Below are 144,179 nucleotides of genomic sequence, written 5' to 3'. Positions count from 1 at the left end.
ACATCTGTGAATGTCAGCTGAGGCTGATTTCTCCTGCACAATAGCCTATCATTTTTGTAAAAATAAATAAGTGGCAATCATTCATTTTTTTTCCATGGATATAAACACTTTGGGTCAAACTCAAAGTGACTGAAATGATATTGCATTTTACCTCTGGTTGATAAGTAGTTGTAATTTACAGGGCAATAGAACTGGGTAGATAGAAAAGCAACTACCAAGTAGAATTAAGATAAAGAACCTCCCACTCTCACTTTGTCTTACACCTTTCACTGAGCTGCCTTTGCTCCTGCATCATTTATTTCCTGACTGTACGCTCTTGTAAGTTACACTAAGTTGCTGCCAGGTAACATACAGCATCATTTATATCACCTATAGCACTGCCCAATTACAGAGCAAGATGCTGGAGTCATTGGTTCAGTCCCAAACACACAATCAAAGCAACTTCTGCAGTGAGAGCAGGCACAAGATTAAGTCTTTATATAAAGCTGCAGAAATTGAGAGCACAATTGCTGGGTAAAGTGCCACCCACATACAGCTCGCCCTTAGTGATAAAGGCTGATTGTCATATGACAGGCTCGAAACATCTAATGGTACCTCTTACCCTTATTCTCTGCACAGATATCTTAGGCTTCCCCAAGCTATCTACAGCTGATCTAATACTTCAACTTGGTACAGTGTCGTGCAGTTGTTACAACAAGACCCCAGAAAAATAAAGCCTGTGTCAATGAGATGCTTGACTGGGTACTGATCAAGTTATCCCTGGGCTGGAAAACAATGCATCTCTGCACTGCTCTTTTGCACATCACAGAGGAACCCTGAAAGATCAGTCTATATTAAGTGTGAACTGCAAGGATTTTCTACAATGCATAGTGCATTCCAGTTGCCATTGTTTGGATCTTGTCCCTCCTCTCAGTCTGCATTTAGGAGTGGCACTGTGCAAGTCACTTCCCATTTTTATCCCTCTGCTAGTCCCCATAGCATGGTAGTACTGTAGAACCTCATGAAGGCAAGCACTTTGGGGCCATGTCAGTACCAGGACTTGGAGCCATGCGTGTAATTGCCACATTGCAGTTGATATTCATTATATATTATCCTTCGGCATCAATACTGGGCTTTTATCACTGAAAATTAGCATTCTTCTGGATGTGACGAACAATCGAAAAAGCTCTCAAGCATGCAGAAAAATCTCCAAAAAAAACAGATGGGCGTTGGCAGCAATATGTTAGCATATGTAAGACCTGTTTCAACTCATGAGTTCTGGAAGGTTAAGATTAAACCCTCTTGCATTAATACCTGCTGCAATGGTTTCCCTTTCCCTCCTGCTGGAGACTGGGAAGATTGTAATTCGTGAGAAGCCCATTAAAAATACAGATGTCCCCATTCACACTGGTGTCGAGTATTAATAACTTTTTCACTGAAAGCCTGAAGACCACATATATTCTTACTCACTATATCCTTCACCTTAACAGACCTCAGTCTAGGGATACATCTTTAGGACGTAAAACACACAAATGACAGAAAAACATTAAGAGGTATATCCAGTATGTGTATAATACTTCCCATTTTCCAGATGAGTGGTTTTCAGACTGTGGTCTGCAAACCCCAAGGGCCTTGGTCTATTTCTGTATCTGATGTGCATTGCAAGGATCTGCACATGGGAATTTCCTAAAGGTGACTGGACATCTTTCAAAAGTATAAGGGATCAACAAATGAAGAGGTGGTAAAAATTTGTACATAAAAAGCATTGAGGCCAAATGCATCCATGATGAGAGTGGAGAGGAAAAGATGGGTGTCTGAACACTCTAGCTCTATGTGACACCAGGTACTCCCATACAAAAGGTATTGCTATCAGCAAGGGCTAAGACCCCATCAGCCTCCTCCTTTCCCTCTCCTCCTGTAAATCCACAGCTGATTAAAAACATTAATTAACTGTCAAACCCTCTCCTGTTCTCCCATCAATTAAATCTGGTTTATGTCCATTTTATCTATCCATCCAGATGCTTTAATTAGTCTCCATGATTGCAATTCATCAGCACTTCCACGGAGTAAAACACATCAGCAATCTTCTCCACCTCTCTCTGCAAAATTTACCCAACACCTCACCTAATGGGGCTCTGAGCCCAACTCATGTTTTGGGCTCAACTACAATGCAACTAACAGCAATGATTAGTACAAAGGGAACTGTCTTTCCATTCCCAGCTTAATAACTAACATTGTGTCTTCATAATCCACAATACAATGATTTAGCAGTGCCATTTGTGTTTCCTGATTCCCTTATGTAATGACTTAGTACCACAGGGATATGCACATTTTCTTCTGTTTGTAAATTTTTATCAGGTTTATAAATACAGCATGGCCTTACTGTGCAACCTTACAATCTCTCTGAACCCAGAAAAAGTTTAAAATTAATAATAAACGATAAAACTTGGGAGAAAAAAAAAAATGAATCAGGCTTCATTAAATGATAAAATCCATCAGGAGCCAGGGGCAAGGACAGGGGCAGGGACTCAGTTAATTTGTGAGAGTAACGTAATTTTGAATTGTTGAAAAGATATAACAGTGAAAATACGTAATACAGTTTAATCTTGGAGGTCACCCCAAGGAGAGAAGGCCAAGGAGCTATCTGACCTTCTCCAGAAGAAAGAGAATATATTCTGTTACCTTGGCAAAATTGAAAGACTTATGTGTTCTTAAGCTGTAATGATTAAGAAATCAAAGAGTTCAAACAGCCAAGCTGTGATCATTCCCACCCCAAGAGAAGACCTCCATGCACATCTTTAGCTGTAAAGAAATTTGAGCAGCCAGCCCAGGAAAACCCCTGCCATCCCCTACCTTATTTTGTACTCTGCACAGGAAACAGCCATATTATAACTTCAAGCTTAAGATTAATTCCACAGCAGTAAGACATTTTTACCATAAAAGCTCTCCCAGTAACCTCACCTCTACTCCATGATGATGCTTTAGAGCAGTTATAACCTGGTTATCACCATTTTGCTGTCAGAATTGGACACTGGGCCACTAAGCGTTAGTATGAGCTTCCTACATTACACAGACATTTGAATTTCAGACAGTAATATCGGTGGTGAGGGGACTTCACTTTCCTCTACCACCACATGCAAGCAAATACCATCAAGTTCAATGCATGAGGACACATTAGAAAATATCTCTTGGAAAAATACCTGACCTTAACAGAAGGACCTCAGAGGAAGATGAATTAATCTCCTCGGTAAACTTCTATGGCCAATGCACTGCCACTGTAAAAAGTTGCCTCTCGTTTCCTGTGTAATTTTTTTAAATTTCAATATGCAGCTTTTAGCATTTATTAGGACTCTGTCCCTTAAATTACAGGTTGTGACACTTTGAGACAGCAGAATGACATGAAAAAATAAGAATAGGTGTCAAATTAAAGAGAAAAAATTAAAATATCCTCATTTTGAGCTGGTAAGTATGACGTTGGAATGCTAAGTCCTCTCCTTTTGTAACCATGTTTAGTATTATTCTTCTCAGGGGATCAGGAGCTTTATATTCCTTAGCTGAAATCCTAAAAACAGTATAGTCTTCTATCAGAAAGGGTGATCTGATAGAACTGAGCTGTGCAGTGCCTACATGAACGTACTGACAGTATAAAAAGAGTCAGTGTTATCAAAATACCTTTGAGTGTAAATACATATTTCACGAAGTATTTCAGATATCTTTAAAATATTTATATTGCAATTAAACTAAAAATACGGAATGTGTGTTTCACAAATTAAGCCAGTAACCCAACTGGGGCTTTCATCCCAGTTTGACAACATAAAATTTTGAAATGTCAAAACTGCCTTCAGGACAAAATTTCCATTTCTGTCGCCATCTGTCATGATGTCCCTCAAAAGCTGCAGACCACACTGCTCTGATCTCTCCAGGTCAGGAGCTTTCGATTGCTACTTCCTACCTGCTATTTCCACTTTCACATGGGAATGAAGAACTCATTTGAGACCACTACGTGCCAAACACTTAATTAACAAGCAGAGAAAACGAAAAACAAAAGCAAGGAAACAAACAAACAAAAAAACCAACAAAACTGTGTTCAGTTGGGACTGTGCCCACATATCTTATGTGGGCTGCAGCCAGGGAGTAAAAAGTTACCAACAACTCATCCATTGCCACAATTGTCATCTCTGATGTCCTGACACAGACACGTGAATAACCACCCTCGAGTTTTGTCAAGAAGTGTAGCCATGCCTACAAAGAGGGATATTTTGTAGTGATGAGCAGCTGAGATCACTAACCTTCAACCAAGGCTGACTGCTGCTTTGATCTAACTCTTCTGTTGAATGTAAAGTCTAGGCTGACACTTGCTCTAGAGTATGTAAAGAAATGCAAGTACCTGCAGGTTGTACTCAATATGCATTGAGCTCTTTATACTAACCAAGGCTTTCCAACAGTGGAAAAGTTACATTTGAGAACCCACAAAATTGTAATTACATCAAAATATAGCTAAGTATAATTGCCTTACAAACTATCTATCACATCTGAATACAATCCAGATATCTTCCTGCCACAAAATCTTCTGATTCTGGTCCCTTAGAGATCCATGAGATATATTTACAGCTTCCATAAAAACAAACAAGAGAGATTGTTATGTTAATTCACCACAGAGGGGTCCTCAGGCTCAGGAAATTTTGTAGGGATTTTCAAATTAAAAGAGATTGAAAACCACTGTTGCCTATCAACTCCCCAAGAATCTGTATGGTGCTCATACTAAATACCTTCATATATTATTTGCATACTCTGCAGATGTTTGCATGCTGTGATTATGTAAAATAATAATGCCTTGAACTGTAAAACACTGGTCTTATTTATATACAATGCCATACTTGGTATTTTATGTTTATCTTTTCTCATAAGCCACCTTTATATATTGCATTGGTGGGAAACCATCAAAACAGCTCTGAAAACAACAAACACTCAATCACAGGTCAATTTTTCTGCCAATTCAGTTTCTTGTTTATCTGGGGAGGGAGTCTTGGCTTTGGTGGTGTCAGAGCAAATTTCCTCACTGACCTCAGTGGTCCTAGAATTTCAGTCAGTGTGTTATACTGTTTTTATTGCATCTCAGGCAAAGTAATGTCTAGCCTTTCCTTTTGGAAACTATTTAATAGCTCAATGAGCCTCACCATAAGGGTTTTCTCATTTGCATTTCTGCTAGCTCTGCCCAACACACATTAACTAATTCCTTCTCCACTTGGTGTTTACACACTTCAAATATTCATAGAGGGCTCAGTTACTCCACATTCCCATCACTGCCAGATGCATTAACTTTCATTTTTACCAAGTTGAATCTTCATTTGTTTTCATACCAAGTCTCTAATCTCTCTAGGTATCTTTGTATTATTACTATTTAATTTCTGTTAAGTACTGACGGTATGCCAGGTGCCTTCAGTTTGCCAGATGCTGTAGAGTGGAAAGGTACAGTTCTCTTCCTGTGGACCAGGCAGTCTAAAAGAGAAAGCAAAGATGGGACAAAGTATCCTCACAGCTCAGAGCATATGGTTACGCTCAGAATGCGGGTGCAGCTGTGAAACTAGGTTGAGGGACAAAAATACGCAGGTCCCTTCTACAGTCCTCGTAAAAAAAAAAAAATAAAAAAAAAGAAAAAAAAAAGAGTGGGTTTTCCCAACATCATCAGATGGAAAGATTGTGCTAATTTAGGGAGCAGGACAGGATCCAGAACAAAGACCACTGCAGGAGTCAAAACAGTGCCTGTCTTTGACAAACGTCATGCCAGCAAAGGGAATGGTGGCATCAATGAGAAAAGTACCCTAGATCCCTTCCTCAGAATTGAAGGCACTGAAATAAATGTTTGGAACCACCACCACAAAACCAAGAGACAGCAGAGAGATGATCAAGCAGACAGCCGGCCTGAAAACATAAAAGGAAAAAAGGCAAATATAAGAACAGCCTCAGAGAATCACAGGTGAGACTGGGGGAGAAAATGCAGTCCTCAAAGCTGCCAGCAACTGGGATAGCAGCTTTACTGTTCTGCCCTGCACCCTGGTTGCAGTTTTTCCTATCTTGCTAATATCCACACAAGAGACAAGAACGTGCTATTTAGTTTTTCTTCTAGCTACAGCTCACTTTGGAGGAGTGGATATACTTTTTCTCTGCAGTGCATAGATCTATAGTTTACCCTCCTCATTTCCCTCAAATCTCAGAAAAGCAAGACTCTTCTTCCAAGGCCAAAAACGTTAAGAGTTCTTGGTTCTTTAACAAGGCAAGAAAGCACTCTAAAAGGAACTGGAGGTTTCCCTACTGAGGACAGACTAAAGGCTCTCCTAGCCTGCTTTCCGCACTCTGAGAAGGAACAACTGAAAGGAAATCCAGGGACCAATCACAGTTATCCTCAATGAGGCCAAATTCTGGCAAAGACTCTTAAAAGCATCAAAGATTTTACCAGGAAGTGGCCTGCATTGTTTCCAACACAGAGATACATACAGAAGTAATATGCACTTATTGTTTGTTACAGCAGTTCTCGTGGCTGCTCCTTAGGCAAGTTGTCCCTGCCCCCTGCATCTCTGCCCCAAAACAATGTCAAATGTTTTCGCCATCTTTAGTGATGGGATCTAGCTGGCAGACAGCACCCTGTGTAAGTATCCCTCCCCACATGCACCTTGTCCAAACAAAGCTTCCCAATAATTCTTCAGGCTCTTCAATTCTGTGATTACCAACTAAATCTCACATCTCGCTCCACCATTCCCAGTTGGAAAGAGTACTGAGCACACACCATAATCTTCCAGCCTCCCTACTACATCTTTTCCCACTTCACCCTAGAAGGGATGAGACAAAGACAGTGCCAAGCAAGTTCCATCAGAGGAGGGAGACATGAAATACTGAAGTTTTATTTATTCACACCTTTAAGAAGTTCTTGAGCTCCTAAAAGCCAACTTCAGGCTTCTTCAGACAAACAGATACTTAAATACTAGATCACAAGGAAATGGAATAATACATACAGTACTGCACGGGTGGGTAAAAGACTTAGGACTCGAGTCCAGAGCAGAAGCATCCCTGACTGAATGAAGGCCAGAGAAATAGCCACCGCTATTCTATTTCTCATAGAAACAGCACTTTTTACAAAGAGTAACTCCCTTCTTTCAGATATCCCTATTCCTTCCCTCCCAGAAACCTACAGGCAAGGAGATAAACTGTTTGTAAATAGTGGTTTCACACCAATTAGCTCCATGTTCTGCAAACTGCATTGCAGACTCAGTGTGGAGTTTGCAAGGGCTTGTTATTTCAGAGTACTACATATATATTTCCATATAATTGATCTGTTCTGCTTTAAAGAGGCCATCAGGAAGATATGTGGGCAATTTATTGTAGAGGTAAGAGAAAGAGAGGCAAAGGGAGTTAACCTCAGATTAGCTGTGTTTACACAAGAGTGTTTTATACTGTGGGCTCCTGGAATGAGACCAGAGCCCACATTGTTTTTCCCTGCCTCCTGAGCACCCTGCTTTTCCCTGGAAGGGAAGGCAGCCACAGCAGTAAAAAGTCAGGAGGGTCAACCTCGCAGTCATGACAAGGCCAAGATAAACACAGAAAAATCTCTGCCCCATAGCACGGCTGCCACCGTTTGGGCACAGGTCTCTAGTGCTGGATGACACAGAGCTCAAGCACAGCTGGCTAAAGACAGGAACACCTGGATATGGCCTACATTAGGAACCATTTAGCTACTGGAACTTGTCACACCTGACCAGCAAGCAAGCTGGCAAATGCTGGTGGCAAATATACAGAGCATCTCAAAATGCCAAGGTTTATGGCCTCAGAAATCTCTGTGCTCTGAAGATCCCATACCATGCCAGGAACAGAAGAGGCAGGCCACAGAACTATGACTATCATCATTTCTTATCGAAATACAGACAATAGAAGCAACGGGGTTACTCTGTCCTACTTCAGAGCACAGGTCATGGCCTCCACCAGTAGTTCCTGTACAACAGTTATAATTTCTCCTCGCACCATGCAGCCCATGTCAAAGGCTGATAGGGTTGGACTGAAGACTTGAGTGCTGGTGAATTCCCCTGCTTTTGACAGATCTCTTCCAACTGTTCATTATTCTGCTGTGCCTTATTTGCACTCCTGATTCGTCTAGCTTCCATCTCCAGTTCTCAGATCTCTTCACATATCTGAGTACTAAAGAGCTGTCAGACAAATTCTTTCCCTGTTGGCTTTATTCCACAATCAAGACCCTTCACTTTAATAAGCTAAATAGATAGAAATGTCAATGCCTTCTCTGCAGATGAGAATATTCCCAACTATGAATATTTCTTGACTCTGCCATTTTCAGCTTTTGATTTGTGGACCACAAAACTGAAACAAGACCTGGGATAAGTACACAATATACATCTTCTTAATCTGTTTTGCTGAGGGCTCTGTAGCAAGGTGCAGTATACCACCTTCAGCTCTCCCAAGCCAACCAAGAAACATATGCAAGAGCCACACCTTGAAACAGAGTGAGAGACTGAAAACCAGATAGGATACAGTTTTCTCCAAAGAATGTGGGAACTATATTTGGGATGAGGTGGATGGGTAAGGGATGGGATGGGTGAGGACCATACAATTGGCTTGTAGTCATGGTCCAGACAGGATTTTCAGTTTGAAGGATTCTACAACAGTTCTCATGTAACCCTACTCCCTACAATCAGGAACACCACTTCACAAGGGGACTGCTGTACGGCCAGAGTACCAAGGCCAACTTTTTCAAACATGGCTGTCCATGCACTGAGATGAAACACCTCTCAAAATAAAAGGCACTGGGCAAATCTTTTACTTGTTTCCTACTCTAATGTGCCTGAACGATATCCCAAATTCTCGTATTCAACCCATTAACACCGGACCCCCAAAGCTGTTTACCAAAACAGGCCAGCACAAGAGGCAGTTCTCCCAGCCAATGCCTGCCCCACAGCATTATTTGTGTATTAACCCTGTGGAGTTGGGCATCACATCTTGCTTACACATTGCTCCCCAGAACTGGCCTCACTCTGCTGTTAGTTAACATGCAACCTGTTATGTGAAAGCTTTACAAGCAATGATTTTATCTCTTCCCCCTAGACACATCTATTTTGTTATTGTAACAAGTAAACTTTTCCATTTCTTTTTAGAGGATGGGGAGACAGCCTTCTAGTTTTAGCATAAAATAGCAGTTGATGAACAAACCTTACAGAAAGGTGCTGAAAGAACATGAGGGTGACAGGAAAGAAGACAAACCCGTCAGTGAGAGAAGTTGAAAGATGTGATCACTGAGGACAGATCAAGGGGAGGAGACCGTAAGAGTAAACCAAATTGGAAACATAAGCAGAAACCATGAGATATAGGGCCCTGAGAAACGGAGCTGATTTTGATGCACAGCACAATGAAGAGGCACTGAAGTTACTGAAGGAGGCAGCTGTATAATTAAGAGATCTCTAGGCAACTTCTCAAAGATGTCATGACTTGTAGTCAGAGTGAGATAGCAGAACAGCAAAGCAGTACTGTAGGGGCTACCAGCCTGCTTCCTTGCATTGGTCTCCAGGGCTTCTGTATTGTTCTGGAAAACTTCAAAAGCAAGAAAACATGGGCAAATGTGTGAATTTTTTTTCTATTCTTTTAAAGTTATTTTGCTGTAGCATCCTGGTGAAGTTCTGCAGAAAGCTAAATCAGGGATCCACACAGATAATGTAGAAGAAATACATCCATTGGATAGAGGCTATTTAAATATTTGATGGCTAATATATTAAATGTTAATTGAATACTACAATGATTTTCTCCCCTGGACAGCACACAATTAACATTTAATTTGTTATAAAATATTTAAAGTTATGAAATATCCGAGGGCAACTGAAATGTCTCTTTCACCAAATGGTCTTGGGACAATGTGTTAAGGGGACAAAAGGGCAGGTTAGCATTTCAAATTCCTCCAGTGATCTGTACAAGAGACATGGGAAAAGGTTTCAGAGCTGACACAGTTCAAGGACATCCTTAGAGGACATGAGGGGGGGGACAGAGAGATATCTGATCCTGTCCCATCCAAGTTAAGCAAGCTCGAGATTCCTCATGGCTACAAAGCACCCAGCTTGAAAAGTGCTGTGGTGACTATCCATTCATCAGAGAAAAGCAAATTCTGGGCACTTAGACAAAATATATATTTTATTGTCCTTGTTCCAGAGATATCAGTGAGGGTTGGACTCTCACACTCATTCGCTCCAAGGCATATTGACAAGAACAGAATTCAGACAATACAGAGCTATCGTTTTGGTTGTGCTCAATGCTTCACTGAGTATCAAGGATGGTAATCAGCTTGGGATGCTAAAATTAAGCCAGTTGTTTAGGACCTGAACACAAATCTATCTTGTTTGCTGTAGCAGAGTTGAACATCTTAGCGCTTCAGAAACTTACAATACTCTAGTGCCTTGTTTGGCAAGAGGGGTAGGAAACCTTTGCTAAGACTTCAATGGGGAAAGGGATCTTTTAGTCAGTTCAACAGCTTCCTTCAGCAAGTCTGTGAAAACTCAGCCTCAATAGCCCTGATATTTTTTGAAGTCAAAGAGAAATAAAAAAAAATTAGAGTTCTACTGTGTATCATTCATGAGACAAAAGGAATCTATATATAAGTAAACCAAACATCTTTTACAGGTACCCTTAATTAAAGAAGCAACTTCCATTGCTAAAAAATCCTGATAATGCCCGGTGGCACAAAAGGTTTACCTACTCAACTCCACATTGCTTAGCCTTAATTCACCTCAGCTTTACAGAGAATATACACTTTGTAAACTCATCTGTTGATACAGCTTATTTTAAATTCCTAACTTTCTTGGTCTCAGACCTTTCACTGACTTTTTCTAAAGATCTGCTAAAAAACTCTAAGCTTTAGGCTTGTAATGATGGTTTATTTCTACTTAGAAGACCTTCAGCTTCCAGAAGCTCCTCCCATTTACTACTTAGATGTTTGACTAATGTGGGGAAATAAACATGTTCAGTTCAAGGCTATGTAGAAAATAGTATCAGGGAAAAAAATCCTGGTCTTTATCAGATGGAGGTCAGCGGCCTTCATGTGACACATTGGCTCACTCCCTCCCTCATGTTCCTTTGATAAGAGCCTTTTTGTCAGTCAGCTGCCATGGTGAATCACCATCACTTCACCACTAGTATACGACATCACAGAAAAATTGCATCCAACAAACCGTAAGACTTGTCTGTGGGAACTGACTGACAGCTTGCACTAAGGATTTCCCTGGGCTTAAGATGGTAGCCCTAAGCCCTGGCTCTAAGACAGAGGAGGAGCCTTCTACCTGTTGAAGTCTTTCTGTGTCTGTGTGGCAGAGAAAAGAGGTTTATTAGAATACATGGAGAAGGTAGGGGTGCCTATACACTCCCAGTGGTAATTCTTGCATACTAATCGTGGAGGATATAATACTGTACAGCTGACGTCACAGTCATGGTAGACTGCTGCAAGAGCCGAGTCTGGCAGCTTGCTTAGTGCCACCAACACAGAAGCCCAATACAGAGGCTTGCATAGACAAGCAACTCCAGGAAGCTGAAGAGGTGCTCAAATGAACAGATTACTTCAAGTCAATGCTGAACCACCGATTTAAAGAGACTCTAGATTTCACACACTTGATGGCTCAGAATGTTGCAAATCAGCACTTTGGTCTGACTTCTTGGATAAAGTGGTACTTTTTTCAGTTTGTCCCTCCTAGTACTGTGGGAGGCCTTGGAGGAATTTTGCTTGATTTTTGGCGCTCCTAATATTTCCAACATGTCAAATTATGGTCAAACAGAAGAGGTCAGTGAGAGACAATAAAGGTTTTGGGAGGAAGGTTTCCATAAAAATCAGATTTTGCTTCTGCAGAATGATTCTGTCCCTTACTGTCACAAAACACCAAGTTTATTTAAACTTGCACACTCTGGTCACGGAAAGACAAGAAACAGGAGAATAGAGAAGTACTAAAGGACAGAACTGATATGTTCTTTCAGACCTAGGCAGAGCAACTTCAGAACAGTATTGTGAGAAAGAAGTGGCTTTAGCACATGAATGATGAACATGAGCAAACATGGGTGTGGAGAATATAGAACACAAGCTAGTGAGGCTCTTTTATTCACCCTGTTTGACAACCAGATCTTTGGTCACACCTTGGGCTTCTTCCTTCTACCATATTAGATTGCTCCCTCTTCTTTCACTTTGTACCCAGCCAGAAATGGAATTGCCCAAGCAGGACCTGTTCTGGTATGGTGGCTGCCACTCACCTGTCCAGTGGATTTGGCCTTGTGGCAGGTTCCTATAGTACCATAGTATATCAGTGTCATACCTAATTACCATTCTCTGAGGAGTGAGCCCATTAACAAGCTGCACTGAAACAAGATCTGCATACCAATTAGGGAGCTGCCTTGGAGGATATTAATTAGGGGTGACACTTTCAGGGCAAATTCTACTATTCTTCCTTGTAGCCCATTTGAGACATGGTTGGGAAATGTGAGTACAATACAAAAAGAGACAAGATGGGACATTATAGGGACAGCCTGCTACTGCAGCAGAAGACAAGAGTAGAAGAGTTATCACAATATTCCTTTTAGGACTTGCTACTGTCTCAAGGAAAAATCCAGAAAGCCCCTAACACTGTTTTAACCTAGAAAGGAAAGATGCAAGCAAGCTTGTTTCTTTGTCTCCACAAATCCTTCTGCTCCTTTCATTTACACTCCTCTAGTCTCTAGTACAAAGGTCTCATACAAGTCCAGTAGCCTTGACAAATGGCTGGAGCGCTTGCAAGGAGATCAAGAACTCAGTTTCTTGTCCTGGCTCTGACAAGTGACTGAATACTTGTTCCTTGAGTTCTCACTTCCATTTATCATCTTTAGTCTCATACAGCACCTTCCTCACACAGCTCTTAGCACTGTCTAGATTCATAGGCCCCCCATTCTCTTCTACAGCACCATCCTGCGCCCAGACCAACCCTGAAGAGCCAGCAGAAGAGCAGGTTTACAATTTATGCTGTAATCTGGAGACAGCTACAGACTGCCAAATTTCATTGTTAAGACTGAAGGTGGGAAAGAAGCAGCAGGAGTGAGAACTCCACAGCAAGGAAGATCCTGTTTAGAAGCACACATCACTTGTTATTTGCTGCACAACTTCATATATTGTGTTTGTGTACAATTCACACATCTGTCAACACATCATTGTACAAATAATTTCACCTCCTACTAAACTGCTGCCACCTCCCTTACTATGTTCTCAAAGCATGCCCACCGTTACTTTCTGGTGTTTCACAAAAGGAGGAAACAAGGAAAACAAGTGCTAGACTGGATCATGTAAGGCCATGGAGTGCAGGGGCTCAACTCCCACAGTGATCTGCATGAGAAGCTGCAGAAGTGCATGTGCCCTCCTGCAATTAACAACCCATCAACAGGGAAAATTTTTTCCTTGAAGCCATCAGTTATCAGCAAGCAGATACCCTCAAGCATGAAGGTTTGCATCCGTTCTGCATTTTTAACCTGTCTAATGTAAATATATATGCTCTCACTGGCTATTTTAACACCCCTTCCCCTCCTGAATTCCACTGAGCTTCCAACCCCGAAGTTCTCACATGGCAGTGAGTTCCACAGGATAGTGGCACTGTAAAAATGGACCTACTTCTCATTCTTAAGAATGAATGTAGATTAGGCAATGCAGATTTCCTGCACATTTTAATGTTCACATATATGCTTCATTTCAGCTTCTTCCTTTGAGAGGTCATATGCTGGCTCCTGATTTGTAAGGCAGACTTGTTTAAGCTACTGGCACTAAAAACAGTAGAAAGAAGTGAATAAAGAGGAAAGTCTGACACTTCTTTTCCACATGGGAAAAACTGGAAATCTGTCTCCTTTCATTTTAGTGATCACTTACTCCAAATCCCTTCATTTCCATAACAGAAGTAATAATGCATAGATAACTTTTTTGGGGGGAGAGGGGGAAGTCAGCAGCTGCTGAGGAAGTCAACAAAACACTCTACTTTTTTCACCATTTTCCTTCAGGCTGAGTTCACTCACCTGATATCAGAAGGCAACAAAATCACAACTATTCCACAAGGGAAGATCACTCAAAAGCTGAGGATATCCAGAATGTTGTCTCAAATCAGAGGCACAGCCCCATGGTATCCAAACGGGGCCAGGTCAAGTTCTGCTGCCAGTGCAGTGATGAATAGCAATTAAATGATGCAGGTCTTGGGCTCATGCAGAAAGTCCAGTCAGTGGAGGCAGTCGGAGATAAGACTACCTGCAACATAGCTCAAGCCAGGAGCAGGAGTCTGAGTTGGAGCCTAAAAGCAGTTCCTGACCAATAGTGGAGGGTGCATGAGTGGAGGGTCCAGGTGAGGCTGGTCAAGATTGTTAAGCCACACAGGTATACTCAGGGTTTTGATACACAGTTGATTAGCACAGAGTTCCATCTGCATGTAAGCCTCTGTGGCAGAAGGTAAGCCTTTTCCTCACTGTGCTGAGGATCTATAAGATATCCACAGGCCAAGGAAGCTTTTCCAGTTTTATAAATTGTTGTAAGGCTCAATAGATATAAGCAAGTTGGGGTGACTGTTAGACAATGGGCAGAGTTCATTGCCTTGACTCTTATACTCTTTTTTTTGGTTGCCCTAATTACCATCAGAGTTGACAGCTTTCCAAGGTGTATGTGAAGTACTGAGATTTGCTTCTGATTTATTCTTTTCTTCTCTACACCTCCTGTTTCAACAGGGTTTGGGCCCTGTATATTAAGGTCTAATACACTTCTTATTGTGATGAGGAACACCTGCACTTTGGGAAGAGGTCAGTGAGATGACAGACAAGCCTTAGTAGCTGTAGGAGTTCAGTTCATCTCAGACTAGCTCCTGTAAACTCTTTACTTCTTTCCAGTAGAAACTTAGGCCTTGGAGTTCTGTCCAGCAGTGCGCAATGTGGCACTGTCTGCACTTTCAACTTTAGAGGACAGCCTTGAGATTAGCCTTACCTAGTTTCCATGCTGCAAGCTGAGAGTGTAGCCTCAGGCATCATGCAGCCATGATTCCCATCACATGTAGGAGCACAGGAGCCCCAATGTACTCAACATCGGGGTTGTACCTGACCTTGCTGCCAGGTACAGCTCTCAAAGCAGTCCCTCCACTGGCTGTTAAGGAGCCACAGAGTCCAAAGCCAGGCAAGGTGCAAAGCACTTGTGCTTCCTTGCACAACCTGCTTTCACTGAAGAACAGGCATAGCCTATGTCAGTCCTAGCTGCTGCCTTTATCCCATGGGACATAGAAATTATGTGTTCAAAGCAACATTGCTGGGCTCTATTCCTGGATTCATCTGTATGCTAGGGATGATTTCCCCAGTGGTTTTCTTCTCCCATGCTGGTGAATCATTTCCCCAACAGAGATGATGTATCCCAATAGCTTCTAAATATGCTTTGAAAGAGCGTATTTTCTGTCTTTGGATTATACCAGATGGCATCAACTGATTAGTGGGTTTAATATAAGAAGCTTCCCAGGGGAAGAAACTCCTAGATCTCACTAAAGGTTCTTCACCACCCTTATGGTCCTTCCCTTCCCAAACTTCAAATTTCAGTAGCTGGGCCCCTGCTGCAGAACTGAGTCCTCTGCTATTCTTTGAACATTTTTCAGGAAGAAAGTGGAAAGCATTTCCAGCAAATGCTTTCAATGTCACTTTGTTTGCCAAGAGATGCTGATTCCTGCTTTGGTTATCATTACATGAAAGCATCTTTAGTTAAATAGGAAAACAAGTGATGATTTTTCCCCGAGTTGCTCATCTCTCTAGCTATGGAGTTTCTGCATTCCCTGGCAAAGGGACATGGTTTGTGATGAATAGAAGAAAATATTAGGAGCCCCCTTTTTAAAAAGCACCCCTTTGTAAGCATCACCTCATGACTTCAGATAAAACCTATTGTCAAACACCAGTCTCCCTTCTCTCATCTGAGATTTGATAGATTGTGTGACTGGTATTTTTTGGGCTGTAATCCATGCTAACACACTGTGCTCCTCACCCCTCTCTTGTGCCTAGATTCCATCTATGAACATATTATGGCCTTCTATTTCAAGTCAGTAATTTTGGATACATTTCAAGTGAGAGGTACTGAGAGAAAGCACAACTCCCTACATAAGTTTACAGTAGACAGCCAATAAGCCAAGTACCTTTCCAAAACAGGGATCTGTTGCCTCCTAGGAGCAGTTTGAAAAGGTGACGCACTTCAGTTTTCCTGTAGGCCAGTATCCTTGAGGGAACAGTATCTCCCATACTCTAGCGCATTCTCACCTATGATACAAGGCACTACAGCATGATGGGTTTCTTCAGATTTTCTATTCCTGGTGGTTTTCTGAGCAGCTTTTTACTTCAGAGTAGCCTCTCTGCTCAAGTAGTAGCTGCTCACACCTTTCAGTCTTTGTTACTCTTGTCTTGAGGAAACATTTAAGGAAGGGTAAATATCTTTCTTGTGAAGGAACAGAGTGAGGACCTGCATTAAGCAGCATCACCATTGTCACACCAATTGGCAGCTCCCAGAATGCTGACATTCAACAGCCATGTAGCTGTGGTACCTTTCCCTCACTGGGGATTTTAGAGTCTGTGACAACTGGAAATTGTGCCTTCTTCCGTTAGTCAGAATGATAGCACCATTCCTACCTCTCTCACAATTTGTTTTGAGTGGTCAACTGCAAACTGACTGTGTGGGCAGCCTGTTCCCCCATACAGTGCCCAGAACAGAGATTCTGAACATTGCCCTAATGTTCAGAAGCCAAGTGATCACAAATTCAGATTTATGGTACATCTGCAGACACTTTCTCTTTTACTGCCACACTAGCAGCTTTTTACAGGTTGAGCCAATATAATTTAAGAAGATAGCAGTTCCTGCTGTTTGTTACAGCCCTTCATAGGAGAGGACGATCCTAGCAGTTGAGACCTAAAAACACTCATCTAAGCATGCCTAAAGAGTTGTAGCCTTTTATGCTGTTCCAGCCAGGTCTGCCAAAGACACTCGCCTATACTCTCACTACCACTGCTGTCACGTGCAACTAGTGCCAATCAAGGATTTAATCATTGCAACACCTCACCTTCCCTTGCCAAGTTACAATCCAAAATGATCATGCAAGTGCCTAGATTTGCCCTTGGCAGCATAAATGGAGAATGTGGCTTCTAAAATGGGTTCTAAAATAGCCATCACACTGAGCAAAGAGAAAAAACGAACATTGTACGTAGTAACATTGAAGGACAGAAGACCATCCCTGAAACAAAATGATCCTGAAGACACAGCCCATAATCTATATACTAAAAGGCAGAACAAGGGTATATGGTCTACAGCTTCTTCTTTCACATATCACTGTGTCATTTAAGCACCTCCAGTAGTCCGGACATACCATGTCACTTTAAATCTAAACATCACCTGTCTGCTTAGTCAAGGAGCCATGAGGACACCACAGAGAAGAGTGTGAGCTCATGCAGTGGGAAGGGGGACAGCACATAATGGGGAAAGGGACACATGTGTCATATCCCTTTTTCAGAAGTTCAAGAGGGTAAAGACACAGAGGCGTGAACGTTGAGAGCAGTCCCTGGTGTACATGCCATTGAGGTCACCCCTCCTTGCCCTGTAGAAACACTATACCTGCCTCTTACTCTGCTTGTCCCTTGCCCCTTCTCTGCCTTCCAAACTGTAGTTTCTCTCAGCAGAGTTTGAATCTCTCAAAATCAAGGTGATCATACTTCCCAGACACTGAATCCTGTGTAACCACCACATTTTCTACAGCACACTATCCTTACAGCAACATCCCAGTGAGAATCATGTACTATCAGCTCTTGTGTAAAACATATTTGTTAATAATACTGCACATCAGTTTTAACTTAAAACTGAAGCTTGCCTGTGTTTATGCAGCCTCCCTTTACGTGGTCACCTGTCTCAGTGCAAGCTGTTGTTCCCATTGCCACCTTGTTCCTGATCTCTCTTTTCCCCTGCTGCTTCCCCAAATCAGTTTTGTGCCAAGTGCAGCCATAAACACATAAAACAGGGTGTGTTCTTCATCACCTGAAACTCTCTCAGAGGTTGTCCAGGGCTGGGAAGTAGCTGAAGAAACACTGAGCCTCTTCACTGCTCACTCAAGATGCCTCTTTTTTTATTTCATTTTTTACTGGCTCTGTTTCCTCCTTGCACCAACCTCCTTCATCTCTGTGTAGGGAAAAGTAATCCACTCTGAAATGCTACTTAATCACAATTCCAGCCAAAACGTGCATGAAGTTAAGGCCTGGTCCAAGGGAGGGTGCATGGCTGGGGCTGGGACTAGATCTTAAGGCATTTGCTTTTTTTTCTGTTTGGCTAAAAGTTGTAGCAGTACATGCTGAGTGTCATGGCCAAACTGCTCCCCAGTGACCTTCCTCATTCTCAGCTCTATTCCAAATTTTCCTTCTTCCCTGACTTATTTTCTTGATGTTACCCTTAACTAAATCTTCTCTCACACCTGGCTCGTAATCACCTATGTTTTCTGCTCACCCTCCTGTTCCCTGCTGCTTGCATGTCTCATGCAGGTGCACTGTGCAGCCGCTTCACCTCTCACCAACCTACTTCCAGCCTGCTGTGGAGAATAGCAGACATCAGATACAGGCCATGCTCTGTGAGCACCTATAGAGGGGAAGAAGTGAGGATGCCCCTCCTATTCAGGTGACACTGCTGTTCAGGCAGCAGGTGGTACTCTGCTCATTGCCTGAGCCACCAGACTGTGAGTATTTTCATGCATCCCAGGGTACTTACCGGCATCTGGGTAGCTTCAGAATAAATAAAATTTGAGTAATGTGTGGGTCTTAGCAGCTGCAAGAGCTGGACAGCAGCTGCTAAATACATGGGAAAGTGACTACATCCTAGATGTTTCACCTTAGTCCTATTCTGGGCATCAGACAATGTGGACCATAACACACCTCTGAACAGCTCGCTGAAGAAAGCTCCCTCCCCTGACTCTAAAAGAAACCAAACCCCTTCCTTACAATTCGTCTCCCTTGACACAGAAATATGCTTGTAGGATTCAGCCTTACACATTTTCCAGCCTCACATTCGTTGGCACGTATTTGCCCTGTCTCTGCCTCTGGCTGATGATGCCTCTCCAGCCAAGCAGACATATCAGCCTTGATAGGATGCCTGTAGTAAGTAGGCTTGGAGTCAGTTCCCTACAGCTGGGCAGCCAGCAGTGTTTGCTCAACATATCTGGCAAAGCAGAGTCACCCAGCTCTCAGCCTCTTTGTCTTTTCCTTCAGGTTCCATCCAGGAGATATCCATGCACTGGCACCAGGAATCACCTCATTGGCAGGAATCTGCTACCTTGTGCCCACTTCAGTGTGCCCTTGTATCGCACTTCAGTCCAAGTAACAGTGCCTGGAGAACAAGGCTTTTACCTTAGCGCTTTGCAGCTTGATTAAAGTGAAATCTGATCTGCTGTTCTGAAGCCAAGAAATGCCAGGATGGCAGGTGGCAGGGAAGAAAGTTGAGCAGAGTTCTTTGCTGGCATCCAATATCCTGGGAGAAACCAAACTGGTCCTGTAGGGGTCAACTACCAGGTTGAGTAAGGAGAAAAATCTGCCAAGAAGTGTCTTATTCTGTTAGAAAAGTCAGCAGTGAAATACTATAGAGAGATTAAAACACAATATAATTACTTGATTTATTGAGAGTTAATGTCCTGGTCCCTCATTGACAAGGAAGAACCAGAGGGATGTGAAATTGTTAAGCAACATAATTGCCCCCAGCCTGAGCTTAAGTTATCCTCTTTCATTTGAGACTTACACAGCTCAGAGAGACATGAGCCACACAGCAGAGGCAAATGCCAGTGAACACAAGTGCATCTCTGCTGGTGAATGGGTGTGTGAGGGTGGTTGGGCAGGGCTCTGCCTGAGAACCTGACCTTCTTTCCCAATGCCAGCCACTCCTCTAGGCAGCAATAACAGCTGCACAGTTTAGTGTTTCTATCATGTTTGCATGCATAGATCTCCAGGCACTTCACAGGAGAGGGAACTGTTGTTCCCTCAGTTCACCCAATGAGAAAGGCTGCAACGAGCAATTAATCTCCAAGACCACCCAGCAAAGAATCATAGTCGCAGAATGCCATTAGCTCGGTGTTACCTGCTTCACTAGATTGCCTCTCTTTTGGAAGAAAAAAGGGCAAAGATGAAACCTTACAGTTCATCAAAAACCCAGAGATGAATGGGAACCAATGCAAAATACCAGCACCTGTACAGATTCAGAGAAGAGCAGTAAACATGATTAAAGGGCTGGGGAAATTGATTCCTGGGGAGGGAAAGAGAACTAAATACGTATAGCTGCCTAGCTATACCCAGAGGAGCATACTTAACCTGCTACAAGTATTTGATGTAAGAATAATTGTCCTGGGAGGAATAAAGGTCTTACAGCTATGAAGAATAGGGTGAAATTAAAAGGGTGGAGATTTAGCCTCTGATGGGCACACTCGATAATGGAGATGCTGACCTGTCTCCCTGAGGAAAGCCTGTTGCTTCGCTCATGCAGAGTTGTCTGGGAGACGATCATTCTCTGGCACAGCAGTGGACTCTGGAGGTTTTCCCAGCCCTATTTTCCTGGTTTCTGTGGACCAACAGAGGCTTCCTGTCTCAATAGCCTGTCACTAGGGGTCAGGTGGGGTTTTGTTTTATAAATTCTGAAGACAGCTAAGGGATTCCTGGCAAATCTGTATCACTGGAGAGTCTAACCAAACAGCCACCTCCAAAAACACAAAGCTCCAGTAATAATATACAATGCCTCCAGCCCTCTGCTCTAGAGGAAGAGGCATTGTTATTCCTGTCAGAAAACTGAGGGGCTGAAATGTAACATTTCTTGTTGTTAAGGAAATGTTGCAGATGGGTCTTTGCTGTTAAATGTTGTGATGGCAGAGCTCAGAATAATGCTAACTGAAAGCAGGAAAAAATATGGCTGCTGTGAGAAGAGGGCGTTGGGGTGTATAGAGGAGGCTTCACTACCCAGAGCTGGTGTGCACAGGTGTTAGCCCACTGCAGCGACCCAAACCCAGTGTGCTTTCAGCAAACACTGGCAAGGGCTGTCTCCTTGGAAATGCTCACTGTCTCCTATTGGAGAAGTTACTTTCCCACCCATATCTAACCTTCATTCTCCTCCGTTTAGCACCAAGGCAAAGGGACACAATGGTTTAGGGAAAGAGCTGTCTGTTTTCTACGCCTACTTTCCTCTCCTTTTGGGCTTATTCTCATACTCAGAGGAAATCTACCCTAAGGCCATGTATGTTTTTCATTTGCTTTATGGGGAGTTTCTTATTTGCTTTATGTACAGTTTCCTCACCCAAAGGGCATGTGCTTGTTGAGGCTGACTTCACTCTATGTGTGGGGCTCCACATTCACTCTCAGTAATCTTCAAGCATTTTTAAGGAATAACAGTACAAGATTCTGCTTTGCTCTGCTCTGTACTCCTTGGCCCAATAAATACTGAGTTTCACATCAGATACACAAAAAATATGGAGCTGGAGCAGAGATTGAACTGACAAACTTCCAGTTTTCATCTCCTCTGACATCATTAATGTTTCCAGCACTATTTTCGAAATATTGTCTGAAAAAGGGAGGCCACACAGATGGGTGCTGTCATTAGAAGACAAAAAATAAGGCTATGATGGCATGCAAGTATGAGAAACCATGAAGTAAGAGGATTTGGATTTAGGTTCCCCTTAGGCTTTCAATACCACATCCGTATGAGTGAGAAGCAGGACTTACCATTTATTTACTTTGGCTAGACACTAACTGGGATAATATTTTCTTGGTAGAGCACTGCTCTCAGCTAAAATAATTGAGACTAAAGCAGTAAGATGGACTCTATAGGGTCTGGATGACCAGCCCTGTCTCTTCAGGAGGCCAGTGGAAATTTCCCTTCAGAGCTCACCGTGGAAAGAAGTGCAACATATCTCACCTAGGCTGTTGATAGCTTTGCACAGAAGATGTTTGCAGACTGTGTAGAGGCAGGCTAATGATTCTCTATCCTTATTTTCTGTCCCTCACATGTCAGGCAAAAACATTATTGGACTTATTTACAATAGCATAAAGACTCATAGCTCTTTTTGCCTGTGTTTGGTGACACAGTCACAAATATCAGGGCTGGATGGCATGTCCTCTTCCAGCTGCAGCCAAGAAGACATTACTGCTTGGTCAGATCTGCTGATCAAGATGCTCCTGAAAGCAATCCCTTCTCCATTTCAAGAAGGGCCTGGCTGAGCTTTAATAACAGGTCATTGCAAACTGTGTTCAGATAGCTAAAACAATTTGCTGACAACAAACACGCCTCAGGATGTAGGTATCAAAAGAAACTTACCTCAGGCAGGAGGGCCATGCCAGAGATCTGAAGTCAGTGAGCCCTTCACCTGGTACAGTGGCAGCCAGGAAAGCATGAGTGATTGTGCCTTAGTGTGAGAACATCTGGAAATCAAGGCTCATGATTTCAGGAACAGGGGCTAGTCTACTGTAACAAGCTTCTGCAAACTACTTGCTTTCTTCCTTCCTTCCCTCCTTTACAATTCTTTCTTGAAGTGCAGGAAAGCCAGCCCACCTGGTTTGCAGAGCCTGTCACCAGGCCTTTAGACTGGAGGAACAAGCATTTGCTTGTAGAATGTCAGCAGCACATGTTTCTGGGAGACTGAAGGGCAGGTGGTACTGCCTTATAAATCATCTAAACATGCCTGGTGTGATAAATGCCTGCTGTATTTTGCATAACATCTGGGACAGCACAGGAGAGACCTTGGGGGTTGGGAAGGAGCAGAAAGTGAATGTTTTCTGAATGTTATGAATTGACAAAGACAGAGATGGTGTCACCATATGGTCAAAGAAACAGTCAGAGATGCCCAGTCCTCCTCCTCTGAGGGGAAAGGCAACGATTGGGGCATGAATGCATAGCAACCAAAGAGTATTCATTCTGTTTGGTTTTGTCAGGATTTGACAGCATTAAGAATAGTGGGGTCTCCGTGGGGCAGGCTGAAAGGACAGAGGGAGGATGAAAGAGGAGGAGGACCTGTGTAGCATGTGGATGGACTGGTTGGTTAATTCCCCTGGGGTTAAAAGAAGAAAGATCAGGAACAGCATAAACCAGCATAGGAAAAAGGACTTCCAGGAATTGCTAAAACAGTAACAGAGAACAGGACAAAGAAGGTTTAAGGAACAAATATGAAAAAGAGTTTGAAGCCCAAGCATGATTTTAACACCTTAGTTTGACCAACTATCTTGAACCATCTCCATCTATTCCTGAAAAATAAATGTGATAGGACATCTCTTGTCACAGAGGACACCTCTTCAACTGCCTATGATTCCAGCCCTCCCCCTAACACCTAGTTCCTACTACAACTGGAAGAGAATGCATTTGATTGTATTTTCAATAGGCATTTGAGAATATCACTTAGCACAGCCCCAGGGAGCACAGAGTCAATCTTCTTATCACACTGTGTGAGTGGATCTTTCTTCTTGCATTTGATACCAGTGCTCCAACCCACATATGGAGCTGATTGAACCCCAGGCAAATCTGGAACCACAGAGAAAAAAGGTATGGAGGAACCTCAGGAAACCATCTGGTTTATCCCTTACCATGAGGTAAGATGAGAACTAGAACTAAACCACGTAGGCAAATAGCCACCTAAAGCTCTTTAAAAGTTTTCCCATGATGGAATCTTCACACTCTCACCATGCAACACGTTTCAGTTTTTCACTATCATGGCCAGTTTATTTCTAGCCTGAGTCTTCCTTGCTGCAATTTAAGCCCATTATTTCTTATCCTATCCACCATGAATGAGAAGAACTGTTTATTACCTTTTTCCTTTTAGCAACCTTTGATAGACTGTTACCTCCTTCCCTCTCCGGCCTTCTTTTCTGTCAGCTAATTTACCCAAATTCATTCAACATTTTTTCAGACATCATACTCGTCAGAACACTGATTACATTCACTACTGCCCTCTGGACTCTCTTTCCAGGCTCCTGCTTTATTTAAGGGGTAGTGTTGGAGAGGAAAAAAAAAAAAAGAAAACAAAAATTAAAAAAGACATGCCCACATATTTCCAAGAATGGACCTTTGGATTTTTTTCTACAGATCCTAAGTCAACACCATGTTTTCACTGGATTATTTTCTCTGTATTTCTCTTCTATTACTCTTTTGTCCCTTCCCAAAGAGGTTCATGGTAATTCCTGTCTTTTCACAATGCACTAGCCTCTACTGTGAGGGTCTGACAAGGCCCTGCTCCTTTAAGTAAAGGTGGACTTACTCATGACTTCACAGTGCCTCACATAGGGCAGTGGACAAAACAAGGGTTTGTCAGCCCAAGCTTAAATAAAAGCAAAGCAGCCCAAAAAGACTGCTGTGCTGTCTGAATGTGTATCCTGTTATTGAGAAATTTGCTTTATCACCAGGTAAGATTTAAGGATAAAAGAATACATTCACTTAAAAACATTAATTTTCAAAAATGAAAGCAAGTTGTAAAAAGATAGAACAATGTTATTAAGATCATCCCTAACTGAAGAATCCTGTTATGACTTCAGCATAGTTTACTTCAGACTCTATTCCTCTAGATGAGTCAGAAGTGAAAGTGTTTGCAAGATGGGCACTTCCAGGAAAGTTGCTTTGCTATGCATTGTTTATACCAAAATAGAGTGTTATCATTGCTGTAAATTCTCTTTTTTTGACATCTGAATCATGCCATGAAATTAATAGACTTCAACAGTAATTGTACCAGAGTCAAATGCCTTGTAATGCTTTAAAACCTTCATGCATTTGGAAATGTCTTCACAGTCAAATCAGGGCCATTTATTTCCTGAACCGTCAACATTACTAAAAGCAAAGAAGAACAAAAGGATGAGTCAATGTACATTTACTTGTACTGTGTCCGTTTCTATTTCTACTGCTACCATAAACAAGTCTGCAATGGAACATGCTGGATTAGTTAAGCCAGCATGAACCCAGTATCTGGAGCATGCCAGGGAGGAAACAGGGCAACTGAGCCACAGAAGGTAGATGAAGGGGTGGAAGAGGGAGCAGGGAGCAGTAACAGAACTGGGACACGGAGCAACTAGGGCCAGTGATTGTAAGGGAAGGAAGGTTGAGATCCACCTTTGATGATATTGTGAGAAACAGAGGAGCAGCACAAACTAGCATCCATACCATGCGGTTTATTCCCTGCAGACAGTTGTAATGAAATGCCACACTATATATCTTATTAGTGTCCAATGGAATCGCATTGTTGCCCCTATAACATTCCGTCTGTGTAACATGTATCCCCTTCAAGCTGGACTCAGTTTAGAAGCTTTCGGTGCATTTGGGGAAAAAGAGCAACAGCAGGATGGGCTTAGCAAAAAGCTGTTCACTGCACCACTTGAAAGTGCTTGCAGAATTGCTGTCCAGATTTCCAACACAAAATGGAAACATTTTCATTTTTATCCTTCGTCAACATTTTCTGAGTTACCTTGGACTCATCGTCAGACAATATTCAGAAGTCAGCTCCACCTCCAGCTTTGCCAAAGTGAATCCAGTTCCTGCTGCTGCAAAGAAGTGGTATGGAGCAGTTTCTGTTGCCTGTGTCATGCAGAAGCACTGAGCTGGTCCCAATCCATACTATTTGCCAGGGAAACAAGCACTCAAGGCTGCTAGTAAGCATTTGGATATGTGGATAGGAGCCAGCCAAAAGGGCCCTGCAGTAGGAGGGGCCATGCACAGTAGGATCAAGCTGGCCACAAAATGGGGCAAAACAGCATCTGGAGAACATCAAGGAGAGGACAGTTAGGAATTACCTCCACATGAACTTGAAACCATATTCATTCAAGGTGTAGTTAATGTTTTCCCAGTAGGACTTGTTAGTATTGGCACCATGTAAAATGCAGTGGAATAAAGGCATAAAGTCATGCTGTACCTGGCTGCAAGGAACTTCCAGGAAGATGAACATTTAGTACCTTGAATATATAAATACCTTTCTTATATAACAAGATTTGAGTTATGTTTCTTAAAGCCTTGGTGAAAAAAATCGATCACAGCTCAGTCTCTCAGTGAATATTGTTGCAGAAACAAAATTACTTTCTTATATGACTGCCGTGCATAAGCCCTTCACCCCTTTTGTTCTCAGTACAGCAATCAGCAAGAATGGCTGATTTCAAGCCTTAACTTCCGCTCTGAGGAGATCAGGGATACTGCTGAAATCCAACAGTCTTTTCCCAAGCACAAGCCCTTTACCAGGCTCCCTCTGCAGCAGGTGACACTAACACTTTTCCATATATTTGTTCTGAAAGAAATGTTTTTGTTTCACAGACTATTCACTGACATATAGCTCCCACAGCTAATCTTAAAGTGCTTTCTAATACCATAAACTATACATGTTACAAAGATTAGAGCTGAACAAATATTTCACTATAAATCATTTGTTCAATAAATTTCATATTTCTCTTTTATCTATTTGTGAACTGTCTGCAAACTGCAAGCCAAATTCCCAAATTCATTCATTAGTCAAAATTGCCCATGAATTTCTCCTGCAGATAGTTTTTACCCTGCAGGCCATTCATGGACAGTTTGTTATGAATAGCCTCAATTCAATGCTTGGTTAGTTTAGCTGCAGCAGTCATGTGGATGCGTCTCTGTTCTGAATGAAAATTCATTTTCAAATATGAACCAGTATTCACAGTGAATTTCTCCCCCTGTTCACTTAGCCCTGGGAGGAATCAGCCTAATCCATATAACAGGGAGGGTTAAGCTGTCCACATCAGCGCAATGGACCTGGAAAGGAGCAGAGCGATGTCCAGTTGAAACTGTTCTGCATAAAGGCAGGATGGGAATACTTCACTGTACAGTTGTGAAGTGTCAGAGCTGATGTCCTCACTCTTTCCTGAAGAGTGACCACCAGACATAATTAGGACGATGGCCACATCTACAGTGCAGCATCACTTTATGTAGCACAAGGATGTATGTTCTCCTGTTACTCAAGAAAGCTGGATGCTTTCTCCTTTGCATTCTCATAATGAAGTAACATGGGTGAGTTCTGAGTTACATCCAGACCTAGTTTCCTCTTGCCAATCTGCTTTCCAGTGGGTTAGTCCATAAAGCATGTTTCCAGGGTGTTTGTAAGCATCCTTCACCTCTCTGGAGAAGAAAGTAACGTGTTACAAACAGTAGCTTGAAGTTTGAGCTACCACTGAAGAAGTTTGCAGGCTTCTCCTGTCCTGTTATCTGTCTCCAGCAGATGTTCTTCTCATCAAATCACAGTGTTGCAGAGTGCTGATGGCAGTTCTGACAAATTCAGCTCCTACTCACACAGGAGCTCTAAACAGCCACCCAGCTGCACCTGCTGGTCCTGTTTCTTCATCATCAGCATGCCAAGGCAGCAACACCCTAAAAATCTCAGACAGTTAATGACAGGGATTATGTGTGTCTCTCAGTACCACTTGTTTGCCCTTCGGAAGAGATTTCGCAGGCTGATAAAACATTGTGAGACTTCTTTTCTTATTTCTGAGGTTTGAATTTCTCTATGTGGCTATTTTCATAATAGAGAAGCAAATCCAGAGGCCTTTTCAGCTGAGATTTCAGATAAATAGATCGACAGCTAGAAGAGAATAGCAAATGTCTGCAGCTGGAGAAAATGTTAACTTTAGGTTGAGAAACTCAAAGCCAGAAGAAATAAAACAAGGTAATATGGAGAAGGAGGGAAAAAATAGCCAAACCCAGAAAACAAATGCCAAACCTGAAAGCTTTTCATTTTGTGATAGAAAATGTTTGTGTTCTTTCCCATGAAAGGCACACCTTTGCTGTGAAAATATTGCATGAAAATTTCATATGATCTTTTTACCATCTTTCCTTTTTTTGCCAAACAGTTTCAAAGGTCTACTGCAGGCTGAATAAGTTATAAACATTTTCATCTTCCATTTGAAAGATATTTGCATTCATTGTGCAAGAAAAGCCCTAATGCAGACCCCCCAGAAAGCACACACAAAAAAACCCCATATCTAGACCTGCATTACCTTGAGCTTTGACCACGAAACACATTGAGCCTCAGTCTATCCAAGACGCTACTGCTATTACCCTCTCCAACACCTTTTGTTCAAAAGGCCTCCACACCTATCCTTCACCAGTTCTCTTTCCCCTTTGGAGTCCATTTGAAGCATTTTGCCCTTAACAACCTATCTTCCACCCACTTCCCTGCACCTGTGTCTTTGCTCAGCTTTCTAGTAGCACCTTTGCTGAAGCCTTTTGAGTAGACAGTCTCTCACCTCTTCCAAAGGGGTCCTGTGACCAAAGATGCATCTCTGATCCCTTCTGTGAAGCTGTTCTTGCCATTCTACAAGTCTCTCCCTCGACGAGATTTGACTTTCCAAGGTCTTCCCTCAGACACCTACAAGCATTCCTCTGCTCTTCTAAGTACACAGATGTTACTGAATAGGAAACTACAAAGGCACATGTGAAATGTGCCCTCTCACTCTTCTTACTGTCAGTCTTCTTGCATCCTTCAGAAGAGCAGACTCTAAACTCCTTGGAACAACTGCCATGGCCTTTTTCTATCTTTAAAAGTTCCTACCACTTTTATCATGATAAGAAACAAACAAAAAGTCCAACAAACAAACAAAAAAAATAAGCAGTACTTCACCTAGAATGAAAATTAGATGCCGCTTTGTATTGCAGCAGCAGCTGTTAAACAGTGAACAGCAAAGCTGCATCTCAGCAGGGAAGAACGAGAGGGAAAAGCCTGTAGCTGGTTAAAACTACTTTGGTAGGAATTTATGGAGGTAAATATTTTACCTTTATAACTGTAAAATTTCATCAGATTCATGGGGTTTACTTGCTGGGACACCGTGATACCCGCCCGGGTCATAACTGTGAGTCTTATCAAAAACAAACAAACCAAACTAATCTGCAAACAAAACACATGACATTTTTTAATAACTCGGAAGAAATTGTGCATTCCTTCAAAATCCTGCTGCTTCCCTCTCTGTGCACTGCCTGCTGCCACCCCAGCCTTGGAGCAGCTCAGCACAGCCCTATCTAGGCAAACACAGCCTTATCTAGGCAAGCCCTTCTCTCTATCAAAGCAAGAGAGTGGTGGATCCCAGCTGGAAGTGCACCTGCTACTCAGACTCCTTCACCCCTCCCCACATTTTTCCTCTCTGACATTGGCCTTGGAAGACAGGAAAGTTGCACCCAAGGGTGCCAGTCCTTCCTACGCAGCAAATGAATGATTACAAAGGTATTGTACTAGAAGGTGAAGGTAAAAAAGTGCATTGCTGGCACCTCTCTTATTTGATTTTATTTTTCCCCTCCAACCCTTTCCTTCAGAGCTATGTGAAACGATAAGAGTAGGGGAGAGATTTCGCTTAAATTAGGTTTACAAATAGCCCAGTGAATAGGGAAATGAGATGCATATGCTGCATGTTAAAGTGTCACCGCCACGCAGCCCGATGCGACCGGAGTTTGGAAGGCAGCCGGGGCCCCGGAGATCAGGTGCAGCGCTCTGTCAGTCAGGAGGACGCCAGAAGGTTTCTGGAGCGGGGCTGCGAAGCGCTGGGTGCTGCTGCCCCCCGACGGTCCGTCCCCGCAAGCGGCGCTTTGTCCCGGCTCCGGCGGCTCAGACCGGGCTGAGAGCGGCTCCTCTGCCCTCAGCGCCGGGGGCCGAGAGGCACAGCGGCCAGGCCAGGGAACCGCGGGGCAGCAGAGGTGAACCCGAGAGAAATCGTCGTTTTCAATCGGTTTGAATGCAGTCATGGTCTATTAAAAATGACAACGCGGTGCTCTCCATTTATTCCCTGTCACTGAGATTTATTTTCTGTCTAAAAATTTTATTTTTTTTTTTCTTAACTCCCAAACTTCACCTGGCAGCTGAACATCAAGATCTGGTTTTGATACCTTGCAGTAAGGATATGTGTTGATGGTTGAAGCTGCTACCTTGGCAGCCTCGGAGACCAAAGCTCTCTATCCACAAGGTATTCACACAGCACAGTCTGACTACATAGTATCATGGTTAGCTTCTTTCAAACACTGGCTCTTGCCCACTCAGCTCACACTCTCTGTGTAGCAAAAAAGACACTGTACAAGCTCACAAGGACAACTAGTCTCCTCATCCTGCCTGGCCTACTTGGTAAGCCTGCTGGCAGGGGGGGTCAGGCTGTTTTCATTACTCCTTTTATTTACTATCCTTGATGAACTACAGCTGACATGAAGGCCATTTATATCTCATGTGCATCCCTTTAGAAGGGGGAAAGTTTGGATGTAGTGTTCATCATTTGGGGCTTGCTATCAGCATTTGGTCAAGGGATGTGGTTCTGCCTCTGCTCTTCTGAGATCACACTTGGACTAGTGCATCCAGCTTTGGGACCCCCAACATAAGAAGGATGTGGACCTGTTGGAGCAAGCCCAGGGGAGGGCCACAAAGATGATCAGAGGACTGGAACACCTCTGCTATGAAGGCAGGCTGAAAGAATTAGGGTTGTTCAGCCTGGAGAAGAGAAAGCTCCAGGGAGATCTTACAGCAGCCTTCCAGTACTTAAAGGCATCTACAGGAAAGACGGAGAGGGTCTTTTTACAAGGGCATGATAAATCAAGGGGGAATGGCTTTAAACTAAAAGAGGGTAGAATCAAATTAGGAAGAAATTCTTCGCTATGAGGGTAGTGAGACACTAAAACAGATAGCCCAGAGAAGTTGTGGATAATCCATCCCTGACAGTGTTCAAGGCTAAGGTGGATGGGGCTTTGAGCAACCTAGTCTAGTGGAAGGCATTCTTGCCTGTGGCAGGGGAGTTGGAACTAGATGATCTTCAAGGTCCCTTCCAACCCAAACCATTAAATGATTCTTTGATTCATACAGAAGCTCTGCACCTTGGAGGCAGGTCAAACCCCAAGAGATAAGCCTATTACATAGGCACCACTTTCACTACAAGGTGTGCTACCATTGCCATTGAATTACAGACATATGGACAAGACTAAGCTGTCCTCTTCAGAGATGGTAGAACAAGATAATTGGGTTCTGGTGAAATCAGTGGACTCACCATCCTTATAATCTGACAGCCAGCCCCCTGAGTTCCCTCCAGAGACTCACACTGGACCTCAACATGAAACCGGGAACATGGGGAGAGATGGTAGTAATGGGTAGGAGACAGAAGATGGATGAACAGAGGAAGGATGGATGAGGTAAAGCCCACAGAGTTGAAAGCCAGAGTGAGGAAAAGGAAACTGGACAAGAGGCTTCAGCCACATGGACTAGAAGGGACAGGGCTAAAGATGGTAGGAAAAGGGCTAAAGATGGTGGGGGACAGGTTAAAAAATGGGGGAGGGTTTGGAAGAGGAGGAATAGACTCCACGGAAAGGGAACATAAATATCAGCAGTAGGAGAGGCAGAGCAAAGTAGAGCAGCAAAGGCGGGGGACAAGAGAAAACTTCCTCTCTAAAGCAAACACCAAGAGAGGAAATAGAGAGGATAAATAGATGGAAGGGGGGAAGAGATGGAGAAAAGCAGAGAGGTCTGAGAGCAGGAGGCTAAGGGAGTAGGACATCGTGCCTTTGGGACTTGGCTTGAAAAGACAGCTGTCTTGGGAATGAAGCATATGAGGAGGGACAGCATAGACGAAGATGCAGCTGCCCTTGTCTGTGCTGTGGCTGTCACTGTGCAAAGGCACTGTATTCACTGTGAGGGCTCCCAACAGCTGTTTTCACCAGCTCACCTCTGAACACACTCCACAACTGCAAATAACCAACATGCTGGAAAGCTGCAGCCACCCTGTCAAGAACAGCCCAGACAACAGAGCTGATGCTTCTACCTGGTACACTGAAAGAAAGCTGTACCACCAGTGCAGCATTGACAAAGTCTTCACACCAGTTTACAGAGAAGACTCTTTTTTGTGTCATTCCATAGAGCAGCAATGCTCCTTCAGTCAGTGGGCAAGTCTTAAAACCCACCTGTTGCTTTCCAAACCCATTGATTGGATGATGTGTATTTCGAGGTCATGGCAACCAAAGCTCTCTGTTTTCTATAGGGAGCACCAGAAACATGAAACCCGAAGCTTTTCTTTTTCTCCAATTAGCAAAAAAGGTTTATCTTTCTATTCAGGATTGAGGAGGGCTATGGGGTTAGCTGGGAGCCATACCTGGGAGCGATAAGACTGCTAGCCAGGTGTACACTAACCACATCTCTGCCTGTGGAGGTAATACACTCTCCTGTGCTTAGGGAAGCACTCCTCTGGGACTGAGCTTGCTTGATAAAACCAGCCCCCCTTTCCTGTCCCCTGGATGAAGCCACCAGGTTTGCGCGGGTTACTGAAACTGAATTAAATCTCTTCTTGCTTCCTGTAAGAGCAACTTTGAATGTGGCTGGTAACCTACTTTAAAGAGCTGCAATGCCAACAGAGAGGAGGTGAACAAATTAGTTCAGTTCCTTGAAAATATAGGCTAGGACTAAGGAAAAGCCTAGTCTCTGGATACAAGTTAATGAGAAGTACAGGATTCTGTATATTCCTATGTAAGGTCTCTGCAGCATCTGGCAAAGTTAACACTCAGGGCTGGCAATGTGCGTATGGAGAAATACATAGGTTATCCTTAAAATATAAAACTCTTACAAGGCAGTCAGTCAAAACCAATGCTGGAAGCATTCCCTTTTATACCTGTGCCTAGTGAGACTGTGGACTCTCTTAGCAGAGATCTTTAAGAGTAAGGTAACCATCTTTCAGCAAGGGATTAAATATAGTTGGACTTCTTAGGTCAGACCCGGTGGGGGTTGTGTGTGCACATACGCATGTGTATGGGTGTGTAGATTAGATAGGGTTTTTTAAAGTCATCCTCAAGCCTGTTCTTTATGATTATATCAATTTTCCAGGTGGGGAGCAAAAGTCTCAGTGAAACTAAAGCTAATATTTTCACTCTCAGGCTCCTACGTTCAGATTAACCATTAGGTCTGTCTCTGACATGCACTCCAAGCATCCAGCTGTGGCCCCCCAGGATAGGTGTCTACTTACCTCAGGTAATGCAGCAAGTCAATGACAAGATGAGAGTGAAACCCAGGTCTGACTACGACCCCAGCAGCACGTTTGCTGCATCACGAGCACCTGGTGTATTTGTCTTCATTTAATGTGCTATTTTTTCTATCCTCTTGAGTAATTTCCTTCTCTTAAAGGATATAAATCACATACCTACAAAGTAAAGAATTATTTAAAGAACATTTATATTTAAGCTCAAAAAGGAGTTTGAATTTAACTCCCTAGTGACTGAGATGTGACTGGTTGTTGAATATAACTTGGCTCCATTACATGAAGATGTTTTATGGCTTCAATACCAGCTGGCCTGTAAACCAGTGTTCCATACACTGGGGTGCTACTGTGGATGAATACCCTTGCTGCAAGTTAACTTAATACTGCCTTCATTCATTTCCCCTAAATCAAACTAAGCTGCTCTCAGCCCCAAATGCACACGTCAGGCTTTGCCCCAACTTAATCAGTTTAACAGCTCCATTTCATTGTGTGCCACTCTCAGGTGGAGACAAGGTAACAGAGGTTTCTTTTTACTTCTCTAAGTCACACCACAATTTCATTTTGTCCCTGATCTTATTGCTGACAAAGACTGGGGGAGGAAATGCAGGAGTGGAGCCATTCCCAATGGAATAGCATTGACTTCAATAGTATTGACAGTAGCAAGTGTTAAAGGTAATCTGTTAGTGGGAAAAGGAATACTCTTCCTGCTTATTAAGTACAGCTTAGCAGCAGAAATACCACCATAAGTTTTAAAGGAATAATGAAAAAGACATGAAACAAATTAATACATTGGGAAGAATCATAGTGACCATGTTCTTATTCTCTCACACTACTACCTTGTGCAGCAGTTGCATTTGTGCTTCACTCTAACAAGCAATGGATTTGCTCTGAATAACACAAGTCTAATGCTGAGATTTCTGTTTATGAGAATTGAAATATGATGCAAAGGTGCATGGCCATTACATGTACAAGACAGACAGTCACTGATAACTTCCAAAATCCTTTGGAAAAGAAAAGAAAACATAAATCTACAGTCCAAGAATCCTTTGTGGCCAACAAAAGTAATTTAAAACTTGCAGAGACTGATTTGATCAATTTTAATGCAGACCTCAAACTCCCTGCTCAGAAATATGACACAGCCGTCAGGCACGGCAGCTCCTTTCCAGCCAGAGGACAAGGAACTTCATGTCACTTGAAAGAAAGGTTGGACATACTATGTATCTGGTGTGTGCTGGGGAGAGATGGAGCCACAAAATTTATATCAAAACTCAGCTGAAAGGCTACCAGAAAAGCCCCATGGGCTGTATGTTCTTGATTTGACTGACAGGAATAGAAATGAGGGCATGACATGGAAATCCTGATTATGAGCTGCAACTCAAAAGTAAACAGTATTTGTTGAGTAGCTGAACTTTGAACTGTGATTTGGACCACTTCATACACCATCTTTAGTAAACACAAATCTGGAACCAAGCTCTGATTTGTGATATCCCAGGAGTCCACTTCCTGGGGCTGGAGATGGTTCTTTGAAAAGTGAAAATCTTTGGAATCTTAGTCACATCCAAAATCTATTAGGGTCATGTTTCCTATTTCCCATCAACATGTAGCTGAAAAGAAAATCAAACTTGGGAGGTTTGCATTTAATCACCTTGCTTTTTGAACCAAAGCCTTGCCAGACTTGCATGAGCAAGTACTTTGCTCTCGTATCTGACCCCAAATTCTGCATGACCTTGATGTTGCAACTAATCTGGGCCCATTAATGAGCATGGACATGGTTGCTGGTTTCACAAGGTCAGTGCAGCCTTGAATCCTCAGAGCTGGCTGGCAGGCACATGGTTAGTTTGCAGTGGCTTTTCCACTGGGTGCTCTTCTAAGCTATGAAGCACTGCCCTGACGTGGAGGAGCTAGAAAACTCAGCCAGGCAGCTCCTGTCAGCCTCATAGGGCAGTAGAACAAATTTAAGTCAGTTGTGAGCCCATAAGAAGTCAGTTGAACTGATGGATACAGTTAAATAAGGAGGCAGCAGCTCTTTACACAATTTTTGTCCTATCTGTTCCCTAGCATTGCCCATGTCCCAGCCTATTCCCCATTCCCCCTGCTTTTGAACCACAGACCACCACAACAAGAGGAGGAGCAGGGAAGCTAAAGGCAAGCTGTGGTTAAAACCATTTGCTTCTGGGACACAGACAAAGTACTCAAGCCTCTTCACCACGTCATAGCAGATACAACATTACTGAGGGCAGGTCCTAAGTAACAATCATAGGAGATAAAAAGGAAGAGGTGATTATACTCAAGAGGCAGAGAACTTTGTTCTTGCAGAACCACAAGGGAAAAAAAAACAACCTACGAGCTAGTAAGGAGGTGCAGCCTGGTGCAGATTAACTGAACAACTGAACGGGAGTCAATGTAGTTCTTCATCCCTCCAGAGGATGTCATCATAGAGCCACCAAAAAGGGCGATCTTTGTGACCCAAATCTGGCAGGAGAGTGAGTTAAATGACTAATGTGTAGCCGCTCTTCGGACAATAGCCCCAAACCTCTCTGCTTACTTTACCAGACGTAACCATTTTTCTCTAGCCAGTGTGGAACTGGTGGAAGGATAGGAGGAGCGGCGAAACCCACCGTAATTTGGGAGATATGCAACAGGCTAGCCTGGAAAACAAACGGAATGTGTGCTCTATGTGACTTCACTGAGCAAAGGTATGGGGCTTTCACGTGATTTACTACCCTGCTTTCAACCTGTTTCAGTGTCCCTGAGCATGGATGGGCATGTGATGCATGCATTCACACACAAGGAAGGTGAGGAAACAAAACTATGGGCATGGAGATTATGTTTCTGTCACAAAAAGGTAGTCTTTGATTTTGCACATATTTGTCCCTACAGCAAACCACAGCCAAAAGAAAGAAGGACTGATGACATTCATGGCACATTTCTGCAATAGTTTCTATCCCTAATGAGACAACTTTGAGAGTCTAAAGTCACACTGGCTTTTCTGCTAATTCTATCCACTGCCACCTTTGGTCCTTCATGCGGGTCACAGGTGCATACATGCCTTTGCCACAAGGCTCAGTCCAAGAAGAAAGGAGAGAATCCCAAATAGAAAGGCTGCACCAGTGATGCTGAGCACTAAAGAAGAGTCTCTTGGCTACCATGCAACCTTAGAAACTGCCACAACTTAAAGAAACTGCTACTGCAACCCAAATCACACACCTTTTCCCCATCTCAGGTGTCCACACGGACAACAACCTGGTGATTGCTTGCCAAAGGATCTTGAAATCTTTCAAGAAAAATAGCTACCTGAGAGAAACTCTGCAGATTATTGGTAGTATCCAGGAAGACAGACTGTGCAGATCAGCCCTTGTACCAAACACACTAGGTTTAGATACAAGCAAGGTAAACTACAGAGCCTCTGGGCTTTACTGTATTAGGTCAGTGTTTCTCTTTGTGCAGGCGCCACATCAGTTTTCCCATTAAAGTGTATCAATTAAGTCATCATTAAGTGCATCATTACAATTAAGTATATCACTAAAGTCATCATCCCTTCCCAAGTATGATTTAATAAGGCCAAATCCAGGACCTGACCCAGACTGCATCCGGTCCTAAAGAATCACTTGCCAGCCAGCCATGTAAGCTGCATCTTAATCTCTCTTCTTTGCTGCTATTTCTTTCGAGGGGGTGGGTTGGTTTTTTTTTTGCTTGTTTTTTACATGGATAGATTAAATTTTCTGCCAACCCTCTTTCTCATTCAAACATGTTACAGAGGAAGTGGGAGGAAGGAGGAAATCCGGAACAAACAACAAGCAGAAAATGGCATTAGAAGGCTTAGTGAAGAGTCTGATCCTTAGCCATGCACACGGCCCCATCCCTGCACATCAGCAGTGCTCTCTACCACAGGGAAAGGAAAAGTGCTTTTTTATCTGTCCTTGTCTATGGAAACACATCAAAGAAAATATGCCAGAGCCCCAGAGTTGGGAAGTCCCAGGGCTACCAAGTTTCTCCTCCTAAAAAAACTGCATTCACCAATCCATGCCTGAAGTTCTTGCCACATACTATCTCCCACTCCCCTCCATGGCTGCATAGGTGATCTAAGGAAACCTTTCTCTGCACTGCCCACCAGCTGACAAGAGCTCTGAGCTAGTACTAAACCTCAGGAAATGCCTTGCATGTGCACTCCCTTCCACAGGAGCTCATAGACCTGGTGATTCTCAGTAACTCCCTGCAGGCACTTGCATTGCACAGAGGCAGACACGGAAGAATGCAGTGTGGAAAAAAAGAGCCATGGCCTCTCATTTTCCTTGCTTTCAAGGCTTGCTTTGTCCCTGATGTTCACCTGCTCACCAGCCAAGGAGAGACAGCTCAGTGAGTTCAATGACATTGCATTCTTTATGTCAACACCCATATTCCTGATCCTCTTCAGCACATCTCGCCTTTCTTGTGGCAAGAGCAGAACTGTAACAAGGGCACAGTGAGGGAACCCCGGCTTTGCTGGCATCAGGAGAACAAGCTGCAGGCAACATGGCCAGCAGCACTTGGAAAAAGCACAGGGAGAAGATCGAGATACCTGACAACAGCTCTGCTCCAGGCCTCCCTTTAACAGGGGCCATATATTAGTTATGAGTTAATGTGAGGGCCTGCTGGGTTTGCTCAGAAGTGAACTTGTGAAAGGCATGTGCTTCCTCAGTTTTTCCTGTCGTGGAAATGTTCAAGACCCTCATAAGAAAGTCTGCTAAACCGTTTTGGGTTCACTTGGTGTTGGCAGACACACACACAGGCTCATCCACTTGCTCACAAAGCAGTGGTGCCATGGCTGGGAAGATCTTGGTTGGAGTGAAGACACAGAAAGGCACTTGCATGCCTTAAGTAGATGAGACTGGGATGCAAAATGTTGCTTCTAAGAAAAATCCAGTAACCTGCAAAAACTTACCAATGCACTTGATGAAACCCTGATTTATCCTGAACATTCCTCCAGTATAAAAAACATTTATTTGATTTCCTCTGCCCAGTTCCAAATTGTTCACCCAGTTACCTCGGACCTCGGTGTTGTCTGAGGTACCCTGATTTGAGGTACTCCTCATGAGTGCCTAAACCACAATGTAAGGAGGATTGATCCCCTGAGCATTCCCTGTCCTCATGGGGAAACCAGGCAGTCTTGGACAGGACACCATCTGTTAAACTGGCTTCTGCTGGAAACTCATCTGTGTTCCAGCAAGACTGTGTTGAAGTGCATGCATCTGACTAATTTTATTTTTTTTTAGTTCAGATGAATCAGCAGATTCAAGTCCAAAAGCTGTGTAAGTTAAAAAAAACTTCTAGCAGTTTACAGACTACATTTCCCAAATATTTTAAATTGATCTCTCCTCTACAACAACCTCTAAAAAGACGTCCACTTCTAAAGTGTGAAGCATCCTCTCATAATTATTTCTGTCTCAGCACTCAAATGCACAGTTAACCCTTGTGTTAAAACAAGTTCCCCTCTCATATTCTTTGGTGGAAGTTGGTATAACTGACAGGTACCAGCATTTGAAGTAACATCCATGGCACCCACTGATGTGGACAACTTCTACTACACAGATGGGGTTGAAGTCTGTCAACAAGCTCAAGCATTTCAGTAGTGACTTCCACTTACAGCTGTAATAGCTTGAACCTTTGTTTGATTTTTAATGATAAATTAAAACTCTGGAGCAATACTAAGTTATCTGACTGGTATTATTTTTTTGCTAGATATTTGTATTGCAGCAATGCCTCACTAGGTACAACTTACAGATTAAAACTCCAGCATATAAGGTGCTGCACAAACCTAGTAAACTATCCTGCATCTTAGGAAATTCTGCTATAGATCAACAGAGACATGCAGAAGAATGATATAAAGGGCAAACCAGTGGCAAGGTATAGCAGAATACTGACAGTGCTATCATGGGAATAAAATATAAAGATGCTATTAATGTCACATCAAGATTGCACAATCAAAAGATGAACAATGGTAACACTAAGATTCCTATGACAACTTTCTGAAAATGGCAATGCAGTCTTCTTATTTACAGTAAGGTCCATAGCTGAAAACACATTTACAAGAGTATTTTAAAGTAGATGTTGAAAAATGAGAACATGATGCATGTGCAGCAGGGCTGAATTACCATTGCTGTTGGATCTGTAAGTTTCTTGTTTTAATAATCACTCTCTGATTACCTGGGGGATTTTAGAGAAGAAGTAGGGAAAATGAGAAGAAAGAAAATGCTAAATATTTGGCAAAACATCAGGTTGCCCTAACTAATAATAACCTTCTGGTAGCAGCTGTTGATACAGACTAAGAAGCGTGTGCTTCCCAGTCCCCTTATGCCCTGGAAGTGTGAATGCTCAGACACTGAAATCTCCTGTGCTCTGTCTATGGGGATCAGCACTTCTGTTAAATTCCTGACGGTTCCCCCCATCAAACTTATCCAAAAGCCCAAGAAAGTCAGTGATTGCCTTAGATTTTGAATCTGGTATGGACATGCCATTTTTTAGATTGGAAAATCAATATATGAGCAAAAGTTAGCCATTTAAAAAAAAATTTCTGACATCACTCAAAGCAGCAAAGGGTCTCCTCTGCCAAATGACAGAAAATAAAACTTACCTTTGTCTAGAGAAGTAGAGATCTTCCATGCCTGGGAAATTGTACCTTCAAGGGCAATGTGTCAGACTATTATGAATGAGTAAAACAAGTCTGTAGTACCTGGGCTCACTACCAAACTGGCTGGCCCAATAGCATGCAGCTCTTAGTTGCATGGTCACTGCTTACTGCCAGTCAAATCAAGGATGAGTATTAACAGCCAAATTCGTTGTAGTTACAAAATTAGATAGGGGGAGGAAAAAAGCAGCAGCAGGCAGTCAGAAGTCCTTTTTTTATATGAATAAAGTTTTATTGAATTTTATACAATTAGAAAGAACAAAGAAAGAGGAGCAACCAGTCTTATGGAGGGTAGGAACCAGAAGAGCTTTCCCAGTAGAGGAGGGCGCCTGCTGAGGGCAGTGTTCCTGTAAATGTCACACAGGGGTTGTTACAAAAGCAGAGAGAATGTGTCTGAGCTTTTCTTTGTTGTTTTTTCTCCCCTCCCACATTAGGGTTTCTAAAGCCACTCTTCTTCCCCCGTCAATCTTACCACCCAGCAGCAAAGTGAGCAGATAGGCAGGAAAGAGGACTGCTCCAGTGAAATGTGTGTGCACACACAGAGCAACTACTGCCAGCCTGCACCACTGCAGGGGTTTGCACCCATTCCACCCATTCTGGATGGAGTTGTGTAGAGGGGGAAGGAAGGGAAGTTGGATTTCTCTCTCTTTCTTTTTTTTTTTTTTTTTTTTTTTTTTTTTTTTTTTTTTTTTTTTAAGCAAAGAAGGCACAAAATCTCAGCCAAGTTTCAAACCTAGTGCTGCTTGGGAGCTCCCAGCCTCCCAAAAAGCCAGTGTGTCCATATGGGAACCCAGCCCTCACCTCTTCCTCCTCTTCCTCAGAGTCTGTGCTTTCATTTGAAAGGTACTGCTCAGGTAGAAGGCCCTGCCCAAGGTTTGTGCACTGCTAGGGAAAGTAAAGCCGTGCCAGGACAAGGAAAGTGGGGATGAGGAAGAATCTGTTGGCTTAAACAGATCCTTTTTCCAATATGAGAACTATTGAAAGTCACCTGTGATTCCCCACATTGCTTTTCCAAGAACAGACCTGTGAGGGCTCTGGTGCTTTTGGAGGTGATCATTGCTTTTTCCTGTGCAAAGGTTGGTGTTATGTGGGAGGGCCAAGACATCCATACAAACATGGCCTCTTTGAGCCAGTGCTCTCTAGCAGGCAAAATCCCAGCCCTGAGTCCAGCCCTCCAAATGGCGTCAGATTCCTTCAGAGGTTTCAACTCTTGGCTTTGATTAAGGCTATTTAGTTGCAATAGAAAAAAGTAGAGATGCCAGCTACAACCACCTGCCTGACTGCAAGGAGATGGCAGAGCCACAGGCAGATGCCACCAGTACCAAGTTCCGGGACACTGAGGGAAGAAGGAGAGACAGAGATATAGCATGTGGGCCTCCATTAAGCCTCTGCTTTCTAAAGAAAGGTATTTGCATACAAATCCTGCCAGCCTGTCTGTGCACATGGGAGAGCAGAAATGAATTCTCTGATGCCTCTGAAGGCCTCAAGACTGCCACGTGCCCTCCCTGCTGGCCAGCCCTGGATACCCTGATGAGCAAAACCCACCAGGCAAACATCAAAACTGGGGTTTGAAGTCACTTGTCCTAAACCAGAGCAGCCCAGGGGAGTGGATGCCTCATGAACCTGCTTGGTGGTCTACCACACCACCTGGCTCCTCTCTGCCTCCTGAATAACCCCAGCAACACCCCAAGAAAAGAAAAAAAAAAGAGATGCAAGCCCTATAGCAGCAGCAGCAGTGACACACGGAGTGTCTCAAGGAAAGATGCTCACATGGCTTCATCCTCCACAGCTATAAATAGGGCTCTGGTGGCATCCCAACCTAATGCAGGAAAAACACCCAGCCTGAGAAGGACCTGCATGTATCTGTGTGTGTGTCTGTGTGTGTGTCTGTGTCTGTCTGCGTGTATATTGAGGTGGGAGAAGAACTGCAAAAAATAAAGACAAATTCTCCCCAGTCCACGCCCTCACCCAACCATCCTCTTGGCCAGGCTGGTGGCTGTGCCTTCATCTCGCTCCTCCAGCCTGTCTCCCATGCCCCCTCAAATCGGGCCCCAGTGCACTATTCTCCCTAATCTGACAGGCAGAGCCAGGGCCATGGAGTGGGAGCTGGGGCTGCTCAGCCTTCCCTGCCCTAACGCAGGCTGTCGTCCTCTTGGAAAAAAAATAGCAATAACAACAGAAAAAAATTAATATATATATATATATCTCCCCAAACCTCCCTAAAAGACCCAAATGGATGGAATCAGTCCCCAACAAAACCAAGAGGAAATAAAAGCAAAAGTTCCCTCCAAGGTCAGGTCCAGGTACATATCCCAGCTGGGGCCCAGCAGCCAGGGAACATGTCCTGACCTCTCTGCTCCTCTGGCCTTGGCACATCTGTGGTGTCCATCAGCAGGAGGAGCTCCAACAGCTGTGGGGAAAGCGGCTTGGACAGGGCTGTCCCACCAGCTGGCAGTGGCCTCAAGCAGGGAGGACAGGGTGGAGAGGTTAAGTGTGTGCCTCCCTTCTGCCTCACTGCCTTTCAGGAAGGAGTAGGGTCTCTTCACCCCACCAGGTATGAGAGGCTCCTTGCTCAGCTCTCAGCAGCTGACACGGTCCTACACAAGGGAGCCAGCCCGGCTCTGGGCGGGCACCATGACGGGAACAGCCCCGATCCGCTCCAGCGTGGCCTGACTGACTGCATAGGAACGGGTGTGTGGCAGCCGTGGCTTCCTGCTGACTGAACCATTGCTCCGGATCACCTCCTGAGGGGACGGCGCCGTGCTGGCCGTCACCACCAGTGTCTTAGGAGGAGCCGGGGATGGGTGGCCGCCATTGGCATAGACAGGGCGGGCACTCGTGCTCCCTGAGCGGGAGAAGGGGGGCTGGTGAGCATCGTTGCTGTTGCTGAAGCGCGTGAAGGAGTCTGTGGCGTGATTGGCTTTGGGGTCATTCCAGTAGCGGCTGTTGTAGGTGTTGGAGGAGGTGAGGGTGTCGTTCTCTGATGAGGACGCGTCAGCATGGAACGTCTTCGCGGCAGAGGAGCATTTGGGTGGCAGGTCATCCTCCCTGGGAAGGAGAAGGTGTGAGAGCACATAGGGGATGCTGCCTCACTTGCTCAACACTGCCCCCACCACCATAATGCTGGGGTGAAGGAAAGCACCAATGCGAATCAGTGTTGCTCCTTGACCTGTTTGCTCCCCCCTCTGTGCAGGACCCATCTGTGTGCACATTAATTGCTCCATGTGACTATCACTGAGGGAAATGACCCACAGTCACGTGTCTAGAGGGACAAAACCAGTGGTTGTCACAGGCACTGGTACTTCACAGGCAGTCAGTATGACTGTACAATCAATGAAGCTGATCCTCAAGGGAGCTGCAGGATGCTGCCAGAGGGAAACCCTGTGACTGTAACATGAGAGAATATCACAACTGTATCTCCAGAGATTTTCAGCTGTCACTGTCTGGTGTTGTGGGTGAGGATTCCAACCATGCCACTCTCCTATGGAGCTAACAACATCGAGTCCTCTCCCTGTTGCTGACAGAGGGGTTGAATTAGATGATTTTTAAGGTTCCTTCCAACCCATGTGATTCTATGAAGCCAAAGCTCTCATTAAAAGCAATACTGAAAAAAAGATGTGTTGTTACATTCTTCGTTTTCTCTCTCCACTTTCTGGACATATATGGGCATCTTCCCCTGACCCAGGGGAACATGCCCAGGATTAGCAAGAATGAGATTTCCAATTCCCTTCCTGCCAGCAACAGCTTTTGCTGTGTGATTAGAGGTCCCCTGCCACCAGCTTTCCCTCACCCTTACCTTATCTCATTTGGAATTTCCTCCTCTTCTTCTTCTTTGTGTTTATTTTTCCAGTAGAACAGTGCCACGGCCACCAACACGATGCAAACAACAAGCACGACGGCGCCCGTGGCCACCGCTCCTGCAATCAGGCCAATACTCCGTGGGTGGGCTGTGGAAATGATTGAACAGAGCATGGAGAAGAAATCAGGGATTGGCTGTGGCCATCCATGAGTATTTGAAGCTACTGTGGCTTGGGAGGGGGGAAAGGCAATGTTCCCATTCCAGGGCAAAATTATCTTCTGACAGAGAGGCACATGGTGTCTCACAGCAAACATGGTTACACACTTTACTGTCACAGGACAGAAGCTGGTGGCCAAGCCTCCCCTGGCAAAATACTTACGTGCAATGACTTGCAGATCCAGAAGGCAAGTGCTGGTTCCAATGGCATTTGAAGCCACACATTGGTAAAGACCTGAGGACACAGTGCTGATATTTCGGAGAGTGACAGTGCCCTGGACTTGGTCTAGTCAGAGAGAAAAGAAGGATTTAAATCCCTCCCCCCCTTGAGGAAAACCATGAAAAGGCAAAGCCAGCAAATACAGAATTTTGGTGTGAGACTCTTAAGAGAGAAATAAATTAGGAAATAACTTTGAGATGGAAGCATTGTGCGTGCACAGATACACACAGAGACAAGATTAGGTCTTAAGGAGCTTACGCTAGATGTTTCTTTTTCTTGTGATAGATGAATTTCTGCAAATGAAAGCTTGGCATTCTCAGTATTGTGTGATAACAGGGAAGAAAGAGATGTGAAAAAAAATATATATACATATATATATATGCATATATACATATATACTTGCTAAATTCAATCTTGCTCTGCAGAACCCCTGCTCTCCCATCCCTGGGCTTCCCATCCCCTGCTCTGCTAATTTTCCTCATTCCTGAATTACATAAAACTGAAAGCTTGCATATTCTTAAAATACAGCAAGATAAAGGGCAAAAGTACAGTTGTTACTTGATCAGGACACCTAGGCAGAAATTTTATGGGTGAGACCTGAGACTGGGAAATACCGGTTTGATCAGAGCCTTGCTTTTACACACATCTGAAAAGCAGCTCTGGCAGTAATTTATTGGAGAACGGTGGCCTCAGTGTAAGAAGCTGTCAGTATTTTCCTGGGATAATTCTGCCTCTCTTCTTCCAGTTTCCATTCTATGAGCCTTTCATTTGGTTTAAAATGCAGGTGAGTTGGTAGCTGAGATTTCCAGCCATATGCCAACACCTAGCAACCACTTTCTCTCTCTCCCATCCAACTCAATCCTTGTTTTTCAGTGGGAACATGTTTCTGTACAGAAAAACACCATGATCATTTAAGTGACCTCTGGAGGGTACCTAGTCCACCATGGGCTTTAGGAATCTTCGTTCCAATAAAATGACCATGCAAATGCTGGCAGATGCTCAATGAGCCATACCACCTCTGGCAGCAAAGACAAAGGAAAACCCAGCCTGTCACCTGGGAAATAAGAGGATAATCAACAGAATGAGCACCTTGTGTGGCAGTTGGGGGCAACTTGGGAACATTGTCCAGTTTCTCCCAGAGGTATGTTGGTCGGGGAATGCCTTCTTCTGAGCTGCAGGTCAGTGTGATATCGCTGCCCACGTCCAGGGACCCCTGGATTCTGCAAAGCGGGGCAGAAGGAGGAACTGCGAGAGAAGAGGGGAAGGTGATAGCATATCAGGAAATATAACCAAACAGCGGAGTGCAGGCTCACTCGGGACATGTGCTGCTGGGGAAAGCAAGGACACCGGCACAAACTGACAAGGGGACAAGACTGAGGCAGCAAACAAGAACCCATTAAGGTTTGGGGAGGGTGACAATTCACACAAAGATTCCTGACCCACCAGCCCGTCAAGGTTACAGACTTTCACAGGACCCAGCTCCCTTAGATCTTTCCCTTGAGAAAAAGGTGAACATTTCTGTCTTTGAGATAACAAGGATGGTGAGAGCTAACAGAGCTGCAGACAAAATTTACTTTGAGTGGGTTTTGCATTCATATCCCTAAAATGGCACTCACTCTAGAGTATTTAAAATCAAAGGGAGCATCTAGAACTAACTGCTTTCATGAAAAAGAAGCAAAGATCTAAAGTAATCATCTTTTCTTGTTGCTATGCACAAAACTCTTACAGTTCCTTCAGCTGTCCAGGATGCCCTTGTACTTTTTTCATGCTTCTTTGCAACTCCGTATCACAATCCCACCACAAAAACTCTCTCCATCTTATTTTAAACTTCATTATATGCTACCTACATATGGAGTCTATGTGCCCTACAAACTCACACAGTAGCCACAAGGCAGCCTATCCCTCACCACAGGTTGTAGGCTCCAATGCATACACTACCACATTGCTCTGTTATGATGCACTGCCATGCAAAGAGGATCCCCTTGTCCCTGTTCCTCCCCTCTCCCCCATAATACCAATAAACACACCCAAGACAGTAAGTCCAATGACTCCAATATTCCTGACGCCTCGGTCGGGAAGATTGTTGACCAAACACTGGTATGTGCCAGTATCCGATAGCTGAGTGTTGTTGATGAAGATGGAGGCACTGGTGGTTGGCATTGTCACAGCAAACCCCACTCTCCCATAGAACTGAGGTGCACCACCAAAGATCTGACCCCCTTGGTAGAGAATAACCTAGAAAAGAAAGGAAGGCTCAAACAACACTCTGCAGGAGCTGAGCAAGAAGGAAGCACAGCAAGCAAAACACGGGTTTCCAAAGCCAAAAGGACAAGATACTAAAGGATCTCTGAATAAACAGACTTCAATATATATCCTAGCAGAGGTGTTTTCTCCAAAAGAGGAACAGACTCTGTAGCACATTTTATGTCAATAAAAATGTTCACAAAGGTAACAGACAAGAAAGATACTCAAATCTTCTGACATAGCTGCATAGGTAATACCAGCCTACGTCATGTAATAGTCACTACCCATCTGGTCAGGATTGATGTACAGAAACAGAAACTCTCTGCAAGTCAGTGAGTACTTTGCTGAAAAGTATCTGCACAGTGGACAGTACCATTTTGAGTCTCAGTCACTAAGATCCTGCCATGATTTGACACTGCTCACTGAAGATCTTTGGGATGAGCTGAATGACAGGCATTGCAACCTTTGAACCCGCACAGCCTCTACCAGTCAGACTGTACTCAGACCAAATCCCTGAGGAGCAAGTACTCTCCAGTGTGGGTTCTCATACTGAATACAAAATGCGATGAGGGCAGTGTGAGCCAAGACAGATGTATTTCAGAGAAATGGCATTCTTCTGTTATCAGAGTATGTGGGCAAAAAACAGGCCAGCAGATCTCAGGTTGTGATTCTTGTGCCCACCATGACACACTCTCATTTGCTAATGTTCATAAGAATGGACTTTCATAAGCAACAGACAGTGAGAAAATAAGAAGGAAAGTTAAAGGGGTGATAAGTCTATGAGAAGTTATGTGTTACAGGACATTTTACACAGATTTCACAGGTTTAAGGCTGCAGCTACTCCCAGGTCCTCCAGAAACCTGGATTACATCCCCTGTGCTCTTTTGAACACACAAACCACTAGAGGTCCGGGGCAGCAATACAGTATCATACAGACCTGCCCCAGTTGCACATCCAGCCAAGGCAGCCAAGAACACAATGTGCATCTGCTAACTAAGCATTGAAAAAATCAGATTAATGTAAGATCCAGAGGGCATGTTCAGCAATGAAGGGATAATGAAATTCTGGGACAACCATTGTAAAGGGTATACATCCCAAAAAAGGTGAGGAACAGGAAAGCCTCAAAGAAATATGTACTCCAATAAGAAAGGACCTACCTGTTGAGGTTGGTTGGCGTTAGAAAGAGGAATGACCATCCAGATGACATTAAGGTTAGTGAGAGCAGCGTTAGTGGTGAAGGTGCAGGGCAATACTGCTGTCTGGCCTCGGGCAACCTGGATACTCCCTGAACTGACAGAAACCTCCAGAGGACACACCAGACCTGGAAAGAGAAGGACACACTGTTCAAAGCACTGCAGGTGGCTCCATACACTTACAGGTCATGACATCAGCATCCTATTCTTACACAACTGTACCTTACTGGCTACTTAAGGTTAAAAATAATTATATTCCTTCCTCACAGATCAGGCTGCTCTCATGCAGACCATTTTCACAGACAAATGCAGATAGGCGGTCCTTTAAAGTGAGAGCACTCTGGTTTTAGAGTCTATGAAAACAACTTGGTTGGCTTTGGTGGCAGGGAAAGAGGTAGAAGAGCAGCCAAGCTGTGTCTGAGAGACAATGAAATATGTTTTCAAACCCACCGATGTCCAACATCAGTGAAACAGAAAAGGAAACTGCAGTCTTCACCAAGGGGTAAGAAGAGAGAAACACAGTTCTCCCCTGACTTCTATGCCTCATAAAGTCCAGCATGACCTGAAGTATTTTAGCGACATTTTTAATTTAAAGGGTTAAAAGCCAAAATATTTCCCAGTCCAGGCATTTCTATTTAGCTGGTGAAAAATGACTACTGATAATGGAGGATCTCGTAAAGTTTCACTAATTTTCCAGCATTTCCACCATTCACTTCTTTGCTTTCCTCACAATCTAGACAGAGCTCAAAGCCTGATAGCCCCAGCTACCCAGTACAGCAGCTCAAGGCTGCAGTTTTAAGATTGCAAGTCACACAGGGAAATCTCTCCGTTCTTAACACCAAAATCTTATCGAATGAACCAAGGAGTTTCCACCACTATTTTGAGTAGCACTAAAATTCTTTAAAACATTTTTCTGCACAAAATCAAAATAGTGACTACAAAAACTATGTCTCTATATGAGAGCTCACCATCTTCTTGTTCAAACCATGTGAGAGGCTACTGGAGGAGAAGGCAAGGAGTTTTCAAGCTCCAAGATAATATCAGAATACTGTTAACACTCAGGTGCAGTCTGTGGGCTACCCTATTCTCTTGCTGACTCAAGGAAGGGCTGCCAGCAAAGTTTCTATTTTCTGCCAAGACACACTGGTTTGCTGAAGGTGCAGTGTTTCATGAGAATAGTTTTCTATCTGAATTACAAAGAAATTGAACAGGCTAATGTCTGAGACAAAGCTGAGTGGTCTCCCACATGTTTGTCTGCTGCGATCCTTCCCGCACTACCTTAAAGAGATGGTGTGCTCAGAGGCTGGAAGTGCTGACCTTCAGATGCTACAAATACAAATTTTCTAGCACTTGAACAGCCTATGATGTGTTCCAGGGTTTGCACTGACTGTTCTGGAGCTGCAATACCCCAGGACATTGTGAATACTCAAAGCCCCAGGTTGTTCAGGGAGGCTCAAAAATGCTTCAGAATATAGCTAGACAAAATTCCACTTCAATCTCTCCAAGTGAAATTCAAGTGAAAGTTTCTTACTCTGGGGAAAAACAAAAACAAGAAACAAAAAAACCCACAAACAAACAAACAAACAAAAGTCCAAATTTCCTCACAGTTTTGGGACATATTTAAAAATACGGAAAATTTTGGAAATTCGTAGGGAAACATTTCATCGCCACTGATAACATCGCAGAGAATTAGGTGGCTGGATGAGGAACAGCTGGTGAAACCTTAATCCATCAATCTCCTATGCAAGGCTCTCAGCAACAAGCAGAAGTAAATAATTTGAAGAGCCAGCAATAACCATCACCTTTATTACAAGGCACCTGCCTTCCAGTTGTGTCTGTGGGCAACATTCTGGGAACAGATTTGGACTCCTCACTTTCTTATAGCTGGCCAGGCAGTGGCAGTAGCCCAAAGCCCAGAATTGATCCATGTCAACTTTGGAGATGACTCTTACTGAATATGACCCTGACAAGGAATTGTTTTCTGCAGGCCTAAATTTGAAGGAGGTATTGCCATGACTACTCATCCAGCCTGGCATCACCCATGTGCTAAACAGTGTGCAGGGATTCACAATGTTTTGAATGTTTATTGGATTAACCTCTCTCATCAACATGGTGCAGAAAGCTCTTCTGCCATGTTTGGCATAGATTTAATGAGAAGCTCTCCACAAGAGGAAAACAAATTTCTCATCTTATTTGGAACAGCAATGTGTGTTCTTCAGTCCCATCCCTTATCCCTTCCTTTTTTACCCTCTAAGAAAACCTCACACATTCAAATTATTGTCACTCAGAGAAAGTAATACTTAAATGTGAGTATTCACTAGGAATAAATTTACTGGAAAAGTTACACTTCATAGTTGCCTTTGCAGGGTTAGTTACATCAATCACTCAATCATCAAGACGATGAGATCTTCATGCCTAATCATCCTCTTGCTACTCCTAATATTTATTATTAGTTGATTGTAAACATCCCACAGAATAACAAAAACACTAAAATAGAACATACATAATTTAATCACTGTAAAATAATTTTGAATACATTTGAGGATTTCTCAATCTACTTATGAAAAATTAAAAAAAAAAAAAGAAAAGAAGACACATATTCCTTTTGCTCCCAGTACCCCACTCATCATCCTGCAACACCCCGTAATCTCCTCCCCCTTTTAAGGCACCACAGCATCCCTTTTAATTTTAATGGCATGGAGCAAAGGAGCACTAAGGAAGAGCTGAGGTCTCCATTAATTTCTTTTGCCAAGGGGAGCTGCTTTGAACCTGGCTTGCAAGATGGACACCCACACACACACACCATACTGTCCTGTCTCTGTCTTGTTAAAGCACCAGGCAAGCCAGCTCCTCAGACTTACCTCTGCCTCATATATCCCAGAGTTGCTCTTTGGCCTGAGATGTATACAAGGCAGGCAGCACTCAAAGACAAGAACTCTTTTTGTTAAGCTAAATGGCATCTGCAGGGCTACGGTTGGGGAAAACACACACAACCTCTTCTGACAAGTAAGCTTAGACAAGGCAACAGGAGAGTCAGGAGACCAAATGTAGGCAAAGTCCTCTTCCACCAGCATAAACAGGAAGGTGGCTGGTGTGTTAACACAGCGCTGGGGGGGGCAGTACTGCAACACAACTCCTCTCCTAGGGAGACAGCTGAAAGAGCAAAGATCAAATCCTCTTCCAAAGCTACACCATCTCAAGACTACTAGGAAATGTAACACATTTACACACGCACTTGTCCATCTATGCAAGTATCTGTGTGATTGCATCCTTCTACACCAATACTCATGGCCCAAAACACAGATGGATGCACACGAAGTCACATACACTTATAAACCTGTATGCCTGGGGAGATACGTAGTAGAAAAACTCAGCCAAATTATACACATTTAAACATTTCAAAATTAGGAGTTGCAAAAATGTGGCTTTGCATTAATGCAACAGGAGGGAGGCAGGGGAGAGAGGGAGGAAGGCATTTCAAATTTAGCATATCTATTGGGATAAGGATTTTTCAATTCAGCCTAAGGAATGAGAAGTTGAATTCCCTTGAGTAGATATAAATGCAAATATAGATATATGCACACACATACAGCCCAGTCTACTGAGTCAAATTACACATAAGAGGTCAGAAAAGTCAAGCAAAGGATGGTGTAAAGGCTCTCCTTTTGCATAGTTACACAATCCAGATATTTTCTAAGCATTCAGAAGTTTAATGACTTTTGAGAGACAAGAAATCAATCACCACCAAACCGTCTCTCAGAATTGGATTACAATGGCCATTACACTCTCTCGTATATGCAGTCTCTTTCTTACTTAGTAATTAAGCATCCCTGTAAGCAGCATGCCTGGAGGAAGAGCAGGGTACACCACTGTCAGCAGAAAGAGGAATGGGCCTTTCCTGTACGTAGGACACTTTGATCTTAGCTTGATTCAGCAAACGATATTCTCCTTTGATCCCGAGGCAGCAAGCTCCCATCACTAATTACAACAGATGCTCCATTTTTCTGTCCCCTCTCAGGGAACCAGTCAGCAGAACAATGTTTTGGCTATAGAGGCACTTTCAGAATGTCTTTATATTTCCAAGATCAAGTATTATTCTGGCAACAGATCGCTGTGATTTCATTTTTGATGGCTCACTTCTGTTTTTTCAAGGGGCACACTCAGCTCCCTCCCCTGCATTCATGAAGGAGTCCATGTAGATACTTCATACAACATGACACAAGCATGTAGGACACAGTTCCAGAACGACCATTTGCCTCCCTGCTGGGTATAAGGAGTCAGATGCTGCTATATGTTTACTAGCTGCCTTACAAGGGTTGCAAGCCTCAGAACCTTAAGAATATACCAAATACAGTGAAGCTGAAAGACATGGGCATATCTTAGCACTTGACTCCTTCTAATTTGGATGAAAATGTTCCCAGCTCCCACGCACTGCCACATCTCTCTGCCAGAGATCACCAGCAAGACCAGCAGATTACCTTGGCTGACAGCCCTATGAGTGAAATAAGGACTTCCACCGTGATCACGTCACTAGGCCAGATTGTAACATGAACAGCCAGTGCACAATCACCAGTCCATATCACTATGACGGCAGATGGTCACAGACCACAAGGCCCACAAGGCTGAGACTGTGCCTTCAGGAATCACTGTGGGTATTTCACTCTGTTGAAGCTGTGCTAAGGGTAAGTCCTCCTCTACTGTTGGATCACACCCAGCACCTGGTTTTCAGAGGCAAACGTGCTCACTGCTGGCTGGGTTGCAGTATAGTGCAATAGAGAGGGTCTTCCCCCACTATATTTATCTTCAGAATGTTCATCTCCCAGGGCCTCAGAAAAATAGAGGGTTTTTGGAGGATCATTCATATCATGAAAGTCAAGTTCCTGCCTTGCCTCACCTTCTGACGAACACTCTCTACTTTGCAAGTACCCCCTAGAATTGTTGGTAAGTCAACAGCTTTTGGCACCTGATAGCAGCAAACTCCTGATACTCAAAGGCAGAGGCAGGGGTACAGGTTCACTCTGCAGTGCTGGCAAGCCAGGGAAGCAAATGGGCAAGGGAGGAAGGAGGGAAGAAGGTGTGAAAGGTATGGAAAAAACCTTCAGCTGTGTCCATTCTGCATCTCCAGACCTCAAAGGAAAACATGCAGAAATGTGTGTGGCTGGGGGGAAAATGAGAATAAAACTTCAAGCTGTATCAGTTTGCATCTGAACCCCAGGGAATGGCTGGAATGGCTCCCCCCCTCCCCATCCCATAGCAATTAGCAATCCTGTTGCCACATGCTGGGGAAGATACCTTTGGCAGTATGACATTTTAGGTCCCTCATTAGAGAGGCAAAGATGAGGTCACACAAAAGTTCCAAGAAAAGGGTAGAAACACAATGTTCCATCTGGCAACTGCGGGCTATTGAGGGAGAAACTGCAGAGCAGTCTCATTCCTGAGACGAAAAGAAAACAAGGAGCTGTGCCTTTGGCCTGCCTCACAACTTTGAGTCTGGGAGCAAAGATACCTCCTGTGCCAAAGAAGAGGAATATCTCCCGCCCCAAATGAGCTGAGGTACATTGCAGACTCAACACACTGAGCAGCAGCAAAATCTACAGTCCAGAAAGGAGAGACTCACAGCTGGAGAAGACAGTGACAGATGCCAGCAATACTTCTGTCACAGGACCTGCTTGTGCAGCAACTGGAAGGAGCCTGGCTTGCAGTTGCAAGCATGGATGACACTGAAGTTATCCAGACCGATATGACAGCATTCAAACTGGTTGCTCATCAAGCTGTTTGAATATTGGTCTTGCCCATTCTCACTGGGGACTGAGCATCCTGCTTCATTCCAGATGTGCTATAGTTGCTAGTTCAGAATCTATCTAACCAAATGCAGTGTTTATCCAGTCTAGCATCTGGAGGCAGCTTGCAGCAGACTCCACCCTGCTTGTAGAACCGGCATCACCAAACACTCCAATGGAGCACAGATCTTGAACTTGAGCCCTGCAGCGTTTCTTGTCAAGAACTAGACTGAGTGATCAGGGACACTGGCTACCCATAAAACTGTTAACACCGACCCTTCTTCCTTGGCATTTATAACCTCATTTGAAATAGACAGAAAACTAGCAGGGAAACATCCTGTTGACCACCCCACTGTGACCTCAGCTGTTGACCTGGTGAGCAGCGGTCACTACCACCCCCACCATCTTCCCTTTCAGAAATAGGTCCTTCTCTGCAGGTTGGTTGGGAGGATGATTTCAAACAACTGGCTGATTGAGGTGACATAAAGCATATCTCCCTGTGCTGACCTCCCCAACCTGCGGCCACAGGCAGAGTGAAAACTGGACTTTAAGACCAAAAAAAGGCAGGAAAGCTTTTAGCTGTACATACTTCAAGAATGGTGTCAGTTCTCTTCCACGTCCTTGTCAGAGGAGCTGGACTAGCTCTTGCAGGGGTAGAAAAGGGGCTCTCATGACACACTGAGGAATTTGATTCCTTTCCTATTTCTGGCACAGACTCCCTGGGTCCTGCTGACCAAGCCAGTCAACCTCAGGTATCCTCAGCGGGTCCCCATTAGTGTGAGATCCTCATGTGCTCAGGTTTAGACCTCAAGAGTTTGATTTGCTGTATTTGAATTGCTGAGCCCTCAAATCTGCTAGGGGAAATCAAGAGGGGTTGTGCTCTCCAGGTAGCAGAGATCACATGATGTTAAGCTCTCTGAACATCTGAACAGTGCTTTTCCAACAGAACTTAATGCTTTTGTTTAATTAGTCACAGTCTTGAACTGCAAAAGAGTTTTCTGAAGTGTGAGAACATAATGTTTGAGCAGCTTGCTAATATGTGCTGAGTGGGAACAAGAACCCAAATCTGGTTTACAGATGCAGTGTCAGGGGGCCAATGACCCAAATGGTCCTTTCCAATTCTAGGCTCCTGCTGTGCTCCCAGTACAGGCTTCTCTTATGTGTTTCTATCAAGCCTTGCTGAAGCTGCCAGGGGAGCTGCCTTCTTCACAGCTCCTGCTAGCTGGGATGGATGCCTTGCATCTTTGCTGCCCTGAATGCAGTGTGCACGCAAGTTAGAGGTAGAAAAACAACTGCATTGTATTATAGCAGGATTATAAAAATACAAAGGGACAATGATAGAAACAAAAATAGCATCTACAATGTCATTAGCTAGGATAAAACTAATCAATCGCTGTGCTCTGGGCATGCATTAATCCCCTTTCCATGGTTTAGTGTTGCACAATTAAGTACATTATGGAAAGTTTAACACTTCCTTCTGATGCATGCAGCACCAGCTGGAAACAGAAACTGCTGCGATCTGAGCTGGCAGTCCTTGAATTTACAGCATTCACAGAGGACTCAAGGAGCAGCTGCACTACTGAGGTCGGGGAATTTTTTGCTTTAGTAGATGAGTAAGGCCAGAGAGGACCCAAGGGGGAACAGAAACGCAAGTGCTCGCTCATAGTTTCCCTGAATTGAGAGTGGAGGGGTATGTAAGCCTGATTCAGCCCATTCTGTGGGACCATTTGGTGTCAATTTTGTCCATTCCTGGCTGTGCCCAGAATTGGAGTCGTCAGTGACTCACACCTCCAGGACTAAGGTGGGTAAATCAGGAGCATGCAATCTGTCTACAGAAGGTGGCTTAAGGCCACAAAGAGACAGCATACACAAGGTGCAAACAGAGTGGTGTGTCCTTGCAACAGGGTGCCAGTCATTTCCTTCCCTGGTCAGGTCCTCCAGAGATGCCTGAAGCATCATTTTCCAAATCGCAGGCACAGACAAGGGGGAAAGCAAAAGGTTAGCTGGGCACAGAAAAGTATCTTCCTATTCTTTGTCTTCTACAAAGTTGAGACTGGCAAACACAGTTCTTTCTCCTTCACTCCTAGTCCTGTCACAGATCAGCTCTGAGGAATCCTTTTGCAGGAACTTAAGATGCTGTCATCCTCTGCTATTTGCCTTGTTGCCCAGTACAAGGTTATTTTGCCCCAAAGCCAGCAAAGGCAGAAAGGAAGCTGTGCCTCCCTCTCACAGCCAGGCATGAAGCAGCATAACCTGCTGAGGAAGGTGTGGGGACAGCTTAACTTGCTTTGCTGTGAGAGGGGAAAGCTGCATTGCAGACACACAGTCCTGTTCTGCTCACTGCTGTAGTAGAGGCATTATCCAACAGCAATGAATGTCGAGGGATGGAAACATTTTGAAGGACCACAGCCAGTTACTTTAGCTGAACTGACTTGGAGATGAAAGCTTATCAAATGTTCATATAAGCACATTTAAGGTGAGAAGCTCAGCTTGAGTTTGCAAAAAGCTTGCAGCAACAGCTCAGAGCTGCAGACTTTCCCATTCATCTAGCTCAAATGCCAACTTAAACCTACCACATCCCTCCTCTTAATTATCTTACTGCTTGTCACAGCACACCAGAAAGGAAAATGTACCTTTTATACAAAGATTTTTACCTACATTTCCTAAAAGAGGAAAATGGCACAGAATTGACTGAGAGCAGCAAAGGCATACATTGGCTTCATTTTCCTGAAGCAGGTTGCAAAACCTCACAAGAGCCAGTTCTGAACATTTGGAAAGCATCACCAAGGCTGGTCATTGTCTCTGAAAGCATCCTCAAACATTCCCATGGGTATCTGTAACCACACCTGAGGCCAGATGAGCCCAAACATGAAAAGTGCAGGATGAGGATGCACGGGATAAATTGAGAGCTGCATGTAATTTGCTTACCCCAGAGCGTGAGTCTAATTAGAGCTCTTCCCAGGATCTAAAAGCAAAAATAGGCTCAAGTTCCCCCCTCCCTGATCCCATTTCTTTGCTAGCATTCTCCCAGCACAGCCCAGTCAGCAGAGATGTGTCACGCTGCGGATCAGTGCCAAGTGCTGGCAACAACACGTGACATTGCTGACACAGCAAAGTTGTCTCCTTCAGGAGAAGGTATCCACTGATGCCTCTGCAAGAGAAATGTATCTGCTCCCAAGACTGGAGAACAGGGAGCCAGGGTTAGGAAGCTGAAATTAAAACAGGTCGGCAAAGCTCTACTAAGACACTCACTTCTATTTTCTATTTGCCGAGACATAAAAAATACATTAACAGCCCAGCAGCTTTGTAAATGATTTATGGTCAAAAGAATAAATTTCTTCCTTCTCTGCTGGCTAAAAAAAAAAAAAAAAAAAAAAAAAAAGTTGCAACAGTGATAAACTGCTTAATAAGGGAAAACAACTCAAGGTTTAAATATGTTCAGTGGTATATTGAATGGGAAGGACAGAGCCCATAAGGAATAAGATTAAAGTCCAATAAGGGGAGCTGGCACAGGGGAAGGCAGGATGAATGGGTGCGCAGGCTGGAATATACAACTTTTGTGTGGTGGGGAAAAGCAGGAGCATGGAGTGCAGTTGCCTGAGACAACCATCGTTAGGTCAAATTCCAGTGCAAATAGTCTCAACCTATGGTTCAACCAACTACTTTTACCCAAAGCACCAAGAGCTATGTTCATCCTCCTCCAAAAGGAGGAAGAGCAGAGGGTGATTGACAAAAAAGAGACAGAGCTTTCTCTATTAGCCACAGGCTGGGTTAAGATCCAGGGACGTGCTGTGTTGTGTTTCCCTCACTAACATCATCTGGGAGTCCTTCAGGAACCTTAGGTGGCCACATGAAACCCAGGGTTTACTGGTGCTGCTGCATCTTCCAGAAATAGCAAAGGCAGCAAGACAATGGGACGACAATGCATCCACCCACCCAGATGCTGATGGGCTCCACAACAAACAGGAGTGCACCCACACAGGCAGAGGTGCTGTATGACACAAAGCCACTGAGGCCACAGCAGGACTTGGATGAGGATTCCAAGAAGGGGGGGCTTCCTTTATAGGCAAGCTGCCCTGCAAGTGGGAGAGTGAAGGCTGGCCCAGACCTAGATCAGGTTGGAGAGGAGCTGGGGGCACCTCCTGGAAGGAAAAGCTCAGGGTGAGGACTGTGAAGCTACAGTAGCAGTATGAGAGCTGGGATTGTGGTTAAGGAAGTTTAGGGGATCATGGACAGTGGGGTTTGGGAATATGAAATAATTCCCAAGAAATGGCCTCACTTCTCCAAGACAAATGCAGGGGAGCTCCCCCAAATAATTCCTATGGTACCCACCTTACCTGTCTTGCCCTGTTACCAGGATGTTCCAGAATCATCATCACCACATGATTGCTTATGATGATGGCCTAAGGGGTATTATAATGGGCTGGTTCCTTAACAAAGGGCTGCCTAAGACATGACAAAATAAAATTAAATACCTGAAAATAAAAGCAATCCCCAAGGAGACAGAAAGCAGCCCTTTCTGAGAAGAAAAGTTTTCATTTATAGGCTGATGCTATTCTCCTTGAAGTCAGGAAAGACTGTCACCAGAATGAGTGTCAGATTCTTAAAGAATCTGGTCAAGCAATCCCCAAGTTTTGGCTGAGGCAATGCCAACATGTTGGCTATCTGTTTTGTGTCTTGTGCATGAAATACTCTCATCCTATGCAGTTGACAAGCTTTGCAAGTGCAAAGGTACTCGGCCAATGGTCTTTGTTTTTTACCATGCCTTTGAGCTCCCTAAAAATTTTCCTGCTCTGTGAGTTCACTGTGCATCCTGCTTCACCAAGGCTGCCACCTGCACGGCCAGCAGACTGCCCGCATGGAGCTGGGGCTGCTCGGCCAGACACTAATGCCCAAGAGGATTTGATATGTCCTAGAAATTCCACTAAAGGCAGTTAAGTTAGTGGAAATATATTTAATGTTTAAAAACTAAGCACATGTGTAAGTATCTTGCCAAATTGAGGCTTAAAGGTCTAATCACATTTGCATCCATTTTAATAAAAAAACTCCTGTGGCCCGCTGGTAGGAGAGAGAGCCTTTAAGTGACAGCATGCAAAATCACAGTGGAACTTCCCTGTCTTACCTGTGATGCTCCAAACAAGACTGACAAAAGCAGTCTAAGTGTCCAAAAGCAGTCAGATTGACACTAGTTTTCATGGGCATATTCAAAGACATTAGACTTCCATATCTTAAACTCCGTTAATCCCAAACTACTTTGAATTTAAAATTATTAAAATTATTAAAAACAAGCAAACAGAAAGGAAAAAAAAGGCAGGCTCTTTTTCATTTAAATTGGAAAGAAACGAAAACCCAAATTTGTCTTTTGCTCTGGCAAATGTCAGGTCAGTAATTGAATGTTTCAGATTATGAGTTAAGCTGTCTGAAAGAGGTTGTAAAAGGACAATTTTCCACTGGGAAAAGAAGAGTTTTCATTAAAATCAAAATAGGTTGTAAGAATATCAACTTTGATGACATTTTCAGTGAGTGAAGACAAAATGAATTACTTTGACTTCCCCATTTAATTATGGTAATATTGGCACACTTGAGTTCAATAAGGTAAAAACACTTTATTTCAGTCCATTTAAACTTTTGCCATATATTTAGATACTACATAAATTCTGACTTTGCATAATTTTATACAGTAACAGTACAGTGCATACATACGTGCATACTTAATGTGCTAGGGCCTTTCAACATTATATGAATAGCATCTTTTCCCAGTGGAAATCTCCCCTGATTTTTGGTCCTTCTATTGAAAGATCTGGACTCTCACTGTGATGGGAAATGAAACAGAGAGGGTACATTAGGAGTTGCCTGGAATAGACGTCCAGTTTGTTACCAGCTTTAGGTACAAACAACTCCCTCACAGTCTTCTCACAGAAACACACAGAGTTCCAGAGGTATAGATGTTTCCGTGTGAAGTTTGGTCCTCATGTTGCTCAAATGGCCAGTGTCAAGCACAGAGATTTCCACACATAAGGCACAGGAACACATCTATTTAAGCACTTTGCAGTGCCTCTGGAAGTGCCATCTTCCCCACCTCCCTACACCAAAACCCAAAGCTTTGGTGCAAAGTGCTGCTGACTGTCCAGCCACTTGGGTTATTCATTCTCACATTGTATGGTGGAAGCAGGACAGATAGATGAAATGTATACAGTCAGATTAATACAAATCTGCTGTCCACCTGCAGTGTGCCCTTTTGGCATGTGGGTAAGTACCAGCACAGGACGCAAAGGGAAACAAGTCCCAAAGCTGGGAGGCCCTCCCTGCTCATGGGGTACCCAGGCTTGAAGCATCTGCAGCTCTAAGCATCCAAGCTAAGATCACTGAGCCTGACTGTTACAAATGCTGTGCATTTTCACCTCCAGCCAGTGCCAGCCCTCAGGCACCCTAGTTGGGGCCCAGCATCATGCTGAAAAAACTCAAGTGCAGAAAGTTGCACTGGTAGCTCTAAAACATGACAGGAGATAAGGCTCCTGGGCAATGCAGTCTCCATTTTGCAGTGAGGAAAACCAAGATGGAGAGAAGGTATAACTCACCTAAACATTAAGCAGCAGGTCAATGGCGAGACAGGAACAGGACTTCAGCACCTGATTCATGGCCCATGCTCTGCCTATTAATCACTCTCTCCACCACTGTACCAAGTATTAGTATTGATTTCAAATTAACACACACACATCTTATAGAGGAGAAAAAAAATAACCAGGAAGTTTCGCTATGTTCAGCTCTACTGGAGGCCAACATGATTCCAAGAGCAAACATTTTCTGCTAGCGGCCCTGCCCCAAAGCTCTCCAGGCTGGGAGGCACAAAGCAGGCTCCCTCAAGGACATGTCAAATGCTCCAAACCTCTTAAGTAGCTGTTCAAACAACATAGAGTACCATCATAACCTGCTTGAAATGCAGAAAAGAGGCTTTGCAAATGCAGCTACTGCTGTTGCTGTACATGACAATGTGCCTCTCTCCTTAGCACCTTATTTTCTCATGCCAAAATCTGAGAGTTAACGACAGGTGACCAAGCCTCACAGTGCTTGCCCTCTCTTCTTCCCCTCCCATGATGTCCTAAATTCCCTTTTCCAACAGCTGCTAACTTTTGCAAACATGAAACTCCTACAAGCTTCCCTTGTCTTTTAGAGTTAAAGTCTCAGGAAAACACTTTGCAAATTTTCACTCTGTAACAGATGCAAGAAGTTGCTTATGCCCAAGTAGCAAAGTACACAACTGCTCTGAACTAACTTTTTTTTTTTTGACACAGCTGGCTCAGTTTCTCACACAGATGTTGTTTCTCCTGCCAAGTCTAAGAGCACACAGAGCAGCATTAATATGAAAGAGCCCACTTGGACACTGGTTTAACAACAAGTTGAAAATTCCCAAAGCACAGCCTGTATGCTGAGTTTTCCCTTTACATTGTTTGGGTTTTTTGGGGGGTGTATGTATGGGGTTTTTTTGTTGTTGTTGTTTTGTTTGTTTGTTTTATGCACCCAGGGGGAGATTAAGAGAAAAAAAAAGAAAATGTAAAACAGAACAAAACGTAAGAAGCTACTGAAGGAAGTTTTAACCTTTCGGGAGTAAATTCCCTTTCTGAAATTTGAAACACACATGTTAATCTTTAATGTTAAACCATGGATTAAAAATTAATTTGAAAATCTCACAGTTTGGAACAGTTACAAGTCCACTGCATTATTAAAAGCTCAGATCAGTGCTACTCTGCATAAAGAAGTCTCCCCAAACTCTTTCTTTTCTCTCGAAGCCAAGAGCAGGTACTCACTGCTCTCCCCATGTATTCTTAAAGCTCAGAGAAACCTTGTTGTGGTTCCCAACAGCTGGGAAAGGCTCATAATGAGAGTCTCTGGGTCCCATTTCAGAGTAGTGCCACTCTCTCTGTGGTCTTGGGAAGCAAACCCAGAGCAAGCGGGAACAAGTGGGAGACTTGCAAACAGCACTTCCCTGTTTAGCAGGGCTTAGCTAGTGGGGCAAGGTCACAGCTTGGCTCAACTTGCCCAGTTGTACCTTTTTGAAACCAAATCTTATTCACAGGCATCAGAAATATCACTGGCTTCAAACTTCAACCAAATGCCTTGGAAATGCTGGCAGGGACTCTCACCAAATCTGCAGGTGAGCCCCAGTGTCGAGCTTGTTTGTGCCTGCAAACACTCACAGTTTTAACAGTGATGTTAAAAGAACAGTCTGTGCGTGACATGGTCTGGGCTGCCACAGCTCACTGTGGCAGAGCAACTGTTTCAGAGGATTCACCAAAATGTTTTGCATCATGGAAGGAAGAACTGTTCCCAAACTGCCCTGTGCCACCCTGATACAAAGGTTCTCATTTCGGAACACAGAGCATGAGGCTGAGCCCTCAATTTTACTTAGTTTTCAGTGTTCCCTTTTTGTTTGCCTGGAGGGGGAACCGAGGGACCAGGTAGCATATGCAGAGGTGTTTTTACAAGTATTTTTAGAGCCATTTGCTCTCTTACCAGCTGCTGTCTTACAGCTCTGCAGTAGGCTGAGCAGGAGGTTTCCATCTCTGGAGTCTGTGGCACCACGTTGTTTACCTTAAGGGTTAAAACCTTCTTTTTGAGCATCATTGTTTTTAACAGCTGCCTCAGCACAGTTACGCTAGCAGTTACCATCACAAAGCAGCCTTTCTCCTACCCCCTTTTTTGCACTCTCAGGCTCATTTCCTTCCAAATCCTCCACCTGAGACCATCCTCAGGAGGTTGCCTTCACCTGCAGCCAGCTGGGTCCACGCCAGATGAACCACCGTGCCAGCCAAGGTGAGCACTGCTCATGTACCTACTGGATGAGGAAGATGCTTGGGCAGCCAATACAGCTCTTGGAGGGGGGTGTCCCCCTCAGGGAAGTGCTGATGCCTCTCTGACCCTCTAGATGCCGTCAGAGGAGAGGACATCTCATCTGCAGTCGAGACTGCTACCTGCTGTGTGGTAGGTGCTGTGTGGTAGATACTGTGTGAGAATGAATATGCTGTGTTGCCTCACACAGTGGGCAACCCTGGTATCACCAGACTCTGGGTGAAAAAAGAAGCAATCTGTCTCTAGTTTTAAATCAGTACTTGTATTCAGAAAGAAAAAGAAATAAAAGGAAAAAATGCACAGAAGAGTTTAAACACATACAAATCGCACTTATCTTTCCCTTGTTTATCATAACTTTTCCTGCTATATCTGCTAATGGAAATAATAATAGTCATTGTAGTAGAATCACACTTTGACTTCTTTCCCAGATTCTCTTCTTGTTCACCAGGCAGTGAAGTCATCGTATCATCAAAACTTCAGAGACCTGGTTTTGCAGGAGAAGCACCACCGAGAAAGGTTTTAACAGCTTCCCATGGAAGCTGGGAAAACAGAAGAGGAATGGAGGAGAGGCCTTCACTTGCAGAAGGGGAGGGACAGGCAGGAGGATAAAAAGGTGGCAAATGTCCACTATATTTTCAAGAATGGAAAGCAAAGAAATCAATTATGAATGAACATGAAATTCAGCACACAAAGAGTCCTGCTCAGGAGGCAGATGTGTTCTGCCAGCAGGATCTGAGCACCCCTGGGATCCAGGGGAGGTAAGGAGCAATAAACCCTAGTGACTTGCCGATGCTTGTGCAGAGCCAGACATGAACCCAGAGCCGAGCTTGATAGTTCATCTCCCAAATCATCTCTTCTTCCATAAATTCAGTCTTCTACTTTTAAACTCATGTGCCCATCAAGTCAGATTACAATTAAGACTCTGCAAGTATGGCAAAATATATTCATGAACATCTGTTTGAATAATAAGCCTGAATTTGCTTTAACAGTATTCATCCAACCTGGTTTCCTTGCCTTCTGCAAGTGCTCACACCAGCTCTCCCCAGTTCAAAAATGACAACATGAGGGAGAAGCTGCTGCACACGCTCAGATAAACATGAAGGTAATTTTACCTGGTGGAGGAGGGGTTTCCATCCCCTGATGCAATCTTTCAAGGGTTGCAGGCTGCTTCTTGGACTCCATAAAAACCGGCTAACATAAACCAACCTAAAGTCAGAAAGCTAAAACTTACTTCATCAAAGTCTGGCCTGCCGCCAAAAAATCCATGGGTTTGAATATTGGGCTCTGCAGTTTGAATCTGATGGGAGAAAAGGGGTAGTAGCTTATCCTGGGGTCATACATGCTTCTGCATCTGGCTACTCCCAAGGTAAAGGTGAGCATCCCTCCCACTCCTCATACCACTGTATCCCCCTCAGACCTGCCAACATAACTGCTAGTGTAATAGCTCTCCCACACAGCTCTGGCAAAAAGATCCTCGTTAGTGGGTAAGAGCGAATTTTTTTCTACCATAGGTCACAGTGAGAGAATCAGGTTCAAGAGCAAGAAGGCAGGCTGACGATGTGAACTGGTGGTAACCTCTGGCAGGGAAAGGGGAGCAGGGACAACCTCTGACCTCTCCATCCACCTCAGCAGCAGTCCAGGCAGTACATCTGACTGCCACCTCACTCCCTGCCTCCATTTGCCTGGCTGGAAACTGGGGCACAAGTTCACCCCACAAGTTTTTTGTGCTGCTTGGGCATGTGGTATCAAAGAAAAGCAGATGAACAAGCAGAGAGATCAATGGAAGGAATAGAAACCATACCCTGAGGCTTAGATGCCATTTGAAAGCAATAAATACTCAAAGCAATAGATGGCAAACTAGAATATGACCCCGGGGAAAACATTTCTTGAAAAGAGAGAGTAATAAATGCAACAGTGTACACTTGATGGCTACTCAGAGAGAGATTGTGGAGTTAAATCAGCATGGTTTAAAACACACACCCCACAGAGACAGGTGGAAAGGCTGCCCACTGTATGCCTCTGCAAAAGCCCCATATCTCCACAGCTAATTTGGTTATCTCTAAACACGATGAGGAATGGCTAAAGAACAATACATCAGGACAAGAGTAGTCTGTGAGCAGGAGGAACGAAGAGCTGGAGAAAGACTAGCACTACACTGGGTAATTCCTAGAACCACAGAAGCTCAGGAGTTGTCTTTTAATGCTGCCGCAGGGATGCTAGGTGTGTTCTCGGTAAACATAGTCCATAGGGAAGCAATTCAGCTCAAATGACAAGGTGGTATTGTGGGAGGCTGTGCTGTACTGAGACTGGCACAAGGCTGCTGCCCATCCAGGGATGACTTTCATCAAAGGAACAGCTTTTTAGAACGGCTTGCTGAGCTCTCATTATAGTAGGAGCTACGGATATGTATTTCTGTGCTCATGTCACAAAATGTTAAAGTCTCTTCCAGGCTCTAGGAAGCAATACAACAATGGACTAAAGCACTTCTGCTAGGCTGAAAGACAGCATTGCTTCAGATAGCACATGCAGCAAGAATACACAACCATAGAGGACAGATGAAGAAAACACATCTACCTTCGGGAAGTAGAAATTTATCAGATGAAACCAAGCTTGTGTTAGTCTTTTGGCAAGAACATCCCTGGTTCTACATAATTAAATGGGTTTGGTTCATAGTTTTTCTTTTAATCAATTAAGAGGAATGGTGGTGCTCTTTCCACATCCCCATTACATCTAAAATTAGACACCAAACATGGAGGTGTGGGATGACGGGTGGCAGCATGCAAGCTCCCGGCCATGAGAGTACCTTCCTACCCAGTGCAATGGAGTCAGGGTGCTCGCTGGAGCTGACAAGGCCATGCAGCACCAATTTTGGTGGTTTGCATCCTCTGAGAAGTGAAAAACAGGAGGTGACAGAGTGGTTTTTCACCTGCTTTCTGGATCCTTGGGTTTCTGACAGATTTCTCCGTGAAGGGCTACCCAAAAGCTCCGTGGAGCTGGAGTGTCAAACGTGAACACTCAGCACTTAATTTGTGGTGCAAATCCTGTCAAACCCGATCGCGTCTCTTTGCCCCTCTAAGGCATCTCAGGCTCTCTCCAGTTCTGCAGGGGGATGAGGCTTTAAGGAATGACCAACTGCTAAAGCGAGCCTGCAAACTGGCAGGATGCACAGCGTATGCTCCGGAGCCAGGCATGCCCTCTCCTCCCCTCTGCCAGCTCCACATACGTACACATAGTGGGCAGCAGGGAATACACCCCAGGAGGCCTAATTAATGAACATATTTGAAAGCTCCAGGCATCACCATGCTAGAAGAAATGAGTGATAACTCATGAGCATCTGAGCACAAACTTTTTGGGTTAAGAGAGTGAAGGAGATGGGGCCGCAGGCGCTGCCTGGGAGGCATCTCGAAAGCACAAGACCCTCTGCAGGGTTCTGCCATACTCATCTGTACCACATGCAAAAGTAGCAGAGGGAAAGGAGCCTTCTAACATGGGAGATCAGGCAGGATTAAGTAGGAACCCAGAAAGCACAGCAGAGCTTCTTTCTGCTCCCTGTGAAAGGAGAAAGTGATCATTGTGGAAGAAGGGATGCAGGAAATGAGATAGAGATAGGGAGATACATCAAAGGGACAGAAAAGAAACAGAAGAAAAATAGACAGAAAAAAGCTAAAAGATAAATGTAGTATACTTTTAATTTGCATGAGAAAAATAGTTCTCTTTTCCCCACCAATCATCTTTATTAGCAACAAAATTTGCAGCGAGGTCTCAGACTAGCTATCTAGCTGTGATAACAGAAAAGCTCTGAAACAAACTGTTCCATGGAGACTGTGAAAACTCCACCTCAAGCAGCTTTTAAATGCAGGGCATAGAGTTGACTGAGACTTAACCAGATACTTACCAGGTACCTGAGACTTAACTCAGGTACTCTGCTTGAGCAGCACACAGACCAGGTTGGCGGTGCCTGAACTTTTTGACCCACAATCTACTTTGATTTTTGGAGAGTAGCTGCATGAAATCACTGAGTTTCTCGAAGTTCCTATTTAATAATACAGTTTGCTTACACAGTGCTCACCTCAGTCTCCCAGTGACAGTCCACATGTCACTGGCCTAAAAGATGTCCCAAGATCTTAAGCTTCTGCAGCAATACATGCTTCAGCTGTGGGGACAGACTCCAGGAGATGTGAAGGAGGTCACAGAAATAAAAAAGATGTGTAGGAAGCCCATTTGCCCATAGGGACCTATAGCTTGCTCAGCTTTAGTGCATGTGTTGTATGTAGCCACACTGGAATGGACAATCTCCCCAGTGTTTCCAAACTCCCTTCTCAGTCCACCAACAAACTGTCCACCATCCACACCAACATACAACATTGAACCTGAGAGAGAGCACATCAGGCTGTGAACTGATGTTGTTTCAGGTCTTGGCTATGAGCAAGGAAGCCAATGGCAACACCCTGGGCAGGGGAAGAGGCTGATAGGGAGCAACTCTTCTTTCATACCTCCTTCATGACATTCCAGGGATAAAGTACATAGGAAAAGATGCCTCCTTGAAGGTCTTCTGTATCTGAATATCTGCTGCAATCCAGATGACAACCACTAGCCCAGTTATGGGGCCTGAGGCAAGAGCCAGCAAAGCCACTGCTATTAAGAGGATGGAAAAAGCAGTGGCTGATCTCAGACAGAGGAAAATCATGGCTAATAAAGCACCTGCCAAGTAAAAACATGGACCAACTCCACACAACATTTTGGAGATATAGGCTAGCCCCAAACCCACAAGTCTCTGTCCTCAGCAAAATCCAGACACAGCATGTGTCTATACTAGGTTTAATCCAGCTAGGAAGGTAAAAACAGCAGTAATACCATACTGGAAAGAACATTGTATACTTCCCTGATAGCAGGTCACAGCAAGATCTGTGCTACCACATCGTACCTCTGACTCTTACTCATGCTGAACAGAATGGATCCAGTAATGCTATCACACCCTCCTTTGCTCAGACAGACAAAATCCCTAAATGCACTGATTCAGTGCTATAATCTCATCCAGCAGGTATCAAAGCCTCAGCTTCCAACCAGGAGCAATAGAGCAGTTCATGTGTATGAGGCTGCTGTCAAAGACATGTCTCTGAGAGGTTTATTGGCTCCCTATCTCCCACTTGCTGGGAGAAAGCCAAGACATGGGAATTTGTGAGTGTGCTAACTCAGCATTTCTGCCTTACTGGCACAAGGTCTGGACACAACCTTCGGGAAAGTCTCATGACCACTTGTTGGTTGTAAGTCCTACACTCAAACCCACATCTTTTGAAGCTGTTGCTCCAGAGGATAAAAGGTTTGTTCACACTATAGTACCGGTCATGAGATCAACACTACAAATAATTCCTTAGGAAAAAGAGGCCTGTGAAGCACCCACAGGGCACAGCCAGCAGACACCACCACTCACCCTGACAGCCACACTTAGCAGGCAGCTGGATCACAGTGCACCTCAGTGGCTGGGGGAATACAGGAGGCAGGCCAAGAAGAGATGGGGTGCACCAACTTTGAGGGGGTCCACATGTCCTCAGATAGCTGCGTGCATCTGCTCATATGTATGCGCAGGGGAATGGCACTATTTCCTCTGGATCTTCCTCTAAAGCAGATTGAGGAGAACCAGAGGTTCTCCTTTTTTTTCAGTGCAGTGTTCTAGCATGAGGAAACCTGGCACAAGCAGGGAAACTGGCACAAGGACATATCTTCCTGTAGAAGGGATGATGGACAAAGCACTCTGCTGTTCCCTTTTTGGGAAAGTACTGCTGCCCCCTCAGGCAGCAGCCTTGTGTTCTCCTCATGCCTCCTGCTCTCTCAAAAAACCCCCTAATTCTCCTGTAAAAACATTTACCACCTCAATTTCCTTCTTAGACAGCCCTTACTTCACTCATGAAAGCACAAAAGCTGAGCTCTGATATACCACTGCATGTTTCCCTTTATTCTCATCCTTTCCCTCAGCACAATTTGAAGAGCAATGACCTGAACCAACCCCAGCTTAAGACAATAGGTGTCTGTGTACTGACTTCAATGGAATTTGGATTAACATGAGATTGCAAAATCTCCAAAATTAATGCAACTGTAATGCTGTTAAAACAATGGCTCAAAGGTCAGGAGATCCCTGAAATTAGGTAAGCCGCACTACACATCCTGCATTGCCTATGATTATACCTTCCAACAGAGAATGAAACAGTGCTCCACATCTGAGAACAAAACCCAGGAATATGAAAGACCGTGTGTGCAAAGCAAATATTAAGAGTAGATAGCAGTAACTATCTACGTCTTTCTTTATCCCCCAGTTGGTACTGATAGCTTGTTCACTGCAATGCTTTTTGTTCTTGTGCTTTTCTTGAAAAATTCATAAAACAAAAATGTTAGAAGGCAGTGCATGTAGAACAAAAGCTCCTCTGACAACAGTTATTCTACAACAAACTCAGACTAGAGAAGCAAACTCAAACTCAACCTTGGCTCCATGTAGCCATGGGATACCACTTTGAGCCTCCTTTCCAACTCACCAGAGGCCAGGCAGGAAAGCAACAAGATGTTGATGAATGTACCATTAACAGTGACACCTTCTTTCAGTTTCTCTCCCCACACAGGTAATATCCTTGTGTGTGTTATTATCCCAACTGCCTTAAAGAGAAACTGAACTGTCTGGCTCCATTTCTAATCACAGCACCCACTAAATTGTGACTGCTGACAATGATGGATGCCCATCTTTAGACAAGAGATGACAGCCAGAAGCTGAGTACTTGCTGTTCCTGCTGAAGGCAATGAGGGTTGGCAGTTTGAAGTAGTCCTTTCTCCAGTCACTGTCATAATGCCATGATAATGTCATGCCTCAGTGTGGCCCCACAGCTTCTCCTGCAGGCTCCAGTGGAAGTGGGGGTAGATGGATGGAGTCAGAGGGGAAAGCAGACACTATTTCCACTAGTTGTTCATCTTTTGGGACCTGACTATTCTCCCCAGAACTTTCCAGGGAAATCCTGGCTACATTTATTTTGGCTGGGCTACAAGGCTATTTTTAGAGAAACAAATAAACAGATGAAGATCCATTTTTAATTTTCATTTAGATCTAGGATTTATATTTTATTTGTTAATTTTGTTTTAATCTCCTTGTCCTTCATTACTCCCTGGCTTTCACAGCAGGGGAGAGAAGACACAGCGGGAGGAGGGTGCGGAGTAGTGGGAGCAGTGATGAGGAAGGTACTAAAAGGGGGAAGAGAGTGAGGGGAAAGAGTATTGTTGACAGCATCTGATCCTCCGATTAATGTATTTCTAAGCAGATTAACCAAATCCCAACTGCTCTGTGCCAGGTTTCTTCTGTAAGCTTCTCTCTCCCCCATGTAAACAAAAAGACATTTCCTCTGAACAAACAACCAACATAGTGACCAGAACCCCAGAAGACTCTCTGCCCTCATTTAGCCCAACACTATGGGGCACAGACAAAGGCAGAAGGTGTAGGTCTATGAAGGTAATCTCTATTTTTAAGCCTATTTTGTGCATTTTTTTTTTCACCTCCTGAGGACTCTGCTTGACTCCCGACTTGTTCATCTTCAGGAAGTGCGTGAAAGATGCCAAGAGTGATATGGGAAGATGAAAGGACAATGGCTTATGGTCCCAGAGTCACATGAGAACTCATGATCTCATTACATTTTGCTTATCCATAGCTGTGCTCCCTGGCACCCACATAGGGAGACAGGGAGGGAGAAAGGTGGGTAAGAGCACCCCCAAAAGAGGTGGTGAGAACCACTAAATACAACCCACTTCTTCCTGCCCCACCCCACCAAAACCTTCACTCTGACTCTCTACAAGAAAGAAACATTTACATTTTAACTCAGTTTCTTGGAGCATTTCACAGTCAGGAGTGGGCCAACCCCCTGCGATCCTGTGTCACTGTCCCGGTTTTATAGATGGGGAAACTGAGCACAGGAGAGGCTTCCCCAAGGTTAGAAGGCAAGTCAGTGGCACAGCCCCATTCACATGAGCTGAGTCACAGGCATTTTTCCAGGTCACATGATCAACCTTGGCTGAACGGGTTTTCTCCAATGAGTCTCTAAATTTAGCCTCCAGATTTATTTTTTTTTCCAGACCTTGTGAAGCAACTCCTCCACCAGATATTCTCCAGTCTTGCTCCTCAAGAATGGGATTACCATCTCTAGTAGCAACAGCCACAGTGGTCATGGGACATTTCTCCCTGCCTAACATGCTGATGGAGCTCAGAGACCATACCTGTCTTAAAGCATGGCACTGTTGCCAACCTGTGTTAAAGCAGACCTTGGAAGGATGGAAAGACCTCCTGCCTCTTCTCCCCTTTTACTCAGTGTTTCAGTCTAGGTTTCCTCTTGGCTGTCTGCCTTCTCCTGAGCAACAACGAGCTGAAACACTCACAGGTCCCCACCGCCCCGGTTGGGTTAGGAAAACTCCCCTTAAAAAAGGGAGCTTTTTTTATATCTCCTACTGGGAAAGGAGAGCAACCCTTAAATGAACAGTCAACACAGCACAGTGGATGAAACCACTCAAAAAGCAAAGGAATTCCCATTTCCTCAGCTTCCTGTCTTGCCCTGCTCAAGCCATGGTGAGAGCTTTAAAGAATTAAGCAAAAGATATTCTAAAACTAAACAACTGGTTTTACCATGCAGTGACTGTTCCTAACATAAACTGACTACGAGAAAGCTCCACAACACACAATTTTTAAATACAAGATTTCAGTTTATAGTATAGTGTGTAGTAATGTACAGCATGGTGTTTTCCTACTTATGCTTCTTCATTAAGAAAATCCACAAGAAAAGTCTTATGCTGCAAATGAAAGTAGAGGTTGTGACTAAACAAGAGTATAGAGTCAGTTAAGGATGTAGGGAAAAAATAAGGGCAAGGGAAAAAAAGCAAATGAATTTATGTTGCCTAAGGCACTGAAGAGAATAAGAAGGGATTTACAAATTCATCAGGGGGAGAAGCAGCACCAGAAAGAAGGTGGGTTCATTAATAAATGAGGATGAGGATGAAATGAATAGTTCAGAAATGGCTGAGCAGCTTTTTTAAATTTGTCTCTAGCCAGACCAATAACGAGAGGAAGTTTGGACTAGAAAGGACGAGGAAAAAAGCAAGTTTAAAAAAAGGAAAAGCAAAAAGAACTTGAAGAATTATATGTCCACAAATGAAATAAAGCAAGCAGCATCCTACAAGTTAATCCAGAAAAGACAGAGGCATTTTTTAAAAGTATTTTTCACTTCAACAGAACTAATACAGGGCTGAATGTTAAGCAATCTATACATATAAGCACCTGCATAAATGTATGCAGGATCAGGAGCCTAATTTGTTACAGCGAGGCATTGACAAACGTGTTATCCCAGTGACAAATAATCTGAAAATTTACATTGAGCTAGGGAGGCTCCACACAACCAACCAAAAAACAAACATAATAAAGATTTTCAATAAGGAATAGAGCTGGCAATATTTAATTCTAAGTCAATATCTATGCCTAGTGAAATAATGAAACAAATATGAAGGGTCACTAAGAATCTAAAGAATAAAATCACATGAAATACACAAGTGAAAGTCTTTTGCTTTTTAATACACATGCACAATTAACACACAGAGGAAAGGTAGTAAAGAGAATATGGAGCTTTAGGAATTGAAGGATTTGACACTGCCCCACTGCATCAGTTTCACTACAACCAACAGCCCGTGGATCAGAAACTGTCCAGAGGTACCAAAAGAAAATATGCTTTGCTGGACTGGGAAATGACAAATGACGTGCCAAAGGGTTTGCATCCATGTTGGCCTTAATGAACTGGTGTCACAGGAAAACAAACTAACTGTCCATGAAATTTGCAGCTGTCACCCTGCAGAGAAATTGCAACAATAATGGAAGACAGAGGCCCTTGACAAATACAGAGTTCCTTAAGAGTAAGCATGTGAGGGCAATGGTCTGAAAGTTAAAGCAGACAGTAGAAGGAGTAGCAGAGAGGATGATTAAATCTAGACTCATCAAAGACACAAGCTGAACTCAACAACATGAGAAAAAAACAGGTAATGTCCCTTGAGAGCAATAAGCCAAAAGATGGATACTCAGCAAGAGGGAGATAGCATGGAAACTGTTTTGTTCTTTGAGACTTGAGGTTGCAGAAAAGAAGCAAATAAAAAATCTTGATGTGCTATATTAGCAAAACAGGCTTTTGCAATTTTGGGTGGTAAACAGAGGGGCATCTCATCACGACAAAAGGAAGGAGAGAGGGAAGAGTTTCTGCACCATTTCAATGCAATCAGTCCAATGATTCAATTTAATTAGTTCCATCAGTATTTCCTCATACGCAATGGACGAGCAGCAAACTAGAAAAAAATCAGAGGTGGCTGATAAACAGACATAGAAGAATATATAAAGAAGACCAAGAAGGGTTAAATGTGTACAGTTTATTAAGGAACAAACCTAAGGAAGTAAACTGTAAAATATACTTGATGCATGTGAACACTGCAGACTGAAAGGAGGTAATAACTAGGAGTTATGAGATTAAACTAAAAGGAAAAGAAAAAAAATAGTCCTTATACCAGCAAATGAGGCAAAGTGGAGGGGAAAGTACCAGTCTCTTTACCCTAGTGACTAGTGACAGAACTGGAGGAAGTGGTATGAAGCTGAGTTCGGGGAGGTTTAGGTTGGATATCAGGAAAAAGTTCTTCACCCAGAGAGTGGTTGGGCACTGGAACAGGCTCCTCAAGGAAATGGTCTCAGCACCAAGCCTGTCTGAGTTCAAGAAGCATTTGGACAATGCTCTCAAGCACATGGTGTGAATCTTGGGGTGTCCTGCGCAGGGCCAGGAGTTGGACTCGACAATCCAGTTGAGTCCCTTCTAACTCAGCATATATGATTTTATGAAATAGGTTGGCCTGATTCTGCTTCTGCATCAGTGAAAATCAGAAGCAACTCAACAAACAGGAAAGGGGGGGCAGAGAAAACAGGTACTACAAGCACGTTCAAAAATTAACATTTTTATCTCTCATAGAAATTTAAGCCAGCTCAAACTGCAGGTACACCCACAGCACGCTAAATCCAGGGAGAAACAAACTTGGGTCATACATATTTTCAAAAAGACAAATCCAACCCCCATGTCACCAGATGTCCATGTCTGTTACTTAAGAGCCAATGAGGGTGAAAAATAGAGTAATAGTACTCAGCAGCTCCGAGAACCTTCATCTAAGCTGCTGTGAAAGGTCTGCGCTACTGCAGGCACAGGGAAGGACAGAGCACACTGGAGAGAAACATTCTGCTCAGTGGCATCTTGTGACAAATTTGGCTACCCATTACGCCCACTACTGCAGGATGGAGTGCTGTGATAGGGACTTTGGGAATCCGTCCACTTACTAGAATAAAAAGGCACTGCCTGCCTGAGAGCCATTTTCTGGAGGTTAATACACTCAACATCCTTATTAAATTTATTCCTCATTTTCTGATGGTTGAATCCTGGCTTGCCCTGCCTTCATATGCTGTAGTGTCAAGCAGACGAGATGCACATGTGCATTCGCCCTGTGTATTTTGGGTAGGGCCAGCATAACACCAAGTGTTTCCAGATCACCCAGTGGCAACAATATTCAGTTGTATCCCATGCTCCCAGAGAAACAAACTCAGCTGTTGGGGGGCTAACACTAGAGACCTGCTTTTCTCTTAAATGCCTGGCAGAAGCACTTGAACTGCAATGCTTTTATCCAGCAAGCAGAAAAACTTCAATACAGCTCACTTGCCCCACCCAGAGGCATTTTACTCAGCATCCTGCAAATACCAATGTTCTGCAGCCTCCAAGTTCCAGAGCAGAGGGGGCAGGTAACAGCCGTATCACTGAATTAAACCCAAGCAGCAGCAATGACGGTAGTGAGGGACTCCTACAGATCTTGACAATTATCAAGTTCAGGCCCTCTGGAGCATTCCTTCAGTCTCTCAGAGTTGTGGAATTGATCTGGAAACCACTTTATTAATGTTCTTTCTTTTCCTCCCCTTCTCCCCAAGCAGCATCATCATTTATTAATTTATGATTAAATGAATTATTGATTCTCACTGCACCTGCAGTATTCGGCATTGTCCTTCTTCCCCAGAGACATCTTTGACTGATGTGAGAACGGCAAGATGTCAGAGAGACAAAAAGAAGAAGAGAAGAAACTCAGTTTGTGGGGGACCTCAGAGAAGCGTGTTCCCCGCTGAAGTGTCGAGCTGCAGGATGGACACAATGCACCAGGGCCCAGCGATGCTGCCACCTTCTCTGACAGGAATGAAAAAATCCAGAAACTGCGAAGCCAAATCACTTCTGATAAGGAGGGAATGAGTAGCAGAGCTATTCATAGGCATTCAGCATGTGGGGAGGTATTAAAAAAAAGGAAAAAAAAAGGTCTGACCCAAAGCAGAAGCTTTTGTTTTTATTCAGAAAAGTCAAGCTGTAGTTCTTTGAATACATCATTGAAAAAACCTTCCAGGCTTTTGGCTTTTGCCTTGCAATTACGATCAACAGATGGTGATTATTTCACAGGCTGGGGCATCTGGTCAGCTCCCAGCCAAACATAAATAAAAGACCTTTGCATGATTGTATCGGGCATTCTAGTCCAGAAACAAAACCAAGGTTGGGAACAAAAGAAAAAAAGGTGAAAGAGAAGAGGTATTTAAAGTTCCCTGATTTTGGAGATAAAAGAGAAAAGATAGTGGGGAGAGGGTGGGAGAAAAACAAATACAGATTCTTTACAGAAATGTGCCCCTTGCATACATTATCAGAGTACATCACTCCTGAAACTGATGGAAATTTCTGAGCCAGAATCTCTCTGTCATGAATTAAACCTAAATTTTGACCATTTATCTGGGCTTTGCAGGCCACATAAAACTTCACCCTGTTTTGTAGCATCTTTTACCCAAACATTGCAATGTGCCTCCCCCTGAAAAGCCAGGCGAATTTTACTCCATCTGAGAACAGGAAGAATGCATCAATGTGCTGCTTCTGCTTTTCACTGGGAAAAAAGGACAACCAAGCTACCACAGGAAAACATCCTCTCCCCATGCATCTTTCCTGGATAAAAGAGCTGCAATATTCTCCTGAACTAACCACGCAGAAAACATGCCTCCCGATTTTTGTCCTTCCTGCAGCGCTCACCTCTGTGCAAATCGCTGCTGGCCCCAACACCAGGTGGTGCACACTGGCTCTGTGCACTTACCCGCTGCCCACTGAGGGATTGAACCCACAGCAGCACAGGAAGACCTAATTGCAGCAAATTACCCCCTTAGGTGCAAGGTGCAGGGCTGTGTTTTGGTGAAACAAATTCCAGGATGACAGAGGCTTTGGGCATGAATGTGTGCAAACACTCCCAGAAGAAATGCAATGACCACAACTGCTTTTCCCGCACCCCAATTTTGTTGCTCTCTGTCAGCTCATGACTTTGTTTCATCGCAAGCAGACATGAAAGATTGGCAGGTTTTATCCCTGAGCAGCAGGCACTACAAACTTCAGGGAGGTAAGAGAAGGTTATTACTGATTACCTGCATCTCACCCTGCACCATGACAGATTCTCTCACTGTTTTGCTGCATATGAAAGCAGCTTTTTACCACCTCCGTGCTATCCCCTTTGCTCTTGGTGGCACTGCAGGCCTGCCTTACCTGACCTGCAGAGAAACTTCAAAGCCCTCACTGCTATTTTGTACTGCAAATGATGGCTGAAAAACTGAAAGGCACAAGGCCAGAGCGCAATTTTGTTAGGAAAACAAGGCAAACACTTTCTGTTCCTGCCTTACACATGCCTCTGGGTTACTCAGCCGTTATCTGCTAAATTAAGGCCAGTATGGCTGGCATTAAGAGCCTGTCCTGTACCAAAGTCATGGCCAACCATGACTTCCTAGCCGTCACTGTGGGGCGCTCGTGGCTGTCTTGAACTCTCGGCCAGCCTGTGCAGAATCCTCGCCCATCACTCGTGAACACGCAAGCCCTGCTCTCACAGGCAGTGCAAGCAAAGAGATGAGGATCTCCTCCAGGTTCCTGGCCATCACAGCTTGCGTCAGGACATACCACTGAACTGTTTCTGACTCCCTCCCAGGGAGGATCCACGGAATATGGCCATTTCATTACATGCTTGGCAGGACTACAGGCAAGAGTAGAATTAGATATCTACTCTCCAGCTGAGTAGGAATGAGAGGGACATAGTCCAACCCAATTTATACAGCAGCATTAAAAGGCAATGGCAAAACAGGCCCAAGGTGGGGTAAGGAGCATGGATAGGTAATAAAGGAGTAAAATCTCTGCAGAGAACATACATACATCATAGAATGAAGGCAGAAAATTACATTATAGTTTATATGTGCAGGGAACAAGCTTGGCTCTGAAAGAAAAGAGCAACATGCTACCCCACCACTTCCTATTAAATTGATGGACTACATGGCTATGCCTAGGGCTTCTCAAGATAAAAATGCTCATTTCCTGAGAGAACAAGGTTTTGATCTTCACGACCTTACTGGGCCTGTGTGCGTTTACCCATTTTAATTTCAGATTAGCATCTCTCATTTTCAGTACCTAGGGGATTACTGTTTTCGCCTGTGCAGCGACTGCAGTTCATAAAAGTATCGGTTACCCTCCCCCTTGTTCAGAAAATCTAGGCAGATCTGACCAGATGGCACATGCTCCCGCGCTCTGTGTCAGGCTGCATTAATTCAGGGGAAATGAACTCTACTCCAAAACTATATTTATTTCAGACACTGCCATGCCCAGTTGCTGGGCTGTCCTCAGGAAAACCTAGAGCCAGCTATTTTCTACAAGCTTAGCAGGGGGAAAACACAGCAAAGGCCCTGCTAGAAGTCTCAGATGCCAGCAAGGAGGAATACCCATAGCTTTCCAGGTAGGTGGAAGTATTTCAGCGGCCCTTCCCCAGGGCTTTGAGCCAGTAGTTGCTTCCCTAATGCTCAAAGCATCATAAAGTAGAAAGTGCTCCCACATCACATTGGACCAGCCCAGTAACTTCTTAAGGGAGCACTACTGGAACAGCTCAGTCTTTTTGAGAAGGTTGCATTACACTTGCTTGGATCAGGAAGGAGATTCATCCAAGCAACAAAGACAGGTGAAAGCTGTTCTGGTGGAAGGTGTGCAACTTGGGTTACTATCTAGATCCACCTCTTTGAAAGGCCCACTCCTGCGGGGTGTAAACAAGGCATTTCACCTATTTATAGCTCTGCCCGTGCTGCCCATTGATGACCCATTTTCTTCACCTTCTGCCGGAATAATTGTGCCCATTGCTGAAGATAATATAGCGCGAGTGCTGGAAAGAGAGTCTGATGGGGTGAGAAACACCCTTTGGTCCTCTCTGTAAAATGCTATTTACCTTCTTATATAGCACATATAACAACACCTAAGTGCTATACTATAATTAGCAAAATCATGCAGCGAAACTGTTCATGTGGATAATGATACTTTTCGTCCTCCCATGTGGGTAGTTTTAGGTTGAATTAATTCATGTTTGCCCAGCTTAGCGAGATCTATGGAAGAAAGGCTATTGTTATGCAAATAATTATTAATAATGACTGCTCCTGTGTTGCTCCCCATTAAATGTGCTCAATTTATAAGTCAAAGGGTGTTTTTCTTCTTGGTGCAAGACTAACTGGGTTCCATAAATGGAAATACTGGTGTCAGTCTACCTAGCAATGGAGGATAACCCTGAAACAATGGTGTTTTTTGAGATTAAAGGTTGATCTTCTGGTTCCTACTTTCTGTGCTACAAGTAATATATTGTGACCCTGGGAGTCACTTGGAAGAGCAGTCACACCACCTACTCAAGGCCGCAAACTCAGGCACAGTTCAGAAGATCTCAAGACAGAGGCAAGCCCATGCAGAGTGAAATTCAGACAACCAAATACCATATAATTTGCCCTGAGGTGAATAATTATCTTCATTTCACAGACTGAAGCACAAACAGTTTGGACAATAAAGCAACTCTTAGGGGTGCAGTGAGTATAAATGCACCATAGATATAATGCTCAAATACTACACTAAATAAGAACAAAGGCAATTTTTAAGAACATTAGGGTCTCAGTACAATGCAGGCATGGGGAGTTTGATATCACAACTACAGTTGTTTGGAACAGATATGCAAAACAGTTCCACAGTAGCTGCTAAAGTCCGTAAGAGGTCTCCTACTGTGGAGTCAAAGGCAGGACCACACAAAGTCAGTAGATAAGGAATTGCATATTGGACAAGGCTTCTCTGAATTTGCAGAATATCTCATGAGCCACACATGGGTCACACCAACACAATACCCACAGGACTGCTGCATGACCAGGTGCCTCTCAAAAAAATTCTTTTTTTTTTTTTTAATCTAGATAAACTGGGAGAGCAAAAAGAGACAAATTTGGCTATTACCATAGTCTTTTTTAGAGCTTCATCAGCCCTGTGCAGGCACAGTCAGATGACTTACAAAAAAGAACAATATTGTCCAAAACCCATGCAAGGCTGCTTGCAGCTAGGACACATCAGTTTTACTGTGCTATTTCTATGTAGGAAACAACCATCAGTGCAGCCCATCTGATACACCCCACACCCTCATGCACTCCTCATGCACTTATACTTTGGTGAGGGATTTCTCAAACAGAAACAAGGAGAAGCAAGAATTAAGTTACACCTTTGGCTCCCAAGGCAGTAGCTTGTGTGTACAGGGCTCCTGGGCAGGATAGGCTCTGGCAGAGGTTAATGGGACTCCCTCAGCTGATCACACTTCACCACTGACAGACATTTTTGCAGGGCTCCCCCTGCACCAAAGTTAGCAGATGCCTTAGGCAAAACACGAGGTTTGAGATGAATGTCTTCCTGCATCTTCAGCAGCTGCGGACACTAGAGAATCAAGGAGCATTTGGGGACCACAAGAGACAAAAATGATGCCTGCTCATCTCCCTGTAATTTTGCAGATGCAGTCCAGCTAAGCATCAAGGAAAATTGATTTGTGCCACATGAATGAGCAAGTATGAGGTGAAAGCATTCCTGGAACTGATGTGGTAGAAAGAAGGGCCTTCTCCATTTTATTTATCTGCTACCCTGCTTTCACAGTAGCTGTGATAAATAGATATCAATTGTTTCCACAGATGGTCCAGCATTCAGATGTGTGCCCTTCCCTGAGGGTCCTGGAAGATTGCATGTTGTGTTGCAGTGTATGGATGCTGGTGTAGCTGTCATGAAGAAAAGTCTGTGCCCTAAGCCCCACAGAACAGTCTGTCAAGGACCTAATACTTCACGGATTCCCTGGTGATTTCTGCAAGCTCATAAGAACAATCTAGAACTTTTTTTTAACTGTACCGAATTTAACTTAAGAAATCTCTTCCTCACTGTCTTGTTTTCAGTTGAGGCCAAGTCAGATCTCAGGGTAAGGTTTCCAGCCACCACGAGTGACAGCTTCATGTCATGACACATGTGAATCCCTTCAATGTTGACACCACAAGCAGCCGTAAGCATTCAAGAAACAGAGCAGCAGGCTCTTTCTTGGACACAGTTAGCTCTCTGATTGCTGTCTTGTAAAACTGGCCCTGGGGGACAGTTGTGACATATGACTACAGTACAAACATTGCAGGTGTTCCCTAACCTGGGAGTTACTCAGGATCTAGTACAACTTTCATGTTACTGGTAATACATAAGCAGCATCAGGAGAAGAAACACTAATTAGATGACTTATGATCCCTGAAAAGACCAGGAAAAAGCAAAACAAAGGAATCCTTTCCAGCCATGAAGACTAGTCACTGACAAGTGAACTGGCATCTGCCTTGGCGGTTGTGTCTATCAGCTTTGCACAACACAGCTTAAGATTCACAATGAACCGCTTCATGTAACAGACACTTCCAGCACACATGAAGGCCAAAAATTGCCCATTACCAAGTCTGCCAGGCCATGAGAAATGCCAACACTTTGTGCTGTAACAGAGGCACAGCCAAGAGGAGAAATCAGTTTCCAAATTTTACAGTTCAGTGATCCCTTAGACCTGCTGAGGCAGAACATTTCTGCTCTCCGCAAGTTTTGTTGGAAAAGAGGAAAGACCTAAAACATCCCCTGCTAGTCCATCTGTGGAGGAGATCCCACCACAGCCTGGTTACAGCATACATCAGAAATGCAGGGCTTAAATGTATGGCAAGGTGCTTTTCCGAGGAAGGAATGTGCAGTTTGATTTATTTACAGCAATGCTCCACACACTTTTCCTATTCTCCCAGCAGCTCAAAAGATGCACAGCCAGCATGAGACAGCTGTTCTGGGATTGGCCTTTGTCACAGAAAAGATGCTGTGAATAAATCATAGTCTCATGTACATTACTCTGGCCAACAGTATACCCCAGTATAATTAACCCCCCCATTTTATAGACTGTTAAACTGAGGCACAATGCATTGGCTTGACCTGCCATGATCCCACATGCCATGAACAACCAAAACAGGGGCAGCAGCCCTCCCTAGCCTCCCAAGAAGGCACATGGACAAGCAGGAATGAAGAAGGTACATCTGCTTTCTTCTCTGCATCATCTTTTTGAAATCCCTCCTTCTGACTGCAGTCTTGCAATGCACTCTTGGCACTTGGGTCAGCCCTCCACATACAACACTGATCATGGACCAGGCTTCACAGGATGCTTCTTGCTCGTTTGTTTGCCAATGAATATAATTTTTAAAAACTAAGATGTTGGGGAAGGAAACATGAGGGAACCCAGAGTGAAAGCTGTCGCTGTGCTCAGTCTCTATGGAAATAATCCACAATGCTAATACGTCCTAAAATGGTAATAAAGCCTGTGTTCTCTTATGTAATCCCATAGTAAGAAAGAGCTCTGTCGGCTTGCCTGACAAATGATATCTCTGTAACCTTGGAGGGGATTATTACTAAAAAACACAGGATGGAAAAACAAAGCAACACACACAGGCGCACGCAAATCCATTGGATGCAGAAAAAGGACAAACAGCTCCATCCAGGTTTCTGTGCACTGGCCCTGCAATATTATTTGTCTGCCATCAAACGGGGAAAGGACCTCCTGGCAAAGCAGCAGCCCTGCCCTGGCTCCTCCTCTGCTACAGCCTCCACTCCCTCTCCAGTCACCTCAGCACCAGGAGCAGGCAGAGGGCAGGTTTTCCCTTCCTCTGTCCTCCTTCCCTCCCTCCCTCCCCCAAAATGAACATTCAAAGCCCCGGCAGCTGGCCAAATCCAGTTTGCCTGCGTCACCAATGCACGTGGATTCACATCTGTCCTGCCCAGCGGTGATGGAGCCAGGGCTACGTGCGTCCCCGAGAAGGATTCATGCCCCCAAATCCATTAAGTTCTGTGTCAGCAAGGGTGGGGACCGCACTTTTTTCTGGGCACAGCTGAATGGCACTGTAAGGCTTAGAGTTTGCTTTCAACCCATGTGGAGAGGGGAGGTTTGGAGGCAGGGGTATACTCATTTTGGCACTGTCTCTAAATTTGGCTGGTGAACCATAAACCAAAGCCAGGAAGCTCTTTGCTCTTGTGCCTCAGGTGCAGAACAGAAATAAGGCAGTGCCAGATTAAAGCCATGCTTCACAAGGTGAACTACAGTGTACAGGTAGCTCTCTCATTGCCTCCCTCTACTCCTCCCTTCCCCTGGAAGCTGTGCCCTCCTACGAATGCACAAAGGGGTCCAACAGGCCACTCTGAAAACTATCGGAGGTGCAGGTCTAACGCAGTAATTGCTTGAGCAAACATTCCAGTTCTCATGTGAACCAGCCAGCTCCGAGCTCTGTCCTCCAGGACATGGCAACCAGTCAGTCAGGAGGCTGACCCCAGAAGACAACTTACATGCAATAATATGAGCAGCAGAGCTCTCAGTGCCAGCAAAGAATGGTGACTACCCTAGTGTCTCTTTCCCACAGATCAAAGCATGGGAACACTTAGTGGAATGCCAGAAAACTTTCTTGGGAACAAGAGATGACATTAGGCGGGTTTCCATGCCTGGTTGAACATTTACCCTTTCATGATGGGCTGTGTTTAAGAGAACTTTTATGTTTTCTCAGATAGCAGGAGATGCATGAATAGAGTCTCAACCCACAAAAGATTCCTGAAGGCTGGAGAAAGACAATCCTGAAGAAAAAAGCATCAGTGCTAACACTTAAAATTATGTCATTATGACATTTAAAAGACATGTTTAATGGAGCACAGCCTTTATCAGTCAGTGCATGTAGAGAGCTCCAATTCATACTAGATATATGCAATGTGACTGTCTGGAAAATAAAGGGTTACAATCATTATTCACAGCAGTCACATTTTTTTAATTAATAACCTTGTAATTGGTATCGACTTAAACCAACTGATGACAGTCTTATGATGAGCCATTCCCAGCCAAGCTTCGTACCCAATTGCCCTTAGGTCAGGAAAACAGTGAACTCCATTATTGGCAGATGCTTTCCACCCCACACCAGTCTCCTTACTGGGCCACAAAGAGGTCACCCCACGCATGAGGCGCAGCAGCCACCCACCTCTGCAGCCTTTCTCCAGCCCTTCCTTACAAGTACCATGGCTTCACTGAGCCTCTTCTGTGCTGCAGCCTGGTTTCCACAGGCCAGCATCTAAAACACCAGCACTTTCTGCTGCATTGACTTCCTTATGGGGAACTGTGATTAAGAAAGGTGAACCCACTGTCAGGGCCACCAGAGCCCCGTCCCAGTGGCAACCTGGCAAAGAAAGTAAAGGCTAACACACCTCCAAGCATTCACTTCCAGGAAGCAGAAGGAGCAAATCTTGCTCCTCTATTAAGACACCAGCTCAAGAGATGGAAACTCCCCCTACAAGATCTGCAAGATATGGTAATTTTGGACATCTCTGATACAACTGCAATGTGCAGCTTGGACATGCCTCTCTGAAGCACAGGGAAAGGAAAAAGGGCAGCGCTGACAAAGGGCAGAGTTGTCTCGGCAGCAGCTCAAGCCACAGCCTCAACTAAGACAGGTCACTGCTAAAAATAAAGCCCTGGGGCCACATTTCTGACCTGAAGCTCATTTACAGCGAATTTTTGGAGAAGTTTACTCTCAAAAAGAAAAGCCCAAGCCAAGTGAGTACAGAAGGCACCACAGCAGCTCCTCTGTAAGGCTGGAGCACCTGTAAGGCTGCAGCACCAGGCACGCCAAGGGATGGAGAAGCAAAACTACGGGTTTTGCTACTTTTGCTACTACTTCTGTGCTGGGCTCGTGGCTTCCCCCCAAACCATGCCCTGCTTCTCACCCTCCTCAGGGGGACCGAAAAAAACCCTTTTCTCCCCTGAGCCTTGACAGGGCACCCACGGGGCTTCCTTCAGCTGGCACCCTCCGGAGGGATTTCCTCCTCCACTACCTGGGAGCAACATTAGAGGGCAGTGCGCTGCCTTGGAAGCGGGATGCTTGTGTGTCCCCCACTCCCGGGCCAGGACCACGGGCACCCCCTCGGGCAGGGCGTCTCCCCGGCTGTCCGTCAGCATCTTCGCCGAAGGAGGAGGCCATCCCTAATCCCCGGGACAGGTTCCCCCGAGCGTTGCCCGCCGCATCTCCCCCCGCAGGCGGCAAGCAGGAAATTCTGCAGTGGCTGGGTTTTAATTAGAAAATGCCTGGGTTTAATTAAATAAATGTGAAGCTGAATAATACAATCAAGAGAATTGCCTGTGCTCTTTTATTTTGCAATTCAATTTACTTTGTGCTGTCCCCACACTTTTAGTTTTCTTTTGCCAAAGTCTTTTGCATTGATCACTCGGAGCTGCATTGCAGAGTTTGCCAGGGACAAAGCTGGAAGCGCTGGCTGTTGAATAAAGGGCAGTTGGAACTTTTCACAGCTGGGGATGCATTGGAGGCAGCCTGTGCCTGCAGAAGAGGAATGGATTTTTTCAGATTTTTGAACAAAGTTCCTACTTACCGTTGAGTTCAACAATGCCCCCAAAAATCAGGTGCAAAAGAAGAGAACAAGCAAAAACACTGCCCCATCTATAACCAAGGAGAGCAAGCAAGTAAGCATGCACACACACAGGCGTGCAAGCAAGCACAGAAACCAACAGGGTGTCTTCATTCTGCAACCCTGCAAACACTTCATTGATTTCCTGAGCATGCAATTGTTAATGTTAAGGTTCCAGAAAGTAAAATTACAAAACAAAACAAAAGGTTTTTGCTTTCAAAAAGCCAGTTCTGGTTGCTAAGTGACTACAGTATACTTCTCTATCACATTATTTGAAAAACCCACGCACTAAGAGCAAGAAAATTGCTAGGTTAGGACATCAGAAATGTGCCCTAGCAAGATGATGAATTTTACATGTGCATTGGTACCACAGTAGCACTTAAGGACCCCATGGAACCATTGTCTTTGGCAGCATAAAGAGTAAAATATGATTCCAAGAAGGTTTTAAGCTAAAACAGGGCAAAACAAGTTAATGTAAGACACTGGAGCACAGACCTGGAAGAAAAAGGAGGGCAAGGAAGTAGCTCTATCAAGACTGAAAAGAAAACCTACTGCGAACAGAAGAAACCGTAAAGGGACATATCTGCAGGCAGAACTGGTGCCTGAGGGTGTAATAAAATATGTTTGGATGGAGAGCTGGTGAGGTACTTGGGGGAAAGAAGACAAAAATGTAAAAGCATGAATGAGGGGCTGAAGTAGGAAAGCTTTAAAACCAAGAACAGAAGTTTGAGAGAACAGAGGACAACAGAGTAGCATACTGCAGGAGGAAAAAAAGGGCTCATAGTGAGGGCACACATATAAAGTTACAGGTGAAAATCTGGAGGAAATCATATGAAACTTTGATAGACTGCAGGCAAAGATGCAGTAAGAGCTGAACCTATCAGTTGAAACAGCACAATAAGTAATAGCTGCAAGACAGCAGGCACTGTTTCTCGTTACTGTGGCAATATATAAAAAAAATGCTCAGACTGAAAGAATATGATTCCTCTGTGCTTTATCAAGCATCACATAATGAAAAGTATGAAGCAACTTTACTTCCCTTCCCTTCACTAATATCTCTGCAATTCTTAAAAAGGACTATTGATTTTATTTCCTAAATACTATTTTTCAAAATGCTTGTCCATAAAAATCATTGTTAGTGAATAAATTAATCAGCCGATTATGCCTGTGAATAGTCTTTCTGCTCGCTGATTCTTAGGAATGCTGGCATCACTGTCTGATATAAAGTCTGCATGTAGCCATAACAAACCCTGTTGTTTTGTAAATACCCTTTTATTCATGAAACAGTGCTATGCTTTCCCATAAGGGTCTACTACACCCCTCTCAAATAGGAATTTCACGTGCAGTGCCAAGCAGGGAACAACAACAAACAAGCACAGACATTTTACCATGAGCTTTTGAGCATCCACACACAGGGTATGTGCCTGGAAAATGGGTAGGGGGCTGGCCCATTAGGACTCTAGCTGTGAAAAGATACGATGTCTGGAGTCTTCAAGCCAGAGGATCACAGCAGCACTGAGACATGGACTCTGGTCCAGGCATAACTGTCCACTAAATACCTGCCACAGAAAAGCTCAGAAAAGACTGAGGGAGTTTGCACAGATAATTCAGAAGAAAAAATGACAAAAATTTGATTGGTAATGAAATTAGAGATGTGGACTTGGTTTTAGGCCAAAAAGCTATGATTACTGTCTATATATACAACACTTATGTCACTCCTTGAGATCACACTGTGAGTTTGTGTGGGTGTACTTCGGCATTTTGTCACCCACACAGTTTTCAAACCTGCTGGTCAGAAAATTTAACAAAGCAGTAGACATCTCCAAGATATAAGTTCCTGTAAGTTTTGTGACATTGAGGAGATGGGTAAATTTGTGTTGTGACAAACTCTTGTAACAACTCAACAGACAGATGCCTGGTTTCTCCTGACAGGCAGTCAATCACCACACATAGATCACAAAGCCAAGTACTTGCCAGACCAATACCTGGTCAAGTAAATAGGAAGGACAGGAGAAAGTAAAGGATATTCACAATGTCAAAAGAGATGTAGGAAGATGTCCAGTGTTACCGGTTTGGGCAGGGGCAGGGGGTGGCGGTGTGGAAAGCTTTGGCAGAGCATGAGGTGCCTGAAGATGTGTGGACTCTCTGCAAATGCTGTGGTGCTTGATCCTGGGGAAGTCAGCAGAAGATAGCATTGCAGCAGTGTGGGGATGTAGGACAGAACCTGCAGGCAGTCAAATTTCCCAAATGAGCTTTTCTTTCTGTGTCAGCAGTTGAAAATACTATTTCCTTTAAAGGTCTATAAAACAGGGGCAAGTACCAGGTACCAGGCAGGTACAGATGCAAATCAGTGTAAGCCAGCTCCTTCTAGGCATGCCTACACACTGCACAGTGACAGTAGCTACACATTTTTGTGCAGAACTGTCCTCATTCACCCATATGTTGCCAGCAAGCACAGAGAAATCAAAGCAAGTCAGGCTGAGTACACTTACTCATCACATCCTTGCCTCGTGCCCTGCTCCTAAGGTCATGAAGTCTTTTGTCTCTATTTCCAAACTGAGCTTTTGTACCTCAGGGGCTTAAATAATAGGTAGAACAGCACTTTACATGTGAATGATGCCTGATCACTATCTGTAGATATTCAGAAAAACTGTGTATCTACAAGTAATCTCTGCAACATGCATTACCATCTAGCAGATAAGCTACAGATCTACCAGGCCATCTGTGACCCAGGCTTTGGTCATCCCTGCACCACTACCTGTCCCCCACCTCAGACAAGTCATTTCACCATGGCTATTCATTCAAAAACCAGACCTGTATCTTCTCCCCCACTGCCGAGGAGGCACAGTAGTGGGGAGTTCAAGAGGAGGAATAATTTAGGGTTACTAGATTAACTTCTCTATGCTCTTTCAGTGCCACTATTTCCTGGTCTCCGACGCATTTTATCTCTCTAATTATCTGGGTTAAAAAAAAATTAGTCATGAAGTCTTGCAGGTCCTTGGCCATCCTCTCCTACTCCCATCTTGCAGCTACTGCCCCCCTGCCCCAGTACCACACGGCTCCTTGCTAGCAATATCCAAGTGTCTCTGGCATGCCAAGAGTTTGTAGTGGTAACCAAACACGGCTCCTCAGAATAGACACACTGACCCCATTGCTCCCACCCTCCTGCATCTTCAGTAACCCTACCCCAACAGGGCAGGGAACTGGGGGGGGGGAGGGGCAGCAAAATAGGAGATGCTCAAGACTCCAGAGATTAAATCCATCCACCAGACACAACTGCTGCCCAAGTCCTTATCCCCACCCTATCCCCAAATCTTTGTAACAGGTGGAGAAGGAGGGGGTGGCCACCACCCTCACAAGAATCCCCAGACGGATGCCTAAGGGCTGGATGTAACCAGGTACAGCCAGAGGCATCCTGGCAGAGGGACAGAGATGGCAAGCCAAATTAAGACACAGAATTCAGCACTGAAGTGGAGATAAAAATACATGGACTTCACCCCTGCTCTGAGCAGAAGAAAGGGCCAAGAAAGCTTGTTGCCAAACCCAACAGATTTCATTCTGCCCTTCCCAAAAGATTTCAAAAAACACAGCAAATACAGACTCAACTACTACATGCAAGGCAGGCCAAGCGTGCCAGGAGCCCTTTAGCAGCATTGGCAGGCACTGCTCACATGTGTTGCCTGTTGTGTGCTCCTGGGGTGGGCAGCCTGAGTCTGCCATAGGGGCTCCAGGCCAGCAAAGTCAGCATTACTGCTGGAATACAGCTCACAAAGATTAAGACTAGTGCCACATCACAGGTAAAGTGAAACTGAGTGTACAAGCTCTGCCATGTCTGCGCAGACTCAGTGGCTGGGTATGTGCATGGCACCCAAGGAGCCACTGCTGGGAGAGAAGAGCTGCTCAGAGCTCACAGAGGGTGAGGAGGCGAGGGCTGTCCAGGGCTGGCAGATGAACATGACAAAGCCTGGGAGATAGCCAGGCTTCTTGGACAGAAATGGCTGAAAAAGTAGCCACTGTCCTCAAGCATCCTGCCCCAGGCACTGGGTGAAGACACATGACCAAAAGAACAGGAGGAGCACGGAGGGAAGTGGTGGGAGGATGCAGGAACAAGTGTAAGAGTCTCTGTTTGTGCACAACTTGGAGTGGGAGGAATTAGGAGACAAGGGTGGACACAGAGAAAGAATGAGTCTCAGAGAAAACTAAAAACAAGCAACAGCCACTAGGCAGAAAACAGAGAGTCCATTTTTCTGCACCACTGGACTGAGTCACTTAGTATTTTATGAGACCGATGATGTACTAGGAAAAAAAAAAAAAAGAAACCCTCCCTCTGCCTGAGCAGATGAGGCATTTCTAGAGCAGAGCACAAGAGAACAGGTCAGAGGTCTACCCTACCTTAGCAGCTCTTGCAGCACGGCACAGCACCATGGTGAGCAAGGCACACAGCACAGGCAGGATGGTAGAACAGTATGCAAGGCAGTGGGACTACAGAGACCTATCAGACTCACCACACTGGGAAGGGCTGGTGAAAGGCCCAGTTTGGTGGTCTGGAGTCCTCAGTCAAGGACCTTAGGGCATTCAGCCTGGGGTCTGGGCTTTGATGCTTCACCTTTCATGGGGAATTCTGATTACGGCATGACACCCCATCACAGTTCAGACCAGAATCCTGTACTACATCTGCTGTGAGAGAGACAGAGCTCACCTGTGGTTGCAGCCCTTTTGATGCAGCTGCTCTGCATTACCTTGGGACAGACCACTGATGCATAAAAACCCAATGAGACCATCAACAGGAAAAAGCAAACAAACAAAACAGCTGTAAGACTCTAAGGAGGTGACTCTAGATATAATTTGTGCGTGATGTACCAGACTCAGCAGAGAAATGGATCTGCTCCGCTACCCAGTGGCTGGTGTAGGTCTAACATAACGGCATGCACTTTTACTTATATAACAGAGCAATCCAGAAATATGGGGGAGCAGGAGAAGGAGAAACCTGCCAATAACCTGGAAGAACACAATCAAGGTGTCACTTGTGCAATGCATCTCAGACACAGAAAATGAGACAGGCAACATTTGGTAGAAGGTGATATAGACTTAGGTAGAGCTATTCAGGATTAAAACAACCAACCTTTGCTAATGTGGCAATAAGAGCAATCAATACAGATTGCTAGAGCAATCAAGTTGTCCAGCAAAACTAGACCTGCGGACATCATGATCGATAATGCAGGATTTTTAGATACCTCAAGAACAAGAAATTTTAGTGCCTAGACTGAGCACCTTGGTTTGCTGGCACTCCCTTACCTTAGAGTAACACAGTCCTTTTCATATATAGGTTTACAGGAAGCAGGATTATGTCTAAATTTCACCAGACGCTCTACACAGGCAGCTTCCCTCTCCAGGCAGCTTCAAAGCTTCACCAGTCTCATGGCTTAGAGGTGCCAAACTGGATGGGGCAGACGCAGTGTACTCTGCAGCAACTGAGAGCCATGAGAGCATGCTGACATGGGCAGCAGCCGTGCCACCTAAATGCAAGTTTTAAGCAAATAGAATGCAGTGTGAATCGCACACTCAGGGATGCGGTATCTATGTTAACTTCTTTTATATAAAATGAGCTTTACTTTGGCTCCTTCCTGTATTCCTCCCTCACACACCATAACTATCAATGACTTTATGAGAAGGCTCTGAAGCAGAGGAGCTGTCAGGATGCTGTAGCAGCAGAGCATGAGACAAGAGGGCTCTTCACACTTCTGGAATACGTTAGAGGCTGTTAAGACTTGGGGTATTCACATATTTGCTGGATATTATTAAGGAGTGATTAAGGAGTTAACTCCACCAGCAGTTACATTTGGGGGTTTAGGTCACCCCTGTCTGGACTAACAAGTCGTCTTTCCCTTCTGGCATCGAGCATTGCAAACATCTTTTGCAACTCTTGCAGAAAATCTGCTGCAAACTTGGAGCCTCCCACCACATCCTCAAACATCCAGCTCTGTCTCTGAGGTGTGCTATTCCCTCCTCTGCCTATGCTGTGACATGCAGGTAAGTGAGTTGGAAGTGGGGCCTTCCTACAAAGTATGAGGCACTGGCCATTTTGCTCAAAGCAGGATGCCCAATGCCCTCACATAAAGGAGCACAAGCTCCTGTTTCTACCTAGTTCTGACTCTGAACTATCCCCGGACAGGAGACAATCATACCCCTTTCTTAGGAGTGAATACCAATAACCTTTGTGCAAAGCAAACAGCCTGAGGATACAAATTCAGGAGGCTGAAGTGCAAGAAAGAAACCCTATAAAAAGACAGCAGCACAGGGCAAAAGGCTCTTACAATCACCAACATGCAGGGCTGCATGTTGGACTGCTTCAGCTTTCGATTTCAGTGCCTCAGACTCAACAATCCAGCTGCTTAGGAGAGACCAGAGCTCCTTCCTCACTCCCTAGAAAAGTATCTTCACTGCAAGGTGAAGCTTTTCTGTGGCTGCTGCTCCAACTCACACACACATATTTTGGACCTAGTATGTGAGCCTGGTCCTTGCTAGAGGGACAGGTTAAAGCCCACGTGCTGGTTCCACTCCTGCAGATAACCCTACATATTCAGCAGTATGGGCGAGGGATCCTTCTGATTCTGCCCATAACTACTGACATGACAACTTCCTACCTTACCTATACACTCCCAACATATCCATTATCCCCTACAAGTCTGCCTTCCCCAGACCTGCCCTTAAAGACCACATTTTGCAATGCTGTTCCCTACATTAACACTTTACTTCCAGAGCAGCAGGCAAAGGAAGCTGATGGGAAATCATTCTCTTCCTCTTCCACCACCTTACCATGTGAAGGGGCCAGGGACCTGCTGGACACTCAGCCTATGGCCTGGAGGATCTTGAATTCAGAGATTTGCACTCAGATCTGCCACTGTATGATGGCCTTACACAAGGTTTCCATCAGGACTCCAGGACAGGAAAAATTCAAAGCTCTCAAACTATGTATCAAAAAGATGAAAGACCATATCCTTCAGCCTCAGCATTTACAAAAACTCATAGCACGCTCAGCAGCAACTTCCAGCTGAGAGACTGACTGACGACCTGCAATGACGACAAAGGCACCTGAGAAATCACCCAGAGCACAAGCCACAGCATGTAGCTATCTCTCCGCGGCTGCTGATCCAAGAAAACCATCATTTGGGGAATGTAAGCTTTACTTAAGTAAACTTCCCTGTACTATGGGAAATCTCCACAGCAGGGGCCCAGCAGGTAGTGATTTACGCAAGTTTTCACTGACATTTTTTGCAGTGAAATCCTGGTCTGCCATTCAGATCAACTGTCTACGAGGCTCTGCAGAGGTGTGTACGTTGCAGTGTGTGTACAGTGTGCACACGGTGTGCACTGTGTGTACACAGGATCTATAAATGTAATCTCTTTTGCTGTTCATACCTCTCCCAGAACAACGCACAGCTCCCTTGCTGCCCATGCTGCTGACAGACACTGGCAAAACCAGCTGGCCAGTGGTCCTCCAAGTCCCAAGTGCCTGACAGCTGCTCTACACCCTGCAGCACAGAGGCAGTGGTGCTATAGGAAGTGCCACACTGAAGGACAGGTTCTGAGGCCACAAAACATAGCTGGGAAAAGGCACACATCCCCTTGCAAAGAAGGGGCAGCAAGCTGCAAGGTATGTGCAGGGCAAGAATGGTGCTTCCGAGGCTTAGCCTCCACTGGAGCACCAGTCCTCACAGCACACAGCCACCGGGTTTGAGTTGTACAGGTGTTTTCCGCTGGCGATGGCTTTGAAGACTGTCCATTCATCTGATTTGTGAGTTATGTAATCACCAGCGGAAAATAGGGTTTGTTTGTTTGCTTTTTGCTTTAATAGAAGTCATGTAATCACTTTAGGTTTAAGCTCCTGTCCAAATCGGACTATTTTTACATTTCAGGCTTGATCTCTCTGGAAAGAGGATGAGTCCTTTTGCCTGGCTTACAAAGAATGAGTTGTGATAACACAGTGGCTGCTGGAGGACTACACGGAGAGCAATGCATCCCTTCTCATCCTGAGCCCTGGGGTGCCCTCACTGATTGCTCACCGCATAGCTCCCACGTAGAGATCCCTGGGAGATGGTATTAGAACCTGAATTGCATGGCCTGGACAAACTTTGAATAAATTAACAATTCTTGCTCTAACTTTCTTGCACCTATACATCCCACTGGCCCTGCTCCCCAGAAGTAATTAATTCTCTACTTCATACCAGGTTTTGAGCTCACCACATTGTTCAGCATTTCTATCTGAAATACAGCAGCCCTTGCTTTTATGATACTTCCCTTGACGTTAGCTGTCACTGTGCATGCTACCTACCAACTAAACCTTGAGATGAAGTTTCAACCAAAGGAACTGATGAAAGATTTGCACACTCTAACAAATCACACCTTCCATGTGGAGCTACTCTCCACATAGATCAAGTCTTAGTCACTAGGAATAAAGCAGAATTCCCCAGTATGCTATGCCTGTTCCTCACTACCACCCCGTTTCTCCCCATTTGCAGCAGACACTGCCTTCCGTTGAAGACAGTTCACACCTCAGAGGTATTTAGACCTCGGCCCAAGACATCATAGAAACAAGATCTGTGTATAGCCCTTCCTCAAACTGCAGAATGTTTACAAACTGATTTATTGCCCCAGGCCCCATCAGTAGTTGTTTTTACTCCTTGTCAAACGATTTGGATTTCACTCAGCACTTCTTCTCAGGCGGAAACGCCCATCATGTTGGCAGCAGGATTAAAATGGCATGTGAGCCAGCCGGGGTGAAAATGTCCCCATTAATTTTTCATCTTTCCTCAGGCAACTCTGCCTATAGATCTACACAGGTATTAAGACAGCCTTGTCAACGAAAACTGTTAGCTCATCTTCCTCCTGTGACCCCGGTGCACAGCCAGCAGAGCTGCTGCCATACCAGGAGAAGGTAGTGACCCTTTTGGAGTAGCTGTGCCCCTGCCATACCACGGGGTCTGGGGCACCTGCTGAGGCTGAGGGCAGGTCCCCATGGACCGAATGCATGGCTTCAACCCACCTCCATTCGCAACACCCCTGGGAACAGCTGAGCCAACAGTGGCCAGAGAGCACTTTTCATAGGGTGTCTGAGGCCAGGTAGTTTGTGTTAGCTTCCACTGGGCAACCATCATTTTGAATAAAAAGTGCTTACTAGAACATCCATCCCTCCACTGTACACCCTCAGCCTTCTTCAGCAGGGTCCACAGAGGTCAGACCATACTAGGGAATGGTTTGTCTGTGAGTGGGCATCTCGCTGAGATACACAGACATGCTGTGACTGAAACCAACCACTGCTCTGCCTCAAAGCTCTTAACACAGCAACAAGGGTTACACCATCTTCGAGTTCACAGAGCTGCTTTGCTCCAGCCCATGCTCAATCCCTCTTCTCTGATGTCATGTCTCCCTTCAGTCTTCCACAGAGATGCACCGAAAGAGATGTCCAAAATGAAATAAGAAACCTATAACCACCCTTCCTTAGTAGCCTTGTCAGAACCAGGCTCCCACTGGCTCTGCTCTCTTACTCATTGAGCCTGAACAGTCAAAAGCCTATAGCAAAGCAAGGACACCTTCATGGGGAAAAAAAAAATGCTGCCCAAGGTGAGTTGTCAGCAGGTTGTTCTCTGTGCCAAGCCCAGGCTGGGAGAGCAAACTCTTCTACAGAAAAGTCATGCTTTTGGAGACCTGGGCTTTCAGGCCAGGGATAAAGCTCAGGACCAGATCACTTCTAGCCATCAGAGATCTTGTGCTCCTATTTTCTTAATAATATTAAAAGTGATAAGCCGGTGTCAAGGCTAAATTCTAATCTCAGGTGATTACATGCTCCCTAGTTTAATCCTCCCTTTACCCCTCTGACTGGATGAAGTACCCCAGGTCTGACTGGAAGAAGTAGCAGTAAGCCAATACTTGATCAATAACTTACATTCATTTTACAGAGGAGGCACAGCAAAAGCATCAAGCCAAGCTCAGGGAAGACTATGCTCAGATGTATTGGAAGACAAAGAGACTTTGACAAATGCAGATAAGCAAAAAAAGTATTTAAGCTGTCTACCAGGCCGGATGCTCTCTTAAAAAGCTGATGAGAAATTTAGAGTTTTGTGTTCATTTGATTGCATGTTTGATCATATGTCCTATTGCTATAGATCCAGCCTTAAAATATTGCTAAGAATGCAGCCTTACAATACATACTTGATATGAGGACCATTAACAATGAGAACTACGTAAGTACTAGCCTTGACCAGATGGCAGAAAGATTTTTTTGCATTTTCTCATCATACAGTTACCAATGGCTCTGCACCATCATCATAATAGCTTTGTCCTCCAGCTGTATAGTCACAATTGCATTTTATTTTTGTATTTCTTTGCAATTTAATGCTAAGCATAGCTCTCAAAATGGCTGCTTTTGTTCCACATAGGACTCTTCCCTCTCTCTGCTGGCTGGCTTTAACTTCTGTTGTGACAATATGTTTATCTTCTCTAATATTTGTTTACCTTCTATTATTCCATCTATTTTCTTTGGCATACATTTTTAATTAGATGCACTCTTCTGCTTTCAGTGCCTGCTAACACATTCATTTAGAAAGTGCAGTGCTCACTACTGCTGCAAATCTCAATTGTATGCCTAAAAGGTCAAGTCTATTTCTTGAAATAACCTTTGCTTGGGCAAGTTATCAGTCATACATCACAGATTAGATGGCCCCTAAGGAGACAACTTGTGTTCAAAATGTATTGAAATCTTTTTCCTTTGGAAACAAGAATTTGTAAATATGAGGGGTAATTCACACCAGTCAGTCAGTCAATTCACACCAATATAGTAATAAATGATTTTGCTTTTAGAGATAAAATACCTTTCAAAAGTCATACTCTTCCTTCTACTCATGAAACTTGAAATCTCTGGAGATTTTGTTCAACGTGTTACCTATCTCACCCACTGCTGAGCCTCAGAGCCTCCAAGCCTCCTATGGTAGCAAGTTTGCTCACCCTCTGTACATTTCACCGAAATTTCTCAGAAAACTGGGAAGCACTGGAGCCACCTCATTCAATGCTCCACCACAGACACTAACCTATTAGTTTTCCCCAAGGTGGTGCCTGGGGAGAAGGGTAGGAGAGAAAGCAGCAGTGCTGAGAGATGAGTGCTTGAGTGCTCCTCCTCTTCCTCCAGCCCTGCAAGTGGGACAGGGGACCACATCATAGCTGGGGCACTCCAGAGACAGCTTCAGCTTTCCAAAACAAGGCAGGGACCAGATTTGTGCAGACAACTGGAAAGCATCTGGGGATACTGACTGCAGCGAGCAATACTGACCAGAGCTGCAGTTTGTCCCCCCTGCCACAGCATGGAGAGGTGACCTGTCTTCACTCAGGTCAGCGGCAGAGCTAGAACCAGGATTTGAGCTGGGAACAGGAATCAAAGCAGACTGAAATCACGCTTTGCTGATGTGCCAACTTTGCCCACACCTTGCCACTGCCTTCATATCAGCCTCAGCAACTGTGCAGCTATCTGAAGAGTCAGTTCTGGGGTGCAATTTAAAGTTCCAGTCCAGGGAGCTGGTGGGAAGTCACGGATGGGCAGGCAGAGGGTTGCAGCATGGTCTCAAAACAGCTTACACAAAACAGATCCACACCTTGTGCAGCCCCGACTCTCAGCTTCATGTATTTGTTACCTCCTCAGGTGTACAACAGTTGGACATCTATCTCAAGCCAAGTAACTGAACCACTTCCAACACAAGCCAGGCTCTGCTCAGTACTGCTTCAGTGCTGTAATTAATTCACAAGCCTTTCCCTTTCCCCTCCCTGTGCCAGGTCAGCAAATTCACTGTTATGCCAGTTACTAAAACTGTATCTGGCTCTCTCTGGCAATTTATCAGTTTTATTGGCGTAAATATGTCTTCCCCAGACAGCTTACTGAAGTAAATGTATGATAGAACAAACAACTGAAACATGTGCAGGACAGACAGAGAGAAAAGCTTGCATGATACATGAGGTAGGAGGCTGGGACTGTGATAGGGAGCCTATGTGTGAGGTGGAGAAGGAAGCACACCTGAGCAGGAGAGAGAAACCGGCCGAATCCAAAGCAGCGAAACTGCTCCTCTGGAATTAGGGGTGGGCAAGACTGGTGTTGCTTGTGCTGATAGCCACACAGTGGTGAGCCGTGCAACCCAGGGCTGGTTTCAGCTCTGCAATGCTTGTCACAGCACTTACTTTTGCAGCAAGATATTTCTGGTTTCTGGGATGCTGCAGGAAGCCTACTGCGAAACATGGTGAAATAAAATGCATCCGCGCTGCCTGTGAGATATCACGTACAAGTAGCACTCGTCTATGATGGAAAACAAGTTGCTAAAATAAAGATATCAGCTCTCCAGCTGTGTAACTAGGGGTCCTCACTGTGAAGGTACATGTATAGCAGCCTTCTCTGCTGTCAAAACGCTCTTCAGATTTCATCATCATCTCAAAGCTGATTATATTTATCCTCCAGGTATTGTCTCTTTTGTATTTTAATAATCTACCCACCTGCTATTATTTTCTGTCTCAAATCTGGAGCTCTTTAACAGTGTTGTAATTTAAATCCAGCTGAAGGTTTCTTGGGTCTGGATGACAATGTTTTCTCCATTAGTATCTGCCAGACACAAAGCTGAAGCTCATCAAATGATAAATGATCATAACCACCTTCTGCTCTATGAGATTAATTTAGATCATGATGCAGAGGGAAAAAAAAAACAAAACTGTTTGGCTGTCATAGCACCACTGTGGGCAAATGTCAGTCCCCAGTCATGATATGACCCACCAGCCAGAGATAGCCACTGGCCTCAAAGGTTTCCTAACAACAGTTGCGGCCCTATACATGTCCAGTGTGTTTTTTTCTCCCATCTCTTCCCTCTCAGGGGAAAGTGAAAATCAATACCAGATGCTGTTTTTCTGTCAGTATGGTAAAAAGGAAGAGAAAGATGGTCTACCAAATCTCCGTGGCATTCAGGCTGTATTAAAGGAGGGCAACATCCTACCTTGTTATAGGAAAGTCAGTCTGATCCTGGTGAAAGTACAACACACAAACTCCTCCAATATCAAATGTAAATTTACATGGGAGGAGAGGGTAGGGAAAACTTCTTCCTGGACTTTGTGGTTGAGCAGGCAAAGCCCCAGAGTACCTGGGCCCCTTTTGCAAAAATAAGAAAACTCTAAACCAAGCTGATTCCAAAAAGCCAAGGCTCTGCTATCCTGAAAACTGACATTGAAGCTAGCTCTTCTGTACAGGCCTTGTATTTTACTTGGCCAGTATCTCCTTCAACTGTGCAACATGACATCTTACATACTCAGCAATAGCATCTTCTCATTGAGAGAAAAGCAGAGGAAAAAAAAATAATGTATCATTGCATTAAAGTAATTCTGATCTGGCCTGGGGGTATATTGTGACGAGGCTTCACTCCCTGGTATGCTTCCAGACGTTTCCATTTCCCCGCTGTCACTTCCTTTTGCATAAGTGTGCCTGCATTTTTTGCCCAGCTGTCAAGCACTCTGGAGATGTCAGGAGACTGACAGCCACTTGTACAAGTGCACTATCCTGCAATACAACTCTCCCTCCTGGCCCCACATCCCTGCCAGCACTGCCACCTCCCTCCAGCGTGACACCAGCCACCAACCTACTCCCTGAGTCTGAAGTTGCCTGCAAGAAGGACCCAGTCAAGGAGTTGCCTCATCTCCTGGCAGCAGGTGAAAAGCAGAGTAGGACTGTCTCTGTCTGTTCCCTGGTGCAGAGTCAGTCCAGGGTTGCTCTCTGCTGGCACACTTGTCCTTTCCGCTGTGTTGCCACCCTGACCAGCCTCACCAAAGAAGGCAACAAATGGCTTCCTGAGCTGACAAGGGATTGGACAGAGAGGAAAGACTACTCTTGTTCTGTACCATCTGTCAGCCAACAAGCTGTTGTCTCACATTGTCCCACAAGATCTTGTGGGTTTGGGATGCCTCCAAGAAAGAGTCTCAACTTTTGCCTGGGCGAGAAGTTCAGACTCTTGCAGTGTTCCAGGATTCTTTGCTCTTTAAGCAGTCATCTGCCTTCTCTCATAGACACGAGATGACCATGACATGGTGACAAGCAAGCAGCTTTTCACTAGACCTTGTCTGACTAGGAGGGCAAGACCCAGTAACAAAACCCAGCCAAACTTTATCCAGGCTAGTTGATTGAGAGATTCATTGAGCATTGCTGAAGCCAGGACCAGCAGCTCAATCACGTCTTGAAGTAAGCTAAGACCAGACTGCACCAGAAGTGGGCCATAACATGGAGAGAAGGAGCCTCCCAGCCCAACAGGCTGCTGCAAGTCAACAAACATTATAGCATGTACCCAGTATGTATTGGCTATGAAATAGCTGATACAACTCTGCTTGAAAGAAAGATGCCTCTAGTTTATCAAGACACCAGATCTCAAAATTTGGATGTCTGTGCTAACATAACCAGGGTCTGTAGACCCTGATTTCCTGCATATTGTCACAGTCTGTAGCTATTCAGAATTGCCTGCCTGTATGGAGGAGGCAACGGATCAATCCTGCAGTTGCCATCAGTTGCATTATTTGTTTTTATGGTCAGTGTCTGCCAGTGGTAGGATTTTCCTCTCTAGAAGTGTCTTGAAATCTTCCGGGAGGAAAACTTCTCTTAGCTGGTGCTGTCACCTCCCTGGAAAGACAAGGGTGCACCTCTTTGTTGGCGGTTTCTGAGGTGACAGCTGCTGGCAGACCCTAACAGAGAAGGTGGACTTAACAGTCGAAAGAAACTTGCTGTTATTCTGTAAGGTAAAATGTCTGTGTGAATGCTGAAACAGCTTGACTGCTCTCCTATCAGTCTTGTTAGGAGCTCATTTTATTATGCTTTGTTATTGATGGGCTGAGTTCATTTTGGAGCCTCTTAATTACAACCCACTCTGCTTTGGAAATAAAGCTTGCAACGGTGTCTGCAAGCATAGAGTAGAGAATTATACCCTCATAGAGTAGAGAATTATACTGAGTAAGCTAAAAAAAAATTTTAGAGGCAAACCTTCAGCTGTAAAAGTCTCTAATTTATGGCCAGGCAGGTTACTGCAGGGGCATTCGAGCCGAGTCACTCTGTGTTAAGATGATAAAGATGGGGAACAGCCGCCCCAGGTAAGAACCGCGGCAGAGCATGGGCACTATGCCACAGTGTTTGCCATGCTAGTACCTGGTGTCACAGCCCTTGGGCAGCTGGTGTGCAAAACAGAAATGCATTTAGGGGGGTGTCTTGCAGGTTTGGAGAGATAGGCAGAAAGAAGCAGGAGAACAGATGAGGTACAAGGTGAAGAATTTTTGCGCATTACAGATAGGCCTCCACGGGCAGATGTAAAGCTTGGTAAACACATTGTTTTGGAGATTATTGAGGTGAGCTGCTTGCAATTGGAACCCATTCTAAGCAGTGTTTCCTGCCAGCAAAAACTCTGCAACTTCTATGGAAAACATGCAAACAGCTGCATAGGTGGGGTGGATGTGTAAGCATATGGATCAACTATATATGGGAAGCAATCCTAGCCAGTGCACAGGTAGGTTTAATACTGAGAGGGGTGGTGGGGTATAATTAACTAATAAGAAGTCTGCAGGACAGCCATCACTAGAATCACTCAAGTAGATGTTTCACCCATCTGTCACAAGACGGAACCTGCCTTTTCTGCATGGACACAATCACGGGACAACAAAGGACTAATACATTAGATGATTGTCACTGTGCCTTACTTACAGGTCCTCTGAATACCTCCAAGAGTACAGACTGGGTATGCAAACCCCTTCTAAGGAAACTCAGATCTTTCCTGCCCAAGAAAAGGGAGGACTCCCTACACTGTGACTGGGGCTCTGACGCACAAAAGGACAGGTCTGCAATTTTTGAGCCTTACAGAAACCACAGAGTGCAAGCCCAACAGCATGATGGGCACACTGATTTGGCAGTGCACACCAACACAGGCATAGTCTGAGGCTTTTCTATCTCCAAGCAACTCAGCACCACGGGGGCTCCCCCCATTTCACTGAGGACAGCTGCTCTCAGAAGAGTCTGGGGGTGTTCTGCTGCTGCTAATGACCACTAAATCCTTCCCAGACCTTATCAAAGAGACATGAGTACTGACACCCCAGTACAGTTTGACAGCAGACAGATTTAACAGTGACAATGTGGGGTAAAGTGTTACTGGAAAATGTAACATTTGCAACATGTCTCCACTGAAAATCACAAGTAGTGCTAGTGCTGTTTGTTTCCTCACATATCTATATGTAAAGAAAAAAAAAAGATGCAGAAAAGGGGACAAAACATATGTTGTCTCAGGCAGTCGAGCCCCAGTTGTACATAATAATTTACTCGTATGGGGGTCTCATCCAGCATTTTTCTGTCTGTATATATGCATCCCAAAAATTATGTTCTTACCATTATCATTCATAAGCCAGACCAAAAAAATGTCTATTCAGAGTTTTCTTGATATTCTACCTACATCTCTTTCCCTGAGATATATCACATCACTCCTACTTATATACCTCCTGCTACCCTTCAGAGCAGCTTCTCTACCTCAAGTTCACACCCTTCGAATTACAGGAAGACTGTTAGGTTTCCCCTCTTAATTACCAATTACCCATGATAAACACACTTAGTTGCTTTAATCTTTCCTCATACCTCGGCTCCTCTCCAGCACCCTAATCATTGTTGTTATTCTTTGAACTCCTTCTAACTTGCCTGGTCTGTGACAATGAGATGTCTGGAGCCGAGCACCGAGGTGTGGGTGGGATCTGACCAAAGCTGCATGCTAATTTCATCATTAGGAAGATTAGGTGTCTCTGGCAGGATGCGGGTGTTTATTCTTTCGCACATCTCATTGCTCCTGGCGCGGCTGTCCTCCAGCCGGCTGCAGTTTCCTACTCTCGTTATCATTTGTTGGTTTTATTTAACCAAGGGATTAAAAGCTTTCGGGATGGTAATTACAATGATCGTTTGAATGGCACGTCCTCTGGCACGGGAAGCGCCCGCAGGGATGGGTCAGACAGTGCTCCCACGCTCACAAACTCTGCAAGGGATGTCCACCCACGGCAAGCTGAGTACAAGTGCAAAGCCACGTGGCCTGAATGCTGTGACCACCGACAGAAGGGTCTCGGGGGGTATGGAGGAACTTCGTGCCCTCTGAAACTTAGGGGACTGCCTTGCCATCACTGGCCCTGCCAAGGAAGACTACCTGTGCACAAGTACAATCTAAGCACTATCCACAAACCTAGCCTGAATCTAGGGCAGGAAAGGCAGCTAGGGATGCTCTGAAGTGGCAACTACAGCCTTTTACTGTGAAAGAAAAGGCAGCATAAAAGCCACCTACACGTGGCTGCAGAGCCACATTAGCTCTAGCATACTAAGTCAGAACGAAAAGAGAATCTGATGCTACAGGACCACAGTAATGAGCAATAGCCTATCACTGAAGCACTGGTACCCAAAGCACAGGCTGGGAAATGTCTACAGGTAGACTACCATAGTCATCTGGACAGAAACACAGGGATGTCATCTTTTCAATTTGTTGACTTTCTACATGCATTCCAGTAACAAGTTTCCATAAAACAGAGCTAATGAGTCTTGCCTGGTTTGAGACGCAGACCTGAAAAGCCCTCCACATAAGGAACAAGTAGTATTAATAATATATCAGACTTCTCTGCAATACTCTTCTCACAGCTGAGAACGTACGTGGCCCTGCACAAGTTTCATCATCTCTCATCTCTGTGCCTTAGGGGCTTCAAGGTAGTTTCAAACTTTGAAAGTCTTCCCCTCCGCTTGCTCCAGTTTCTGTTGTTCCTCGAGAGCCGTCTGAATTTCGCAACATCACCTGAGCAGTAGATAAGTAAAAATTGCCTCAGCCGTAGAGGAGAAATCTAGGTTAATTACGTTGATAACTTAACCCCCAGGCTAATCTCTAGTCCATTAAGGTAAGCAGATGGTCAGCTCACTGCAGGGAAGAGGAAGGGAGGATGGAGTAGCATCTCTCATTCACAACATGCAGGACCAGACATGTCCCCGAGAGGACTGGCATTCCCAACCTGCTCCCTTCCCCCACAGACAAGTTTTGTTTGCACCATGGCTGGCAAGGCAACACAGAAAGGGGAGCACGAAGCCACCAGGAGATAAAAAAAAGCCCACACAAGGTGAGAGTTTTTGTGATTCAAGTAAGCAACGTACTGGCATAGATTGAAAGCAAGGAGGGATAGGGAATGGCAAGCAGATGAGTCTTATAGGCTGGCATACCTGCAATAGGGTGGTTAAACAAGATGGCCATAAATAATACAGGTCAGACACAACGTCATTGCAAGAATGGAGGAGACGCATTTGCAAAATAGTCTCCTGACCAAAGCAGATGCTCCTCCCAGGAGCGCTGCTGTGTGGGCTATGTCCCTCCCAAGGTGACAGGGAGGGAGGACCTTGTGGTCAGTGCTCTGAATAGGTGCCCAAATTTCTGTCCACAACTCCTTCCGTAATTCAAGAATGGATCAAGAAGGAGCAAGGCATTTAGTCTCAGTTTCTCCATCTCTAAAGAATTCCTCCTACATCTTGCAGCGGGATTTCGTAAAGCTTAAATGCCTGTAAAGTGCTTTTCATCCATTGGATGAAAAGGGCCAGTGACACCTCAAATTTCTGTTAGCAGTCACCCCATTTCTTCACTAGAGAGACAGGGAGGCCAGTAGCTGCTCTGCCTAGAAGCTCCCTGGTTTCCATTGAAATTGCAGAAGAGTCTTTATCTCTTCTCCTCCATAGAAACAGCAAATCCCAGGAGCAGAACATATGATAGGTTTGTATGCAAACAACCACAGAAGGGACTCTCCAAACCAGCAATTTTGAGAATCATTCCTCAGGGCAAAACCACTGCATCCCAACTTAATCCTCCAACCACTGAAGCAAGTGACTTCCCAAAGACTGGCACTCTAAAGGCCATCTGCCAGGACACCAAAGGTGTCCACAGCATGGGAATATTCAACCTTATAGAGAAACAGAAACTGGGAGCTTTAAACTAACTGTTATTTTTAAAGGTATAATTCAAGACTAATGGTGATGTTGCAGCGTTGCATTGTGATATTTGGAATCCTTGTGTGAACCACAACATGAATGTAGAGTTGCTGTACATTAAACAATTACATCTGAAGGAGATGGGACCAGCTGGTGCACATTAGAGCCATTTTACTTATTTAGGGGACAGACTGAGCAGCCTTCTCTTAAACATGCAGTTGGAGGCGGGCTGCACTTTGGGAGATGCAGGGTTTTTTAGAAGAAAATAGCATCTGCAAAGCCACGGATACATTTACCTGGTGTTTTGCAGGCAGAAGCAAGCCTTGATAAAGCTGCATAGCTGTAGTTAGCGTGCTGAGATGCAAGGTGCATTAGCTCATACCAAGTGCTGCACTGAAGCAATCTCACGGCTTTCAAACCAGCGCTGGCTTGCATCCACCAGCTCAGATAGAAGGTCAAGTGAGCTTACTTCTGACTGCAATATATCGTGTAGGCATTGCCCACATCACCCCCCTGCAAGGCTATAATCCCCTGCTCCTCATCTTTCCTTTTCCCCCTCTCTGTTCTTTTTCTGTAGTGCAGGTTCTTCTGGGAAGCAGGGACAGATGACACTGCGTGGCAACTCATCACCACTAACATGCACACACACAGAGGGCTGGTTCACAAAGGAAACTGCTGCTTCCCTGAGGGAACTGCACACAGCTTCACCTCCCAGGAGCACCCTCCAGGCAGTCATCCTTTCTTCACTGCACCTCATGGAACAGCAACAAAAGTGCAGCTTCTGTCAGAAAAATAGCTGTTACTGAAGGACCCCTTTCTCACTGCTGAGACCTGCTGCCTCTGTGTGCACCCACGCGCCCAGCTTTGCTCACCCAGATACATTTTAATGGCTCCTTATTCCTTCTGGTACTGCATAACCAACCGAGCTGTTCCTCTTCTGGTTCAAATTTCAACATTAATAAAACACGTCCTAAAACAACCTGCCTACAAACAGCAGCACCAGCCAGCCTTTATACAGTACTGCTGGATCATTCCCTGGCATGAGGAACCAGGCATCTCCAAAGGTCCTCCAAGCAAGATAGCTCACTGCCTCATTCCCCACCATCCCAGCCAGCACACTGACTGCTTCAGACTGAGGGACTCCGGGTACATACTGCGCCCCTTGGCATGGCAGCACTTCTGTGGGTAGGCAAGTGTCATAACCTCAGTGTCACTGACAGATGCTTAAGCCACAGGTCCCTAAATCCTCTTCAGATACAACTGGAAAGCATCAAAGAAAAGCTCACAGCACTCATTCTGCTAAAACTAACATTACCAACACTGAGGCAAGAGCAGGAAAGATGCCTTCTTGTGTCTCAGAGCCCTGCCTGCGTTGATGGCACAAAGGCACTGATTCTGCTCCAGTGGCTGGGTGACACTGGGAACGTCATGCACCAATCACTACATGCTGAGCCTTACCACCTCATTTTGTGTCCCCTGTGGAAATTATGCCATCAGTGCCAGAAGAAGGGGTGAAATGTTTTAAGTAGCAAGGAAACATCTGACAACTGTAGGCACGCAACAGTGATAACATGGATGTGAGAAACAGTGCATGGAAAGGAAGTGTTTTGTCTCCCTCCTCATAACATTTGGTCTTGCAAAAATGCACAGGCAAGATCAACTTCTCCTTTGTCTCCAGGGAGTCAGACTGATAAAGAGCAAGTCAGGACCCAGAATTTCTCCCACATACACACTGGCATTGAACATGTTGTTTAGCGAAGACAAGACTACAGGAGAAACAAGCAGTTGTGCTCCTCTCCCAACACTGGTCCTGCTAAATTGCGATTGCCATCCCCTAGACACCTCAACATGGCATGGGAAGAAGATGAAAAGATGCAAAGCAGAAATCCAGCCACTCCAGGATGCCCCAAGCTGGGCAGGTGGCAACCCTGTAGGGCGCTGAGAAGGAGGGGAAAGACATCACCTTTCAGTGAGGATTTCCTCTCCTGAGTCACTCAAAGGAAGAAACCTGCTTCAGAATCAGCCCAGCACTGCATAGTGATAATTTCTAATCCAGCAGCTGAAGGATTACAGAAAGTTCGAGGAGACAGATGGCGTTGCAAAGACAGAGAAATCTTATTGCTTGGCTGCAGCCTGTACTTTTCAAGGTTACGTCCAGGATTTCAGGAAGCTCCACCCTCCACATAAGCTGCCACTCGCTCAGGGCCGGTCAGCCACACCATGCCATTGAGATGCTGGCTCAGTGTGGGAGCAGCAGAGGCTGCTGGTAGGAAGATTTGCGGATGAGCTGCAAGGAAGAGGGATCCTTCCTCTGCACAGCCTCACAGGGCTTTTGATTTGGGACCAGATCAGGAATAAAGACATTCTACAACCCTCCAGCATTTCACAGAGGCACGAGCACAACCCTCATTAATTTGAAAACTACCTCCCCTCACTACAAGCAACTGTATCCCTTCCCAGTTTTCCTGTTGGAAAAGGAGACACTCAAATTTTGCAGCAAGTCAGTCAGAACCTGGGACAAAAAGCACCCCTCTTGCTCTGCCCCTGCCCTGAGCCTAGCTGGGGCACAGCAGTGGCGCAGAGAAAGCTCATGTGCCAGCCAACAACAGCCTCGTTCCCAGCGAGGCTGCAAGAGATGGATGCTTCGGTGTTCAAATTTTTGTTTTCATGGGTTTGCAGTAGACTAAGACTTAGGTGAAAATTTATGTATGGATGGGTTTTTTACATCTGCTCTTTCAGTTCTTTTTAAAACACATTAGAGATATTAGCTTCCTATTTTTTGCCAAAGACGTCTCCAGTGAGCAAATGAAATAGTCACATCTCAAGAAGCAGAACAGAAGCTTAAGTCAGGAAACTGAAAGAACCATCGAAAATTCACCCTCTGCTTTATGTTAACACTTAATTAAACCAGTTGCCTGACAAATGGTGTGAGAAAAAACTGTTTTCCTGAAAGCCAATGCAATTTTCAGAGAAGGATGAAGAAACTCCATGATACACCTTTCCAACCCTTCATAAACCCTTCAGGAAAACCTGAGAGACAGCTTCCTGATATTTCGTATGTGAATATCAAGCTGAGGAAAAAAAACATGCTCCAGGAGATTTCAGACACCCATGGATAATGGCACAGGTCTCAGCAGCACTGCAGTAACCTCTACAAACCAGCAATGGATCAGTGAAACATGCAGAAGTCTGACAAAAGAAACTTCTCTGCTTCTAATGGCAGCATATTTTTCTTTTTATGGGACACCTTTTAAACAAGGTAAAGTGGATAAATCATAGCCATGGCACCTAGTTCTGCTCTTGGCTTTCTCCAGGCTGCACAAACCCTGATAAAATCTCTCTCTTTCCTACCGTCTAGTCTTGCCTGTTGCCAGCCAAGGATCTTGGGGACATTTTTGAGGCCTAGAGATGAAAATTTATTTTGATAGGTCCAGGAGGAACAAGTGGCACCCCCTAATTTTGTACAGGACACAAGCCTCACTTTCCTTCCCACTCCGTGATGTTGCCAGTCACGTCCAGGACAAGGCTGACACAGGCTTCTTACACAGCTCCAACAGTTGCAAACTGAATATGCCTCAACACCCTTGATTTAATAAATGAAACACTAGAAAGCCCACACAGTGCTTCCTGCCCCCCATGCAAAAAAAACCCCAAACAAACAAACAAATAAAAACCCCAAAATTTAAAGCTCAGTGGACCAAAGTCCAAGTGGTGAATCTGAGCGTGCTCTGAGGGCAGACAGCACTTTATACCTCCGTCTTCTGCTTTAGTGGAATGTGCTGAGGGCGTTATTTACAGCACAGCCATTGTTGCACACCAGTTACCCTTTCTTTGGGAGCTGTGGAGGCTGCAAGAATAATGAGATAATTATCCCATTATTCCCAGCAATGGTGGGAATGAGATCGCCTTTGTCCCCTGCTCCAGACTGCACCAGCTCAGACGGTTTTGTTCCATCAGCAGAGCCACCTTCGAGGAGGCTCACAGGATGTTTTGGCTGAGGCAGCACCCTGTTGCTCATGCAGGGGTACAGAGACCACAACAGACTCTGGATACCCCCACACAGCAGAAATCGTCTGCCTGGGAAATTTCAGCCTACAGAGAGCCCAGCATGTCCCTGCTCCCCTCAAAACGCACGCTGTGTCCTACTTGGGTGACGATCGTCGAGAAATGCAGACAGCAGATGGGAGGGAATTAAATTCAGATTGAGGAGAGACTCAGGCCCCCCAGAATTGAGACTTATTCCTGGCAACACACAGCTGAAAAGCACTTAGATATCAGCAGTCCTTGTTAATTCACCAGAAGGTATTATCCAAGCTTGTTACAAGATTGATGTTCACTGCGGTACAATCATTAATAGTTACCCTCAGCACTTGGCCTGGATAGGGATGCAAAATCTAGTAGCCAGAAGTTGTTTCTCTTCCTCGCTTGATCATTTTGCTGATCCTTTGGCCTGAGCATAATGATCAGGTTAGAAGGCTTTCTTTTTCTTATTTTTTTTCTTTTGGCTTCTTAGTCTTCTTAAACTAGATTTACACTCGTGTGGGCCACTTGTCATCACTGGCAGGAGCATTAATCAGAGCCAATGAGAACCTGCATGAGCTGCTGTGACACAAAAATGCCATCATGGAGGAGCAGCTCGAATCAGGAGCTCGATAGAGCAACCATTATCCCCTGATGGCCCAACATATACAATGGCTCCACACACATTGAGGCAATCTAGAGATCACTGGAAAGCAAGAGGAAAGTAGTGCAGTCACCAACCCTGACAGCAAAAATGCAGCTGAAAGTCTTTAATGTAAAGTTACATGTTGCACTGCTCTGCCTGCAGGTGGACTAGATGGGCCCTTCCACCTTAATTCTTTTCACCATCCTGAATTTCAGGGAGGACACAGGACTGCAGGCATCACGGACTGCAAAGCTACCATTGTTAGGTAACACCTTGATGCAATATTCTTTTTATTTCAGGTAGCATTGCAAGCACTATGGCTCATTGCTCTCATATGGCTGAAAAGCTCAGCAGCAGCAGCAGCTACACCTCGCGCTCAGCAAACCTCTCAGCTGCTCGGTTATTTGCAAAGGGAGACGGATCACCCTTGTGGTGATTCTTTCCCACCACCACATCTTGTGGCTTTCACCAACCCCCAGCTCCAAGGAGCCCCTGTGGGCCTGACGTCTGCCTGGGGACCAGCACAACAGTGTCAGTTGTCCTGGGGCCACACACAACAGCGGCATTTACAGGGATGGTGCCCGTGACTTGTTGAAGCTATTTCAGCTGGAAAACAGAAAGCCTTTTTTTGTGTCCTCTCGTTTTTAAATGAGCGCCAGGCACGCAAGAATGATGCTGCCTTTGCACACAGCTGTAGCACCCGCGCCCTGTACCACTGGCAGCAGGAAAACCACTTGCTGAGGGACCCACTGTGGCAGGCACTCAGCTACTTAGGCACATGCCCCATTTACGTGCTCAGCTGCCCAGAAAAGGGCAACTGTGCTTGAGGGCTCCTGCCTGCTCGCTGGGAAAAGCTACCAGGCACACCAGGGTGCTGCACCTCCCATTTCTGGGGCAGGGAGATGAGGAGGGATTCTGCAAGGCAATGAAAGGCAAGCAGAAGCCAAGTATTTTTGGCAAATAGGGAACACAAGCAGAAAAAAATGGACAAAGCACAGAGATGATTTAAAAAGAAAAGGCAGGTCTACTAGCACTGATTTATTTCCTCCAGTACATCCAGGTTTCTCTGTTCCTCTCTTCCAAAATAACTGAGGAAGAAAATAAAATCAGTTCCTTATGATATTCATGTGGTAATTAGTTCATGAAGGAAAGAGGCATAGAGGTTATGGATGCCAGGGACAAAAGAGGACTTGAAACTCAGAGCATTGTTTCCATTTCACTTTTCACACCCTCTCTGTCAGCATCCAATGCCTAGGTAAAGTAACACACCTTCTCCTTGCTGTAAAGCAACAGCCCACACATCCCTTTCCGGGCCTGCCTTTTGTCTCTTTAAAACTAGGTGAGAGTCATCAGCCTTCCAGCTTGATGTTAGCAGGAAAATCCAGCCCCCGTACCAGGAGAGGATTGGCTGGGACACCTCTTCCCCACAAAACCCTCAGCTGCCCCAGCCCACGGCTCTGCTAGCCATGTGAAGCTGTGCTGCTGACCTTTTCCTGGCACAAGCCTCTCCATATATTTCATGAGGGGATTGCTGTTTTCTTGTGGGTTACACATTTAAGACCATTATATTTGGAGCACGGATAGAAAGGATCTATTTAACCAGATCTTTTATTCCCTCTCTCACCCACACGTACACACTTGCCGCTCCCCCACGGCCAGCTGTCTGTGCACATACACACCACACATGCCTTTTGGCTGCCTCCCATCACACTGGGTTTAATTAAACACCCCGGAGCCCTGTTTCTAAACGCAGATTATTGATAGATTTCTTTTTTTTGTAATACCTCGACTACTGCAATTCTGAGCTAAATGAACAACAAAATTCAAAGGGGAGAGAGGGAGGGAGGAGGAGCACAGCAGCCCTCAGATGAGGACACAGGCTGCACTTGGATTAGGATGCAGAAAAACTTTGTGGCAGTCGCTTAGGAAGCCTGATCCCCACCACAGACTGCAAGGGTCCCACCAATCCTTACATGAATCACACTCCAGAGTGATTCCAGAAAGGAAGGACTGGAAACATCGTGCAATTGCTGGCAGTCTGGCAATGGGCATTTTCACACGGAAAGTTCCCACAAAAAGTAACTTTACCCTCCTCCCAGTGCCCTGTGCCCCTGACAGTAGGAGACTCAGAGCTGCAACTGCAGTGCCCAGGGACAGGAAGGCAGATGAAGCATGACACTAACACCCTGCAAGGCTCTGCTGTGTGCCTTCACCATCGGGAAGAATTTATTGGGCAAAAGTGCCCACTAATTTGAAAAAGTGAAGTGTGCCCCAAAGTACAGAGAAGAGGAAAAAATCCAGCCAGATTACAGCAGATCTGCCATGCTGATCAGAGAGAGAAATGCCCTCCTGACCCTACAGATGCCTAACAGACAGTCTGAAACATGAGATTAAAGCATGTGCAAGAAAGGCTAAGCTTATGAGTATTGTCCAGGTAAACTGAGAAAGCCTAGAAGGAAATCCCTCCAGGGATGCCAGCAGGCTGGAAAGATCTTTTCAACTCCAGTTGGTGCAGGCTTTCCTGTCCAACTGAGGATCCTGTTTCCAAGACACCTAGTGCAAATGACATAGTGAGATGAATTGGGTGTATTATTTACTCAAAAATCCTGCCCAGGTTTTATGCTGGCTGCTCATCTTCATGCTGGATCCAAATCCAATGGCCCTGCAGTTGCCAACACTGAAACAAGAAAAAGGTTTTACTTTGAGAGAAGACAGGAAAAAGAAACCACAGTAAATCACGTGCCACTGCTGAATATCTCTGGGAGAGCTCATATCATCCCTGCAAAGACAGAGGAACTAGGATATTGAGATAGGGGGGAAAGGGAGAAAATGCAGACTAATTTTGCAGTGTTGGATTTGTGTAGCAGGAAAAACACTTTACTCCCATGCAGCAGCTGCTGCTGCTGCACAGACCAGAAGAGCAGGTGAAGGAGAAGCTGCAGGTTGGAGTGATCAAGCCAACATGCAATGAATGCTGATAGTTCAACTGCTGCAAAGAAAGGAGGACTGCCAGGAATCTGCCCCACTCTGCTCATCCTGTGACTCCACAAGTGTGACTCCATGTATTCCCCCAACTTGTAGCATACTAGACCCACCTCCCGTGTTTCTTACCAGGCTTAACTCAGCATCTGCAATGGTCCATGATGAAAAGCACTGTTTAAAGCAGTGCAAAGCACTGCATCATATGCTGCTTTCTAACACTTGCCAACTGTTTCACTGCATCACAGGGCAGACAAAGGCTCACCACACACAGCATTGGAAGCCAGGCTCAGCCCAGGCCAGCACCTATGGCCACTAAAGTCCCATGCCTGAGTTTCTACTGGGTTTAATGACACACCACAAACTCCAGTTTATGCTTTGGCTAGGAAAATGCACAATTCTCTCATAGCAGACTGCACCTCATCCTCAGACAGCCTGCTTATTCCTTCCACTCCTCCAGAGAACATACCTCTGCCATTCCAAGTTTCATCCCTTGAAATAAGTGGGATGGCTTCGTTGAACACAGGACACAAGCCAGAAGCAGCACTGACCCATGGTACGGTCCTGTGCCGGGGCCAGAGGGAGCATCTCATCTTACCCCTCAAGGGAGGGCAGAGGACCTCTCATTGCCATTGAGGCTGTCCAGGGGATTAGCCCACAGTTGTTCATTTTTGATGAGAGAGAAGGCAGGCATATGAGCCCAGCTCAGCGTGCACGATACCCTCTGTCAATCAAAGCACTGAAAGTTGAAGCAATCAAGGCCAGAAAGTGCCTCAGCTGAGCTGAGCTATAACTGGTAACTACAGAACTCAGCAACATTCCTGCTCTGCAGTTTTGTACAAGCTCAGAGACATTAACTGTACACACCCACCCCCATCCCAAATAGTTAAGGAATCCCTGAGTAGCAGGACTGAAGCCTAGATTCAGTGCCCTGCTGGCTTGAGTTTTCTTATGCCTAATAATCTACCTAAATTCACACTGTAGACCTCCTTTTCCTCAGTAGGGCTTCCTTTCTTAATCTGGCTGTATGTTTTGATGACTTCTGGCAAATGCAGCATTTTGGAGACTCTTGTGAAACAGGGCTAAAAGTGGGCAACAAGGTACAAAGCTATAAGGGTGAAGTAGACAGTACAACTTCACAATTCTTTCCTCATAGTAAAACTGAGCTAAAAAATGGATCCTACAAGTTCAGTATTTAGTTACTGCACCAATAAAAACCCTAGAGCCTCAAATCACATTTGGAAAGAAAAGTTTGGGCTAAACAGCCTTTTCCATTCTTGGCTTCATTTGAGCAATAGATTTTTCATGACTTTGAAATACTTTACACATTTGAAGTGAGCTGTATAAGAGAATATTGATTTTTTTTCTTCACCTGAATTGATTTCTGAACCCTTCCTGCCCATCCCAGGATACACCTGACTGTTAGGAGGTGGGAGTGCAGGCAAGAAAGAAAGTGCTGCAGTGGCAACCCAAAGCACTACTCCCCACCAAAACCCTAGGTACAAGCCAAGGTTTAGGCTGGTGCCTGGGCTGTAATCAGAAGATCAGAGCTAGACACATCTGTGCCTGACTCCAGAGGGGTAGAGAGCAACCTCACATCATGTCGTGAGGATACTGCTCTATGGGGCATCAGTGGGGAGAAAGGGGCAACCTCCTGGCAGGGTGCAGGAGCTTCAGCCCAACCCCTCACACTGCCCTTCTCCCCTCTGGAGGTCAGGCATTACAGCACAGGCACCACAAACCAGTTGCTGTGTAGACACAGGAGCTGAAGGTGAAGGCAAAGAGTAGAAACTATTTCAGGTTACGTGAACCCATCTCCACCAAATAGGATTACCAGACACAATCCAATTGGCCGAGGTGGGTCACAGTGCTGAAAATAGTTTTGTACTCCTGCCCTCTTAGCTGGTTAATAGCTTTCAGCCCCTAAAAGTGCTGAGTTGTGCTATGCATTGGTGGAAACAGCTTGCACAAAAGTGAGACGGCTTGAGGACGAAGAAGGGGAAACCTGGGCACTGGGTGAAATGCTGCTGCGGCGTATTCAGGTCAAAAGGACACCCTGAAAGGAGCCATAAAAACAAACAAACAAACAAACAAAACCAAACAAAAACCCCCACAAACCAACAGATGAGTCTGAAGTTGCAAAGCATTCTGTTTCATCTATGATTTTTATTTAGGTAAATCTCATGCACAAAGCCTGAATGGTTAATGTGGGACTAGAAACATAGGAAGCAGCGTAGGAATAGAATCCATTGGTACACAGAGCCTGGTCCTCTTAATACAATCCCCTTCACAGACAGATCGAGACTCATCTTAAAGCCTGTCTGGGAGTTTTGAACCCACTGCTCTGCTTGGAAGCTGCTTCCCAAACTCCCTTGCCTTAACAGTTTGAAAAAGTGTTTTAATTCCTAGGCTAGATTCCCTGTACTGATGCAAACATCTTCCCTTAACCTCAAAAAAGTCTTCCCCCTTCACACTGTTTACCTGCTGACATATTTACAGAGCATTCTCATACTCCCCCTACCATTTTCCTCAGGCTAAACCGTCCAAGCTCTTCTAATCTCCCCTTGTAGGACAAGCTTTCCGTTGCCTCATCATCCTGACAAGCACTTGCTTCAGTGCAAATGCAGCTTCTGCTTAGCAAGATGAGCTGAGCAACCTCCTCTGCCCAAACGAGAAGTCAAGGTTTTTGAGAGGTTGCTTCTTTGTTTTTGTTGATTGGGGTTTTTTTGGTCAGTTTGGTTGTTTTTTGTGTGTTGTAAACAAACTTCAACCCTTCATTTTGGTCACTAGATTTTTCTATGTCAATATTTTGGCCTTCGGTGATCCCAAAGAAGTTCCTCAAGCCCTTTAAAAGCTCCCCACACTCAGCTATTAGGACAGCTCCACGTACAGTCCAGCAGTTGACTGTCCCCACACCATGAGCATTGTAATGATCAGAAGCAGGAGCTGAGGCTGGAGCAACCTAATTTCTGCTTTCTGGCATGGGCAGTTCAAACAGGGATGCCACTGCTAGCTGTCAGCACAAGGCAGAAGAAAAACATGCTCACAGCAAAACTGAACAGGAGCCTCCATCCCACTAAAATCCCAAGGATGGAGAAGTGAGTGGGGCTCAGCAGGTCTGTCTTCTTCCTCCTGTACCTGCTCTGCCTAGAACTTACAGGATGCTCAGTCCCTCCTGCTCCATTTCCATTATCATGGGATGATGCAACCAGACTTTTACTGCAATTTGCTGAAGAACACTGCTGTCCAAACTGATGAAACAGCAATTCAGCAGAGAACGCAGGAGGTACTTTAGAGAAGTGGCAGGGACACCAGACAGGCTTTCACCACATTCATCAAAGTGCCTGCAGTTCCATTTCAAGGCGGCAGCGACACTTATAAATAATGAGAAAAGCTACTCTGCATCCAGAGCATTTTAATAAATAAAAATGTAAGAAAGAAGCCTAAACAGCACAGTTAGTTCTGCTTCTGCAACCTTTTAGGTCTTCCAGCAGTATATATCAATGATTTTCTCCTTTGCAGTCCCTGACAGCATGACCATCCCTGGGTGATGCACCTTTAGCACGGACATGATCTTTCACATGCAGAGGCCATGGTACTCAACTGCTACTGACATATGTAGAGCTCTATGTTTGTGTGTGTTTGTGTGCACACACCTATATGATTTCACTCACCAGCTGCTCAGGCTTCAGGCACAGACTAAACCAGCCCAGGTCCTTTCCTGTACACTCCTAAGTTTTGCATACTCCCCCTTCCAATCACTACTGATTTTGAGGATGACATTCTGGGGAGGATCTATTTCCTATTTTGTCATCCAATTTCAACTCTTTGTGAAGAATGACAAAGTAAAGAGCAGGAAAAGAGACACAGCTCAGCCAATGTCTCCCTTTCCCATCCAGCCATATCCCCGGTACCCTGCTCATGAGGCAATTTAAAGGACAAATGACACAATATTCAGCAATCTTCCAACACAGGCTCAGAGGGCAACGTGGAGCCCACTCACAGAATCAAAGCAACATTTCCAACACCACATTTCCTCACACACCTTTAAAATCCATCCCGGCCACAACACAAGTACACATAGCAACACGGACACGGGCACACTGCCCAAACCCCCTCCCAGTCTGCAAGGATTCTCTGCCAGAGCACTCACGTCTCTGGACGTCCTGCACAGTTCTGGTAGTGCTTCCTGCAACCAGGTTCAATTGAAATGCACTACTATCAATGTTGTGCTTTATTCAGGCTTTGCAAATCTCAGGGAGCAGAGTCAGGATGGCTCGGTCTCTGCTGCACACCCTGCAGTGCCTGCCCTTTCATGCCCAGCTTGAGTGATGTCCACCGTATGGCACCGTAAGTGTGCCCTCTCTGCTAATGTGATTCACAGCCTAATTAAACCCCTGTGGAAAGAATACATTTTCTGTGACTTGCTGTGTGTTATCTGCACAGACTTGTTGAGGTGCAGCAGTGACTGCTGCCACAGCATCCTCTCTGCAAAACAGACAGAAAGGTGCTGCTCCTTCCTATGGGGAAGGAAATAGCTTCTACTGGAATAATTGACTTCACTGGTGAATACTTGGAAGTGCCAGTCCACCAGAGCTTCCCAGTCCCCACTCCAGCATGGCAGGCAGAGTGAGCTGGGAAAAAGAAAGCCCTTCTTACTAGTCACAGGTGCATGAAATCTGAGAGTGCAATGAGATTCCCCGTGCTGATATGGGCAGCCAGGAGACTGATTGCAGGAGGAGGAATCATCCTGTGGTTATACCACCAAGCTGGGAAGGTGTCGGTACCTCTCCCAGGTACTGCCACCAATTTGCTCGAAGTCTCCACTTATTATGTCCAGGTGCCAAGAATATTTCTGTACCTAATTCCCAACAAAGTCAGTGGAGGCTAGGACAGCAGCTAAGAGCCTCCACACCTCTGCAGATCTGTGTCTTACTCTCCCTTCTGCACCTTTACCCGTGGGCACAGGCAGGAAGCCACAACAGCCTGTCCTTCACTCAGGGCACCTACAGCTGGGGAATAGGGAACGCTGGATTTCTGTTGACAGTAAAGAAGCAGTCCCTGATGTGCTCCGAGCCTCCACCACCAACCTGAATGAGCCCCACACTGCTTGCAGGATTCAGCGCCACCCTCACACCACCAGTCCTACCTTGCTGCCAGAGCTGAGATACAAGTGGAGGGGGTGAAGGCAAGACCCCCGGGGCCCTGTACATGCTCCGTTATCTGAGTGCTGCCGAGGGGTGTAGCTTGTTTGAACTGATGTATTCATCAAAAGACAGAAATCAGGACTGCAAGAGGTCAGCATCCAAGTGGCAAAAGAACAACACTCAGTGGAAAAACCAAGAAAAGTAAAAAGAGGCGCAGGTAAACTAAAATTTTAAGAAGTTACCAAAAGAAATTGTTACCTTTTCTTATGAGCAATTTACCCATACTGAGAGAAGAGAAAGGTTTCTCCTTGTCTGCTGTGAACTAGCGATTTAACACATTGTAACCGGTTTTAGTGGGCTCTGTTTGCTGCCAGCCCTGGCAGAGGTCTGCCTGGCCTCATCACTGTCCCCACGCTCCAGCTGGCTCTTCCTACAGCAGCAGAGAGGGAAGCCTGCTCTGCTGCTGCCCCTTCTGTGCCTGCTCCACTGAATTTAAATGTCATCAGTGTGACACTACTTGGGGAAAAACACAAACAAACCCGGAGTCCCATACCTCTGCCCACAGACAAAAAAAATTAAAAAAGGAAACTGGTTCAGAAAAGCAGCACCCACAGTCAGCCTGGCACATCACAACATTGGGAGCTCCTTTGTGGCTTGCCAGTTGGGGTTTCTCATGCCACCTAGAGCCCCTGCAAGCTGAAAGCAGTAGAAGTAGTTATTTCACACCTCACTGGAAAGAGGAGCTTCCCCATGGTGGAGACCAATCTGTCACAACACCTGCACCAGCATCATCTGGAGGGAAAACTCAGAAACAATTATCATGGAGGGCTGTCAGCCCTCATCCATGTCTGACTGTATTAATGAGACTCCAGTGCTTCAAACCCAACCAGTTCACTGCAGGGTCAGCCCTGGCAACATGCTCTGAGTAGTAGGATGGGGCAGGAGAGTTTGATTTGCTTGGGCTCAACAGTCCCAGGGCAGGAGGTTAGATGTTGCTCCTCTGTCCTGCGTTTACCCTGAAACGTTGGAGGTGGGAAGATGCACTTGCATGTCCGGAAACAAGTGCCAATACAGAAAGCTACCTGCATGGCAGGATATGCTTTTTAGAAGGATATTTCAGGCACAAGGTACAGGTCAGCTTTGATCTGAGGTGTCAGTATGAGCTAGTGAGACAGAAGCCCTGGCCACAACGCATGGTCACCCCCATGAAGGCACCCGCTCATCATTCAACCTTTGTCAGATCTCTTCACCATCCCTCGCTACCACTCCAGTTTGACTTATCCCTCCCTTTTTTATTACCCCAGTGCCGCACGAAAACCAGCTGTGACTCAAACAAGACTCTGACAGACATAAAGCCCAAAGTGGGAACAGGCTGGGGCTGCTTAAAATGAGTGGCATGTTGCCCGGGGCCGGGATCCTGTCCCCCACCAGCCCGGCGCCCCGGGCTCCAGTGGAGGGGCTGAAAAGCCGCATTGAGGACGGCGGGGACGTCAGGGCTGGCTGAACATCCCATCCGTGAACAGTGGGCTCCTTGTTCACTCGCCTGGGCAGTGGGGAAGCCTCAGCAGAAAGCCTGCTATTCAAATGGAAATCAGGGCCTTGCACCCAGCCAGGGTGGAGGAGGAGGATTGCTGTCTCCTCACAAACAACAAGAAGATTGCTAGGAGACTTTGGATAGGGAAAAAGATACAGTGGGAAGGGGATGGAGGAGGGGGAGACGCTCTCCAGCACACACAGGGCACAAGTGGATGCTGGAAGGGGGAGAACAAAACCCTTTGGTGGGGGAATAAAGGGAATCCAGCCTTCCCAGTGAAGGCGAGGGAGGTGACCGGTGTAACTTGCCCGGTGAAAAGCAAATTAGGTAAGGTTGGGCATCTAACATGCCCATGATCCCAAAAGCACATCTCAAATGCAAATGAGCCATGTAGGGAGAAATAACAGCCCCAAGGAATAAGGACTTATGCCCATGAACTTGTAGAAAGCCTGGTGCAGAGACATGCTGATAACTCCATGCAAAAATGGTTATCAAGTCCTAAGAAATTTCTTACTCTTCTTTAAACAGCAGAACCTGTGAATCCATCCCTTCCTTTACAATTTCTTTTCCTCCAATGGAGGGAGGGGTGGACAAGGCAAGAGGATGGGGGTAGTATCATCGAGAACTTGTGCTAGATCATTACATGATAATATGCCTTTCCAGTCTGCAAGAAAATGCAGCAGCTCTTCACAAAAGCTGTCTGAGAGAGCAATTCAGCAATGAAATAAAGCAAGGCAAACCCTAAATAAATTAAACCTGAATTAAATTAATTAAGAGGAGACATTATGACTTCAGTCACAGGAAATTCTACAAACCGACCTACGGTTTTATTTTCACAGCTGTGTTTGTGCTACCCTGTGGTGCTCAGTTGAAATTAATTCTAGGTAGAATCATAGAATGGTTTGGGTTGAAAGGGACCTAAAGGTCATCTATTTCCAGTCTCCCTGTCATGGGCAGGGATACCTCCCACCAGATGAGGTTGCTCAAAGCCCCACCCACCCTGGCCTTGAATACTTCAGGGATGGAACATCTACAACTTCTCTGGGCAACCTATTGCAGTTCCTCACCACCCTCACAGTAAAGAATTGCTTCCTAACATCTAATCTAAATCTACCCTCTTTCAGTTTGAAGCCATTGCCTCTTGTCCTGTCACTAAGTGCCCTTGGAAAACGGTCCTCCCCAGTTCTTTTGTAGCCCCCTTCAGGTATCAGAAGGTGCTATAAGGTCTCCCTGGAACCTTTTCTTCTCCAGGCTGAACAACTCCAATAAGAGCCTGGGAGACAGTAACTGCCCTACAGAGCCCAGCAACTGAGGTCCAGATCTCTCTCCTCATCCCAGTCTTCAACTTGGATCAGGTTTGATCAGGAAGGGAAACATCTCTTCCCTCAGTCTTAACAGCATCCTTTTCCCATGCATGATTTATCTAGGCAGGGCACTGGAAAAAGACAGAACCTAAAAACAACCTTTAGTTGGCATATTCCTTTCTCGAGTGGGAGCAAAAACAAAAAGTTGGGGATTGTTTTGGGGGTTTGCTGTTGTTAATGGGATAACAAAGATGCAGTTTCAGAGTAATTGATTGGGACTTACTCCAAAGTTCAATTATTACAAGACAAGATCACAGGTGACAAGAAAAAAGAAATTATACACTGGACTCTGGTTTTTAACTGGGCTTGCCAGGAACTCCCTGAGTTATCCACAGGAAAGATATCCAAAAAGGAAGTGTGAAATGCAATGAACAAAGGAAAAAATTAAACGTGTGTGTCCTGCCCACTTTCACCCTTCACTTTAGAAAGTAATTGCTCACAGTATTTCTCATTTGCTCTGTTTCTTAACTATCTAATAGACAACAGGAACATACTTGGAAACAAAACTATGGAGAAACACAGAGAAGGCTTCATTTGCCCAGAAACCTGACAGTATCCAAAATGCCTCAGTAGGTAAGAAAGCCTGTATCTAAACCATTAAGATAAAGCACAAAGTGCTGTGGACAGACAGAACAAAATACATCTTTTCAAGGCTCACCGAGGTGGGAGGGAGATTGCTTTAATTAAAAAGCTATGCTTCCACACTGGGAAAGACTAACATATTTTGCAGAGAAATGAACCCTCTCTCCAGTTGTGTATCACCCCTAGGAACTAAGAGCCATTACCTCTGGGTTTCGCACAACACCACCCATATATTCAATAGACACTTATGCACAGGTAAAACACCTGGAGATCAGAGGGCAGGGAAGGGGAGGAGGCTCTCTTGTTGCCGTTGATTTTTGTAGGAGAAAGCAGTTCAGTTACTCTCCAGGCAATGCCTCATGTCCATTTTAGCCCTCTTACTATCTGTGATTGCTTCACAACACGTGATTAAAAAAAATTATTTACTCTCAATTCATGATCCATTTGAAAATGGTTTACTCTCTATTAGCAATCACTTGGTGAATGATTTAAGGAAAGAAACACTTTCCATTTGAGAGAAAGAGAGTCTGCCTGCACCAGCTCTTCATGTGGCCAGTGACCTCGACCACAGAGTGTTGTGTATTGTCACAGTCTGAGAGCAAGAAACCAGAAAATCTACATAGAAAATTTTTCTACTTGCTCCCAGGAATGCCCATGCAGCAAACAGCCATCTCCCAAACACTTACACAACTGAACCTGCCTGTACAAAGATTTAGGAGCAAGCAGATGAAGACAGCCAAACCCTGCAGCTTCCCTGCAAATAAAGAGTATTTACAAACCCCTCTCTGCAGCACGACCCAGCTCACTGGAGCTGATAAGACATGGTGATCTTGGCACATGTTTCACGGGCGTTATTGCCTTTCATTACAATGGAGAAGTGTGAGAGGGAAGGGAGGGAGAATGCTACACCATCAACTGTTATTAGCACCATGTTTCATTAGCTTTCCCGTCTTTCCAGTCAACCTGCTGCAACGCCAGCTATCACAAGAGGCAGGAGGGAGGTGCTCTGGAAACTTCGGTCTCCATCCTGTTTGCTCCCTCATGCTCTACAGATATCTCTCTGCCCAAGCCCTGAAACTCACCACCATTTCTCTTGTTTCTGAATGATGGCTTCTGAGCAAAAACCTGCTAAATTAGTCTATGTCAGGGGCCCAAGTTCAGTTACTGCGAGCCACTTCCATGCAAAAGGCTGAGTTAGACAGCCTGTACAAAATATACATCCCATTCACACAAGAGACCATTTTGTCCTCAAATTCCGCTCTTTTGAATAACAATAAAACCAGGGAAGAGCGCTATTGCCCCCAAAGCATCTTTTGACTTCTGTGTTCCCATTTCACTCAGTGGCTCCTCTTCCCCTGATGGTTCCATGCTGGGGGAGAGACTAGATGTGCAGGTAACATGGCATATGTGAGTTCACCCATCACTCCTGGCAATCCTTGCTGCCATTTTAAATCATAAACTGAAGCCATTTACTTTACAGTAGAATCATCTCTCTCCTTTTCCTTCCCAATTTTATTCCCAGAGGAAGAAACAGATTATGCCCGTACTGCCAGCAATGATGATGAAATACTTATACTGCAGAAGTCCCACACCATGTTTTCCTGGATGTTTCCTGCACTAAAACTCTTCTCCTCATCAGTGGAACAGCAGGAAACATAAAACAGGCAGTGAATGACCATCACACCAATGAGTTCTCAACACAAAAGCGACAGTAGAAACTTCAGAAATATAACATACCTGCAAGGAAGGGAGAAAGGGGTAATCTACTTGGCAGAAAATTAAACGATCCAGATTTTAAAAATTAATTGCTGCTTATTGTTACTAATGTAGCAATTATTAATAGTTATAACCTTCTTATTATGTTAATTCATCTCCTTTTAAACCCCTGTTGTGCAAGTACCAGCCTTCATCAAGGTAGTTTATAAGCAAACTGTCTAATCACTCAAGTATGAACCCAGTTCAGGTATTCAGCCCAGATGCTGCCAGAAAAGCAACAGCAACAGATGTCATATCCACTGACACTGCTGATCATGTACTAAAACAAACAAACAAACAAATAAATAAATAAATCACTTTGTTCCTGTTTCTGTCAACCTCCAGGATAGACAGAAACTGAGCATATATTTAATTCTCTGGCTTACTGACTTTACACTAAATATGTGACTGCAGGTTATATTTGTGGCATACCTTCAAGTCCCAGCCAGAAGATAGAATTGCTGAATCCCTGGGGAAGATTTTAGAGTGCTCAGTTCTTCTAGTTTTTCAGTTTCCCTGGGATGGGACACTGGTCTTCTTGCCCAGCCAGTCTCATCATATCCCTATCCCCTGAGCATCATCAGGCCAAAGAGTCCCTCACAAAGAGCCCCACTCCCAGTCTTAATCCCTCTGTGTGACTGTTGTCTCCCATAGGAGAGGCTGAGAGAGATGGTGTAGCCTGAAGAAGAGAAGGCTTGGGGGCAGCCCATTAATATAACTCACTCCCAGTGAGTCCGTCTCCATCCAGTCCCATATGGCTCCGCTTCCTCTCTTCTCCCCACCCCCAATTCTTTGATGTGTTCCCACTCTCATCATGTTTCTTTGTCCCCAGGCACCCCTGCCTTGGTCATCTCCCTGACCAGCTCCATCTTTCCTTGAACATGAAAAAGGTGGCTTGCTTCTCCATCACCTCCCAGTATGACAAAGGAAAGCCCCTCAGCAAGTAAGGGAGACACAGACTCGTATCCTGCTCCTGCTGACAAAGATCAGCCCTAGCTCAGCTCATGGCATCTGCAGGGGAGTTCTGGCTTTGTCCTAGTACCTTTTCAGCATGGTCTGCGTGCCAGGGGGTAGCATGATGCACATCCCTAGCACACAACAAAGCTGCAACAGGTGAAAAGTCAAGGGCTTTTTCCTTGCTGAATTCTCTGTTGCCTCTGCTGAGCACATGGACAACCACAATTGATTTTTCAGAGGCTCTTTATCTAGCCTAATTCAGGTAGATTTTCTCAAAGGTGACAGAAGGCACACCTATGTCACACAGACCACTCTTCTGTTGCATTTTAAGGTCTGGCTTCACAACATGGCAGAAAGACAGCATTCGAAAAAAAATATTTTCATTTTCAAACATGCAGGAACCCATTTTTCCCCTCAATCTTATTCTCAAAAATAGGAGAGAGGAGGGTAAAAATTTCCATCCAAAGTCAGTCTGAGCTAGAATCCAGGGATAGGAAAATTCTAGGCCATGTCTTTCAAACCTGGTAAGATTATTAAGTGTCTCAAAGCAAAGACAGGGTAGCAATAATGACCACCACAGTTACTCAGGGGGGCAACAATTGCAGTCAGGGCAATTGTTAACCCTCATTTACCAAGAGGCAAGAAAAGGTGGAAAGTATTACTGAAAATACCAGGCATCCTTAAACACGAGCAGCACAACCAGTCTCTCCTTGAGGCATCATTATTCTTTTAAATCCTAAAAATACTGTTAGTGTCCCCAGAGAGGATCTGAGCAGGTTGTCGATTAGCCATGATGTTGGTGCAGAAATACAGTAGTGGCTCCCATCGGGGTTGTCCAGGTCTGGCTGGCCGACGAGCCCTGGCTCTGTGCAGCATGAATGAGGCGAAGCTGCTGCGAGAGACAGATCAGGCACGCAGTGGCTCAAAGCCTGAGTGAGGCAGCTCTGCCAAGCAGGTAGCGTGCAGAGGAGCCAGCACGGGTGTGCCTGCACCCCTGAGCTGCTGCTGGTCAGGAGTACTCAAGTGCACAGCACAGAGATGCTTGAGTGACCCTGCACTGTGCGAGCCAGGTTTGATACAGCCACTCGTGAATCAGAGTGAATAAACCATGCCAAAGCTCCTCTGCTGCAAAGCCAATTAGGTGCCTCTCCACTGTGATCCCTTATATGCAGTATCTGCAAGAGCTTATCCTGACTCCTAAGCAAAAGCATGGAAGGTAGCACAGGTCTGGCCCTGCACCCGGGCTGCAAAGCCCTCTCCTGACCCAGGCTCTGGGGAGCACAGCACAAATATTAGCGCGGCCCCAGGAGGGCTTATTATCGGTGGAATGACCCCTGCCATGTCAAACACAGACTATTTCCAGGGGAAGCTTCCAGATGTATTTGCTTTCGCCTCACTGCCCAGTATCTGTAGCATCTGTGTGCTTCACAGTCCAGACAACGTTACTCTGCGTGACCTCAGTGTAACAAGAGAAGCACTCGACGCTGGAAATACCAGGGGTAACAGTTCCCTGTGCAGCAGCCCTCAGGAAATCACCAGCTTCATCCCCCTGCCCCAAGGTAGGATTTCCTACAGTTCTGTCACCCTGCCAGCTCCTGGATGAACTTATTCCTAGAAGCCTTCTTCCATGGTGCAAACTCCACACCTTCCCCAGCCAGCCTCTTCCAAAAGTTAGTGACCTCTCCTGCATGTGAAAGGCCTCCAAGGAAGATGCAGATCCTATAGAAGCCAACAGTACATATGGCACTCTGGTACCTGTGTTTAAGGTTAAAACTGTTTGGGTTTCTGCAGGAGAGCATGAGCACACAAGCAAAATGAGCCCTGAGAGCTTTTAATAAACTACACACATCCTTACATGGAGAGCAGCCCATAAGATAAAGAACCTCTTCACAGAGTCTCTGAAGTCTTATACATGGTCTATTTGTATATCTGCACTGATGGTAGCGTAGATACATTCACAGAGCACAACACACCCTTGTACACAATGACAAGGGAAAAACATTGCAGTTCTGCCTGGCTGGGCCCCAAGTCAGTGCAGTTTTGCTCCTAACCTTTGTCCTCATTCTATGTCTTAGTTCACGGTTACAGAGGTAACAGTAATATAGCACCCACATGTTTTTCCCAGACAAACCCCTGTCATTCATTCCCTTCCTAGAGGTGGGGAAAGCAAGACCCAGGTGTCCACTGTGCAAGTATAAAAGAGGGCAGGGGGAAGACACACAGCCTTATAGTCCTCTGCCACGTTATGCAGGCAGCACGTCCTCCTGTCGCCTGCTTCCCAAGGCTGGTCAGGGAACAAAAGCCTAAAAACAGGTAGGAAATTCAGCCCTCAGGCAAGAAAGAGCGGAAGTTATCTGGAAGATGAATGGAAAATACAGCACTGGTGAAGTGCTGTATCTTCCCATTGGAGAGAAAACAAACCATTAGAGTTTTCCTATCCAAGTGCTCAGTACAGCAAAAGAAGTCCAAACAGATCACACAGAGAATTACCCTGCCGTTGTTTTGCTGGTGTCAACCACTGCAGAACAAAAAGGATGAGGTCGTTCAGGCACAACCAGCCTGCTACCAGAAGACATCCCTTCAATCTCTCTGCATGCTCCATAAAACCATGAATTGGGACGTGATAAAAAGCAGACCCTGCACCTTTCTACTCTATATCTATCAGTGTGCTTGTGGAATGATAACCGAAATAGCTGTGAACTCCTCCAGTGACTTGAGTACAGCTGCCCCATCTACTTACCAAACCATCTGCAGGAGGAGGTGAGGAGGATATGTAGTTCTTAACCATTTTCTTTGGTGCTCATTTACTCTGTGTATCTGCATAATCACAGACAGGATTGGAAATGAAAGCTGGTTCATGCACACATACAAATTTTCCTACCCCACAGAGATAATGGCTTCAGCCCCTACTCATCCCCACATTACCAGTGGGAAAAATGCGTGTGGGCAGGGTGAGGGGATAGTCATGAGCAGAAGCCGTGATCTGACTCTGTCAGCAGATGACTTCTATTTGCACTCGTTAGCACTGCCCTAGCGTGAGCTAACACCACCCCCTCGGGTAATTTAAATTTATAAAAAAAATGGAAGAGAAGAAGCAAAAAAAAAAGCCTGTATTTCTATATTTAGGAGGTTAGGATAATCGGGGTGGAAGAGCCCATCTGTTTGGCGTTCACTCCAGCTGCTGTGGATGCGGAAATTTGTCTATTTTCTTTCCTTTTGCCTGTTTCAACTTGTCCTGGCTGACTGTGAGAGACAGAGTGAGCCTGATGTATGGCCACAGCCATTTAGGTATGAAACTGTGCACCATCCCATTGGAATCACAGTAGAACCAGTTGGCATAACCAGGATCTTCCCCAAGGTAGTGTAACATAGCTAATAATAATGATTATGATTATTATTATATTATATTTTTATTGATATAATCAATAAGTCTACGTTTATAACACTGGACACAGGACAAGAAAGAAAGGCACAAGACAAGTTAAAACACATCTCAGACCTCTATAAAAGTCAGTTTTAGGAAGGCAGCCTCCCCTCTGCCACATCCTTCTTTTGGGACATTTCCCCAAATAAAGCTGGATTTCTGTGGGATGCTGACTCGTCATCAGTGGCACTAGCCACTGGATGGAGACATAGCCACACTTCTTTGCAAACTAACCTCCTCTGCCATTTTCATCTCAAGGCTCTATGAAAGTGAGCCCAAGCTAAATTCAGAAACGGTCTTTGATCTCCCACCTTCCTGAGCTGACCAGGCTGTGGTCTCAAAATAATGAGGATGTAATTACCTCAAGCAGTCTCTTGATGCTTTTCCTGTCATAGATACAAGTGCCCACAGCTCTTGCAGGATACAGCATCATTGCACCTTTAAACCTAATGCAGTGCTGCTTATTTTGCTGCTAAAGGCATCCCTGTAGTGTGACAGGACACATGGTAGACTGTTGGGACCATTTGTTGTTTATCTTGTTTGGTATAGGTGATTGCTTTCTAATTTCACAGTGTTCGGCACTGAGATCATAAAAGGTGCCAAAGATGAGCAATAAGTGTGGATAAATTTTCTGTGCTTAATGCTCAGGAAGCCTTAGAAAGAGGAAAGAAGACTATTGGTATAAAATTTGGAATTCCACTGCCAGCTTTTCCTCACAGGATCCTCTCCAGCCCTGGGGCTGGAATCACAGGACAGAACATGGAGGAAGACACTGGGTGAGGAGCATGGATCAATAAATAGCAATACAGATTGGGGAACACACAGTCCAGGGACTCCACAGTCCTCCCTGCAGCACATACTGCTAGTCCAGCTCCAGCACTCCTTTCTTCTGCCTGACAAAGGTTTCCTCACCTTCCCAACTACACAAAGCTGAAACTCCTATTGATTTCTGTGTGTGCAAGATTGGGATCTAGATCATCTCCTAAAGGGTAAGACATGTGCACAGAGGTACAAAAACCCTCCCTCTGGAAAAATCCCTCTTCTCATGTATATTATGCAAGTTGCTTGCATACAAGCATTGGCAGACATTGATGACCACATTTTGCAGGATTATCCCTGTGATATGTCTGGTCTGGGGCTTTGGTGCAGAGCATGGCTCAAGTGCATTTCTGATCACTGGCATAAGAAATAACACCTTATTCCTCTGACTCTCTGCTCCAAAGAGGTCATTTTAGCCCTTGCAAGTCAGCAGGAACAGTTGTTATTCTTCACCCAAAATTGACTGCCTATTTCTGCAGTTGCATCCCACACATCATTCATCACCTAGAGATGGCTTTTTCTCTTCCCAGATTCCAGACCACACTGGCCTGAGCCATTTGTGATCTTCTACTAGCTACTTCGACTCAATACGTCCATGGGCATTGTGGCCCAGAAACAACTGTTTCCTTGGAACACAAGGCACCTGCACCCTCCCTGCTCTGACAGTAAAGGCCTTAGATATTACTTCTCCATAGGGTTCATGAAATTAGATGGGCAGGTACAGGTGAGGTGCTCGCTGCCACACTCAACCCTCTGCTAGACATAAGAGAGCCCACAAAGTTCAGCCTGAAGGCACAAATGGGAAGAACATGAGGCCTCACTGGTTCACAAACCCACAAAATCGACTCTTCAGCTGTGCCTTCCAGGCAGGCCAGTGAAACACCATCTGCGTTACAAAGCTGAAGGATGCATCACAAAACTTTAGAAGCTGCTTTCCACAACCTGTAGCTTTCAAAAGTTGCACAGAAGAATGTAAACCTTTAACAGTTTACATTGTTATGACAGCTCTTTAAGATGCTAGAGTAACTCATACCTATTCCTTGCAGACCCAGAGAAACTTCCTTTCTCTGATGGTCACTTTTGTCAAACAGTATTTAATATTTCCAAATGAACTTTTTTTAGAGTCATGATAAGTGGATGGAAAATATTCTGAAATCTGAGAAATCTTTAAAAATGAAGATATAAGTAAAATAGCAACTGAAACTAATGGCTGAGGATTCTTGGTGAGGGTTTTTTATTTGGTGGGTTTGTTGGGGTTTTTTTCAACTATTCATGTTAATTCCTCCAATATTTAAGGGGGGAAAATACAGAGAATGACATGTGTGGGAAATTTCAGATTAACTGCCTTGTGTTTGATGAAACCAAAAATACTGCAAGCTAATGCAATATTTAAATCATTGCTTTCCCCTCTCCCCCTCCCTATTTGAAAGATGCATTGCCCCATAACTGCAGATGAGGAAACAAAATTCTCTTGCATGTTCATTTTCATGAAAGATAAATTTCCTTTTTTCTCTATTTTGGTCCCTAATTCAGAAAACCACTTAAACACATGCTGAAGTTCATAATTTGCCACTCTACCACTTACGCATCTACTCAAGAATATGCCTGAAGTCAGGCATATGCACAGCACACTGTGGACTCTACAGCATTCTGTTCATTTCTGCAACTATTCTAATTCAGTGACGTGAATGTACAAGGAAGTAACACATTTTGAGCAATTTTAGCACTCGCTGACAAAAGTGAATTTTGAACTTGCCTATCCACGCAAACAGTCTGAATAATCATTAAAAAGTAATAGCTAATTCTCGATACCTTTCAGAAACTGCTGAATTTTAACAATTACTTTTAGTTGTCAGAATAGTGAAATACTGTGGCAAGAACTTTTGCTCTGTATCACTGGTGAGCAACAAAACCTGGAGCTGAAATGCTCCAATAAAAAAAGAAACACCAAACCTGCTCATAAGCTTGTGGTATGTCAAATATTATTTGTAGAAGCTATTCAGTAAGTAATTTCAAATAAGTAAAATGCAAAGAAACCACAGGATGTTCACAAACAATTTGCAAATAGAAATGGAAGAGGAATTCATTAAATAAATTATTTGCTATAAATTATTCACCTACCTCTAATCTTACTACCACTTAGAATATAAAATTCATGCCATAAAAGATACAGGATTCATGCCATAAATGATAGAGGATACATAACAAGGCATCATTAACTTTTGCATTTCCCAGTGCTGCTTTATTTTGGCTGTCCAGTTATGTATGCATTATTATGTATTATATATATACACACACGCATTAAGGCAGCCTTTTGACTTTAATGGACTTGGAGTGTAATACGTTTCTCTTTTAAAACCTGAGCTAAGGAGACCTGGTCTGATTTTAGACTGTGATTTGATTTTGAGCTCCAAGGCTGAATAACTCTTCAAATCTGAGAGAACAATCCAAGCTGTTCTCTAAGCAAAGCCAAAACAAATGGAAGTCTTACACAGTTGGCTAATTTAATGAGATTTACACAACTTGGGCCCATTTCATATAAATTCACAGTGAAGGCCGGACATTTCTTTGTGTCCATCAAGCCACATATTGAACTCTTTCATAAAGGTGAGAGATGCAGGAGACACGCATCAGAGAGCCAAGGGAAGAGGAAGATCTAGAAGAAGATCACTGGCAGCGGAAAACAGTGGCTTCCTGGGACCTGCCGGCTCTGCGCTGGCTCACAGGGTTGGCAGCATCCTCACTCGAATCGCTTTTCCCCTTCTGAAGCTGCAAGAGAAGCTGCCAGCTGTGCCCTGGCTATATGGCCAGTGCAACAAATTCCAGGAAAAAAACCTAAAATACGCTATGAAATTCATTTTAGCCGTGAAAACAAAATCTATAAAGAGTTCTTACTCACAAGCAAGGATGAAGGCAGCTTTTTCATCTTGTTCGTGTCCTGCCTTATTCTAAGTGACAGCTATATTCCACTACTTGTTTGGTCTCCAGCAGTTGTTTATTTTTTTAATATCATAACTGTTTACTTTTAATTAAAAGTGTGATGATTGTCACTGAATTTCTCCATTTGTGGAAAACTGATGCAAGCTGTCATTCCTTGGTTATGGAGGAAGAGAATAAAAAAAGATTCTTGCAGCTGTAGAAAGAATCTCTCAATTTTCTGCAAAGCAAATTCTATTGCTGCTACTGGCTGTGAGTTGCAACTAAAGGCTACACCTCACCATCCATACACGTTTTTACTCCTTGGAAATGAAAAAAGGGTTGGTTTTGCAGAGTTTCACCATTCTGGACTGACTCTTAGCAGACTCAGTCCTTGGCCCAGTGGATGTCAGGTGCATTTGTCAAGCCTGAGCACAGCACAGGGGCCCTACACACAGTGTTATTACACACTAGTATTTCCACAGTACTTATGAGTGTTTTAAAAGACCCTCAGCTCAGGGTCAGAGCAAGCAAGGGTCCACTCACATCAGACACCTCTTGCAAACTCCAGTCCTAGGTCCTGACCTAGAGACCTTAAAAGCTAAATAAGCTTTACCGTGGCAGTTGCTACACCAAACACAGGAAGAACAGCTGTGGTTCTGCTGACAAGACTGCTTCCACTCCTTGCTTATTTTCAACATAAATTCACATCAGCTAGGCTGTTCAAAAGGAACCTGGGGGAATTGAGTGCTTAATTCCCACAGGTACCTCATAAAATCCCAATTGTAACAGACAGTGTTTTATTTTTTTTCCCATTTCCAGAGTGAAGCCACACCATGGGTAGAGAGTGGATAAGGAGGGAGGGCTGCATTAAACTAGATGGAAACTATGGTTTCCTTGAGAAATGAAGACAATAATTCAAAATGCATGAGGACCAGATCCACTCCTCTATAGCAGTGCTCTGGCTAGCACATCTCCACCATCCATTGCAAAGCTCACACTGAAACACAAATTGAAGGCAGGCGAGTAATGTAGCAAGGATACTAAGCCTCCCAAACCTTCTAAGCTATCCCTGGTTGATTTCACAGAAAAAGCAAGCAGGGAAAGATTTCCTCCAAAGGGTCCTCAAGGCACAGATGGTTTAAGATTGCCACCAGTGTCACAGACTGCAACCAGCATGTGAACAGGCAGCAAGCCAGAGTCAAGGAAGAGAGACATCATCCCCAGTGACCCCAGGGCCACCCTTCTGGGGGTGCCATGCATGATATTCATCATGAAGGTGGTTGAGACAAGGATGAGGGAAGAGAAGCTTTCAATTTAGTCACCACAGATTTTCTTTAAAGGCTCAAAGTTGATAACCATCCAGGAGCCACTGCCATAAAAACTCAGGGTGAAAAGTATCCAGCAGGCCACTAACTAAATCAGTGGACAGGCATCATGGTCCTGTGGGGAAGGCATGGGCTGGCACTCAGGAGATGCAGGCTTCAAGCCCAGGCTGCCCATGGGAATCCTGCATGACTGTGGGAAAGGCACTTCCCATCTCTGGGCCTCAGTTTTCCCCATCAGCTGCATGATGATCTAGATAACATGGCTGTTACCTGAGTCAGTGAAGAGAAAGATTATACAAAGATTAACATTAAAAACGTGGGTGGGTGGATGAAGCATAGATATGAAAGGTTCTGAAAAATACATGGGCCTCTGTCTTCACGCTTCTCTCTTTCTACAGAGTGGTTGCTAAAAGCAAAAATAATATGCTCTCCCTACAAAGGAGCACAGAGCAGACACATATATTTAGATCACTGTGCAAACATATACCAACTTTTGTCCAAGGTAGGAAAATGGTAGCCTGTGCTACCTGTCCCAGATCTCTGGGACAGATTCAGCTGTAGTATAAACACTGATGCTAGCCATACTCAAGAAGGTCAGGAATAAATGGCAGGGCTCTCACAAGCCTGACCTGGAGGTCCATCAGGTGCTAGATGTATATAGGACAAGCACTCATCTTCCTGCATGTCTAAAAAGTGATTTCAAACCCCTAAACAAATGGTAGGACACTGCAGCAGAAGTAACCCTCAGGAAGGACAGGACAAACCACCTTTTCAATCATTTTATTTTGCAGGTTTTTTGGCTTGCATAGCTATCCCCCTTGCTTGGCTGAGGGTGTCACATGCTGCTTTTCCTCTCTCAGGAGAGATCAATCTTTCACTAGGGCCACTCACTCGACTCTAACCCCAATATGTGTTTTCTACCCCTTCTACTTGTTTGAAGCATAGAAATGGCAGCACAGAGACCCAGTGGCAGCAGGTGGGAATGGAGCCCACATTTCCTAATCCCCAGCACTCACAGCCAAAAAAAAATCAAAAAGGAAAAAGCAAAAAATAAAGAGCTCCCCCGCTCCCCTGGTTTCTCCCTTGCATGCACAGCATCATCGCTGCTGAGTTGCAGCCTCAGAGAAAAGAAAGAAAGAGGCCCAAAAGGCAGCTAGGAAACCCACCGTCCATTGGCTTCCCTCCACGCGAGGCGAGCGGACTCCTTCTGCTGCAGTGACTTGGCAAGCACACCTCGCTCTGACTCAGCACCTCGCCGGCACCTCCTGTCAATTATTCCCACAAACTGCTGACTCCGGAAGGGCTATTTGCAATTAGGATGCAACACAAGCCGGTGGTGGTGGGATGCCTCATCTCCCCCCCTTCGCCCGCAGCAGTCCCCTCCAGCTGAGCCCTCTGGCTCAGGGCTGGAGCTCCCAGTGAAGGTGAAGCGGTGGGGGACGGGGGATGTAGTCCAGGAGGGCTGGAGGATGGGGACTAAGAGGGTGGGGGAAGCCTGCCTGCGTTGTACCTATTCTGTGGATAAACAGACAACTGCTGTCAATGTGGCAGCTGAAATGCAGTCTCACAAAAGGAAAAAAAAAAAAAGGCAAAGCAGCCACTGGGAATAGGGATGAGAGCAGCAGGAACAGATGAAACTATGCAAAAAAGCTACTGTAGAGCTAACTAATATAACAGCATTCCTCAAAGAACAAGCAAAACGCAGCCTTGCTGCAACTCCATGCAGCTTAGAAACACAAGCCTACTCTCTGTATCCAAGGCATTTTCAGTGCAAAAGAGGGAGGCGCTGATTGCGGATGAGTCCCGTAATAAGGGCCCAGGGCACACCAGCTGTTTCAGAGGCAAAAGGAAGAGCTGCCCTTGACAAGCCAAGGACATGATAATTTTGCAGACAGATAGAGGCTATTCTGTCCCTCTGCCATGTAGCCAAGGTCCTCCTAACCTCTCCGAGCCACTAGCTCACAGCACACAGCCCAAAAGCCAAGCAGGTTTGCAGCCTAGCAGCTCCACAACCAATGGAGACATCTAGACATCAAACCCCATCAAACAGTGAAACACACTCAGCTATGGAAGCAGCCCAGAAGCCACACAAGCCAAGCAGTGCCCTGCAGAAGCCCTCTGGCACTTTTTCTCAAGCATCTTCACTAAAACAATAAGGTCTTTCCATGCACCCCTCTCTCCTTCCCCAAGGGTCATGGTGAGCTTCAGGCCCCACTCACTGGCACAAGCAGTGAGAGGTAGCAGAACTAGTGACGCACAAGAACTGGAGGGACTCAGAGCACTCCCTGCAGGAGCACCCAGGGACTTTTTAGCCAAGAAACAGGGCTGTACTTTCTGAGATATCATTTCTAAACCAAACATTTCGTAGAGTGCAGCTAATGCTGACAGACCACATGTGAACACAAGGCAGTTGTGAAGCTGGAGCAAAAGGCTCCAAGGAGCATTTCAGGTTTGATGCTGAAGCCTGCAGTGAGCCATACCCATCCACTTTATACAGCCATATCAACCAACAAAGTGTCCGGCATGTCTTGTAGTCTGTGTGCCCACAGCTGCAGAACTTATCACAGACTAATGACCCGCCTGGAAATCCAGAGTGGGTAAAAAGGCAGAGACATCAACCTGCAAGATGGGTGATACACAAATCCCATCTGGATAGCCAAGGCTGAAGAGGGGGAAAAGCTAACTAAAACCCAAATCTCACTAAAGCAACCTGGATTTACCAATGGCCTGCTGATCAGGTAAGGAATATCTACTGCACCATGTGAAGTGAGAGCAAAGGAACAAAGTCAAAATAAACAAAAAAATAGTGACTTCAGCAACATGTTCAGGAATTAGCTGAGTGTCACAGCAGGTTACAATTCTGCAGCGTCTTAAAGAGCGTAGGTAGGACTTGGAACAACTTGTCCCAGGGCACTCAGAATCTAAAACACTGCAATTGATGCAAAGATACTAAGTAACGGGAACTGCAATTGTGACAAAGACACAAAGGACCGGAGACTGCTACATAATCAAATTTAACATCCCTGTAAGAAAAACAGTACCAGAACTTTGCACTGTGCCTCTCGAATGTTAGAAAAAAAAACAATTACAAGTAGAAACAGTCAAAACAACCTAACTCCAAAAGCAGCAAAATTAAAGTTGTTACACTCTGTACAATGGTGTGTTGAAGCAATCTCAGCATCGACACTGACAAGGCAGTAGGTGCCCCTAAACAAAAAACTGCTGAGAAGCAAGGGAGCACATTGTGTGGCCAAACAAAAGGAACAAGAAGTGATTCAGTCTAAGCAGTTGCTTCATAAAATGGTAGCTAGGACTGAGTGCAAAATGAAAAAACAAACAATCATTTCAGTACATTCAAAGGACAGGTCCAGAAGTGCTGAACAGGAGGAGAATGAAATTTCTCAAGTGGCTGTACTGCTAGCAAAGACAAGCAAGCTCTTACTAAGTCAGGTGGTTCCTGAAGTTAGCAATGTTCTCCCTAAGAGAGGGTATAGGATAGCCTGGAAATTGCAGCAGGGCTTGGTTAAACCAGAACAATACCCTAAGCCCCAAAAAGTACATAACAGGAGACAAACCAGCTTGATCTCTGCTCAGGGGAACTTGTGGACATTCAATCCACTTGAATTTTGGAAGGAAAAGGACAGGACTAAGTGATTAATTTTCTGCCACTTCAAAGTGCACCTGCTAAATTGTTCTGGGCAGGATGCCAGTTCAGTGACAGACCTGTCCACTGCTTGCCTGGTGTGGGAACTCCCCCCCCTTGCTTCACACTCAGTGGGGTTCAGGCCACTCAGGGTCAGACTGAGTCCAGAGCTGCTGCCCCACCACTCAGGGCCCAGGCTCAGAAGCATGGGAGCCCCTCTCCCCCTGTCCTTGCTCTGGCCCTGATTACAAAGGATTACCCCCAGGTTTCATACCAGTTCTGGGGTGGTTTAATCTATTCCTTAATATCTGGAAGAGAGACAGGAAGCTGGCAAAGTGATTTGGGCTGGCTGAGACAAAAGAAGATTGAGATAGACTTCCAAGGGATCTGACAAAGCTCAGCAAGTGGGCAGCATAATGCAAGATGAAATTCAACATTACCAAACGGACAGTAATAAGAACTTGAGAGAATAATCTGAACTACTCACATACCATGGGGCTCTAATTCAAATGTAATCACTTGAGAAAAATATCTTGGTATCACTGTGAACAGCTAAATGAAAACATCTGTTCAACATGTAACAGTGGTCAAAGAAGCAAGCAAGCTGTTAGGATGTCTAAAGGCGGAGGTTGAAAAGGATGCTGGAAGTATTCAAATGCCACCATGAACACTAGCAGTGCACCCTCAGCTGGAACTGCTGTGGTTACTTCTGGATGGCAAATTTGAAAATGCAGAAGGCAGAGAAAGGTTTCATCATTCACTCCTCAAAAACACTTAGTGGTCAAGCACAGTTAAAACTCGGACAATTAAATTTGGAGACAAGTTACATAGAAAGAAATTATCAAATGGAAATGAAGAAGGGAAATGTGCTTCTCTATATTTTTGTTTGTTTGTTTGTTTTTTCAAGAGAAAAAACGAAAGGTTGTTCAACATAACTGAAGAGCAAGAAACATGACTGGACATAAGGAAAATATTATTATTTTCCTTTTCTGTTTTTACTTTTCCTCCTTATTCTAAACAGCAGAAGTCATAGAGGCCTACGCATTTATAAGGATACTGGGAATATCCACAGACATGTCAGGTAGAATGAAAATTTTTTTGAAAATGAAAAAATAGAAAGAAAAGAGCATAGCAGGACTATACCCTTATGCTTCCAGGCATCAGCCAACTTCTAATTAACGAGGATTAGGAAGTAGGCTCCCCAGTGGGCATGCAGAGAGGGTGTACTAACCCACTTGCTCTCGGCAGGTGCTGTTAATATGTCAGGCAGAGGAAGAGCCGAGTCTGGACAGCCTGCCTGCAGTCCACTCTATTTGGGAGGCTGAAGTGTTGGTGCCCAGTGGGATTGTACACTAACTCTTCCAAACACCAACTGAAGAGGCTGCAAGAAGGGGCTTGTTTAGCCCAGCTCAACCTGGCTCCTGGCAAGGCAGGAAGTTTTATATCTGTTGCTTTGCAAGTGGAAGGGGCTTCTCTGAGGAAAGGGGAGGGGATGGACATTTTATTCGCTTTGCATTGACAGAAGGAATACATATGACCTAATTCATTTTATGGCAAGGAAGTGGAGTGTGGACATGCCATGAAATTAAGAGAAAATTGGCTTGTGTAGGCATTGAAGTTCTGAGCAATACATACTATTCCAGCCTATTCCTGTGGCTCTGGCCCAACACCAGAGTCCTCTTTGCTAAATGTTTGGTACCGATTGCGCTCTCTGGAGGTTTTGGCACCTCCCATTGAAGCATCCAGCTTTGGCCATGCCACCACAGACCAGTGCTCTGACCTGACCCAGCACTCCTTAGACAGGCTGCTGCAGAAATGCACCATATATTGCAAACAGTGTGCTTTCACCTCCCCACAAACGACACTCCTGGCTTCAGCATTCCAAGTGAAACTGGACCCCAGACATAACTAAGTGAACTTCAAACACTGGCTTTTTCCCGCTGTTGCTTGTGAAACACAAGCTTGTGGTCTCATAGCTAGGTTGGCTCACGAGGGTATGAGAAAATAAATACACAAGTTTTTGTCCCTAAGGAAACAGTCTGATCAGTCTAATGCCAAGATTACATTTGAAATTAACTTCATGCAGAGATGCAATGTACAAGTATGCTATGCTGCCAGGAGGAGACCTGTGGCTCTGCACATGCACTATTAATAAGAGACTGAGCTTGAACTGCTAGTACTATTCTGACTTCTCCAGTAACTGTTCCAGAAGGGGAAGCAAAGATTAAGAAATGGGCTGTATTTTTTAAACAGAAACTTTCCTTACTTCATATGCCATAAAATGCCTCTTTTGGTACAGGCAATGTTCTACAGCACAACGAATACAGAAAGGACAGCAGCAATGCCACATACATGTACATGATGTTTGCATACATGTGTCAAGATGGCTAAAATAATGGGTAGAGCCTGTGTACTACTACCACCAAATGCTGCAAGTTGTTTTTTATCACTGCTCTTTGTAAATGCCCTATAGAAACAAAAAGTAGCAACCACTAAGGCTTTTACTGCAGTTACTTCCACAAAACCAAAACTTATCAAACATTGAATGTTTTGTAAAATCATAACTGTGTTTCAAAAGAAAGAACAGAGTGAAAAAAATAAAAAATACAGAAACATCCAACTTAAGCATCTTTGGGATGAAAAGTTTTGACTTTTCACATAAAAATACCATTTTGCTTAAGGTACTTTCCTGTATTGTAATAATACAATTCCACAAAGAGACACAATATCAGTATCATAAGATGGAATTTCTCTCAAAAATTTCCTTTTAAAACCATCAAGGCATTTGACTTCTATTTCCGTCTAGAATGAAGCCAAATTCCTCAATCCGGATGAAACAAGGCATTTGTTCTCAGCTCAGCTCAAGCAGAGAAAAAAAGGCAGAAGCCAGAAAAGACACAAGTGACCTCCAAAACCAAAAAGATGAAAACTTGTAAGAAAAAAAAAAAAATAATAATTCCCTGTGCACAGTTAAAAATGCTGTGCTTTCTCCCTGGTGCAAAAGACATGAAACACTTGCGAGAAAAAAGTAGGGAGGCATATGACTAGAAGCCCTGTAATTGTGACTGCTCTAAAGGAGAGGCTAGGCAGATGCCCTACCTGACAGCAAGAAAATCAGTTCATCCCTGCACACATCAGTTTTCCATGCTATTAATCAAACTGACTGCCCTCACAAAGTAAGTTTGGAGACTCTCTATTAGTTAATGTTCATAAATGACTGTGCAAACACAAGGTAGTATTAACCAGGGAACAGTCTTTGTTACACCACTATTTGTTAAACAACCAAGAGCTAAATTTCCCTCCGAACATTTACAAAAGGGAAGGCAGCATTAGTGCTCCACAAGGAGAAAACTACAAAGAACAGATTTTCAGTGCATGCACTTCTCCTTGAAATAACTGTGTTAAAAGCACTTTACTTAAAAAGCACGATGATAGTAGCATCCTACTAAATATAGATGACTCACCACAATTTAGTAGTGAACATCCCTAAAGTGGACCATTACATTATTGCTTAACCTGCTGCATAAATTTAAGCATTCTCCTGTGGTTATAGTTTGCACCAAGACACTCAAGACTACTACCAGCATCCGCTGACCTTCAGTGGGTCACGAGGTCTCTCTGGGTCCCACTTTCTCCATCTGTACTATTGACATAAGAATAAAAACACTACTCCACAATGAAGGCAGGAAAAAGGATTCCTAAGTTTCTTAAAGAGTTGTTTATACCATACTTTTTATATCCGTATTAGTACCGAGAAACTAAATATAGCTGCTCTTGAGGCACTTTGAGATCCCTCGAGAATAGAATCTTATAAAAGAAAATTGTGGTTTAGGCAATACTGAAGAAACAGAGATAAAGAATTGGTTTCCAGAATAAAGGAATGATGCCCACTTCAGAGATGCAAGAAGTAGTTAATGCATCTGTGTTTACCGCTGGGGACCAAGGTCAGGTCGTGAGCAAAATGATTTATCTACACGTCACAAAACCACACAGCTTGACACAAATGGCAATCTGTTCCAAAAAAACTGCATAAGCGTGGAAGGGCGAAGAACTGACACAGTATTCTCTTGCTAAGGGCTGAGGACCTGGTGCAGGGCTGGGAAGGATACGCGGGCTAGCACAAGGGTGCTGCAAGGCCAAAACACTTTCAGCTGTGAGAACCCCAAACCGACAGGAGAGTGACTTCAGGTGAAGACTAGAAAAGTCATGTGAAAAGTTGTGGACTTGCTGCTGCATTAATACACTGCTGCCAGGTACCCTCGCCCCTACACCCTACCCTGCTCTTGCAAGATCCAGCTGTGGTGGACTGTAAGACACTGAAATCTCCCCTGTTGCAATACTATGCCACAGGATCCAAACATATGCAGTTAAAAAAAAAAAAAGTCAGTTCTGCAGTCTAACTGTACCCAATGTGTGATTTCTACCACATTTGACAATTTGCAGTATGCTATTTCTGGCTACATAGCAGGATTAATTAGCACTCACAGGTTTGGTTTCAAAGGTCTAAACAGAATTCCCTCCTATCTTTCCCTGAACTTCCCCAAGGAGCTTGAAAAAATATTATTTCCACCAAAGTTATTAAGCTCATAATGCTTTAGAGAGAAAACATAGATGCTGCCCCTACCCCAGGACCATTAACCATGGATATAACAGGCCCAGAAAAAGCAGACATCTAGTGCCAGTTACAAAGAATCATTGCTATTTTACAAATTGCACAACCACATAAGAAAATGGGACTATAATACTTGATTGAAGTTTCGCTACGAAGTCTGACTGTATTTTATCACAGGTATAAAGTGTGGGAATTATGAAATGGCCTTCAAGGTCCTTTTTTCCCCTACACCTTTCATTTGTGTGGCGTTAAGTATTTTGTCCAATTATACACTCTCACAGTTTCTGATCCTTTAACTTTTAAGCCTTTCCTTTAGGTATTGCTTTGCATATGACCCCCTCGTTTTTCTTCTATATATTCTAAACCAACCTAAAACCTCAAAAAAGAAAAAAAAAAAAAAAAAAACCAAACAAAAAAAAACAAACCAGAAATCACTGTTCTTAACCAGACTTGGCAACCCAGAGCAGAAACACTTACTAATCTTCTGCAAATGTTGTTTAGAAAAAAACTCTCCCAATTTAATTTCACCTTTCATGAGTGTATGTCTGTTCCTTATCCCTTAGCAGGGTTTTCTATTCAAATTCAAGAACCACTGAAAATACGACCACACTGCGTAACACAGAAATAACTGTGCACTACAGCTATTTTCATCTACCACCAACTTCTAAAGACTTTTCCTAAGACAAAAACAAAAAAGCCGAGCTTGAGACACAGGTGTTTCATTCAGGTAGTCTTTAAGTCTTGAAGGAAAGTGCAAGAAAAAGCACTATGCTATTGCAGAGAAATATTTAATGGAAAAGTGTGTTTCTGTACCCAGTTGTCTCCAATGTCACTGCTCCCATGTGCCCTCAACCAAAAAAGAAAACTAGATATTGAGTCAATCTTCTATCTTAAAAAGATAATTAAATGCTCCTTTAATTTTAACCTTAAAATTATGTTGTATGTTTTTGCAGCAATACCACATCAATAGAAGCACTTCACCACCTACAAGCCTCTAAATCCAGTAAGCACAGAAACTTTCCAGACATTTACACATTTGCAATGTCTGCAGAAAAAAACTGTAGCACTGAGAACCTGGAAGTAATTGAATTCCCTTTACAAAATGGGAAAAGGACAGAAAGCAAACAAATAGTATGAAGTATGAATGCTGACATGATTTCTTTCAATTAAATGCTAATAATTTTTTCCCCCTATGATTTATATCTTTGAAGTCAGCAGGTGCAATTTCCAGTTAATACATCTGACTCAGATTCCCAAACATTTTCTGAGGACAGGATGTAGGGTGCTTTTGGAGCTGATGCATTTGTGAAAATTTGATCTTGTCCATCACAAGACTTGTTTCTCAGCAGGTCCTGGGTAGAGGGGAACAGCCTGTTGTGCCTCACAGGGCAGTAACAGCTAGGCACAGCTACCCAAGCAGCAGACTCCACCCAGATCCAGACTGTGAGGAGGTTTCATCCAGACCTTGCTGAGACATCTCTGGTCTTCTCATGAGAGTTTTCGTACTTTCTTACTGTCCTCTCAGTCTCAGGGATCCCTTGCAGAAAGTCTCACAGTGTCCCAGTAGTGAAGGTGGCCAGCAGCAGCGCTCAGTCATCTCAAAGCTGTGCGGAGACAGACTGCGGAGCAGACCTCTGCAAAACTACTTAGTGGAGCTCTGGATAAATCAGTAGAAAATTGCCCTGTAGACCTCAGTAAACCATAACCGAGCAGGCCTGCTCTAAAGTTTGGCATTACTTGAAATAAGTCATTGCCACCTGATCAACAGATGAGTCTGAACATCTTGCACTTTGTAATTTCTTCTGTTACCCTTATCACAGCACCTCCTGGTGCTCTTCGGCAATGCACTAAGTGATGTGAGTAGCATCTGCCACATGTAATTTGTTTCCTCTCCACACAGGGACCAGGGTACACACCTTATTTCGGAAGGGCTTTGGGGGCGGGAGGTGATGAAGTGATGTGTGTGTCTCCGCATTCCCAGGGGCAGGCACGTATCTTAGAGCTGAAGCAGTGTGCCGTGCGCCTGGAAGGAGGAGGCAGAGGGGAGGACCCTCGGGGGACACAGAGGGCTCCGGGCAGCCTGTCACCATCTCTGCAGAAAGTTCCCTGCTGCCTCAGGGCCTGAGGGATAGACCAGAGTTTTCCACCCAGGTGAGCTTACCAAGGGGCTAGGCCCAGACAACTGAGCCTAACGTGAAGCCCAGATTAAAGCAAGTTTTACAGCACTGTAAAAAAAAAAATAAAATACGTATACATATAATAATAGTAGGAAGGATGGTGCAGCGGAGGCAGCAAAAGGAGCCGAGTGGAGCAGCGCTCCTTCCCCACGTCTGCCTGCAAAAGCACTCGCCCGCCGCCGCATTCCCGAGCATCACCGGCGGGACCGCAATCAAAACTTACCCACGGACGGGGCATCGCCGCGGGACCGGCGCGGGCGACCCCAGGGCCGCCCGGCGATGCGCCGTCCGTGGGCACCGCGCCCCGCTCCACCCTAGCAGCACTCACCTCTCAGGGCCAGGAGCGCGGCCAGGGCTACCGGCACCCACCTCCCGCCGCCGCCGGGGCGCCGCCGCGTCATGCCGGGCCGGGCGAGGGGCGCGGACGGGCCGCCGAGCCCTGCCTGTCCCCGCCGCCGCAGGTGCCGCCGCCGGTGGTGCCGCCGCCGCCGCCGTCCCGGGACCGCCCGCTCGCGGCGAGGCTCCGCCGTGCCCCAAGCCCCGGTCGCCCGGGGAGGGCGGCAGGCGCGGCGGCCGGACCGAGAGCGCAGCCTGGCGGCCCCGAGCCGCCCCCGCAACCCGCCGGGCTGCGGCTGTCACCCCCCGCACGGCACCGTCCCGGCGCGCAGCGGCACGTCCCACCACCCTCCTCCTCTCTCCGCACAAACTGGGGGTTCCCCCCCCCTCTTTCCCTTCCTCGCCAACCCGGTGCCGCTGCATCCGTAGGGATGCTACACGGGCCAGGGTGAGGAGGTGCGGTCCAACACAGGGCTGGAGATTGCACCCCCACTGCTTCTCCGGATCATCGCGGCAGCGTGGGGGCTTCTTCTCTCCAGAGCCTGCCTACAGCTGCATTGAAGACGACAGCAGCAGCACACAGCAAAATATTTGGGATGGGCTGCATGGCACCGGTCACTGCTGCAGCGCACAGTATAAACACTGCAAAGGTATGAACCACCCTAACTGCCATTCAGGAGGCTGGGAAACACCAGTATTCAGCACTCCTAAGAATCCGATCAAGGTATCTCTGAAGGGAGCAAGGCAGCTCTTGGAGGTGGGGAACCACAATGCTGTGTAACGCAAGAGTCACCAACAAGTTATGTCACAAGCTTAAGTAATTGCAGTCCTCAAGGCAACATGGAGAAATTAATCAGCTGAAAATCAGCACACATCAAGTATGTATGGTGGGGGGGGAGCAAAGGGGTCCTTTATGAATTTAGGGTGGTCATCTTTGGAAAGGATCAAAGCAGAAAACTCGCACAGACTGACTCCTCACACATGTCCATCTCCCTGTCCAAGTCTGACCATGGTAGTTTTGCTTTGTGAAAATAAGCAATTTCACTAGGAAAATCTTCTAACAATTCTGCCAAATGTCCAATTGCTTCATTTCCCTGCCCAAAGTTTCCTACCCACCAAAGCACTGCCATGCAGCCTTTGCATCCTGCTGGCAGAAGCTTCTCGCTACCTTCCTTCCCAGTCACAGTCTCTGGGAGCGTCCCCATGCCCAGTGTACCCTATTGCTCAGCACTGCTCAGATTTCTGCCTCCTCAGTTGCATCAAAAGATGCACTGACCCTTTACATCGCTGCACTACCACTGTGAAGGGGGTGGGAGGAAACTGTACCTGGGAGTCAGGATGAAAATGAAAAGCATCAGAGGTAGCAGAACAGAAATCACTATAAGCAACATGAAAAAAGTAAGCTGGTGCCCAAGAAAACAGTATGTGGCACACTAGCTACCATCCCACCAGCCTAGGTTTAGCTCTGCCATCAAGCTTTGGCACAATTCTACTAGAGGACTAGGTGAAAGTATCACGCCAGCAGTCCAGGTTTACCAATTATCTTTGTTCTAAAAAAACCCAAACAAACTACTAATTCTATTTATAAGGAGCAGTGGTTGACCTGTCCTTATCAGGAAGCAAAATTGCTGACTACCACATGGGCTGGGGTTTCATTGAGCAAGTGGTGGCACAGAGGGATGAGAAGGCACCAGATGGTGATTCAGGGGCTGTACCCCCCATTTCCTACAAGGTTTGTCAGGTGCCTGCTGCATGTCTTCAAACATAAAACCTGACAATGTGGATATCTGACAGTTCCAGCACTCTTGCAAAACACCCTCCACTCCAGCCCTGCCATGGGCAGGCAGACTAAGAGTTTTGCTCCATTAAGGAGCCAGCTCTTGGCAAAAGCTCAAGCAGCTGAAGCATAACACTTCAGAAAAGCATCAAAGGGAGAGTCAAAGCCCAGCTGTTTCCCTCATTCTCTGGCAACATGGGAATTGAAGTTTTCTCAGACTCTCTCAGACCACTTCTCTTTCCTCCAGTTGACTTGCTGTATTTTTCTTATAGCAAAAGGACAGAGGAACATGATGATATTACTGAATAGAAGCAGTTCCAGGAAACTCCAGTCCTCGTCGGTACATACAGTGACCACCTGCAGGAATACAATGGGTATGTCCACACATATGGGTATGTCTACCTACAAGGAAAGCCCACAGATCTTTCTTAGCAAATATAGTCTCCCTCACCAAAGTCAAGGGCAGAGAGCACAGAGCACATCGGGCACAGTGGCCTGGCAGTGGCTTTACTCCTTAAGATAATTTCCAAGACCGAAAAGATGCAAAGACAAATCAAGTGAAAATAAGAAAAATTGTGTATTCTCCTTAGGACTGCTGCAGTGGCTTCCTGATCTGCCAAGACTTAGAAGCTGTCTTGACTTAATGGAAATGAGTGTGTTTTTTAGTATAAGGACACACTGCATTTAGCAAATGCCATCCCAGCTCGCTTTGGACTGTTCCCTGCATCCTGCTGTGCATCAGCTGGCAGGTAAACAGCAAAGATCAGTTCACCCTGTATAGTGGCTGAATTAATGTGCTTCCTAAAAAGTGCAGTGAGCACAATGTGAATCTAGATCCTGGTGATCAGAGAAAGCATTTCTGCCCAAAATGGACCCAATCGCTCCCTTCTGATGCAAGCTGCTAAGAGCAGGGAGTATTTTAATCAGCTTTTGGATCTGGTCACCACAGCAGATACTGTATCATACCTACAAACCACAGTGACACAGCAAGTGACTTTAGCTGCTTCTTGCAGCAATTGAAAGAACAATCTGTGGCCACACTCCAGAAGGATGGAGCAGCCACAGGGAATAATAATCTTCAGATGTACCAGTCAGTCCTCTCACTCCGGCTCCCTCTTCACCTTATCACCACTTCCAAAAATAGCTTGCAGATTGTACAGAAAGGGTGTGGACAAGGAGATACTGTTCCTGGAACTCTGAATTTCTACTTCACTTGCCCTTGAGCCTTCCCCAAAAAATTAGGCTTATGCCAACCATTTATTCAGTGAGTGCAGCACACTCCAGCTGGT

At 44.9% G+C, this 144,179-nt stretch overlaps 1 protein-coding gene across 2 annotated transcripts; it reads right to left on the bottom strand.

Moving 5' to 3' along the window:
- Positions 1-39,853: 39,853 nt before the first annotated feature.
- Positions 39,854-141,660, bottom strand: IGSF11 (immunoglobulin superfamily member 11). 2 transcript variants are annotated; one of them, XM_032680360.1, is made up of 7 exons: positions 141,106-141,660; positions 47,283-47,446; positions 45,909-46,116; positions 44,971-45,126; positions 43,825-43,947; positions 43,443-43,593; positions 39,854-42,694 (listed from the first exon to the last, which is right to left on the bottom strand). In XM_032680360.1, the coding sequence occupies exons 1-7, from the start codon at positions 141,176-141,178 to the stop codon at positions 42,244-42,246; spliced, it is 1,326 nt and encodes a 441-aa protein (XP_032536251.1). In that variant the 5' UTR covers positions 141,179-141,660; the 3' UTR covers positions 39,854-42,243. The 2 variants fall into 2 exon arrangements, with proteins under 2 accessions (XP_032536251.1, XP_032536252.1); XM_032680361.1 differs by lacking the exon at positions 141,106-141,660 and adding an exon at positions 131,512-131,661.
- Between the last annotated feature and the right edge of the window lie 2,519 nt (positions 141,661-144,179).

The sequence above is a fragment of the Chiroxiphia lanceolata genome, chromosome 2 (assembly GCF_009829145.1).
Source record: "Chiroxiphia lanceolata isolate bChiLan1 chromosome 2, bChiLan1.pri, whole genome shotgun sequence".
In the NCBI taxonomy this organism is placed as follows: domain Eukaryota; kingdom Metazoa; phylum Chordata; class Aves; order Passeriformes; family Pipridae; genus Chiroxiphia; species Chiroxiphia lanceolata.
The sequence above is the reverse complement of the archived record's forward strand: the minus strand, read 5'-3'. Positions and strand labels throughout refer to the sequence as shown.

What these genes read in the sequence shown, in the direction of transcription:
- IGSF11 (XM_032680360.1), bottom strand. Translation starts at nt 141,178, where the DNA reads ATGACGCGGCGGCGCCCCGGCGGCGGCGGGAGGTGGGTGCCGGTAGCC. An exon ending in ACGCCAACCAACCTCAACAG is followed by an intron (nt 46,117 to 47,282) that starts GTAGGTCCTTTC and finishes TTTCTTTTCTAG; the next exon opens with GTTATTCTCTACCAAGGGGG. An exon ending in CATTGGACTTACTGTCTTGG is followed by an intron (nt 45,127 to 45,908) that starts GTGTGTTTATTG and finishes CTTCTCTCGCAG; the next exon opens with TTCCTCCTTCTGCCCCGCTT.